Source organism: Oculina patagonica, unplaced genomic scaffold, assembly GCF_052425735.1.
Source record: "Oculina patagonica isolate OP01 unplaced genomic scaffold, crgOcupat unplaced2, whole genome shotgun sequence".
Lineage (NCBI taxonomy): Eukaryota > Metazoa > Cnidaria > Anthozoa > Scleractinia > Oculinidae > Oculina > Oculina patagonica.
In genome coordinates this window covers 478,361-599,472 of record NW_027558036.1, presented here as the reverse complement: position 1 = coordinate 599,472, position 121,112 = coordinate 478,361, and the positions used below count along the sequence as shown (strand labels likewise).

Here is a 121,112-nt window from a genome sequence, read left to right as displayed (position 1 = left end):
GTCCAGTGGTCTCCGCGTGTTGTTTTATTGCAGACTCATTATTGCCTCGAGTCCCAGGTTAGTGCTCTGCCCCTCAAGAGATAAAAAGTCAGAAACCGCAGCGGCAAGAATTGTTTACTTCTAGTGTAACCGTACCCTGGGTTCCAGAGGGTTTTTTTTCTTTTTTGCAGGAAAGACACTCTACGATCGCGGCTTCGCCGCTCTTTGTCGCCGCAAAAAAAAACCCCTCTGGCACCCAGGGTAGTGTAACCGTTTATAGCACGAGCGAATGAGTCCCTAAGAAATTCTCGAAACAGTTAATGGGCAAGCTCTTGTGCCACTTAAAGCAGTTTATTTAACCCCCCCCCCCCCCCTTGGGTAAATTCCGTTCGAATCCGCTTATTCTGCCGTGTTTATTTGCACAGCGAGTAACACTCCAGGAGAATGTCCACTTTTGGAAATGTGGAAAACAATAGCGTGACGTAACAACATGGCGGTTGTCAATTCTTCCCGAGTGGACTCCACTAGAATTTTATATTTCCCGTTTTTCAAGTTTTCCCGTGGTGCGTTTCCTGCCAGATGGTAACACAACACAAAGAAAGCATTGAAGAAGCGCTATGCGTGACAATTGTGTAAAATCACGGCGGATTGTGCGCGTAGGTTAGAATTTACTTTCGATGCGTATGTTTGTTTTGGTTGTCTTTCGGGTCGTTTCTTCAGCTTTCATCCAGTGTATCTCTTGTGAAAAAATTTTCTGAGCCTTGAAAAAATTCAGGGATGTTCTACAGTTATTCTAGTTGCTCTGTGCGAAATCTGAGCGATGGGCCGCAATTTGGGTGGATGGGCCGCGATTTTTGCTGGAAGCCATCGTCTACGCAAAGTGGGACTGCTTACAACTAATCTGTTTGGGCTTCTTTTCGTTCGCTTCAGTCGATGACTTGATGGATAATTGACGTCAAAGAACATCTTAAATATATCCAGGATCGCCACAGATTATCTACTGGACGTGTTTAAAGACACAACAACGAGCTTTGTTTTCTTTCTGGTTTCTTTGGACCGAAGGTCGACGCGCGGCTGAAAAGCGCAAAAGCACATTGAAATGTATTAAAAGGAAGGGTATCTGGCAAAAGAAACCAAGCACGGACTCGCCTGAAGCGAAGGAAATTATTTTCTCGATTCGATTCAATTTCTTGATAACCTGGAGTTAGAAAAACATGGAATGACTGAGAACCCTGGCGAGCTGCGTGTTTGCGCCATGCCAGGGAAGACGAAGGAGACTTCAGTCAATGTATGTTCGTTAATTTCAGTGTAGTCAACTTAATTCTAACCAGCTAGGAGTTCTGACGGTCTTGTTGTTATGTTTATAAGGAACTCCAAATGCCATGATGTTTTCAAATGATTGAGCTAGCCTTCGAGTTGAGGTCATCGGTCTAATTGATTTCCTGGCCAGCTATTTTGCGAAGCAGAGTTTGACACCTTTTGACGCCTATTTGTTGATGAAATATATGTTAGAAAGGTTTGTTGTGACTCATTTTTATTGCAAGATAAAACTCAGTACAGCTCACTTTATGTTTTCACTACAAGACCAGCAGATTATGAGCTGCGCGAAGGATTTTTCTTTTCTCATATTTTTATTGTGTTGCCAAGCCAGGCTGTTTGATTTGCAGCAATGTAATGCCACTGTAATGTGTCGCTTCCTTCCACGCGTGTTCTATTTTCTTGACTCAGTTGCGCTAAATATTCATGTGGCTTCTACGAAGCTATTTACTTTTTCGTTTAATTCGTAGAAAACAAGTAATAAGTTTAACGGCTAATGCAAACCTTCGACTATCAATTTGTTAGACCGGTCAGTTCTGGCACGATACCAACTGTAAATGTTTTCATGTCAGTTTGCGACATCGCATTTAATTTTTGAATTCGAGACGCCGCCAAGCTAATGCCCGGGATAATTGTGAGAGTATCTTATTTGAAAATCGGAGTTCATAGCTCCTGTTAATTTACCAAACCAAGTGCTAAGTGTGTCACTGATATGTACATAGCGCGCGACGGAAAACGTTCGTTTCCGCTTTACTCACTCTCGGTAAAGAGAGATAAACGGCATATTTTTTTCTTTCTGCAAGCCGTGAATAAAGTTAGGCCCAGGATGCTTAAATACTTGCATGATGTGGCGTAAACTGCGAGAGTATCTTATTTTAAAAGCGGAGTTCATAGCTCAGTTCTTTTTTATTTACCAAAACCAAGTGCATAGCGCGCGACAGAAAAACATTTAAAATGCAAGCGCTCGTCTCCGCTTTACTTATTCCTGTCCAAGAGAGGTCAATGGCATATTTTCTTCTTTCTGTAAGCTGTGAATTTCCGCTTAGTTAATAGAACGAAGCTTGTTTCATTCGAATTTGAGTTCTGTACACTTCGCTGTTCTAGATTTCGATCGACAGAGCAGGAATATCTTATGTCAACAGACCTCGCATCATGTGACTCCAAATTCGAGCAATGATTGGATAATTGTTTGTTTTGATCTGCGGATCAAAACATTTCCAAAATTGGACATTCAACTGAACTGAGTTATGCGAGGATACAAGCGTGTTTATCATTAGTTTATCACAAATGACAATAGCAGACAACGTGTTTTTAATTGTTTTGAAGCCAAGCGCTTTTAAATTAAAGAAATCGCGAGCCATATATCACAAGAGAGCACTCAACGAAAAGCACGATAAATAGACAAAGCTTCAAATACTCCAGAGGAGTCTCTCATGTTCAATTTAGCTAAATAGCTAAGGTCTTAAAGCGGATAAACCTTTGTAAACGGCTAAAACAAAGAAAAACTAAATGCTTCGGGAGAAAGCCGTCTGCTTAATAACTCTCTAGTCGATGTGTTCAAATATTATTCTTCCTTTTAGTTAAATATAAAAGAAGGAATATTTTGCTGCCCTGTAAGCTTTACGAGAACGATTAATACACGAATACCGAGGGTCTTGGCGTGACTGCAAAGAAAAACAGGCTCTCGCCTAAGGGTTTTTTCTTTCACCCCAAAATAGTTGGTATAAAAACTCTAACCTTTATCCGTAGAAGGGTGTTACTATTTTTATTAAGAGATATATACATCTGCAGCCGAAAAAAAACATTTTGTCAAAATGTTGTAGAATTTGCAGAGCGGGAAGGAATTTCTCTCACAACATGCATCGTTGAATTGTTAAAATTCTTGAATGGGGCGAAGCTGAGAAAATTGTCCTTGAATGTGGGGTAACAAAAATAGATGGAGGTTTCTCGACTTTTTTTCACCAATCACACACTGTTAACGAATACAAATGATCCATAAATTGACGCAAATCCGGCAAATACTGCCTGTCCATCTAAGAAAAAAAAATTTTCTATAAAAGGTACACTTTTACTAATGTTAAAATAATTCTATTTTTTCCTAAAATAAAATGCATTTGAGTACGTATACATGTTTGCACATTGTGGCAGAGAGATGTACGCTTAGGTATATGCCTCAAATAGTTGTGGAAGTAGTACTTACTCAGCTAAGAATTTTTCTGATCCCAGCTGACATTATCTCGGATAACAATGTTTTCATCACGGTTTCTTTCAAAGCAAATGAATGAATAAAGTGTATACGTAATTTCTGTCGTTTGAACGGGTAATCTCTTTCGGGGTGACCCAAGTGCAGTTTGATCAACTACATGGAGCGCAGTGAACTTTGAAGTTGTAGATATAATTAACAAAAGAATGAGATCAAATCGTGCGCAAGAGCAATAAATGGTTTTAATAATTGATTTCTTGAGCTATGACCGTATTGAATGCATCATTGTATACTGTTCTCTTAATATTCCAGTATTTTTTAACCCGTGTTATCATGTACGACTCTGATATTTGGCAGCCAGTTTTTTTTTACAGATTGGCACCTTGAATTTTCCTTTTTTCCTCAATTGTGATTCAGACAAACTCCAAGAAAATAGGATTGCTGAGCTGAAGTTTGTTCCAGCGTCCATCTCGAGTCGTTTCGTAAAATTCCAGAGTGTTCAATTTTGAAGGACCCTTGTCGGAAAAACAGCCTCACATGAAACGCCCTTCTGATGACTAATGAACGATGAACTTGTAAGAAAAAAAAGTTTACTTGAAAATAAACTCACACGATTCAAGAAAAAGATTTCTTCTCGAAAAATCTTGCATAAAATTCTCATAAAATTACCATATGAAACATCTCTGGTATTTTGTTCCGAGAATAGCGATGTCGCAGGCCAAATAAACCTATTTATGTGTTAATTGACGTCTAATTTTCCTAGTTTATAAAGATAATAAAATATGACTGTAATGACAGCAAAGTTCACTTAAATAGCGATGATCAAACAAGCGGGCTTATCTGTGTCTTGTTAAATGTTGTTCTTTCCCCTGACCTCCTTCTCATTTCCTATCTACTTAAAATTCAAGATATTCTACTCTAAGGAACTTTGGAATTAACTGAATCGATTCACGTAGATACACTAACGGAAAGGACTTAGTTTTTCTTTTCAGTAAGTGATTGTTAATGAAAAAAAAAGGAGAAAAAATTTCAACCACAACAGCTTCTACCGGTTCGACAATTCAAACCACAGGAAGCCCACGCACAACTGTCAGCAGTAATTTACGTATACGGTACCTCAAAATCCAACGGTTTTTATGAGTATTCACCCTGCGAGCGAAGCTTCTTTTAACTTCCCTACAGAAAGGTCCTGCTAGCAAATTGAACGTGTTATGAGTCAGAGACAAGAAGTAAAAACTGTGCAGGCAGACCAACAAGCAATACTACGAGCCCTGTTTATACAGTTACGTCATGTTTTAATTTATTTGCATTCCTCTCGTTGCGTCTACTTTCTACAATCTAACCGCAGGCATTAATCCCAATAACCACTTGCACGCGAGCGTGGCCCTCGCTTCCCGTGCAGTGCTCACTTATTTTCTGCCCTCAGCATAGTTAAGTCATCCTGCACCGCAATTAGAACCCGGAAAATACTTTGTGGCCGTCAAAATATACATAAAATTTCAGGCTGCCAATGTCATGCACTTGTGTACAAGCTTTTGACATATGTTATGTTACGGAGGGATTACTTCTTTCCGCTGGTCGCAAAAAGAAAAACAGCAAAGTGTTATTTTTAGCAGCCACGGTCTTCCGCAAATAAACTCGCCCTCTGCCGGTGGAAATATCGATCACGAACATACAAACGCTGAAAATTGACCAAATTGGCCACAAAACTCGTTAATAAAAGTATTTAATTTCTAAATTGTCTAAATTGTACCAATTCGTTGGCGCTAAAACTACCATACAACTATAGCTATGAAGCACCTGGTGATTTCGGGAAAAACGACCCCACTTAAATATCTGTTAAGGGTAAAGCCTAATTTAACATTCCTACTGGGATATGCCTTCCCGAAAATATAGCCCTCCAAATATAACAACACAGATTTGCTCCTAAAGAAAGATAAACCTTCTTCCGATTATATGAGCCCCCTTTTTATAACTTTTTGCAATTTTTATTTTTTTGATCATCATTAAAGGACTCTAGGATTTGTTCAGTGCCTCAAATCGTTTAATTGTTTAGAGTTTGTTCGGAATTTTACTGTAATGTTCATAATAGTTAGTCCCCTATGGCCTCTACCAAGAGTGCATCTACTAACTAACTATGTGCTCATTAAAGACTGTAGAACTTGTTTTGTTTTGAGTGTTATGCTTAGAGAGATTTACTATGCGGTATTCCTGAAAGCACCTAAAATGTTTCACAGGCATCTTCCCTTTTCAACAGTATCGTTAAACGGAAGCACTTTTTGAATCGCAAAATTCCTTCCAATAATCTCCCCCCCCCCCCCCTTCCGCGATAGTAAGCCCACGCTACTACAAAGTAAAGATCTGACAGTTTCGCCTACTCTAGCCTCGGCGTTGCACTGAGACGAACAAAACTCCGATATCTAGCTATTTTTAAAAACAAGTTCGGAAAATTGAATCTATCGGACTATTTTACTAATAAAAGTAATTGCTTTGATCTCTGTAGCGAATAGATTATATCCTAAATATTAGGTAGGGGTATTTTTAAAAGCATTTTCAAAGTATTGTGGGCTTATCCTTTTTAAAGTATTTTTGGCTTTTAGTACTTAAATGTATTGTAGGTTTATTTGAACTCTTGTTTTGTGTCCACAGTATAGCTGGAAAACATGGAGGAAATGCATCAGAACACTAAGCAGCTAGGTGCGAACCAACAGCGAACATGTCTCGTCTGACTCGAGCCACATGGCCACTGCGTCAACTCGAGGCTTCAGTTGGTCATCAATTTTCAGTCATTTTTAGCAACCACAACGAACACTCGACTGATAATCTTACAGTTACGAAACTTCAAGTTTATTATACAGTAATACAGTGAACTTGATGGTTAAGACTAAAATTGCCTTATTTCCACTAAGCAAAGAAAATTTAACGAGGTTTCTTGTGACGTGTTCTACAGTTTTAACCACACAAGAAAAGTTTGTCACCATGTGTCCGTTAAGTAAAGGAGGTCTGTCTGTTCACATACGCAGCCGGACGGACACAGCTAACGTATCAACTGCCGGAAAAAGAAGTTTTTGAAACGAGATTTGGGATAGTCCAAAGTTGTGGTTGACCACAAAAGGAACTTGATCGTTGTGTGTTGCGATAAAGGTCTTGCAATTGCATGGGTAGATTTAGCGGCCTTTTGGCAAAGTATTTCCAGACTCTTTTGTCCAATATTTGTCTAATGATTAAAATCTGTAACAACGGTTGTCTCCCGTTCTGACTTACATAGGTCAATACAGGTTTTAAGGGACTATGTCATGCTCGTCTTGGTTCAACACACAGATCTTTCTTCCGCAATTGAAGGAAACGTTAAAATGACAGTTTTCTAAGGCAGGAAAAACAAAAAAAGAAATCGTAACAAATCAAAAAGTATCAACAATAGGAACTCAAACCTAGGTTGATTAAAAGGATTTTTAAGCCGTGGCGCGTTTAAAATCAATAAAAACCCTTAACGTTTTAAATAACTTGAACGTTTAACTCGACCGTTTAATTAACTTGAACACAAGCTGTTGCAGGATAATCTGTTTATGCTCGTCCACTTATTTTTAGAGCTTCACAGATTTGGCATGCCAACTCAAAACCCTTCGTCCACTTTCTTCCTAATTTACAGCTAGTCAAATCAGTGTCGCTAACGAAGCTTTTAAAAAGTTTTAGCACGAACTATGGAACTTACGATTCAACATTTTCAAACATTTTCGTAGCAGTTTTACCAGAAGAGATCAAATCATCAAGTAATAATAAAACGTGACCGTGGTTACTCAAACGTTTCATGGCAAACAAAGCCAAATAACAAATATTTTCCTTCTTCAGTGTTAAATTGGATCACTGTGAATTATCAGGTTTTAGGTACCACAACCAGAAGTTCGTAACAACAAAGAACAAATAAAACTTCTTACTTTCTAGGTTAGCCGATGTGTGCGAAATTGGATTAACTTTGAAGTTAAAGTAAGGCCATCCGCACGAGTGAATTTGCGCACGTTTTTTAGTTAGTGTTTTGTTCTCTTTTCTATTTAATCAATAAAGCGAACAATTTGCGAGCCCCAGAGTACGAGTTTACACTCACAATCAACATTTTTAGCATGGTATTATAGCGGGCAGTGAAGGTTAGAATAAAAGCTGAAGAGATGGGCCATCTTTTTGTGACCATGTGTCACTCTTCCTAATCTTTTCATTCAGGTAAAATTGGTTTTCCGTTAATTACGAGTTTGTAAGCCATTGCTGGGGTGTATGAAGGCTCGGGGTGTAGCATTGTGGCACGACAAGAGCTGTCATAAACAGACAACAAACATCAAAGCGTCGATAGCATCTTTAATATTTCCCGCCTAATGATAACTCTACCACTGGTAGACTATCAGTCTAATTAAACTAAACGATTCTAAAGGACTCCGTGGGTGGCTCCACTTAAGACCGCAATTTACCTTGCCTGGTTGAAAAAAAAATTAAAAAGCCTTTATCATGCAGGGTAAGGGTCAAGGAAAAGGAAAAAGGCCTTAAACCTAGAGGCCATCAATGCCTAATGTCGGATTATGCGGCGCTGCTAGGAAAGATTACTTACTACGGTCATTTTTACGTAGGCTTAGATCAAGATCCCTACGAGTAGAAGCACTTAAAAGCATACAGACGATGTTAGAATTCATGACACGGAACGGGATTAGGGCGTGACCTGTCTGGCTCTTTGGATAATCTTTCTTTCTTTGTAGAACGCTTATACCTGTAAAACTAAACAAGATTTTGCCAAGGTTGCAGAAATAGATACATTTTAGGGGTAATCTAAAATGTGAAGCCGTTCCTGTCTTCTCTCCAAGTGATCAAAGCGGAAAAGCGTCAAACAATCGCTACCTTCTTGCTTCAACCGCACGCAAATTTTGATCAACGAATTTACGCAAATAAAATGCAGGTCATTAACAGCCTTTTTAAGTTATGAAAAGTGCTTAAAATCCCTTCTAGTTGTATCTCAATAAATACTAGCTAGCAAGCAGTTCACAGGATGGCAATGAGCGTTGTCAGCTTTTTTTATTATTATAATTAGAACTTCACAGCCCTCAGGAAGTAATAACGAGATTGCCTTCACCCAGTATATTAAAAAATTCTAATACAGCTTATAGAGATAAAAAGCATACACAAGTCACGACCTAGACTTGCCACAGGTCGACCTCTCGACTTTATTTGAAATTACTAGTGACGTCCCAGTGAAAATGAAAAAAAAAAAATGAAAATACCCAAGTACAAGGAACGATAAAAATTCTTCGCAGGGAAGCCAGGATTGTCCAACTTGAAGTTATTTGGGAGGATGATGGCTTTCAGTCGTAATCCCCAAAATTTAACACGACTGCGCGCTGTTGCATGGGTTACGCGAAGTCAAAAGAAAGCTTTACTAAAACAGTTTGAAAAAGGGATCCACAAAGAAATGGAAGACAGAGCGTTGCCATAAGAGAAAGAAAGAAGAAGATGAAATAGTTATATTGGTCTTTGTCTACGTGAAATTTTCTATAATAAGCTACTTGGTCTTAAACGGGCCACAATAGTTGTATGCATTGTCATAAATGATTGAAATAAAGCTTAACTGATAATTTAGTAAAGCTATTCTGCTCAAGAGACGTTAATCTTCGTGCGAAATTTCATGTCGACAGGATTCCTGTAGGTCCTCACTTTTGTAATACCACAGTTGACGTTACATCCCCCCGTCCACCTTAAAGTCGGTATTGCACAAGCTTTGTAAAAAAAATTTCTCGTCTTAGCCAACAAGTCGATGAAAATAATAATACAAACACTATTGGGGATTACAGGGATCTATCTATTACGATATTTTAAGTTGCAATCTTTGGACTTGTAACTTTACACATGCGCTTAACTCATGCTCACGATCAGGGACAATTAAATGAACGGTATCTCTTCGGATTTTGTAAAGCTGCAATCCGCGTTACATGCATGGCCCGCTGAGCCAATCCAAGGCTTCAGTCAGTCATCCATTTTCAGTCATTTTTAGTTAACGAACACTCGAGTTCAGCTTACATTTACGAAACTTAATTCGAGTTTATTGTGCAGTTATACGATGAATCTGCCGGTTAAGGATGAAGATGTCTTACATACACTGAACATATAAAATTCAACAAAGTGTTCTAGGACGTATTTATAAATTTAACCACACAAGAAAAGTCTGGTAACCTAGTCCCTGCAGTGAAGGAAAGCTGTCTGTGCACGCACATAGCCGGACAGCTAACGTATTATCTATTGGAAAAAGAAGTTTAGGAAACGAGAGATTTGGGATAGTCCAAAGTTGTGGTTGACCGCAAAAGGATCTTGATCGTTGTGTATTGCGATAAACGTCCTGCAATTGCGTGCGTAGATTGAGCGGCCTTTTGGCAAAGTATTTCTAACCTCTTTTGCCCAATATTTGTCTAATTTTGGTTAAAATCTGCGACAACGGTTGTCTCTCGTTCTGACCTACATACACCAGGATAATCAATACAAATGTACATTCTCGTCAACTTATTTTTAGAGGTTGCAGATTCGGCATGCTAACTCAAAACCCTTCCAACTTTGTTCTTAATTTACAGCGATTCAAATCAGTGTCCCTGATGAACATAAGATCTGCAAAGCGCGAACTATGGAATTCACGAGAGATATTTTCAAACAAAACTACAATAACTGATCACAGCAGTTCATAAGAAGAGATCAAATAATTGAGCAGTAAAAAAATCTTTCCCTTCTTGGACTGGATTCCTAATTGTGAATTATCAGTTTCTGTACTACGACCAGAACTTCGCAACAACAAAGGACAAATAAAACACTTTCTCGGTTAGCCGATAGATGTGTGCAAAACTGGATTAACTATGAAGTTAAAGTAAGGCCATCCACGCTATTGAATTGGCGCGTGTTTCCTAGTTTTTAGTCCTCTTTTACTATTTATCAACACAGCGAAAGATTTCTAAGCTCCAGTGTGTGAGTTAACACAGGCGATCAACATTTCTGCAGGGTATTACAGCGGGCTGCTCAGGTCAGCATCAAAGCTGAAGAGATGGCCCACCTTTACGTGACAGAATTGTACCGCTCTTTTCCTTCAGGTAAAATTGGCTTTCCGTAATTTTTGTGTGGTGGGGTGAAGGATTGTGGTGGCGAGAACTGAGTTAAGACACCGGACAAAGAGGTGTCTCAAACCGACCACTTAAAAGACATCAAAGCCATCTCGTCAGCGTAATATTGCGCAATGATAACACTCGTACTAGAAGACGATTCGATCTAACCTGCGATCAGGCGTTTTTTCCCTTGCAAAGATGAGAGAGGGAAAAAGTAGGAAAAAGTAGGGAGGGAGGGCATGATCTCAGGTTAGATTCGATCTAAAGTTTTCTACAGAACTCGGTGGGTGGTCTCACAATAGACCGCAAATTACTTTGCGTGAAGATTAAGAAAAAAAAAAGAAAACACAACAAAGCTAGAGGACAAAAACTTTCAGGAAACCTTTTCCAGGGTTAACAGTCAAGAGTACGGAAAAAGGCGCTAAAAATGCTTAATGGCGGATTATTCTGCTTTGCTAGGAAATATTATTTAGTGTGGTTACTTAAATACAGGCTGAGATCAAGAGGTCCACAAGATGGAACACTTGTGAGCGTACGGACGATGTTAGTTAGAATTCACGACACGGAATGGGATTAGGGCGTGACCTGTCTGGCTCTTTGGATAATCTGTTTTTCTTTGAAGCACGTTTATCTGTATAACTAGACACGATCCTGCCAAAGCTGCAGAAATAGATTCATTTTAGGGGATAATCTAGAATGCAAAACGCGGTCCCTGCCTTCTCTCCAAGGGACAAAGCCGAGAAGCGCCAAACAATCCCTACCTTCTTCGCTTTTCTACAACCACGCAAATCTTGATCGACGAATTCTACGCATCTAAAACGACAGTTATAGATAGGCTATGAAAAACGCTAGAAAACTCCACTGGTTGTTTTTCAATAATTACTTCAGTACAAGCAATGCATAAGGTGTCACCAAGTGGTGTTGGCTATTTTTATTTTTCGTTCTTCACAGCTCTCAGGAAGTTATAACGAGATTGCCTTTAAGGCCCGGTATATTGTAAAGGAACTTCTAGTGCAGCTTAAGATAGAGGGGCATACTCAAGTCACGTCCCGAAAATATCCGAATAATCCTACAGGATACGATATAAATCCTTCGTTAAGAAGCCAAGATTGTGCAGCTTGAGTTCATTTGGCAGGATAATGGATAAAGTATACATCTGGGTACGAGATTAGGATTTACACTAATTCGTAAACTCCAAAATTAAACACGTCCGCTGATGCCTGGGTTACGCGATGTCGATCACCCACACAAAAGCTTAAGTTAAAACAACTGAACTTGAAAAAGATCTACGCGAATAGAGGGAAGAAACAGTGTCGTCAGGAAAATACGGAAGTAGAATAAGATATAGACATATCGGCCTTTTTTGTCTTCTTTAAATTTTCTATAAAAAGCAACTCGGTCTATATATAAAAAGGCCATGTTAAAAATATACAATAATCGCTTGAAAAATAAACTTCTAAAAAAGTATCACAGTATCGGCAATGTCACAAATGACTTAAATAAAGCTAAACCGATTTTTACGTAAAGCTGTTCTTTTTAACACGTTCTTGATTCCGACAAGGTTAATCTTCGTGCGACGATTCACGTCTGCAGAAAATTGCTCTTACTTCTTGTTTTAGCTGGTTCTCTTCTTTTTGTAACAAGTTCTCAATCCCAATTAAAGTCGGTAAAATATTTGCATAAGTCATGTAAAATTCTCTCTCGTCTCAGCCCGGTCTCAGCAAAAATGTCGCAAGAATAATACTGAACTAGATAATAAAAAAACCATTGAAGATTATAGACACATATACATGTTTGTTACGATATTTTAGGCTCCAACCTTTGGACTAAAGCTAGTAGCTTTAGACATGAGCTTAGCTCAGTGACAACTGAATGAGCCTTAAGCTCTCACGGCATGTCTGTAGGGTTTTTTATGTTGCAATCCACGTCTTTATTAGAGATACAGTACTTCCACTTCCCCCTCATTTTTTTAAAAAAGTCAAAATGGCATCAGTAGTCGGTTGCTACCGCCATAAAAAAAAAATATATTTCTATGGCAACATTGAGACAGGTAGAGGGCACGCATGATTGAACAGCTGAAGTTGAACTTCGGCTCAAGTGTTCTAACAAATTATGATGTGGATTGTAGCAGTTTAGCGTTGCTCGCGCGAGCGGAGCCCTAAACCTAAGAAATATTGGTAAAAACCCATCAAACTGAAAAAGTTTGGTTCTGACGTAAGCGCACGCCCTCCCTGCCTCCCTTCCCCCGGCCGTATAGGCTCTTGGGGAAGGGGAAGGGAGTCCCAAGACAAAATTTGTTGCGTGGGGATAACGCGAGGAAAAGCCAGCGAGACAGAATTTTCTTCCGAAATATTCTTTGCATAATCTCCCGCCGAAGTGCTCTGTATTCCGTAGAATTTTGACAAGCGAAAAAGGTTTATGGGAAGATTCGAAATAATGGCGTTTTGAAAGCCCGCGGTCTCATCAATTATTAACTCATAGAATTTTCGAGCTCATATTCTAATTGTTAAATAGTACTAACTTTCATTATTTCCTCAATTGCGACTTCTAACCAACATTAGCCGATGCCCCATCTACACACTTGGGTTTTTACTTGGCCAAAATCGGTGAATGGACTGATGCCACGATTTTAATTTCGACAAACGTTGCTAAGTAACACTGAAGTCGGTCACAGGTGTTCGCATAATCTCGGTAAGAGTCGTAAGGTCTTCGGGTGCTGCTTACATGTACTCTTATATATCCCGAAGATCTTTGACATAAGTACAGATGGTGTCTCTTGTAGGCATGTTGTAAGAAATACCTGTATGGTGGAATAATTTGTGAAAACGCTAAACTCACACTATACAAATCAGCAATTCTCCCTGATTTCTTGTAGACATGTTGTAAGAAATACCTGTATAGTGGAATAATTTGTGAAACGGCTAAGCTCACACTAAACGAATAAGCAATTCTCCATGATCTCACGTATTACCATTTATACCATGCCATAGAAAATACAGCCAATCATAATACAGAAAAGCCGTTGTATATTCGACGGTATTCAACCCAACCTTCCCATAGTGCGCTGCGACTGTATTCTTGACGAAATTTAGTAAGCCTTTTTTTCTATGGCATGGTATAAAACAGTTACACAACACTTTCTCGTGGTATACTATGGAATATCCCACTTGTCACTTGTATTTTCTTGGCATACACACTCGCCTAAAGGCTCGTGTGTATACCGAGAAAATACAAGTGACTCGTGGGATATTCCATAGTATACCACTCGAAAGCGTTGCATAACTAGTATGTACACTACGAATAGAAAGGGTACAAGAGGGGGCTCTCTGCGATCAGTTTACAATAAGGAGAAAGTTAAGTATAAAAAAAAAAAATGATTAAGATAAGATAACTTTATTTAAACACCGTTTAAAATCGTTCCGCATACAGTATAAAAATAAACAGCATGAAGATCTATCTACCTAACTAAACTAACTTATAATTACAGAATTACATCTAATTACACACTAAACTGCTTTTCAAGGATGCCGTGTACAGAACTCATTCGAAGTTGCGGTGACGTAGTTTACGTTTAAAATCTTGTAAAGTCACCACAGATCGTAGATCATGGGATAGGCTGTTCTACAACTCAGCTCCTCTTTTTAAGAGAAGCTTTTCTTTAAATAATTGGTACGGGGCTGTGGAATAGCATGCATGGCACGACATGACTACCAAGGTTAGCGAAAAGACGTTTACAAGACATACACAGACACACTTCATCTTCATTATTTATTACCGAGCTCAAAATTTATCACCTTAATTAATATTTATTACAAACTCGATGATTTACTGTTATTTACAACAAACTTGATGATTTCGACATTGCTTACCCTAGCAGTATGCAGGACGCGTGTCACTTGTCAACCTAGTAAATGGCCCAGCTCACAAAAGTCAGTTGGTTAGAGCGCCCAACCGGTATCTGGGAGGCCATGGGTTCGATTCCCGCCGGGGACTCATGCTCCCATGCTCGTGTCATGTTGAACACTTCATCTTCATTACATATTTATATTGATGTTTAAGGTTAGCAACTCATTAGCACCTAACCATATAAGCAACCTAAGAATTACCACTTACACAGCGACGATTTTCCCATTCCTAGTATAAAATTCCGTTAAATATGGAAAACACAGTGTATGATACTTTGGTCCCTAAACAATGAACTACGCCGAAAACCTGAACATACAGCCCTTTAAAAAGGCTATACGTAAGGTAAGTGTTATGGGCATGATAAACGAAACATGCAAATGCAACGCACGCTTGTCGAAATTTTTAATTTTATCTTTACATATAGCCCATTTTGTTATCATGTATCTCATGCTTGAATCAATTCTTTTTCTATTTTACAACTTTTTTTATCTTACTGTTTATACATTTTTGGCACTTCAAAAAAGTTCATGCAGAGGCGGATCCAGGATTTTTCAAGGGGAGGGGGGGGGGGGCTGTTTACAAATAGTTTGTTTACTATTTTATTTTAGCCCCAGGCTTTTTATGGGGGAGTGGATGGTATCAAATAGTTTAACTTTGTCTGAGCTAACAATATCAACAATGTTTACACCGTGTTTATTTAAATTTTTCTTGTGGATCAAGTGGGTTGGCTAGGCACCCAGTCCCCCCCACCCCACCCCTGGATCCGCCCTGTCATGTTTGTATATGTGTACTCCTCGCCTTACAAACAGAAGGCAGATACTCTCACAGAGAGACAGGAATATCTTATAATCCACCTATTGCAAATCCTCTCCGATCGTACACGTCACTATACAAAACCTTTAGCATGAACTCTGCAACATCCGCGCGTGTCATCATAAACTTGGTACCAGTGTTACATTGTCCTTCCTCGACTTCATAGTTTCCTGTCCGTTCACCTACAAAGAAGAGTCGGTCCCCTGGTGAATATAAGTCCCAGTAATTTGACCCGACACTCGATAAGCAATGTTCGGCCTTGTTTGGCAATTGCAACAAGTTAACTATTCCACGCGTTGTTTCAAATTTTGGAACATGTCGTACGAGGGGATTGGACTTAGAAGCACACTTTTGCTCAACATCTTTTAACATCAGTCCAAAAGGGTAGGTAATGAAACGGTTCCAAAATGTTCTCTCCGCGATGTTGGATTGGAATGTTGCAACCGTTTGAGCCATAACTCAGCCTCACTCCATACAGATTTAACAGAGCTTTTTTTGAATTTTAGCGGAGCTCCCAACGGCCCGAAGGGCCGTAGAGCAGAGCCCATTCCCACAGAAAATTAACAGATCCATGCTTTTGGTTTTTCATGGTCATCATGGCTAGCAGCATGGTTCGCGGGCGCGTGCGCTCAAGCGACGACGACGTCGCCCCGACATGGTGGCCATACTCCAGAAATAGGTTTAAGGTTATGACTAACGTCAGCTTACATCTTTGATATTGGACATCCATGTCATGGTCAATTGGATAATCTTTATTTAAAACACGGTCAAATTCATCAGCTCACAATACAACAATCTAATTATAATATATATACAAGAAAGAGGGGAAATATAAAAATATATGTACAAAAATAAAAAGCTGCTTTCCACGAATGCCGTGCCCTAGAGTACTCGTTCAATTAGTTTTTTAAATTGCCCAAGGGACTCTGCTTGTCTTACGTTAATAGGAAGACTGTTCCACAAGATGGCGCCACTGTACGTAAAGCTGTTTTTGTAATAGTTAGTGCGCGGTAATGGAACATTGAGTTTGTTTTCAGAGTCCCTTAGGTTGTACGCGGTTTCTCGTTTTTCAAATTTAGGTATCCGCTGAGGTATCCGCTCAAAACAAGGTATCCGCTGACCAGCATCCAATGACCATATCGCGGGCTCACATGTAGAACTCATCGAGGTCGAATTTTTTTTTTAAATTTACCTCTGACCAAGTAATGTTTTACATTGGATCGCGGGCTGTTATCGGTCGGATTTTCGAAAAGGGCGAAGTAAATAACCAGGGAGCTCCGCTTTTAGGCTTGGCTAAATTTATTTAATATATTATTAGACTGATACATAATTGTGTTTAACCACTGTGAATGTTCATTGAACTCATTTGCTGTTTTATGTCCTAAATATGTTTAGAGAGTTTGACCAAGTGGTATCCTTTTATGGGCCACCCATCACCATTGTCATTGTTGCTTCCAACACCACCACCACCAAAAATAAGCCTTAACCCCTCATAAAAATCATTTTACCCATAAGTTGAAGCTTGCGCGCAAACGACTTACCATTGATTAATCCACAAGGTCTAACTATGGTGTAGCTCAACACTTGAGGATCAGTACTCTCCAGCATCTTCTCCATGGTAGCCATGTCTTTAATCATACCATTGAGAAACAGCGGGTTAATAATCCAATCCACCAGCCATGAATTGTTTGGGCCTGGCTGCGTGCACCATGCTGTCATAGTTACAAGTCTTTTTACACCACACCTGTAATTTTGTTAATTTATTTAAGTTTAAATGTTCAGCACTAACAGCAAAGGCCCCCAAACTGGTTTTTGTGGCATCCCCACAAGTCATCTATTGGCGATGAGTTTAATTGTACATTATTTTAAGACATCAAATTTTTGGACTGTAGTTACATTACAACTTCATCCTGTGGCACACAAAGGTGTTAGTGAACTCTTGCTGATTTTAATGATGCAGGGGCAAAAAGAAATAAATGGCACGCGATGCATGCAGAAGCGATGGCGTTTCACAAGGGGTCTTACATAATTTCGAGGAAAAACTTAAAGTAAATAAAAGTAGCTGACACCTTGTGTGTGAAAAAAACTGTTATCCAACTGCAGCTTACATTTTTAAACATAAGAAGCTTGTTAGTAATTGTATGGCTGTTATGAATTCACAGACCAAGGATGCAAATAATATATTTTCTTCGTAGATTTTCTCAATTGAACAACAGTAATATTTTATTTTATATTTTTATACTTTTTTTAGATTTCCTTATGTTGTCTCAACAAATATTGCGTTATACTGTAGTGTGATATCACGGATAAACGACATACGATACGCGCGAGCAAGCTTTTAAACTGCGAGAAAGGTCAAACGGTCTCTTGCTCACAGTGTCCCTTTGTATTATAAGAATTAGAAATTTCTGTCAACTAAATCTAATAGACCCCATCATATATAATTTGTCTCTTTCGTTTATACATTGTAGTGTTCCATTCTAACTGCACGGAAGTATTTTGCTTTTGTGTTTACACAGCGATTTCTTGTTAAGTTAAACTTGATTTTCTGTTCGATCGGGCCAAACAGACAAAACGAACCGATCGTTCGATGGCATAAAAGCGATGTCACGCCATCGCTTAGAAATGCTACTGACATTTTATTTTTCTGGACATCAAGTTTTTCCAAAACAGAGCCAAGGAAACAGCTAAATGAGGAAAAACAAATCTTAATCAAGATTTCCCTTGTGGCCAGTCATTACAAGCACTAACTAAAAAAATGCTTGCTAATAAGTGCTCCATAGCCTTTAGCAATTTTCTTATTATTCTTAGTCTTGCGTCATATTATTAGAAATGCAAGGACAAACCTCTATTATCCGGATCACAAGGAACTCACAAAAACCGTTTAGATTATCAAGTGTGGGCCTGAATTGCAGAACTCATTCACGTGAATGAGTTCTGCAATTCAGGCCCACAGAACAAAAATGTAGATATAATTGTATTCTTAAAATTACCTTTTCATTCCTTCCAGTATAGCAAACATAGACTCAGAGTAGAAAGTTGTAGGATTAAAAATACTTGCAACAACTCCTAAACAAGAAATTACGGCATCCTTTCCCTTTAAAGCAGCAATGAAACTCTCCACATCACAAGCATCACCTTTAACCAATTCTAAATTGGGATGCCTAAAAGAAAATAAAAAAAGTGTGATAGAATTTACTTGAAGTTCCACTGTTATCAAATTCTTTTATTTTTAGAGCACAGGTATCCGAAGCTCGCGCAATGAGCAGTGTTTAGAGAAATTTTCAATTTTCAATGGATGGTCTGTGGAAATCAACCTTTAACCAATTCTAAATTGGGATGCCTAAAAGAAAATAAAAAAAAGTGTGATAGAATTTACTTGAAGTTCCACTGTTATCAAATTCTTTTATTTTTAGAGCATAGGTATCCGAACCTCGCGCAATGAGCAGTGTTTAGAGCAATTTTCAATTTTCAATGGATGGTCTGTGGAAATCAACTACTTGTAACACACTTTAACAAGTTAGATTAAGCATACCAGTTCTGATCTTGTTATTGTTGTGTTTATCAAACCTATAAATACCCATCATGACTTAACATAAACTGGCTACATGTGCAGAATGTTGACTCACTGGTTCACTAGCGTAAGTTTTCCTTAAGTGGAAGCAATTTACTGGTAACCCCAGAAAGTGCAACTTGTCTAAATATAGCTTCTGCAGGAACACACAGATGCCAAAATAATGCAAGACGGGCATAAGGTACATGTAAGTCAGCCCTAATAAGACTTTCTTGGAGATACATAAAATTCCACTTATAAGCCCTGGGTTTATACTACTTCGTAAGGGGTTTCGGATGGGCCAATAAACAGGAGGTCTTATATCTGGGGGGTGAGGGTTTAAAACCAGCTTAAAAAAAAACACGTCACAATGAACTATAGCAGCATTGATCGAAATTATTTTTCATTAACTGGTTTTGAATTTAGCTTTAAAATCTCATCATTAATCAATTTCATTTCAAATATATTATCAATGATGTACTAGGAGAGGGGGGCTTATCTCTGGGGGGGGGGGGGGCATATCATGGGATTTACAATCCATCAAAGATTTTTAAGCGTACGATTGGCCTAAACACTTCATGTGATGTAGCCAAAACTGGGGAATATCAGTTGATATAAGACGTAAACTAAAATTCATATGCAGAGTCTGGGCTACATACAATCAATCAATCAATCAACTTTATTTGCCACTCAAATCCTTTTTACATCAGTTAAAAGAGGAATATATTAAATTTTAAGTAGCAGGAAGACCTCAGCAAGCTTGCTATCGCTTTTCTAAGGAGATCTCCCTTCCATTTCTAAATTAACATATGGACTTATATTACCGGAAAAACAATGTTACCCTTCTAAGCCTCTTTTTTTGGAGGGGGGGGGGGGGGGGGGGGGGTGGTACAGCAATCAGTTCAATATTTGCAGTCTGAACGATCAATGAATTTCGCTGTAAAACTTGTACTTAAAAACGTACCGTTTTTCGACTGTCCCCGGTGTTCTCACCACGGCTGTTACAAGGTAGCCTTGCTCTAGTGCTTGTGTTACTACCTCCTTTCCCGTTCCCCCAGTGCCCCCAAATACAACCAGTTTTAACGCTCTCGAATCTGCACTTTCGGCCGCCATTTTGCTTTTGTAATGATGCGAAAGGCCTGGGTTTGAATTATATAAACCCCTACCCAGGCCCACTCCTTAGCAAAGGGACTGATTGAGTTCTCTGTCTGCCAGTTTGTTTGTTTGTTTGTTTGATTGTTTAGTTGTTTGTTGTTTACTACTTACCATGTTGCTCTGTGTTCGTCCATACGACGAACCAGGGGTAAAAATATGGATCCACCCCATGGTGGACCATCTCCGTGGACCCGGACCATAGACCACCTCGTGGAAAAATTACCTTTTAACTTTTCTTAATTTCACTGTAGTGCTTAACAAAATCTGACATTGTGGGAGAAACTGTTCAACGTTAAATTACTCAAGCAGCATATTCCGAGAGTGAATGACAAATTTTCACAAAATTGTAAACGTACATCGGCAATTGCTCGCTCAATTACTCTCTCTTACACTTTTTTTTGGTCTTTGTTCGATTATCAATCAATCAATCAATCAATCAATCAATCAATCAATCAAAACCTTTATTTAGATACGATGGGGTAAAAAAAGCTACATAGATTGTGGGGTCGCGTGTTAATAAAACATTAATACTAGTAGATAAAGACATTAAACTATATTAAGGTAAAAACGCTAAACTTATCGCTAAAAATAATTTAAATTACTAAATTGTTACAACGATAAAAAGCGCTTAGAACTCTTACAATAGAGGTTGTTAAAATTTTTAATTATGTTGATCATTTTGATAAAACTCCTAAGGGATATTGCTTCGTGACACTCTCGCGGTAAAAGATTCCAGACTGCCCTTCTGTAAGATGTTGAAAGTTTCATGGCATTAAATTATGAAGGAATTAGTAGATTTTTTTTTTCAGAATCGCGGAAAGTTTGTACGTATTTCTTAAAGTGACCCATTTAGAGCGGTCAAGGACTTCAGTAGATCGCATGTCTTTTGGTAGGTTAAAAATGATCCTTGCCGCTCTGCAGTGCAACCTTTCAAGTGCGTCAAAGTCGTCTTGATGACTCATGCCCCCCCCCCCCCCCCCAGACGGTTAGACCATGCGTGACTGACGGGATAATGACTTTGTAGTATAACTTTAAAGAATTTGCTTAGGTAAAAACCTACACTTCTTAATGAAGTTTAGTTTATCTGTCAAGTTCCTCTTAGGGTTATTGACCTGTGGAGACCAACTCAAGTTTGTCATCTATGTCAACGCCCAGGAGTCGGCTATGTTTAACACAATTAAAGCAGTTTTCTCCTAGCAGTATCGGAGGAAGGGGGACAGTGATAGATCCTTTGTGGATAAGCATACATTCCGACTTTTTTCGGGTGGGGAGTGAGCTTGTTGGTAGTGCACCAGGCGTATAATTCTTTAAGTGATTGATTAAGGGCAGCTGAGACTTCCTCCATACTGTTTCCTATACAGTAAAGAGTAGTGTCGTCTGCGTACATATACACGGCAGCTGACTGTACAGACTCCACGAGATCGCTTGTATACGGGACGAACAACGTGGCCCCCAGAACACTGCCTTGTGGAACGCCGGATGCCACAAGGCTGTAGCTAGATCTCTGCCCGTTCAGGACCGTATAGGTATACTGTGACCTGGACGTTAGATACCGTAAAATTCCGGTTATAAGCCCCCTTCCCCCACCGCTTATAAGCCTCCCCCCGGTTATAGGCCCATCTACCTGGAAACAAAAACTACATCCGATTATAAGCCCCTCCGGATATAAGCCCCCCCCGTGCCGGAAGATAGTACTAAACAGGGCTAAATGTTGCTTTATTATGAGTTTTTAACTTGAAAACGTATTTCGATCAACACTCCAATGGATCGTTTTGAAACGTTTTTTATTCCGCTTATAAGCCCTCCCGGGTATAAGCCCTTCCGCTTATAAGCCCACACAAAAACCCTTATGTATAAGCCCAGAGCTTATAACCGGAATTTTACGGTAACTCGTTAACCCGCGTATACCATATTTGCACTGGAGAACTAAACGAATCCAATCATTCGATTAACTTCAATTAAGCCGATTAGATTATCGCGTGAAAACGCTAACGTGACTTTCCTTTTAGAATTCTATAGAAACTGCCTCGTCCCCAGGCGTCCTCCTCCTTGGTCGTGCACGGGGGCAACCATCGACCCCCGCGCTTCCTGTTTTCCCGCGTTACCGCGTTTACCGACCGGCCGACCGGCACCTGGGGACTAGGCTTTTGTACATTATGCTAGCATTTTTTCGAGCATTTTAGTGAAGCAAAAGCATTGAGCATTATTCGTGCATTTTAGTGGTATTTTCCCGGAAAATTATTATTTTTAGAGAAAATGAAGACTAAAACTCAAAATTCAACAACAAATGACTTTCTATAGATAGTCAACTACTTTCTGTACTTATCTCCGCAGTCGATGTCGAGGATTATGTTTTTTTTGCCTGTATTTATGAACTTGTATACGCATTTGTTGTTACTTGCAACACTTGAACGTTTTTGTAAGACTTTGTTTTAACAGCTAACACCATGTTAAAAACTTTGAAACTAACTTAAAATACTCCGTTTGTGTAATGAGCATTATCCGAGCATTTTAGTGACTTTTTTTTTGGAAGACCGAGCATTTTTGTGGGGAAAATGGAGCATTAAGATGGAGCATTTTAGTGGCAAAACAAAAGCATAATGTACTAAAGCCTACTGGGGACGAGGCAGCTATAGAAAACTTTGACAAATCTGTGGTGCTTATATAGACAGTAGTTCGGCAGCGAAATAGTTAACTGATAAGGATAAAAAAAAGCCAGAAAAAAAGTGAGTTATCGTGTGTTGCCCGTGTTGTTTCGACCGTCTTCCATAATCCCGTTTCCCGCCCCCCCCCCCCAAAAAAAAAAAAAAAAACAACAACAAAGAAAACAATGATTCCTGCGTCCCGTCATGAATAACCAACTTCCTGCTTCTCGCCGACCCCTTACAATCCCGCATCGCGCCTCAAAAGTTTCTTTCATCCAGTATCACAGCTCAGCGAAAAAAGGCTCATCCCGCATCCCGCCAACCTTATGTTAGACCCTCGATAACTGGTGTGCGACAAATTCAGCCCAGCAGACTTGTAGAAATTTTTAAGTACATATCGTGTTATCATTACCATTATTGAGAGCTAACTATCAACAGGCTAGCCGGACCGTTATTAAGGCTAACCGGGACCTTTTCTTAGGTTAGGCGGGGCGCTATTCAGGCTAACCGGAATGCCAGTCAGCCAGACTGCAGTCTGTATTTTGTTGCACATCGGTAGATACCTGGTGTCAGAGAGCACAATGAAACAGATCTTTTAAAGTGAAATTTATATCATACTTGCACCTGTTTTTATAATTTTCCCCTTTCAGTGAATACATTAAAATATATTTTTCTGCAAATGTTTTAAAAAAATATTCCAAATTCACTTTTATTAAAAAACTCATTAATAATTCATAAAGAAAATACAAAAGAAATTAATGTTTAATGAGTGTCTTTATATCTGATAAAGACACGGCTAAACTTAACGTCCAAATTTCTAGGCCAAAATTACCCCAAATCTAAAATATTAGTGCAAGAATGAGTTAATGTACATCAGAAGATTTTTAAGCCGTTCAATAAATTCGCAGTTCGTGTGGTATCTAAGTCTAAAACACTCGGCTGCGCCTCGACAAACTTGATAAAACACTGCTGCTCATTTATTAAACATTACGTAATAAAAGTTTTATTAACTCAGCCTAATAGCTAAGCAGTCAGAAAGTTTCGTCCTGCCATCTTGTGAAATATGCTGTAACTAACTACGATCTTGAAATGTCCATATTGAATTATTATCATATTCATTCAAATGACAATAAGTTTAGTATCACGTTTCAAGCATTTTGGGGGTGAAAATTAAAGGAGAATTGGAGCTCAAAATTTTAGCTGCACATGAAGAGTTTTTCAACATCTTTTCTGCTTCTCAGTGTAAGTTAAGTTTTGCCGGCTCCACTGTTAATTGCTTACAGATGCCAAAGAAATACCAAAATGTAACTAATCAAACAACAATAGAACAGGAAACTGGACTTTTTGCAAGATCTTAAGACAATCACTAAAATCTGACCCTTTTTTGTCGCTTGACATATGACACTGTCTTTATTTTAAGTGGTTTGTATTTAATATATATTATCTAGATAGTGTTTTATATTAACCGGTTGGACTATGTTTCAATGTTTTGTATTAAAATAAAAGTATTGACTAGTATCAAAGGCATGCTGAAATTATGCATGCAAAGGGCTGTGCAAAGCTGTTATTTTTTTTTCTTGCGGATTGCATGCCTTTCATGCTAGCCAATAATATTTTCGTTATTGTCTGATGCAATCTGCAAAAGATATCAGATCTTAAGCCAGAAAAAACCTAAATGGATCAGTAATCAAATACTCTAAATCCTATTTTGATATTTTGTTTACAAACATAAAGTTCGGTAGTGTTTTTCTTGAACATTTTCACAATCCAGCAATTGCAATTCCTTTTCTGTCGTACTCATTACTTTCTAGAGTCTTCAGCATAAATTCTGCCACGTCTGCACATGTGATCTTGTTTGTTGTTCCAGTGTTACATTGCCCTTCCTCAACCTTATAGTTCCCGGTCTGTTCACCTGAAAAAGTTGCAAGTCATGTCAGTCTCTTTTAAAGAAGCCCACTTTCTCTACACAGAAGCCTTCTATTTATTGTGGTTTTCAGTTAATATATGTGACTTCTAATTTTCAAAATTCAACTAATGATTGCCTTGTTTGCTGTCGTGACAGCCAATGAACCATCAAAAACAAAAACAAACAAAATTGATCACAATCTACCAATCACAACTGGTGGACGTGACCTTTTGACCAGGTTAAAGTGAACTTCCGTTTCCCGATAGGCTCACTAAGATGATTGACGGCAGCAAAAAGCATAAACTGTTGGCTGAGGATTGAATTTCAGAGTTTGCATATTACTGAAAACAGCAAGTAACTTGCGATAAATAAGGCTAATTGCAGTTTAAAAGTTTATTTGAAATAGTAACAAGGCTCTGATACAGGAATTTATTCCTGCGTGAAAAAAATAATAGTATGGAATAGTATAACAGAAGTGTGAGGTTTGAAGTGTGTGGTGTGAAGTGTGTTGTGTGTGGTGTGAAATATAAAGTGCAAAGTGGGTAGTGGGTGTGTGTGGTGTGCAATGCAAGTAGTGAGGCTAAAAACTGTTGTCAGTGATGACTGAAAATACCCTCTGTAGCAATAAATTTGATTAAAGATATCTTGATATCTGTTAGCAAATGCTCACCAAACAATGTGTCACAACCCTCCAAGTTAAGACCATTTTTGTCGCCATGGCGACTAAAATTTTGGAGCCGGCGACTAAATTGGAACTGAAGTCGCCAGATTGGCGACCTAAATTGAGAAGAAGGATTTAAAGCGTGAGCTTAATATTGTTCACTGGCGACGAAACTTGAGCAGTTGGTGGCCAAATGACCACTAAGGAAAAAAAAATAAACTTGGAGGGTTGTGTCATTTTACAAACAGCAGGACTTTCAATAAGATTTAAAGAAGGTGGCTGACCTTGTGCAGCACCTGTTGGAGGGCAATAATATAAGCGGGAAACATCTTATTGCAGGTGCTGGCCGGATCTCATTGAAAGTACTGACAGCAGCATTTTTGTCCCCAGAGCCACTTGTCCCTCTTAGCTGGCTGAGGCTGGGGCACAAGGAACAAGTGGCTCTTGGGACACATGATTTGATTTGCTGGAATTGAACAAAGGGAATAGGCCATTTCCGAGTTACCCTATGCCTGTAGAGAACTGGAACTAGTTATATATAGAACGATAGGGGACTGGCACTAGGCGAAGAAGGTTGTTAATCTAAGATGGCGTGAAACGCTTCGAGTGCGTATTAAAGTTAGATGTTCCTGTTTGTCGCTTGTTGGGCGTGTGGACTAACAAAATTGGCGACCCCGCCAGGGCCTAAACTCAAGGACAATGAAGGACTGTAGGAACCGCTTGTGGCGAACGATTTTGGTATGTTTTTGAGCTTATCTGTGTTTTTCTTCGCGACCACGTGCTTTGTAAGTTGCCCGCCATATTTGTCAACACGTGTGGAGAAGAACGAAGGACACAGTATGGCCGAAGACCTTCAACTTGAAATACAGTCTAACATTTATGCCGCGGATTGGAGTTCACTCGAGCGAATTGCGGAGTTCTTTAAAGTCGAAATTGAAGGGAAGAGCAAACTCTTCGTGGCGAAATTTATCGTTCAGCAACTCGAGGAAGGAATTGGCAAGTTGAAAGAAGCCGAAGTCGTGCCGTACCTTGAAGATGTGAAAAAGTTGTTGACAGAAAAACCTTCTGGGATCAAGGACGAAGGTAAGAGTGGCAAGTTTGTTCCAAGTGTTTCCAAACCTCCCAGTGTAGCAAAGGAAGACTCAGTTCAAAAACTGTTGGCGACCAGCGCTTTACGTAGACAGTTTAAGATCAGTGGTCAAATTGGGGAGCCGGAACAAAAAGATAAGATTAGCTTCTCTTCACTTGCACGTCAGATTCAGACAGGGTTGGCCCAGGGTTATGCCGAAGATGAAATTGTTGATGGTGTGATTCGTTCAATCACACCTGGGATGGTGCTTAGGAGTTATCTGGAAACTTACAAAGACTTAACATTGGAACGTTTAAAGAAGATTCTTCGTAGCCACTATGGTGCGAAAAACACATCAGAACTCTATCAAACACTAGCATCATTATGTCAGAGCTCAAAAGAATCACCTCAAGTGTTTTTGATGAATGCCCTAGATCTGAGGCAGCAGATTCTGTTTGCATGTAGTGAAGGAGATGATGACACATCCCTACAGTATGATTCTGGGCACATACAGTGTCTGTTTCTTCGAACAGTAGAAACTGGTTTACAGGATGAAAGTATTTGCGCTAAGATTCGCCCATTCCTAAAGGACCCCAATGTGTCATATGAAGTGTTAATGCAACAGATGAGTATGGCAACCTCAGCAGAAAAGGAGAGGGACAAGAAGCTAAGGAACAATAGCAAGACCAAACCACCAGCATTATCAGTGTCTACAGTATCTGATGACTCATCTAAAGGAAAGGAAGAAAACAAGAAAAGCACCCCTCAGAATGATCTTCTAGCAGCTATCAGTGCAATCAAGTCAGAAGTTGAGGCATTGAAAAGTGAGGTCAGAAAGAAGAGCACCGACCAAAGTGTACCCACTGGGAAGTGGCCGGAGAGAAGAAGACCACCTTTGTGTTCAAGCTGCCTTGAAAACAAGAAAGAGTATTGCAATCACTGTCTTAAGTGTGGGAGCCACTCTCATTTTGCAAGAGGATGCAGGGAGCAGTTAAACAGGAATCGACTGCTTCTGTGAGACGGGAAACAGTCGTAAATCCACCAAAGTCTCACCAATGTAACAACTGCTGTAAAACCGAGTCAAGCAAGGACAGCTTAAAAGATGTAGTCAGTGTCGAAGTGTATGGTATTGTTCCACAGAATGTCAGAAAGGACACTGGTCTGATCACAAGGTGTTGTGCCAAGCAATAAGTCATCTCTCTGAGGCAAGTACACGTAAGTCTAAAGATTTTGTAGACCCAGCCTGTGTTAGCCATTTAACTCCAAGTGAACATGCTAAAGTTATTGGCCTTGTTGGTAAGAAGTGTATGGTAAAGTGCTTGCTCAATGACTGTGAATGTGACTTGTTATGGGACACTGGTGCCCAGGTATCCATAATATCAGTCGAATTACTTCAGCAACACCTAGGACAAGTAGCTATTAGACAGTTGTCAGAGCTCCTGGATACAAATCTAAATTTAACAGCAGTAAATGGGACCAAGGTACCTTACATTGGGTGGGTGGAAGTCAGAGTGAAGTTAACCTCTCTCAGCAGTGATAGTAGTCAAGAAGAACTGTTAGTGCCTTTCCTTGTAACATCAGAAAAGTTAGACTGTCATATTCTGGGATATAGTGTCATTGAAGAGCTGGTAAGCCAGGACCAGAATCCAAAGCCAATTATTTACAACAGTTTCCCTGGAAAAGATAAGACAAAATTAGATGCCTTGGTACACTTTATTCAGAGTTCAAGTTCAGATGCCATTTGCAAAGTGAGAACTGGAAGAAAAGATGTGGTCATACCTAAGGATAGCACAGTCGCTGTCAGTTGTCGTGCAAATACAGGACCTGTGTACAAGCAAACACCAGTGTTGTTCGAGCCAGACAGACTAGCACAGTTGTTGCCAGAGGGCTTAGAAGTTAATGAGACTTTGTTAAACATCAAACCAGGAAAAACTTCCCGTGTACAAGTTGCTGTATACAATGGGACAGATCATGACATCACACTAAAGAGCCGCACCTCATTAGGAGTTCTTCAGGCAGTGAAATCAGTGACTGCGGCAGACGTGAGGCTGAGTGAATGCAGTATCCAGACCGACCAACAACATCAAAGGGAGCACGAGCCTCAAGGGCCAACAAGACCAACTCCTTCTGGGCAGCAAGATGGAGAAAGCAAAAACCATCTCCCAGCAGTTGACCTTAGTGGCTTAAACCATGATCAGCGGATTGTAGCTGAGACAATGCTGAGGGAAGAGCATGAGTCATTCTCATCTAGTGAAGAAGATATTGGTTGCATCCCTGATCTGGAAATGGAGATTAACCTGAAGGATAGCAAGCCAGTGCAAAAGAAGTACACGTCGATCCCTCGACCATTGTACCCAGAGGTGAAACAGTACATCGAAGACCTTCTGAACCAGAATTTTATCACTGAATCTAAGTCTCCATATTCCTCTCCAGTTGTCTGTGTCCGAAAGAAAGATGGGTCTCTGAGACTATGCATCGACTACAGAGAACTTAACCGCAGGACTATTGCTGACAGACATCCCATCCCTAGAGTCCAAGAAACCCTGGATAGTCTTGGTGGTAATAGTTGGTTCAGTGTTCTCGATCAGGGTAAAGCATATCATCAGGGGTTTGTAAGCAAGGAGAGCAGAGCAGCCACAGCATTCATTACACCATGGGGACTGTATGAGTGGATAAGAATCCCATTTGGATTGATGAATGCGCCTGCAAATTTCCAGCGGTGTATGGAACGGTGTTTGGGTGAACTGAGGGACAAAGTGGCTATTCCATACCTTGATGACATCATAGTATTTAGCAGGACCTTTGAGGATCATGTTGAGCATCTGAGGACAGTGTTAAGAAAGTTACGTGAACATGGAGTGAAGTTGAAGCCGCGTAAATGTAGTTTGTTTAAAGGTGAGGTCCAGTTTCTAGGAAGAGTTGTGTCAGGTGATGGTTACCGGATGGACCCAGGGTGTGTTAAGGCTATTGAGAAGTTAAAGGAAGTGTCACCTAGAACTGTTGGTGAAGTCAGACAGCTTGCTGGAATATTAAGTTACTACCGCAGGTACATTAAGAACTTTGCCAAAATTGCGAAACCAATTTATGATCTCCTAACTAGCACTGGGAAGGATGGTCAACCACCCTCAAAGACACCGATCTGTTGGGGTAGGGAACAGCAACTCGCCCTTCAAGAGTTAGTGAGACACCTCAGTCATCCACCTGTTATGGCTTACCCAGATTTCTCAAAACCATTCACTCTACACACTGATGCAAGTAAAGATGGTCTTGGGGCAGTGTTGTACCAAAACCAGGATGGGGTCATGAGAGTAATTGCTTATGCTTCACGAGCACTGTCACCAGCCGAAAAGAAGTACCACCTTCATGCAGGCAAGCTTGAGTTTCTGGCTCTAAAATGGGCAGTGACTGACCATTTCCGTGATTACCTTTATTACTCTCCAAAGTTTACTGTTTTCACGGATAACAACCCGTTGACATACATTCAGGGATCCATATTCGCAGTCGTCCGGTCGTCCGAGACGACTAAAACATCGTATGGACGACCAAATGATTACATAAACTCGTCCGCTGGACGACTTAAGTTTGACTTAATGAAAAAAAAAAAACAATTATTAAGTTTTCTTATGAGTTACTTGCGTTCTGACCACTTGTCATCCATTCATAACTTTTCGAAAACAGAACATAATTTGCAACTTTCTGTCGCGATAAAATCATAATTTTGGCCGCCATCTTGGCTGATGCGGTATTTTCCATCAATGAAATCATTGCAGGCTCAATTTTCAAGCTCTCAACCGCTGATATTTTGTACTGCAGCTGCATCCGCAAAAACACGAGGCGATCGCATCAGCTGATGTTTTGATCAAAATTTGCCGTTATCTTGGTCTGGCGCCGCCAGCAAAGAAAAAAAAGCAATGTTAACACTTCAGAAAAACAAACCAAATATGAATAAGAAGAGCAAAAGCGTTCTTTTCTTCCATGGTTGCAGTCGAAGAGGCCCTGGCTTTCATTTGTGCCCGCATCATACGCTTCCGCAACATCGCAAGCCGCTTGGGGGCGTGATGTTTTGTGAAATTTGTAAACCGGCAGCCAAGGTAGACAAGTAAAAAGTCTCATTAACAAATACTTGTGAATCAAACTTTATTAAAACAAATTTGTTGTCTTGAAGATTTCATGTATACACAGTGTTACATACATGTGATAATAACAAAAAAGTCAACTTTTCGTTTACTTGTTGTACGGTCGCCATTCTTCACTTTTCAACGGGCAAGTAAAATTTTGCCAGGGCAAGTATGTCATCTTGCATACTTGCCCGGCTGACAACTTGGAGAAAAAACGAATATGGATCCCTATTCTAACTTCAGCGAAGCTCAATGCCACAGGTTTGCGGTGGGTTAATGAATTAGCCGATTTCCACTTTGAAATCAAGTATCGACCAGGAAAAGCCAATGCGGATGCTGACACCCTGTCCCGAATGCCAATCAGCTTTGGGGAGTATATGGAAAGTTGTTCAGAAGTAGCTAGTCAAGATGTCCTGGATGCTGTCACTTCCTCAATCCATGTAACTAACACTGTTCAGACCGCTTGGTTGTCATCACTAACAACAGTGCCTGATATCTTAAAGGAAGAATGTGTTAACGTTTCAACTATGCCACATAGTGAACTTATCGCAGCTCAACAAGAAGATCCGACAATTGGTCGTGTCTTACATTTTATGCAAGTCGGAAGCCGTCCAACCTACCAGGAGAAACAGAAAGAGTCAGCTAGTGTACGACAGCTCTTACATGAATGGAACAAACTGTTTATTTCTGAAGATGGAATTCTTTGCCACAAATGTGGATCTAGAGATCGAATGGTCTTACCCAAGAAATACCACAAAAAGGTGTATGAAGAATTACACGAAAACATGGGGCACCTGGGTGCAGACAGAGTAGTGGAACTAGCTAGAGAACGTTTCTATTGGCCGTTCATGAGGGCAGACATTACCCATTATGTCACGAAAGTGTGCCATTGCCTTAAGCAACGAAAACCTGCGACTCACGTTAATGCACCACTTCAACCTATTGTTTCTACAGCACCTTTCCAACTTGTTTCCATGGACTTTGTTCATCTCGAACCAAGCTCGGGCGGATACCAGTATATATTGGTGATCATGGATCACTACACCAGATTTGCTCAAGCGTATGCTACACGTGACAAGTCTGCAAAGACTGCTGCTGATAAATTGTATAATGACTTCATCATGAGATTTGGATTCCCAGAAACCATCCATCATGACCAGGGTGGAGAATTCGAAAACAAGCTCTTCTACAACCTTGAGAAACTGAGTGGGATTAAACATTCACGGACAACACCCTATCACCCGCAGGGAAATGGGCAGGTCGAAAGGTTCAACCGGACGCTTTTATCCATGCTGAGAGCCTTACCGGAGAAACAAAAATCCCGCTGGCGTGACCATCTCAATAAAGTAGTTCATGCATACAACTGTACGCGTCATGACTCTACTGGATTTTCACCTTTCTATCTATTGTTTGGTAGAAACCCGAGACTACCTATTGACTTAATGTTTGGCTTGAAACCTCCAGAGGGATTTTCTACATATCCTGAATATGTCAGAAATTGGCGAAGAGCAATGAAGGAAGCTTACGATTTAGCCTCTGCCCATGCAAAGAAAAGTGCAGACATGGGGAAACAACAGTATGACAAGAAAGTCAGACACACTGCGCTGTGTGAAGGAGATCGTGTTCTTGTACGAAACATGAGTGAGCGTGGTGGCCCGGGAAAACTTCGACCTTACTGGGAGCAAGAAATCTATGTTGTAACTCAGAAGAGGAAGGATATGCCAGTTTATGAAGTAAAGCCAGAGAGTGGAAATGGAAGGTCAAAAGTTCTCCATCGCAACATGCTATTACCGTGTTCTTACTTGCCGGTTGAGACCCCACTTAAGTCATCAAAGAGTCGCCGTACAGTATCTAGGAGGTCCAACAGACAGCAGGCTTCACAAGAAGAGACAACCGGAACTACTGATGAGGACATTAGCCTCACACCTGATAAGCTTCAACAACTTTACGAGTCTACCAGACAAGAGTCATATGTAGTTGAAGAGGACATTGACCCTTGTATAGTTGATTCCCCAGACTCAGAGGGAGAAGAAGAAGAAGACCCGGAGCAACCAGTTGGTACAGTAGATGATGAGGCTGCAGATAGCTTACCTATAAGACAGTCACATCGTATGAGCAGACCACCTCTTAGGATGACCTATGATGTAATGGGACAACCGTCCTTCCAAACAAGTTCTACAGCAGGAATTCAAGGCGTCACAGTATCGTACCCACAGCAGTTGTGGCAACCTGTCACAGTATCATGGATGCTACAACCTGTTCTGCAGCCCTATAGCTATTTTGCACCTTTTCCAGTATCATCACAGCCGATGTATCCTGTGCCTATGTGGTGTTACTAGCAGGCCCTTAGACATTAACTTGAGAAGAACGGAACTGATTTGCATTGAAGCTACGTTCATCCTAGATAAGACTGTTAAATGTTTCCTTTTGGTATTGTATAATTTCGTACAACGTTTTGCTTGTGTATAGAGGTTCAAACTCGTTTCATTAAGAGAATTATTTTTCTCTATCTCGGAATATTCTTTGTACAAGGAAGTCAAGTCGTGTTATAGAAAAAGGCATAAGTATTGAAAAGATAGAACAGTGACATCTTGAGTGCAACATAAGCTGGCCTGATCAACCAGAGTACTTTTGTTAACCCCAGGATGAGATACAAGTGTACAAAGAACTGTTATATGAGATAACCAAGAAGAGACTATTGTCTATTTGTTCATGTTGAGGACAACATCTTTTTTCAGAGAGGGAGAAATGTAGAGAACTGGAACTACCGTAGTTATTCGGTTACAAGGCGCACGGTTTTTGAGAGAAAAATCTGTTTTTCTGTGGGAAGTTCATGCGAAAATTGGGGTGCGTCTTATAGCCGAGTATTTTCGCCCAACAAAATCTTATGACCGCCATTTTACCGGAACTTACAGTTAAAACTAGAGAAATGAAAACACTTAATGTTGTTTATTGACTTCTACAGTATTAAAGATATAAGAAACATTTAGTTTAAACGCAAAGTTTAAGCTTATTATCGCGGATATAAAACGAGTTTAAGTAACACCTGTATATGCCAGCATTTTGTTGAAATTAGACAAAGAAAACCAAGCATACTCATTTGAAACAAACCTTTCTAAGCGTGGAAAGTGGAAAATGACTTTAGAAGACAAGGAAAACACCAAAAAGCTTGAGAATCTTTGAAAAACACTCGATAAACAAAGTTCGTAGCGGTACGAAGCATGCTTGAGGACTTGGTAACCAAGCTACAAACTCAGTGGTCACTGGTAACAACACATTTGCCAGGTTACTCAGCAGCTAAGTTCGAAGCATGAACGATGGAAAAATGTTTTAGTGCGGTACGGTATGTAATCCCGTGGGATTTTCGTGCCGAAATTGATTTTTTCGCTGTTTTGCACTAATTTTGGGACGAATAATAAGAATCCGATGGGGTTCAAATTTTTCGACCGCGTCTTCCCATGTTTCTGGCTACTTAAGGATTTAATTTATGCTAATTAGATGCTAATTATATGCAGGAATAAGTTTTGCGAATATCTTTGCTCTGATTTAAGATTAACGTACCAAACGTTATAAGAAGCTTGCTTTTGACTATTTAAGTCATTTGACTTAAATTGGTTACCACGGCAACCGGCGATGACGTCAGGATTAACTACCTGCTATTTTGGCGGCGGCCATCTTGGATCCGCCATCTTGGATTTTCGAACTCTCATTTTCAAAAGCAAAACATAGCCTTTTTTGATTAACTTTAACTAACGAATGATTTCCATTGCGAGTGATGTCCAAATAAAGGCAGAACTTTCTTTATTTTTCTTTCTTTTGTTGAGCACATGTACTTTTTTAGTTAAGCGCATGTACTTTGTTAGTACCATAGTATTCTACTCGTCTTTCTCCTGTTATGTCTAATACTAATGTAGCTAGAGTCCCGTTAAGTTGACTTAAGTTTATGCACTAAGAGCAGCATCATCCTCTTCCTTATCATCAACCTGCGTGTCACCTTTGAATGGATTTGAATCGTTTTTTTCAAAACATTAACAAAGAGGAGTGCGTGGAAGCCTGTTCTTGAAACAACTACAGCGTCCCTTGCAGTCTGAATTGCAGCTGCATTTATTAAGCTTCACAACAGCTTAGAGTGCAGGGAGAGACAGGCACATAACAGGAACGTATGCTCCTTGGTGTTCGCTAAAGCAATTCTCTTTAAGGGATGGAAGATCCGGGCAGCTGGTGGTTAAGGATATGTCGCGCATGGCCTTGAAGTTTGCGCGGATGATGTAAGGGAGTAAAGAAGCAGGCATTGGAGGCAGCATCTCAGCTTCCAAGTTCCTGGATCGAAAGAGTTCCCATCGAAGTTCAGCAAGGGTGGTAGGTCCCGCTTTGCAGTACACTTGGCAGACAATTTCCTCTAGGTCTTTAACTTGAGTAGGCAGTTCTCCGTTGGCTAACTGGTTGAATAGCGAGGGACAGACTGACTGAGAGAGGTGTTTGCACGGTGTGTTTCAATCCCTTGTTTGCCTTAGGTTGATCCTTGACTTGACTTCTTGTGTTTTGGACATCGAACTGACCTGCTAAGTTAACAATTTTGTTGACTTCTTTATCACGCATTCCCGAAACATCGAGTGCGTGCGAGCCAAACGGCAAATGTGTGAGAAAAAACTGGAGTAAGGACGGATTCGGAAAATCTTCAAAGCTTCCAGTGAATGACCAATTCCGGTGCTACATAATTTCTCGCCGCAACACCAATGTCATAGTTTCTAAACCCTCAATGGTATCCCTACTTGCTATCCATTTGAGCTGACAGTACATCAATAGCCTTGCTGACAGCTGCTAACTAAACAACTTTGTTAGGCTCTTTTTTACGCAGCGACTTACAAACTGAAGATTTGGAAGCTGCTCACTTAAAAGTTGTTTTAATCACTTTTAGTAATTTCCTGTTTCGCTTATTTCCATCGAATATCTGTTCAATATCGCCGCGTAGATGTCATTTACTTCAGCCATATTCAAGCTGGCGCTATCGTCCGCTAGCGTGTTTTGAACTGCCAGAACTAATTCTACATCGCACGCCGAACGAACAACTTATTTTACAGAACCACATTCACAATCAGCGCCGAAGGTGCCCTGAGCGTAACGCAAACAGCTCCTGTGGTTATCGATTAAGTGCTGAGGCGTTTTCTGCATATTCCCTGCGTATTTTACTTTATTTCTAATAGCGTTGTTCCCACTTGATCTGAAAAAAACGCGGTAAATCTTTTACAGTTTCACCGGGCTGCGACTTAGGGAGTGTTCTTGCCCTTTGAGGCCGCGAAGAGGTTGATGACTTAGAAGGACGACCAGGGCCTCGCCGGATAGAGGATGAAGAGTCGTCTGTCAAGGCCCGCTTTGCAACTCTTAGTCGCTTAATAATACCCTTGTTATCGACCGGTTTGCGGCACTCACCGGTCTGTAAGTGACTTGATGTCAGTCTGTCCCAAGGTACTTGTACAGATGCTCAATCATTAAAGGGTTGCTTGTTAGAGTCTTATTCAATGCAAAACCCTCGTTGTAGATAATACACACCAAATGAGACATGACTTCATCGCTACTACTTGACTCTTATTTAACAAAACAGCAACGACAAATTGAAATAAATAATTTGTGTTTTGTGTCTATACGCTTAGATGTGCAGCTCGAGCTGACGAGTTTCTTTTAAGGACTCGAAATTGCGAAAATACGCCTAAAGTTTTGAGTTTTACAGCTTTGTTTTTTGGGTGTGAAAGTGTGCTAATAAATGACAGATTTTTGATCTCCAAAGAATACCCCTAAATGTTTCCTAAATGGCGTACAATAACGCTTCTCAAATTATTCTTACTTTATTGTTAAAGCTTTACTTACAGCTTTCCCTTCTGATAATACTTAAAATACGCTTACCTTGATCGGTCACTCTCCTTCTTTTATGTAAGAAAAGAGAAACCCAGGACAGAACGAATAGGAACGAAACATCATTGTGCTTTTCTACCTGACGAACCGAACTTTAATTGACTTAAATAGGTTTTCTACCCACAAGAAAGAACAACTTTAGTCATACGACGCACGTCAAAAGGTCAAACTACGTTGTAAGTTTTTTCGGTGTAAAATGGAGTCAGAGCAAAGATATTACCACAAAACCGTTTAAATACACGAACACTTTAAACGGAACTCTTCAATAGTATAAAACATCAGTAACAGAAAGAAGACAAATAGCGTTTGCGTTGTTACTATGGGACTAACAAAAGTCAATGATATTTCTGTAGAAAACTGTTAAACAGGAGAATAAAGAACGTTTTGCACTTAACTGGACATTGTTCGTACTGGAAATCATTCGTTAGTTAAAGTTTATTTAAAATGCGTTTTTTGCTACAGAAAAGTGAGAGTTCAAAAATCCAAGATGGCGGATCCAAGATGGCCGCCGCCAAAATAGCAGGTAGTTAATTCTGACGTCATCGCCGGTTGCCATGGAAACCAATTTAAGTCAAATGAATTAACTAATCAAAAGCAAGCTTCGTATAACATTTGGTACGTTAATCTTAAGTCAGAGCAAAGATATTCGCAAAACTTATTCCTGCATATAATTAGCTTCTCATTAGCATAAATTAAATCCTCAAGTAGCCAGAAACATGGGAAGATGCGGTCGAAAAATTTGAACCCCATCGGATTCTTATTATTCGGCCCAAAATTAGTGCAAAACAGCGAAAAAATCAATTTCGGCACGAAAATCCCACGGGAGCGATTTTTCGGACATACCGGACCGCACTATTTTGCTCAAGTGGATTTACGTCGTTTTTAGCAGGAAATGTTAGCTTTTTACTCGAAGATTGTGCCAAGGAGTATGAACAACATTCAAACATTCAAATTTTGTAAGAAAAAACTTTGATCACTACATCTTTTCAACTCTCCGACTCATGGTGCGTCTTATAACCGAGTGTTTTTAGAGAATTTTCAGTTTGTAAACTTAGCATAACAATGTTGCCAAGTTTGGGGTGCGTCTTATAACCGAGTGCGCCTTATAACCGAATAACTACGGTAGTTATATATAGAACGATAGGGGACTGGCACTAGGCGAAGAAGGTTGTTAATCTAAGATGGCGTGAAACGCTTCGAGTGCGTATTAAAGTTAGATGTTCCTGTTTGTCGCTTGTTGGGCGTGTGGACTAACATGCCCCTGTTTCAAAACGAGTCTACGTGCGAAACTATTCATACGAAAATGAAGGTCCATTTTCATGCAAATCAAACTCATTTTCATTTAAATGGTTTCGCACGTAGACTCGTTTTGAAACAGAGGCAAAGGGTAACTCGGAAATGGCCTATTTCAAGCCTAGCCTATCAAATCAACCATTTTAATTTCTCGTATAACAAAGGAATTTTTAAATGTTTCATTTGATTGGCTGTTCCTTTTGTTCAAATCCTCAGGTGGGTACTCGATATACATGACGGGGAGGGGGGGGGAGTCGACGTATTTTTTGGGGGGTTGAAAATTTACATGCTCAGTATTTTTTTGGGTCAAGGAATCTGTCACGTATTTTTTTAGGTCTTAAAAAATACGCATATTTTTTGGGTCTTATCTTATCTTATCTTATCGAGTGAACTTTACATTTCGGGTTTTCCTTGCGATCAGTGGATCGGAAAAATAATCATTCGAACTTTTTTTCAGCGAGGTGTGTTCCCCCCTCCGACATGTATACTTCGAGTACCCCCCCTGGGTACAAATTCTGCCAATCAAAATCATGTGCCCCAGAGCCAATTTTTTTTCGTGCCCCAGGCTCAGTCGGCTTAGATGAACAAGTGGCTCTAGAGACGAGAATGTGACAGCGGGTCTACATACCCACTAGTAGCCGACAAGGCCTAACAATAGTGTAATTCAATGCCTGTGGGTCACTGCTTTCCAGCATTTTTTCCATGGTTGCCATATCCTTGATCACTCCATTAAGAAACAGTGGCTTTATAACCCATTCTAGAAACCAGTAATTGTTTGGCCCTGGCTGAGTACACCATGATGTTACAGTCACTAGCCGAGTGATTTTGTGCCTAAGTAAGGAAGTTATAATAAAAATAATAAAAAAAATTATGAGTGAAGTATTTTTTTTTTACTTTCAGAACATAGAGTTACAGCACAAATAAGAAAACTGTGAACAATTTGATTTAACTTGGACATGAAACTTTTTTGTACAAAACCATCAAATGACCTGACAGCTCAATCTGCGGGGAACAGTTATAAAGAAATTGACTGTGATGGAGCCAAAATATCTTCCAATTGAAAGTATAACAAAAGTGTTTATTGTTTTCAGATTTGCACAGCGAGGTGCTGCACCCGAATAAGCACCATACAGTACTTAATAATAACTCTCAAGCTATGTAATTCAACAATCAAGATGTGAAGTACATGTAGTACTTGTATAATAATGTTCTTCAAAAATTAGGCATCTACACAGGATACTCAATGAGCTATCTGGCTAAAAACCAGGTTTAACACATTGCTCACCTACTCATTGCCTCTGTGATGGCATTCATGGACTCCGAGTAGAAAGTGGTTGGGTTAAAAATGTTTGCATAAACTCCTAAACTGGACAACACAGCATCTTTTCCATCAAGAGCAGCAGCAAAACTCTCCACGTCACAAGCATCTCCCTTCACTAACACTAAATTCTCATGTCTGTTGAAATGAGAATGTTGGAATATGAACAAGAGTGAATGTCTGCCATTCACTCTTGTTCATATTCTTGTAACACAGAATGAAATCAAAAAGGTATCCAAGAAATGTCGAAGAGAACTTTATGAACATTAACATAAGTTCTACAAACGGTAACAGCAAAATATCCAGCTCTTTACAAGTGAGGTAACCTAAATTTAAACTGAGCGAGGAATTATTTTTTTTGTTTATTTAAGCTTACAAAAAAATATATTTTAAAAAATAAAGCAATATATTTATTTTATAGGAGGGTCTATTTGATACAAAGACAGGGTAAATTTGTTTTTGTCCTAATTAAAATGGCGACCACCTTTTTGGAATTGGCTACAGTGCTTTAAAATATTTAGGAGCAAGTGGCTACTTGAAAAAAAGTTATTTTACACCCTTGATAAGACATTCTTGGCTGGTTACAGTCGCTTTCTTTCGGAGGCATTGAACCGAACTCATTAATTTGACTGATTTTGAACACACTTAAGTTTAGCTGTACGCTAGCATGCAAAGGCATTTCCAGGTTTCAGGAGACGAAAAAAAACCAAATGCTCTTGCAGGCCGCTAGCTCACTGCGCGATGTTTATTGAAATCAAATGATCACTCACTGAGTAGTCAGTTTCTCAGGCGTTCTCACTACAGCCGTCACATGATGTCCTTTTTCCAGTGCTTGTTTTACCACCTCGTTTCCTGTCCGACCTGTAGCTCCAAACACAACAAGTTTGAGCTTTTTGGAAGGACTGCTGTCTCCCGGTGCCGCCGCCATGTTGGATATGAAATAGTTGAGGTGGGACTGGGTCAGAGAACTGTCACACTTCGGGAAAGGCTGGACACCAAAGAGAAACTGCCCCTTTAATAGCGATTTTCTTTTCACGCCGTTTTGATTCAGACAGGTTTTGTTAGTCTCTCATGCTCAGCAGATTGTTTACTCTGCTAATTCCGATGCTCTGTTCCGTTATTTTAATTGGTTACGTTTTTCTGCAACTAGAGTACATTCTTTGAGAACCCGGTCGGGGACGGGGCTCTTCTTAAATCGGACTCTACTGGGAGGCTCCGGGGAGCTACCTTTTCGCTGGAATTTTATAAAAGGGGAGACAAAGCTGTAAGCGAAACTGTAGGCGAAAGTGAAAATTTAAGAAAAGAAATGCAGTATCCTCTCTTCAGATATCTGAAAGGGGTACCATTTTCTATCGAAGGTATACGGAAGGCTTACCTTTTCTGTCAAAAATGGTATATGAAAGAGTAAGGAGTTTCGACCTCGGAGCTGAGCCTCCCCATATTAAAACAAAACATGTTTGAGTATCCCCCTCCCCGAGGATCTTGAAACTTGTGGTAAACTACACTGATTGAAAACGTCATTGGTTGAAACGGTACTATAGCGACTGACTTAATAATAAATAAACGTGGCAATCGCGTCTTTATTAAAATCACAATCTCAAAGAAAAGTACTTGGGACACCATTTAAAACGCGACAATTCGTCACGAATGCTAGGAAATAGAGATCCCTCCCCCCACCCCCTTTACAATGGTACAACATTGGAAGTGGAGAGAGGGGGGATTACTAGATATTTTGTGTTTCAGTCGGCAGAAACAACAACAACAACAACAACAACAACAGCAAGTGTCCTTCTCCCATCGCCAATCTGAATTACTTTTTGCTCCGTCTGGCGTACCAAGCTTTCGTGCGCTTATCATCTTCTCGAAAAAAAAAAAAAACGAGTGCAACCCAGGTGATAGTGAAACCTCCTACGTAATACTACTTTTTGGGGGTTCGCCGCAAGATTTGTGTGTGAAAGGCCCCGTGTCAAGTACAAAATGACTTGCTATTAACTTATCACGCACAGTAAAAAGTAATGAAAATGGAGAATTTGGTCCGTAAAAAGAAATGAAACATACTTCGAGACAAAAATGAATGTGACCAATCTGTCAGTGGGGGTTATAAAGAGAGAAGCAGAGACACCAGTAAAGGTCAAAAGGAAGGCTTTATTAAAGGCTTATGTTTCCTTCTCCAGCAAAACATGACCCACTTTACAGTGTTTCCTAAACAACACGTAATGTTCTACCCTATTACATAAAACCTTGCTCATAATTAAAAGCCTTTCCGACGACAAACATGCTTGGTTAATCAGAAGTGCTGTGATATTAATAGTCAGACGGCTCTCCGCTGTTCAAGAAAATTTATTATCCAACACCATTCCATGGCGTACAAATCACGCGCGATGCAAATACGTATTTTGCACGTTATACTCAGCCAAGATTACCTTTTTGGTTGGCTGGATACCCAGTGGTTACCAGCTCGTATTCCAAAAGCTCTCTTCGTATTCTGTCTTTCGAGGAATTTTCAATTAGAACCAGGAAGATCACACATTGCCTTTGCTAAAAGCAGTGTATTCCGATTGGTTTGTGTAATCGAAGGAGTTTTTACGGGAGACGCCTTTTTAAACTTTGAGAAAGTCGGTTTTAGTCGGTATTGGTAATTATCAAATTCAAACCGGGCTTTTTAGGCAGAATGGAAGTACTCTTCCGTTGTTTTGATCAGATGCACGGTCGTACTTTCTTAGTCGTGAACTAGAGATTCTTATAGACGATGCCCCAAATCGTAAAGCCTCCGTAAAACAATGCTTGCATAACGCTCAATTTACTTTTAAACAAATCATTTAATGAAAGTTTCCTGCAAATGTTCCACAAAACTGAAATGAACCTGCACTGAAAAACAAACATGTACTGCAAAAATTTTCTGAAGAATCTAAACCGACACAGGCGATTTTACTGAGAAAGTTTAAAAAATTCTACAGCAAAAAGCGGTTGGATAATAAATCGGTTCAGTGCGAAGCTCGCGTTTGTAAATCTTTCCCAATATTTGTATTTTGACTCGCCAAAGAAAACTGTAATAATTTGCCGTTAAAATTTGATTAAGCTTCACAGCAAGGCAAGCATGTCTGTCGAAAAAATTGAATGAACGTCACTTATCCTACAATAAAACTATCTGAGGACACAAAATACAACAATGCTCCACAGTCAAAAACACTACCAAATTCCTAATCATAAGTGACTTCATAAGACCTTGTATTTTCTTGTTTAGGACTAAAAACACTACCATATTCTTGATTATAAATAACGTAATAAACTTTAGTATTTCTTGTTTAAAGACTGAAAACACTACCAAATTCTTGTATATCTTGTTTAGAGACTAAACACTACCAAATTCCTGATTATACATGAAATAAAAAACCTCACAAACTTCTTGTTTAGAGGGCAAGGGTAAGCATGTCTGTCGAGAAAATTGAATGAACGTCACTTATCCTACAATAAAACTATCTGAGGACGCAAAATACAACAATGTGCCACAGTCAAAAACACTACCAAATTCCTAATCACAAGTGACTTCATAAGACCTTTGTATTTTCTTGTTTAGAGACTAAAACACTACCAAATTCTTGATTATAAATGGAATAAGAAAACCTTAGTATACCTTGTTTAGAGACTAAAAACGCTACCAAATTCTTGATTATAAATGAAATAAAAAACCTCACAATCTTCTTGTTTAGAGACTAAAACATTACTTAATTCTTGATCATAAATAAAACCACGACCTTAGTATTTTTTGTTTGGTGGCTATAACCACTACAAAATACCTTATTATAACTGTTGTTATGAAGTGAAATATTATTTTTAGTGCTCCGTAATTTTAGTTCATGATTTATTGTTTATAACTTTGTAAAACATGAGAATCTTGTGATTTAAGACCTTAGACCTTGGCATTTTCTTGATAGGAGACTAAAAAACGTTACCAAATTCCTAATTATAAATTTCATTATTATACCTTAGTATTTTCTTGCCAAGAGACTAAAAACACTACCAAATTGCTACTTATAAATGTCAGTACCAAATTTCTTACTATTAATAACTTTATTAATCCTGAGTACGTATTTTTTGTTAGTGTCTGAAAACGCTACCAAATTCTTAATTACAAATTACATCAGCTAACATCATTCGACTAGTATCTTCTTTTTAAGTGAAGAATAACATAATATAACAATAGAGTTGATGTTCGCGGGCGTAAATATGTTTTTGGCCCGACTCAGGCTCATTTTAAAAAATGAGCTCTGAGAAGGGCCAAAAACATATTTACGCCCAAGAACATCAACTCTATTACTATTATGATCATTTCAGAGGGCATTAAGTTAAGGACCAAAAAAAGTAAGCGATATCTTAAAAACTGCCGACTTGCGAGTCGGCGTTTATTTCAGATTGAAAACTAGGTTTAAAAGTTTACAAAACTTGGCAGACAACCGCAAAATTACTCAAAACAATCTTTGCTTGAAAAGGAAATTACAGAATTCTATCGGCAGCAAAGAAATAGTCGTCATTTAGAAGTGTTAAAATTAATTGTACTGTTTGGAATATGCCTGAAATTCAACTGAGCGAGTTTTGCTCGACGAAGACAAACTTACATTCTTTTCGCCGCCTGGATTCTTCTTTGAGTTTCTGTAATTCCTCTTCATCTAGCTGAGAAGACTGAAAATTTGCTTTCCCGTTCAGTCCTTCAAAAATTTTGTCGTTATAAAGCTCAAAAACAGTTTTGAAGCTTCTCGACTCAAATTAAACGAAGCTTGAAAATATGCCAGCTTGTGCCAGCCAGCAAGAAAACGGCGCGAACAGAATGGTTTTCAGTTCTGATCGTTAATAACTTTTTTCAGTCTAATTGGTCCACCGCAGCAGGCTAAAATATATTTTAGCCCGCTGAATTCTCCATTTTAGCCCGCAAAATACGCCACAATGCCCGATGAAATGATTATAATAAAGGTTTACGCCCCCCTCTTACAAACAGATTTATGGCGTCTTTAAAAGCAATGATATCCATGTGATACCTTGCAACATTTTAACACTGCTCAAAAGGAGGTCTCGTATGTTTCGTTTGGTGGCTCATGAATGTCCGCAATGACTACGTCACTTTCAGGATAAATCGTGCTAGGTTTGGGTTTTGTTATTTTAGTCACCTCACTTCTGGTATTGGCTTTCTTGTCACCATTCTGAGTTTCCTTCACGTTTGTTTCGTCGATTTCCTCAAGGCTAAATTCCATAGCTCCGGTGTCTTTTAAAGTGCTTGAAATCGACGGCATGTTTATCTTTCCCGTTTGGAGTTGTTGCTTAAGAGCATTCCTGCCAACCAATCCACGTAATTCGCCCTGTAACTCATTCAGAGGCAGCAGCATGGCCAAACAACACGAGAAGGACCATTGTGGATTTTTGCGCCACTCTTTTATGTGGCGGTAAACCAGTAGAAGGTACTGGGCTGCAAAGAAAAAGAAGCTACGGATTAGTAATCAACTAATAATGAGGACACGATAATAATAATAATAATAATAATAATAATAATAATAATAAAAAAAAAAAAAAAAAAAAAAAAATTAAAACATATTTCTACAGGATGACCATTTCAATTATAAAAACTACTATCAACATGGGTCCTGTGTAAACGATAAATTGTATTCGTAAACTGTCTGGATTGCTTTAGAGTGCTCCAGTATAGATAATTGGACCGCTTTCTGGGAGTGGCTTGTTCATATAGCGAATCTTCCGTGGGCCGATGACCGTCATTGAAAATGACCGATCATTGATGCATTTTCAAACTTTTACCCACAAGGTATATTTGGCTACAAACCATCAGCAGTACATTGGCATAGAGTAAATAACTCCCCCCCCCCCCTCCACAAAAGAGGTATTTGCCTTTGCAGGTTAAAATTTTAAACATGTCAAAACCGCGATACTTACCCACCAAAAGTCCAATCACCAAAGAGTTAGCCCCGATGACTAATACTGTAAACACGGTGCTGTCCACGTATGAGTCTATTGAGGCGGGTATGTTTTCTTTGGGAATCTTGCTAACAGTTCCAATGCCGAGGTTGACGAAGGTAACCGCAAGGGATGTCAGCATTAACCTGTTCTCGAATTTATCCAATATGGGGTGGACATATGCAAAGAGCATTCCATAGAGACCTGACATGACACACGCAAGTCCAACATAGGCCCTGCTTTCTCCTCCCACAAGTATCAAACCGGATGTCAATACAACCTTCCGAACCATCTCGACAAACTCCCAATACCACGAATGAGAATTATAATTCTCGAATAGGAATCGCAATCCCCTGGAAACTTCTGTGCTTGGTTCCTGTGTGTGAGATGTTTCGTTGTCAGCTTCGCTTTCACCAATCACCTTTCGTTGTTTCCAAAGAACTGTCATCGATACGGCTGGCAGAAGGAGTATGTAGAAAACCGCACAGTATGCAACGATGACCAAACGATTGTACTCTGGACCATGGCATATTATGTTGTAATCGGCTTTGAGGAACTTTGGACATTCTTTTTCGTTTTCGTCGTCACAAAGTTCCCGACAAGCCAAGGGGAGCACGCTTGCTGCTTTAGAGCATGTACTCAGGTACGTCACGTAAAGAACAAAAAACAAGTTTCTGTAGATTAGTTCTTTCGCTTGTGAAGTTTTCACTACTAGATCCCTTTCATCTAAACTGCTCCGCATCAGAAAGAGCTTTCTCAGTCCGTAGATAACGAGAGACATCGTGATGGCGGTAGCATTTAAAGCGAGAATGGCAAACAAGCTTCCAAATGCATCGACTTTCAAACCTGGTAGTATGCAGTGAATAGGTGCCATCTGGAGTACGTTCAGCTGTAACAGTTCTGAATATTTCCCAATAAGCGCGAGTGATTCTGGCCACTTAATGTAGGCAAATGCTTCCAGGACACCAAACGTTACTTGGTAGAAGCCTATTACGATCTTCAGTCTGCCAAGAATCATATCCACTGTAGAGCGTCCAGTACTCTTCTTGCATTTCTTTTTGCTTGTCCACACCACGAGTGCAATGATTATCGCAATCACAGCTGCTGCAATTGACAGCTGGCCAGCCATCCAGGTCTTTGTTGGACATGTTTTGCATGTTTGCATTTGCTTATAGTACCCAGCACTGCACACCTCACATAATGGACCTTCATAGCCATCATCACATTTAGAATCTAGATCTCCCCTGCACGATTCCTTTCTTGGGCATCTATGTGTCTTAGGCAGGACGTAAGGGTACTCTATGAGGGAACCGTTACGCGAAGAATTGCGTGAAGAATTTCCTACAACAGGAATGATGTTCACGAGATTCATGGTGTACTTTTCATACAATAGTTTGTGTGTATTGTTCCCCCATTTCCACCAGTAGCCAGACTTTAGAGTAGCATAGTCATCCACACATTTTAGCCCAGCTTGATCACACTGTTTACAACCTTCAAAAAGATGTATTCGGAAAAATCCATCCAAGCATTTGCAGGCTCTGAATCCTGCAAAAATGCTTGTATTTGTTCCTGAAATAAAAGTGAAAACTACAAATTAATAATTAAATAATTTATTATATACTATAAAACACCAGTCGGACGCTTAACCAATAAGCTACAGTAGACTCGTGAGCGCTAGCTCACTGTCTATTTAACTTGGTTTAAATGGGGCAAACATCCTGCATACCGCTAGGATTGATTAGATTTGTCCACACGTGGGATAAGTGTTGAAAGAAATGATGGTAAATATCAAGCTTTGCACAACACAGTTAAAGAGATATTCGTTATTCAGTGCCACTCGCTACTCGAAAACGATTCTCGATCTTAATTTTCTAATGACTTTTTAGAATTGTTAAAACAATTCTAAACTGCAATTACGATTCTTTCGCTAGATCTATGATCGCAAATTTGTAATTAAAATTGGCGAGAGAATAAGAAAGCCATCAATACTCTCAAGACAGTCAGCAGGTAAACGAAATCAATATTTTGTAAATTAAGGTACACTACTTAAAGAAAAATGTGGGGACAAGACTAGATAAGAACTTCCAAGCATCATTATACATTCCTGTAAAACACAATCTATGATCCAAGGTACAATATTTATCCCCACTTTAATTGAGAGGGCAATTTCCAGGATCGCTATTTCATTTCATCCTCAAGGCTAATTTATACATCAATATAAATTCAAGGCAAAGTCATAACCATAGACCTGCTTACCGTAATGATTCGATTTAGCGCCCTCCTTCCAATAAGCGCCCCCTTCCGAATAAGCGCCCCCCTTCGAATGTGTTTTTGTTAATAAGCGCCCCTATTCAAATAAGCGCCCCCATTCTAATAAGCGCTCCCATTCTTATACGCGCCCCTATTCTAAAAAGCGCTCCTATTGTGGCTAACTGCCCCTACTGAACTCGTCGACGTCGAAAAGATAAACTCATGAACATTTACCGTATCGTACATGTATATATTTACTGCTAAAATGAACAATTCTTGTTAGTTACATTTGGTTGTTTCGCAAAAAAATGAATAAGCGCCCTGTCCCGAATAAGCGCCCTGTCTCCAATAAGCGCCCGCCCTTAAGGTGGTAAAAGTAAATAAGCGCCCCGGGCGCTAAATCGAATCATTACGGTAAGTACTCCTTCTAGCGAGAGAATCTACCTGCACGTGATCCTCTAACGTCGAATGATCTCACTCTGACAGTCATGTGCTTGCTGTCATGTACAGTGCCGACCGATCTAGCTGAATTGCGTTAAAAGGGTTCCCAGAAAGCTGTTCCACAAAAAGATTTCTCCGATTATTGAATTTCAGCCTGGTTAAAAGGCTGTGGCTTTAAAATGGTATAAAAAGAAACATAGCGATCTTTGAGAAATCGGAGAGACGCTTTCAAAGTGTTATGTGTTAACCTCTTACTAACCGAGCGCGAGGGCCGTACTGGGGAATATTGGCCCGAGGTCGTGGCAGTACGGACCGAGCGCAGCGAGGTCCGTACAAAAACGACCGAGGGCCATTATTCCCCAGTACGGCTCGAGCAAGCTAGGTTAGTAAGTAGTTTATTATATGGCACTCGAGCCATGCTTGTTTATTTTTCTGTTAAAAAGCACTTCCGGTCACTTACATTCAAAGGGCTTCCTCCGTAACGTGCTTATGATGACGCGAGCAACTCAGAAAGAACAAGCTACCACGAGTTTGAACACAACTTTATTGATCGTGACAAAGAAGACGAATATTCACCAAGCGGATTTTATTATTCTAAAGATCGGGACAGTTCTGATGTAGAAACTGGAATAAGCACCACGGAAAGCCAGGAGGCCGCTCAGCTAACCAAACTGAGGTTTCTTGGCCATCATTCTGCTGTTGAAGTTGGACTTCTCCGCAGCGTAACTTTCGGCATTCGTCTCTGGCTCGTCAACAGAAGTGTAAGGATAAATTAAAAAAAAAAAAAAAACACCAGCAGTTCAATGAATTACCTATTGGATTGGAATCGCTTAATCAGTTTCCCGCTTCATAAAGATCATCTTTGACTTCGTCGTCTTCATCAATCGCCCGGAGCGGCTTTTTACCTTCGCTGTAAGCCTTACTTGTGAACAAGTGACTGGCACTTCGCAGCTATAGTACTCTTCTTGATTTTTCAAACTCAGTGTCGTTGATGATGTTGAATGGATATTTCTTCTCAGACCTGTATCGCTGTATGCTTCGCTAAAAACGGGAAATTGTTGCTGGCTCGTACTCTTGTCCTCTTTTAGCTAGCTCCGTGTGTTTATAAAAAATTCGCTGCGCGTGTGAAAAATTTGGACTCATTTGGACGGAAAATTGCTCAAGCTCAGAAGCAGGTAGGCTATTAATTCTTACTAATTCACTCAGTTTTTCATACTATTAGCTTCACGTACCTTCAATTGAGCGGAGAAGAGCTTTCATTTCAGTAGCTGTCTTCTATTTGTGTTTATACTTTTCCGTTCGTTTATAAAATCGTCTAAGGCCTCCTGGCTTTCGGCGATGCCTGTTTCAGTTTCCACATCAGAAGTTTCCCAATCTTAAGATAATTCGGTTGAAATTCGCTTGGTGAATATTCGTTTTCTTCGTTCACGTTTTAAGCTCTGTAAAATATCAATCTGTTTGGTAGTTTCTTTGCGAGAAATGAGAGTATGTACACGTTTTCTTCTCGCAGGTTTAGTTGCAAATTTGAATTTGCCAGCTTTCGAAAAAAATACTCGGCTTAGACCGTTTTCATGGAAACGGTCCGTATGGCAAAATCCCGACCAAGAAAGAACCAATCAGAACGCTCGGATTTGCCTAAGACTGGCTTTGCCATATAATAAAACAAATTATTTTCAATGTTAAACGGGTTACGGCGGTGTAAAGGCATGTCAACAAACTTGATAAAGGCGAAATGGTAAAATATCCTAATAATTAGCTTAGGCTGGCAGAGCAACATTTCATTCGGTTTTCAATGGCATAACAAATTGCCTCCCTCCCTCCTCTCCGTTGGTTTTAATAAGGTATATATAGTGACCTAGTGCCCTTCGTTCCCTTACCCCTTCTTGCTTCTAAAGTAAGGGTTACAGATTGGAAACATTAAGCCTACTAATATATCTTGTGTTAACGATCAAGAATCTGCTCTTTATTTATGTGCTTACCTTGTGGACAAGCAATGCAATCTTGTGCCCTTTTTCCAGGCGCTTTATTGTAGGGCACAAAAGTGCCATCGGGACATTTCAGGCAGCTGTCGTTAACAAACGCTTTAGTGTCCGAGTAAAAACCACCTATGTAAAAAAATGTAAATGTAATTTATTTGAAAAGGAAAACAAACATTGTTCTTAACAGTGATGGACAACTTATTGTTATGGTTTACATTAGAACATCCATGTTTCCTAATGCGATGATCATGAATGGTTTTTGTGTGTGATGCCCACAAATTGAAGGAAGGGTCCTCTTTACTGAAACCCTTTCTATTCAATATGTGATCTAAAAACAGCAACTACTGCTGCATTGTCGTCCCCATTATAATCATCATTATCATCAACAGCAGAATAAGCAACAACGAAAGCTACAAGGAACAAATATTCGCAAACAAATACTAATACATCTACAAATTATAGAAAATAAAAAAAAAAAGAAATTACGAAAATAGAGTGAAATTCAAAATGTACTAGGAGTGAGAAGACTGCCGGACATACTGATGGAACCGCATCTATTACGGTTTTAATTATTAATTATTTTTAATTATTTTTACTAGTTTAAGGTAATTTATAGGTTTTCTCTCAAGTTGGATGAAATGTTATTCTAGATTACTCGTCCAGTAACGATAAAAAACAGTCTTTAATTTTTTACTTATTTCCACGAACTGCAGACATATTGTTGTAAACATGGACCTCATTTAACAATTTGATTTTTATCAGTTGTGAATTAAAACGTATCGGTTGATATCTCATCACTGCCAATCTTCGGCTTTTCCTTGGAAAACAAATTAAGACCGTTATGATCACAGCTATTACGTTTCACCGCATTTAATAATGGAGGTTAATGAGTTTCATATAAGATGAACCAGTCACTAGACTTACCCGCAGGACATTCCAAGCACTGCAGCTCATCAGGGTCGCTGACAGAGGCATTGACAAACGTTCCCGTGGGACATGGAGCAACTTCGTATTTGCTGTTGCTTTTACTTTCAAATCCAGCCCGGTGAAAGGCCTCTAGTAAGGCGTCTGGATAGCTGGGAATGGTTATGTACTCCGAGCTACCTAGACCGCTAAAATGTAAATTTATAAAAAAGCTTTAGTAAGGAAATTAAAAGTCCGGTAATAAAAAAAGAAAGTCTGTGCAATGGACAATCGCTGACGCAGCCTAAAAGTATCCTCTTTGCATAGCATGAAGCGGCTAAGAGACGCCACTTTTCCAAAACCAAAATCCGACAAGTTGTGAAATGTCAGCTGGATATTTGGGGCGAAATTTCCCACACTTTTGACGGCTTAAAGTGTAAAAAACGCGATCTTACGAGCTGCGCACGCGCCCAGGTCTTCGGGCTGATGTTCCATCTTATTCACCAGTAAATTTTCAAGGTTATGGTATGAAAAATTGACCACGTGTTTTCATGGTCCACGCTGTTGTAGAATATAGAAATGACGCCATAAAATGTCCAAAACTTTGCAGTGAAACCTCTCCCCTTACGGCTCATGGATTCCCTTGAGTTTTAAACATTTTACGACGTCATGTCTATCGTTCATAAGAGTGTAGACCATGAAAAATGTTGTCGATTTCTTATTTTACAATAGAGAGATTAAGCATGACGTTTATTTTTTCCCGCGAACGGCAAAAATTCAACTTCTGCTGTCTGCCGTTTGGCGTTGGTACGCGGAAATGAGTAGTTTTGTGTTTGTCGTTAATGTGGGATTTTTTCACTAATTTTATGAGGGATTGATTTTAGAATTCGATAAAAAGGTAAAAAAATTAAATGCAAGCTCGCGTTTGCCGTTTGCCGCATAACGTCATGCTTAATGTCCTTAATAACTGAGCGAATTCCCGCGGGCTGATTGGCTAATTTTTATTGTCAAGAAGTGAACAGACGAATGAAAGCAAAAACTTTGTCAAACTTTTCAGTACTGATTCAGCGCTGCATTCTTGATAAGGCAAGAATCATACCATAAATCTAGTAGTCTTCAATGCGAAAATCATCTAAAATTTATAGTTTAAACCTGAAGAAACTAATGCAACCTTTGAGTGAAAACTGATGAGGGTGTTTATTGACACTTCAGACCAGCTGAATATCGGCGGTGAGCGGGACATTTGCGCTGTCGATGAAATGAAGAAGCTGAACAGCGTTTTAGTGGATAATGTTGTGAATTAGCTAATAATTTTGTGAACAGTTTTCACTGGATTTATGGTTAGTTGAGCAATTCGAATTTTACCTTGTATTCCTGGCCGTATTCTTACTACACGTTACTAAACAGTGACCCATGCCAAGGCTAAAACTCGAAACCTCTCAATCATTAGTCCATTTGACTAACCACTGCACCTCTCACCGCGTATAAAGAATAAAAGAAAGGAATACTTTGGAAATCAAATGTATCATAAATGTATACAAATTGTTACGGCAAGTTACATACAGCTGTACAATACAACGTTCTTCCTGATTAGGGCCCATAATTTTCACGGTGCCGATTTGTCCATCTTCCATGCTTCTACAGGACACAAAAGATATTATGTCAAAGCTTGTTAAAACAACTGTAATGCTGTTTGCCCAGTAATTGTCAAGATTGGCTCGCAATGATTTCCCTTTGCTATAAGCCCAGGCTCTACTAGTTGGTTATCATGTCCGTCTATTTGCTGTCCATTCATAAAAAAAATATTATACAGAGAAACGTTTTTTTTTGTAGACTATTAAATTCAACCCAAAAGAACGCGTAAGAAACAATACAAAATTACCTTGGTTTCAACTTTCTTGCTTCATTTTTGAATTTTTACTTTTTCTACTTTTAAGTGCAGTGGATAAACCGAATTGCGTCATACTTACATGTCTGCTGTCAGATTAGAAAAGTCCTCAGTGAAAGATCGAAGACTCACTGATTTTAGGTTCGTCCGTATCATATATCTAATGAAAGTAAAATCACTAAGTAAGCAACCATACATTTCGAAAAGCTGTAACAACAGTTACACGTCTGAGTATTCAGGAGTATTGAGGTCTATCAGTTGTACGTGAACATTTGTTTGCAAATCGCTGATCAGTGCATAAAGTGAAACATTTTAAACTTGACAGTGATGGAAATGAAATGTTAGTAGACTTCAAGCTTTGCGAATATTTTACCAATGAGTCTGGGTTTTCTTCTAACAACCCGTTACTTTTGAGACCTTGATGCTTCCAGTTTTGTTCTGCAAGGAAACTCATGGGAGCACCGTTCGAGCCCTCTTGATCTCGCGCACTGAGTTTGATATGGAGGGCGAATATTTGTATTAAGCCGAATGCAAATGAAACTCTAAATCATTGCCAGTGGGCATCAGTATGGTTAGTTTCAATTAAGAACTGACTAATCAGGTTTTTTTAATCGCCCCACCGACGGATAAAAACAAGTTCGCGGTCTTTCTAGGTCAGTCATAGAACCAAGCTAGCTGTTGCCCTGTAGGTTTTTCATCACTAATTTACTAATTTGTGGAAGCAGAGTTGAATTTCGAGCGATATTAAACAAAGTGAGGTTCAAAACTGCACACGCGAAAATGGGACAATTGGTTTTTAATCTTCGAAGTTAAACCAAATGAAGGTCACGCTGAACTACCGTCGAATAGTAACACTTAATGACTGATTCCGAGGGAAACAGTCAAGTTTGTTTCTCGGAGCCGAGGCGGAGCGGCGAGAAACATTGAGATTCGAGGTAAACAAAGTTAACCTGGTTTCCCCAGGGAACAGTAATTAAGTGATTTGTTGTATGGTCACAGCAAAGACTTAAGAAGAACGGCGGTGGTCAGTCAACATTCGCAAGCAATAGTGCACTGTTACCGCTGACGTCATAGATTTTGCAATGTGTCCTCTCAGATACTTATGGCGGGAAACAGTTTTATTGTTAGATATCATGTGACCTGAAGTAGCCATGAGAGCGCGCGCTGTTGGGGAAAAGATTCCAGCTATATAACAATAATTTCATTCACCCGTTGAATTCAGGCGCAAGATGGCAGACAATTCACTCTTCGCTTGCTTGCTTGCAAGTGCAAATGCAAGAGCAAACCAAATACAAAAAAAATGACAAGTCTCCATTCCTTGAGCTTGCATTTCCGCTTGTGTTATGCTAGTTCACACTCGCTTTTCCTTGTATTTGCGTTTGCATTTGCATCTCTCGTGTTAACCAGCCCTGAAGGTGGCTTGGTAATGGTTTATAGCACTTGTAATTTAATTGTGCAAGAACATATACATGAGCTTTAAACCGTTGCCAGTCATCTTTAAGATGTCTAAACATCTCGCAAAACATACAGCTACAACCTATTGCAAGCTGGTGAACTTGTTGCGAACAGTTAGGAGCTATACTTACATAGAAAGCTTCTTATTTGAAATCGTGAAGGCTCCAGACGAAATTGACTTGATAGGATTGTCTGAAAGCATTCTACGAAAAATAAAACGACATATGAAAGTAGAAGTACTAATGATGCAATGCGAGCTTGTTCAATCACATAAATGCTATTTTCACGACTTGCACTTAAAAAACACATAATGTTAGAAATCTCTCTTTGTTGTATGTATTTGCATAAGTACATCCTCGAAGGCAAAAGTATTTATACTAAATAAGTATACTGGTACTTACCAGTGAAAAAGTGGTTAACATTTCTAAAATTCGTCTAACCTAGCCCATCCCTGTATTCCCCAATTAATGTTAACTTTACTTTTTTCTTTATTGGCTTATTGTTTCATCATTGCTCTTTACTACCTAGTTAAGATTTCTTCCGATTGGAAAGTGACGGACACAATGACCTGACATATCTTGACATAGATAACACATGGATGCACAAGGATGAGATACTTGGTCATCTAATTGTGAGTCACCAAATAAAATGTGCAGTAGCCACTTGTTCTGTTGTTGCCAATAAATGTAGACAACAAGTAGTCCCTCATTTTTCTCAGGGTCAGTCGACTGGACGAGCATGCGAGCGCGCGAGAAAATCGCTTCGCATGAGGAAGACGCGCTCGCGTGTCGTGCCTCCTTTTGCGAAGTACTTTTCTCACACGTTACCATGCTCGCCCCTCACAAGTCTCATAAGCTTACATTATAGTCTACCCATAAGGTGGCTGGCAGGGGCGTAGCCAGCCTATAGTCCCGTAGGCCAGGGCCTACAATTTTTTACGACCAACTCGTATTTTTAAAATGTGAAAAAAGTCAGGCTGAAAATCTTTCAAGATGAAAAAGAAAGCAATTTGTAACTTACCTTATTGTTATATGTTTCGCAACTACCCTTTCGCGATGAGACCAAGGCTCAACTAGCAAGTGCATATCGGGAGCGTTCTAGACTAGCCAGGCGACAGACAAACCGACAATGGCATATGCCGTAAAGGACAAGTGCGTTTATTTTGGAATGAGTGAAAACTGGCGCAATTCCTTCCTATGAAATGTTATAATTTAGGTGATCTAAAATACACACAAAACAGCTGAAAGTGAAGGAGAAAGCATTTTCGAGTCTTGATTAATAATTATAAAACTTCATCGGCAGACCTCCGTTCCATCACCTTCGAAAAGCAGCGCTAACGGCCGATTGACTATGCCTACAACTCTTCAAAAAGCTGGCTACGCCCCTTGGCTGGTAATGGTTTCCAACACTTTCAAGCTCTTATACTTTGATGAATCAATATTAGCACTGTTTACTTCTTGGCGCTACAAGAATTGTATCATACAATTGCGCGATAATTGATGTACAAGTTGCGACTATTTTCTTGACATTAATTACCAGTTACAATAGCAATATTCGTAACCTGTTAATCACGTGAAACATTTTTTTTTAAAAAGATCAGTCCTTTTGCCATACATTTGGGCAATCTACCCAAAGCAAGCTCAAAAATGTTAAGAGTACCGCCAAAAGATGGACGTTTAGGTTTATTTGATAAAAACATATTAAACATTAGTTTTAACTGCTTGTCTCCCAGAAACGAGTTCGGTAACCCCCATTTTTTGCTAATGAAATGATGATCAACATGTCAACAGCTTCAGACAACCAACTGCAAAGTTTAAATTAGGTCCGCACGGCGTATATGTGTGGCTCACAAGTTAAAATAAACATTTAAGTATTTTTTACATTAAAAAATGATACAAACTAACAGGTTTAGGTCAAAGCAAGTGACAACAATTGGGCTGTGATGTTTTTTTTTTCAACCAACCCTAAACTATCAACTCAAAATTAAACTTAGCTTATTGGTCCGTAGTACTGAAAGATGAGAGTATGAGGTGTCATAGAGAATAGGTTGCTTATAACAAACATAGGTTCCGGTCTATATTTATTCACTTTTATCCTTCTGGTCTTCGCCATATATAGTAATGTATACCATATATAGTAAAGTTTAGTTATTTTGCAGGAGGCCAGACTTTCGACACGTACAAAAAAATGATGAGATTGATAAGATACAGAACTTAAAGTGTATATGACAGATTTTTTTATTTGCCCGATCAAATCTACGTGGTATGCTGATGCGAACATCGAAAAAAGAAATTCAAAATCTCGTTTTTTTTTCACCGCGTTTTCGACCTAAAACACGCAATATTTTCACTTCCGGTTGGGTCCAAAACCGCGCACAGTGGGGAGCTGGGTCTATTCTGTTTTTGACGTCATGGCCGGTCTAGACCCAGCTCCCCACTGGGCGCCGTGACGTCAAACAAGTGATACACTCAAGAACCAAACAAACTGAACAGGGAATTTCAAAGGAAGTTTGCGGCTTGGTTGCCGGAAAACCGAAAAAAAAAAGCTAAAGGCTTGGAAGTTTATAAATGATCTGAAGTCTAGAGGGATATTAGTGTAATAATAGTTTTTTAGAAAAGCCGATGGAAACAGCGTGTGAAAATAAAGCTATCATATATCATATCAGCAAATATACGGGTAAGTAAAATGAAAAGGCGGTTATTAATCTTGACGTATTAGGCTCAAAACGAATTTAGAAGTATAGCGCACGTGTTGTTGTGATTTTATTGATTTTATATCTATGCCGTCGCAGCTTTAAAATTCCATGTTCGGTTTGTTTGGTTATTGAGTGTATCACTGAGCGCATTCTTGTTTGACGTCACGGCGCACAGTGGGGAGCTGGGTCTAGATCGGCCATGACGTCAAAAGCAGAATAGACCCAGCTCCCCAATGTGCGCGGTTTTGGACCCAACCGGAAGTGAAATTTCACGATTTTAGAGCACGAAAACGCGGGGAAAAAAAAGAGATTTCGAATTTATTTTTTTCGATGCTCCCATCAGCATTCCACGTACATTCGATCAGGCAAATAAAAAAAAAAACTGTGTCATATACACCTTAAGAACAAACTCAAACTGAAAAAGAAAAACGACTTACCGTGTAAACCAAAAGCAAGGAAAAACAAACTCAGAGACTCAAAAGATAGTGCAGAATGCAATGAAGCCGATCAATGGAACGTATGATGTTTTATGTTTCACATCTGTTTGCTTCACTTTACTTTCACTAAGACTTTGAAAAACAAGTTGAGGTCCTAACACTTTTCTTTGCAACCGTAACACGATACTTTTGTTCGTATTTACCATTATACTAATGTCTTGCAAACTCTATAACACGATACTTTTTTGTTTTGCTTTTTTGCAAGTGAAAATATTAAAAGTGACAGGCCAAACACGACTCCCGCCGGTCGCTAAAAGTTAGCCTTCAGTCTGTTAATGGAGGATTTCACTCGCTCTCTGGAGCCGTTACAGCATTGATATTTATGCCATTGTGTCTGCTAGCTAGCTCTCTGGCATATTTGGTTAGATTTATCGGCTCTTGTTTGTTGAAAGATTCTTAATTGCCTTCAAAAGAATGTTGTAGTCTGTAATGTTTATCAGATCAGTGGGTCTCTAACCGTCATCTTGTTTGAAGTGGCGGTTAGCTTGCAGAATAACGTTTCGTTATTCCACGGTTGCGAGGGTCTAAGATCCAAGTATATTTATGGCTACTACAGTCTCTAGGCATTGAGAGCGATGGTTTCTTTGAGTTAATGTTTAGCTCCCCTTAGTTTGAGTGGTTGTGATTTGAGTTCTTGTATGGGACTAAACTTTACCTCCATTATTTTTAACTGTCTTGTTGCGTTACTTGCATCCAACAAATAAATTCTATGGCAGATTGATTACTGCATTTGAAGTTTCTAGGATGCTGCAACGATGTCTCCTGGCAAATGTTTTATCTTAAGCAAGACTCGAGTTTCGGTCCTTCAGTGGACCTCATCAGTTGCTCCTATGTTAAAGTCTCATCGAATGATTTGGAATCATTCTATTTGCCGTTTTTGTACTTGACTGCAGGATCGAAAATTCTGCTTTCTAATTGGCTCGTTTAACTGGACCAATTGTGTTAATGTTGTTCGATCCGTGCTTAAGTTGTGTTTGTTGAGAAGGCGATTTATCGCATTTTAGACCGTTAAAGGTCAGTTCTGATGCTAAATGGTGGTTCTCTCGTACCGTAGCCGTGCGTAAGTGGTGTCCCACATTATGAAGAAGGGCTTCATTTCGAATTTATTGCACAGCATGCGTTAGTCTTTAGCATAGATTTTTTCTTGCGATCAAAGATAATCTCGTGCAACGCAGCGGAACGGGGCTCTGTCAAAAAAAGGTCACAAGTGAAAATATTAAAAGTGACAGGCCAAACACGACTCCCGCCGGTCGCTAAAAGTTAGCCTTCAGTCTGTTAATGGAGGATTTCACTCGCTCTCTGGAGCCGTTACAGCATTGATATTTATGCCATTGTGTCTGCTAGCTAGCTCTCTGGCATATTTGGTTAGATTTATCGGCTCTTGTTTGTTGAAAGATTCTTAATTGCCTTCAAAAGAATGTTGTAGTCTGTAATGTTTATCAGATCAGTGGGTCTCTAACCGTCATCTTGTTTGAAGTGGCGGTTAGCTTGCAGAACAACGTTTCGTTATTCCACTCAATGGTAGTACGTTGCTTTGCTTTCAATAATAAAACCCATAATTATAAAACAGATAATATCGATTAATTAAAGAAATAGTTATTAAGTTTATTAAATGTAAGGTCACTTTTTAAAGAAAATAGCGCTGCCAAACCAAGAGTTATTTCATATAAACCACAGTGAACCCTCAAAGTTTAATTTACGGATTTAACTTGGCGCGACGGGGTCTACAAGAATCCTGCCCCAGGGAAAAGCACGAAACCTAAGGCTTAGATTCCAAATTCCTAAACAATTTCCTGTCATTGTCTCTACAACAAGTCTGGGAGAAAAGTCCTTCCAAATATTATTGTTGAGAAAGTTAGTCGCCGGGTCCAAAAAAATGTTTCCTGATGTAAAAAATAGATTCGGCGAACAGTTTGCTAAGTTCACATTTTCAAGGGACCAGTCCCAGCTTGTCCTATGAATGCACCGAAGATCGAGAAGCAATAAACAAATCAAATATGATTGTTTGAAACACATTTATTGCTCTGTGATCTTCATATGAAAATAACGTAGATATGCTCCCCGACTTACCTAGGGCGTACGGTCAGGTGCTCACCACCCCCAACCTCCAAAGGAATGAATAATTAATTAATTAATTAATTAATTTATATTAAGTAATTAATTGGCTATTAGAGTTTACACCTAAGTGCAGTCATCGGTTAAGCAGATTAGTGGACGACAGCCCCAGCAAACCAACGCAATAGTACTGCATTCTACACTAAAAATGAAACACTAAACGCCACAAGCAAAATGACCGAGTTCACTCGACCACTAACTGGGATCTAGTCTCCTTGTCACTGGCGTTTCACTTCGTGTAAGCCACACACAAAAAAAATCTTTCGGAAATTTTCAGGTTGCTCTGAAAACTACGACAGCAATATTTTTTTAAGCACTTAAAGCTAAAATCTATCGTGTTTTGAAAGACAAGGAAATAACCACAACCTGTTCACCAATAATTAGGAGTTTGTAATATATTATTAAAGCGTCGCCTGAAAAACAGATGGTAGTAGTTTATGCCCCATATATTTATCACGCGCGTTATTGCATCTGTCCACGTTACAAGTTTATTAAAGTAAGACTTAAACAAACTTGATGGCTAGAAAGTCCGTAGGATAAGGAACAACGTAACACTTAACGAAAAAAAATCACACAAATAGAAGCGACATGGATTCAAAATGTTCCTCCAGTCGTTGTCATTATGTTCAAGGTGATCTATTGCGTCGTCAAGTAAATGTATTGTGAACGCTTTTACCTTTCTTGTTTTTTCCTTCCGAACAATTTTTTTCTTAACGTTCCAACTCAAGGAGGACAATTTGTATGCCAAAATTATGCAATAAAAGTAAAGGTCACAATGCTCGTTTATAAGAAAACGACAATTTATTTTCCTGGCGGGCCAAGCCGTATAGAAATGCCGTCGGTTTGCTTATGTGCGCGCGCAAATTACGCGTAAAATTCTGCGCAGTGAGAATGTGCTATGCAATAATGAGAAATCACGCACCTCAACATAATTGGAACTTTAAGCAACGTGAACGCGGTATACACGGACGGTGACGGGGAAGCCAGGACATTTTGGCTTGATTTTGTATCAATTTCCGTAACTTTCTGACTTTCTAAGAAATTGGTCAAATCCGAGATGGCGGACCTAAGATGGCGGCTCTTATGACGTCATGTGACGTCACAGCCAATCTAAGAGCTTTCTACTCGTTGAAAAGTTATTTCGCTACGCGTTAATGGAACGAAAACCTAAGGGGTCACAACCCGCCCCTTCCTCCCCCCTTGTACCACGGTGAGGTATGAATTTGTACGTCCGAGGGTTACAATCAACGTTTTTTGTAGTAACGAGATAAATGATGTCGAACTTTCATACTTACAGATATTTAAGGGATGTGAGGTTGCTAAACGCCTTACTTGGTATATCGCTTATCAAGTTATTTTGTAAAAACCTAGGGGAAAAAACAACAGAATTGAGTCGTAAAAGATATATCAAAACATAGAAAAAGTCACGCTGATCTAACGGAGTTTACAGAGCGTGTAATGCTATTCATGTTTTGTCCAGTAGTTAATCAATTATAAACATTTCCATGCAGGTGACTTAGTCAGAGTAGTAGTAGTAGTAGCAGTAGCAGTAGCAGTAGCAGTAGCAGTAGCAGTAGCAGTAGCAGTAGCAGTAGCAGTAGCAGTAGCAGTAGCAGTAGTAGTAGTAGTAGTAGTAGTAGTAGTAGTAGTAGTAGTAGTAGTAGTAGTAGTAGTAGTAGTAGTAGTAGTAGTAGTAGTAGTAGTAGTAGTAGTAGTAGAAGCAGCAGCAGCTTAACAATTCTATCATCAAGCGAATGGGTACTTACAGATACTCAAGTTTCTCCTGATTTGAAAAATGCCCATCTCCGATGCTCTTGATTCTATTGTCTGCAACATTTCTAAAACATAAATATTTGACGTTCCGTTCATCAAAAGAACAAACCAGTCAACCACATTCTTACAAACTCTAAAAGTTAGAAATAGCCAGAATGAAGATCTCCCAAACGTTTTTTTTTTTTTTATAAAAGGTAGCTTTAGAATCACTTGTCTTTCATTATTTAAGTAAATCCTACCACAATTAAGGACCCACGAGTGATGTCGTGGACAGTCTAGTTAATTCTCGTGTTTATTAATGTCTTTAGGGATATTAGCTAGTACAGATGTTTAAAACGCGTGCACTTTTACTGCGAAGATTTATGCATACCGTTGATATTAGTCGAATTTGTTGCTATTCATAGTTCATAAGCATCCCTGGTGATTCCATTGAGCATTAAACAAAGCTTATGGAATCAATTAGAATTGTCAGTTGTTGCGAACGTTGGCCAAGAAAAGGCGATGCGTGGTCCTTCAACATGTCGCCCCCGACCAGCGTTGACTCTCGACAGTCAGCCTCAATTATTGCAGTTTTAAAGCCGTGTCCACCAATTCAACACAAGCTCCGGTTTCCAACCTTACTCCGGTATCTGGCACTTGAAAGGTTCCGGTTTGGTCTCGCACCTCCGTGCTGCCCACTACTGTTACGTCTCCGTCTTCAGCGTCGCAGCCGAAAACGAATACAACCACTTAGCTTCGTGCTCAGCTTCATTTTCGCCATAGCAACCCATCGAGCACTCCAGAGAGAGAGAGAGAGAGAGAGAGATTTTTCTCTTTTAGCGCCGGTGTAGGTTTTACTTGTTGGGCATTAGCACGCTCTATCGTTTGTTTTTTACCCAGCCACGTGGCTTTTTGCAGTCAAGTATGATTCCCCAGTGCCACCTCGTAAGGTTTTTAAGAATAAAGTGTGGAAGCAATTTTAAGAGTTTATTACCCAGTCCTTACTAATCAACTTGGGTTATTTTCTAGGTTTGAATAAATGTGTTTTGTCATCCTCGATGCGGTTAACTTTCCTAGTAATGGTCATTGATACTAGAAGTTGATGCCGGAAGAAAATATAGAGTCAAGTTTGCTGAGCTACTCGAGTCCATTCTATCCAGAGAGCCCACCATTCCCCTCAAGTCGATCCAGAAATTAATAGGGAAGTGCGTATCTTTTTGTTTGGCATTCCCTGGCGCAAAATTTTATACCAGGGAAGCGAGTGTTAGCTGTGGGGTAGTGAAATAATCCTAACACCTTCCTTAAGAAATTAAATAGGGTTTTGGCGTTTTCTTGACGACTGGCACTTTTCGTTGGACAGCAGTACGTAGTTTTCCACCAACATCCAGCTGATCGCAGTCTGGACGACTACTGGGACGACAGTCTTGTGAACGAACACATTAACGTAAAAGGTGGAGTCTTTCATCCAGTGCCAGGGACTGAAAAATGGACACGCAAGTCGATAATCAAGCAACTCTAAATGCTTGGCATGGTCGCGGGCCCAGGTCCTTAAAACTCAATGAAGTAGCTCGCAGCATCTTTCATGATGTTATAAGCAAAAACTGGCTTTCTCAATGTTTTACGTTCCTCCTTGATTTAACCAAGCCGATGAATCTTCCCGCTGTTTGTCTGATTGTGCCACGTCAATTCCGCGTTGCTGGAACATTGTATGTGATCAATTTATTTTCGGTGGATTGACCGGGCATACTTAAGATCTTATGGCAGAGAAATAGAATGCCCAGCACGACCTCGCAGGTTCTTGTTTAACCCACTTCTCACCTTTTCCCACCCCAAAATCGGCTGGTGTAAACGTTTTTAACCAGGATTTGTCGTCATGTGATGGTGTTATCGTAAACGCCTACATCTTTTCGCCATTCGCATCAATTGGTACTTTTTGTTTTTTATATTTGTTCTCAGCATGCGATGGTCACTTTGGTATACGTAGTTCCAGAACCGTCTCATTTACCTCCCTTGTGGCCAGTGATAAATGCTATGGCCAAACGGCGCACATTCATTGCTTCCAAAGATTGTTCGGATGCGGTCCTTTTTCCGTCCAAGTCTGGTTTGAGGCCGAAATCAAGTAGCTCTTCTCTCTGGGCTTTCCAGATGGGAGAGCAATGACTACTAGATTCTAACTGTTTTTTTTTTTTCATATCTACTTTTTGCGGCAAGTTCCGTTAGTGCTAACGATCTTCGCGACTTCTGTATCATGTCCGCCCTGTTCTTATCCAACTGACAATGACTTTCGATTTTGCCAACGTTGCGGTTATAAACGTCAGCATCAAACACCCCTTAGGGAATCTAGGGAGATCTCTGAGCCTCCTGTAAATATCAACGCCATTAAAAGAAGGCGTAAAGCTTTGTTGGAGAAAGCAGAAATGACACCCTATTCGAAAAAAAGATCGCCTTTAGAAAAAGAACTATCGTGTTTTCTTGCACAAACTACGTCTCGTAGAGATATTACGACAGCTTATCCCGGTGATGCAGTTAGCTTTCTTATCTGGAAAGACAGGAGGCGGAAAACTGTGGTTCACGATAAAAACTGTGTTTATGACGCTGAGCTTTTGGAACAGTGGACTCTTTCATCTGAAAAATTAGATCTATTTTCGGCAAGTGTGGTAGAATTCTCGACGATATCGTGTTCCCGGGCTACGGTAACCCTGCAGCGTCTCGGAAAGTGAAGTCATATTTAACAGCTATGCGAGAAGACAACTGCTGACCGGAATAGTTCCCTCACAAACTGAGCCTTTGTTTAATTATAACAGATTTGGCAGATATCTTAGTTTGTTGAATGATCCCAATACGTCTCCAATTCAGCTTTACGTACTCTACGCTCGAAACCAGCTTTCTTCAAGACTCAGGGTTTTTTTTTTCGGGCGACAGGGCGGGAGAGTTAAGTTGGAAAAATACAAGAGTACTCTATTTTCCTGGGAAGGAAGGTATCCTGTTCAATCACACGCTAACAAAGTCTTTACAGGATGGCACGTGTAATATGTTCGCCTTAAAAAGAAAATTACATAAATTAAACTGTGTGATTTAGTCTGTGTTCCTATTAGAAAAGGTTTTCTTTTTAAAGCGGCGAATAAAGCGGGCGACGTTTCTGGTAAGTTTTTTGACTCCGTGGCAGATCAGGTCCGTTTATCTTCTTATCCCAAACAACTCCCTGGGACTTTAAGCAACCGGCGGTTGACTCTGCATGGCTTTCGCAGGGGCTACTCTATTTCTCTTCTTCTCGCTGTTATACCATTGGAATTTGTTATGACCAATTTTGGCTGGGGGACCTCGGCAACGGCTAAACATTACACAAGTTAGACCAATTGATGACGTTGGATGGTAACAGAGATATTTTAGCTTGCCTTGCTTTGGACCGAAGAGCAAGTTACCAAGGACAAAACTCTTCAATACAATTCACTCAGGCGTTCTCGCTTCAGTATTTGTGACGAGCCAAAATGTAATTTGGTAATCTTCATTTTTCTATTTCTGTGAGATTTAGAGGCTGTAGTTAGGCTTAGGTATGGGCAGAAACCCATAATGGTTGAAACGAGTAACTCCCTATGATTCGCATTTTACAAAGCGTTCGCATATTCGTTTCCAGTATGTACTTTATTTAGAAAATCGCGAGAAAACATTAACCAATCAAAATTGCAATATTTGGATTAAATTCACAGCTCGCACTATCTCATGCTCAATGGCGTAATCTTGTTTTTGAACAAGCTTCGTTGAGTTAAGTTAAATTCTCCTGTTTCATCGTCATTAAAAGTAGTCTGGAGAATTTCACTTTGAAAGTAAACTATCGGCTGATAGTTGCCCCGCGGAAGGTTAACGTCTTTAAAACAAATATTAGCCCGAGAAGAGAAGATTTAAGGGCTAATATGCTAGTTTTTAGTAACGACCCCTCCAAAGTAGGACATAAAAACGCTGTTTAATCCAAGATTACTGTTGCGGCTTTTCGTGATTTGCTTTCATTTATTTATTCGTATTTGTTATAGTTTCGTCACTTTCGTAGTTGGCATCCTTCCGTCTACGAGAGACGATGGTGTAGCGTCCAGTTTGTTTTATCTGCACCTACGCGAGTGGCTAAGCAGGCCAATTCGCGAGTGACAGTCTCTGCTGCGTCACTTTACCAAATTGTAATATTTGCTTTGTGTGTTTATTCTGCATGCCTATATTTTTCGCCGGCCGTATGCTAATTTACTCTTTATATTCGTGCGGCCTCTTTCTCTCTCACTTCGTGTCAAGTTTCCAGTCGGTTCCCCGGACCCTGTTTCCTTCCAGCAATTGGTAAGCCATGTTTCGCTGTATTACTTGTTTTTTATTTTTTTATTTTTGTCGCCCCATCATAGTGTGTTGTTTAGTTTTAATTCATTTGTAATCATCTTTAGGAATTAACAAAAAAATTCGCCGTTTAATACAGTTGTTGGACCGTCTGTGCGTGCGTATTTATGTTGTGGACCAACATCTCAACATTAGCAAGCGTCGTTACGTTACGGTAGTCTGCCGTAAAAATAACCTTTCTAGCCCTAATTCCGCAACATTAGTAATCTCTGGTTGCGACACCTTTTGATAGGTTACCCGGCTATGCACACTATGTGAAAGTTATTAAGTAATGGCCGCCCAAGGTTGGCAACGTTATAATCGGGAGCAGTAACTGTAAATTTTGGAGTAGTGCCCAAAAGAATGAAAACAGGAAAAGCGCTAAACTACGTACAAGATTGAAGAATCACTCTCCTTTAAGAAATTTAAGATTTAGGGGAACGTAAACAACCTGCGACTTGCAAGGGAAAGTATCCATCGATTAAAAATTTACTGTGACAATTTTTAGAGTGTAGTTCTGAAGACATTTTTTTGAATCTTCAACTTGAAATACTTGCCACATGTATGTACTTACAAATATTCTAGCCGTTGTAAGCTTTGGAATATTCCTTCAGGCAGCACTTCTATTTTATTGTGGCTAACATCCCTGTAAAAACCAAAGTAAAGTAATTATTATGAAAAAACGAGTTTCATTTCTATCACAATTTTAATTCCGAATTCCACCAGAATTTTAATATTTTAATATTAAAATATTAAAGAAATGTAACATAATGTGTTTATGTTCTTCACGCTATGTAAACTTATTTTCCTTTTACTACAGCGATGGCGTCAGCGTGCAAAGAAGCCAAGAAAATAGTCGGATCCCCACAACATTCCCTTAAAGAATTAAAATGTAAAGAGATAATGGTAACGAACTTACAAAAATTCCCCAGATATCTCAGATTGGAGAATAATCCGGAAGTTAGATTGCTAAGTTGATTCCATTGCAGTAACCTGGAAAGAAGAAATGCAAGACATTGTCATTTAGCGTAACTAAGAAATCTAAACAAGAAAATATGTTTCCTTGACGTAATACTGCTAATGAAATATCACTGTACGTGTACGTAAAGCCTGGCCAAACAGCGATGCAAGTAGCCGGAAGCTTTGAACTTAAGTCCACTTGCGTATCCGTTTGGCCAGGACTTGGGTTCGTGAACTTGCGTTGACTTGCGATAAATTGCGTTCACTTTGGTCGAGACCAAATTTGCACGCAATTCAACGCAAGTTTTCACCCGTTTTGCCACCCAACGCAAATCATTGCGAGTCTTGCTGTTTACTTCAAGTACAACTTGCGTTCACTGGCGAGTAATCTTGCGGGTGCATTTGGCCAGCCAACACAAGTCTGTACGCAAGTTCAACTTGCGGCTACTTGCGTCCACTTGCATTACTGTTTAACAAGGGCTTCAGTGAAGAACAGGGATGAGTAGGTAGTGAGAGGACTTTGTTACTAAAAGTAGTAGAAGTAGCAGTAGCAGCAGCAGTAGCAAAAGTAGTAGCAGTAGCAGTTGCAGTAGCAGTAGCAGTAGCAGTAGCAGTAGGATATATTTAACAATTATTCTATGAGCCCGCGTTGGCTATAACTACTCGTATCCAACAAGGGCGAATGGAATAATTGTTTTATTAAATTCTTCTTTAAGTTTAGATCGACCTAACATTTTATTTTGATGTAAACAAAGTGATAGTATGAGGATCGAGGCGGGAAAATTTTTGGCGCGGTGTTCACATCTTGAGTTGAATGAAACACACGAGGAAAGCGAGCGACAGAGTTTTCTTCCCAAGATTTTCTTCGAACATTCTCCTCTAAAGTCGTCTATATATCCTGGAAATTGTGACAGCAGTTAAGATTTACGGGATGATCCGAAGCAAAAGCTTTTCTGGAAACTACACGTCTTGTGCAAGTCGAACGAAGCAGGAGTTACATTGTACTTGTTTACGGCTCCACGGCTGTCATTAAGACTGCTATATTATTTGAAGCGAAATTAAGCTCAAAGTGGAACAGGTTTATTGAAGTATGAAAGGACAAGACCAAGTTTGAAAGGTAACAAACTTTGAAGAATTGCTGAGCCTAATTTTATGATGTACAATGAATGAAACTGTGTCAGTTTGCCGTTCTGCTTTCGTAAATTATTTGCTGCTTTTCTAGTTTATTCACTCGCTCTTGTTGTGCGTTTACAAGTATTATTAATTAAACTTTTCGCATCAATCCTTTTGTTTAGGGTAGTTAATTTTACTATGACATTTCTGTCGTTTTTGTAGGCACCGCTGATTATTTCTTGTTCATAATGCTCGTCGAATTTGCTGTTTCCAACCATTTTTCTGATGGAACTGTCGCTTCCCGCAGAAAAAAATTTACGCTGAGCGGCACTTGCCGCACTTATTTCCCATATAAGGTCAAACACAGGTATATGAGCTGATAACCGGGATTCAGTGAACCAATCAGAAAGCTAAAAATGCAATATCCGAGGTTGAGAACCAACTCGGCGCTAGTCGCCTCGTTGGCTATCTACCGTCTCATATCCAACGCGCGCTCGTGGAATAATTGTTTAATATTGTCGCTGTTTGAGGCGTCGCTGTGTATTTCTTTATTTTTTGGTTGCAAAACGTTCGGTAAGTCGATAAGATTACTGTGACTTTTAGTGTTCGGTTTGCATCAATTTATCGAATCCGTCTTATATTTTTCGTGCTTGTAAGCCTGAAATATGTAGGTTTTAGTAAAGTTGGTTTATTAAAGTGAAAAAAAGATGTTTTATAAAAAACAAGTACTTTTTCAAGTTTTCTTTTTTTTGGTAATTACAAATTAAAACTTAATTCACTGTTACTATTTTTTTATTGATTTCGTGCCTTGACTTTGAAACCTTTTTCAGTTAGATAGGCTGCAACTTAACCCGCTGTTATTTTGTTTATAGGTGTAGCTTTATTCCTAGGTCTTTGGGTTTTTAAGTTAGACCATCTAAGCTTTTCACCATTAGTAGCGACCCCAAGTGTTATTAGACTCTCTGGGAAATAAAAGTTGAAATAACAGGTACCAAGAACGATAGGCAATTATCCTGTTCTCAAGTTAAGATGGTTTCCACCCAACATTCGAGCAATACAGGCCAAAATAAAGTTACCAAAGAGATCTCTTAGCATGGCAACAGCTTAAGTACAGCTAACAAAAACCTGCTAAAACTTTAGCACTCAAGCTGACCCCGCGAGAGAAAAATGGATTTGAAATTATCTATATTTCAGTTAAAACGGACGTTTCTTGTCAGTTCAAAACATATTATCATCACGAGCTGTAGATAACAAATTTTTCGCCCACGACGGTATTTTATGTACGTGAATACCAAGACATTTCACGAATGAGAAGTAAAACAAAACTGGTTTCAAAACTGATTATTTATTTACTTTCTGTGAGGCTGAACCAGAAACTTTGTAGCACTTTTTTTACCAGTGTCCCCAGGTCAGACAGATTTGGAATTATTTTGAAATTTGCTGGTACCTCTTATGAAATCAAGTAGCTCGTCTTACTTTGCAATTTTTTTTTTATTTGGAATAACATCAAAGCAATGCCCTTCTTTTGATTTACTAAACTACTTTATTATTATTGTAAAATTGTTTCTGTGGGACTGCAGAAGAAACCGGACATAAATTCAAAGTTTTTGGAACAGAATGATTATTAAATATGAAACTGAGAAGAAAATAAATAGATTATTCAAAATTTTAAAGGGAAGTGGCTTATAAAGTAAGGAATTATTTAATTTAGTTTGATTTGCCTTTTTTCGTGTTTTTTTTTTTTCTTTCTGATGTTGTTTGTTGAAGACATTTTTCCTGACATCTTTAAATTTAAATAAATATAATGAATATTCTTCCAGGCAGCGCTTCTATTTTATTGTCGCTAAGGTCCCTGTAACAAATGAAACCAGAATTTAACAGATAATCAGACGGAGAGACCGACGGACAAAGGACGGGTGGACAAGAACAGCGTAAGTGAACGTACGTAGCGTCTCAGTGAGGTATTGTCTGTCCTTAATAATTTGTTTTCTTCTTGACATCATGTTACTATAGCTCTTACACTTGGAGTAACGACCACGAGAAATGAAAACAGGAAAAACACTAAACTACAAAATATCAAAATCAATCTTCTTAACGAAATGTAAAATTTATGCAATTTAAATACCTTGCAACTTCCAAGGGAAAGTACACATCAATAAAAAAAACATTTGCTGCAAAAATTTATGATTTGCTCTTCGTTGTAGTTGTGAAGACATTTTTCCTGAAATCTTTAAATTTAAATACTGGACAGGTACATGTACTTACAAAATCCTTAGCTTTGGTAAGTTTTGGAATATTCCTTCAGGCAGTGCTTCTATTTTATTGTGGCTAATGAACCTGTAACAAATGAAACGAGAATTTAAGCTTATGAAAAATGTTAAGGTGATGATCAAAAACAATAAGTTTTATATTTATTACAACCACCAAAATGTTAAGCAAAATACACATTATGTTTTCATGTTCTTAACGCTGTATATAAGTTTTTTTTTTCTCTTTTAAAAGAGACAGAGTCAGCTTGCAACGGGAGGGTTGTCCAATACTGTGGACTAGATTCCATCCAAAAAATTATAGCGCGAATCGAGTAGGGATAGGCAAGACCGATAGATAGACAGACGGACAGAATTGACATGAATTAAACTTAAACTTTAAACTCCGAATTCCATAAATTGACACTAGTTGGCGTTTATTATAGTCGAGTAAAATTAATGCTAAGTAAATATATAATACAGAGTAATTATTTACTCTAATAAATATCTCGATAGTCAACTCAATTGGACAAACTATTATAAAGAATTACGTAAAATAGCAAAAATCGAAATCCTAGAATCGTTCCTTTAAGGATAGGTCGAAGATCTTAATTAGGCAAGCATTTCATAATTTAAGTACTGTACAGGCCCGCAAAAGTGATGGGGTTGTGAACAGGCCAGTTATCGTGACTTTTATTCTCTTAGGGATATTAGCTGACAGGTAGTCTTTAATATATCGTCGGTCTACTTGCGAACGTTTATGCATACCGTTAACTTTAGTTGATATTGCCCTTGTTTGCTATCAAGTTAATTATATCGTCGTTATTTTGTAGTGCCATTCTGTAATTTAATAAAATTCAGCCGGACAGACAGGCAAACGGTACGGGATGACAAGAACAATAATAACCAGTAAATGTACCGTTTCAATGAACGACGAAAAAACCCCTCAGTTAATCATTTTTAATAATAGTGCTTTAAACAAGATTGGTACATTTCAAATCAGTACGTTTTATTGTATCGTACTTTTTTTATTGTGGCAAATGTGCCTGTAAAAAAAGGGAAATGAAGATTTGCGTTTATTAAATACATAGCAACTCATTGGGGTCTCAGGGTCTTTATTCCAATGACCAATGCGTGAATTCCAAAAGCAAAGACACTTGCTAACTACGCTCTTGCTGTTGTTGCTCGCTCATTAGCTAACACAATATCCCAGTTAATTGCGGTAACCTCGAGCTCGCTACATGTATCTGTACTGTTGGGCTTGACTAGCATTTTCGCCATTTGTATTTAATCACGATAAACATGTCTTTCATACCCTAAATACACAACAACTCATTTGGTGTCTCCGGGTCTTTAATGCAATGGCCAACGCGTGAATTCCCCAAATTTCCCCCAAGGAGTTGTTGGAATCACGAGTGAGTGATAGCCTCTCTCATCATATATGCTTAAAGCAGCTAATTTATATTGAAGAGAACGTTAACAGTCTAAATAGCGTTCATACCCGTTTGAGCGCCAATCGCCTGGGAGTTATATGTAATGCCCAGAGACACCGCAACTTTGGGCATACCTCGCTAAACCCCGTCAAAAGGAGTGCCTAGAGCATTTAGTAATGTCAAAAACGCATAGTTGAGTGAAAGTTAAGCTTATTAGTGAAAACTATCGTCAAGAAGTCAGTTATAAGCCAAAATGAAATTCTCCTAATCTTTTTTTTATAAAAGGTAGCTTAAGAATCACTTGTCTGTCATAATTTAGGTTTTGCCTTCTACAATTAAGATCATGCATAAGTGATGTCGTGGACAGGCCAATTCTCGTGACTATTTATGTCTTTAGGGATATTAGCTGGTACGTAGCTGTTTAATATGCGTGCACCTTTGCTTAAGCTTTAGCTTTAATAACACTCCCCCAAGGGAGCTTTTCAGTGGTATGTACAACATGAATATAAATCAACAAATTAAAATCGATACATAATTCTGTATATAATTTTACTCTAAAAATGACTTAAGAAAGGTCTTTCGTAGTTTTCTCTCAGTTGAAGTCTTTTAAGTTCATTGATAGTTTTAGACTTTGGGAAAGATTGTTCCAAATGGTAAAAGCCCGGAAAGCAAAGATTTTTGCCCTGTGCTAGTTTTGAATAGTGGGATTTGCAGCTTTTGGCAGTTGCGTGTGGATCGCCCTGATGTCTGTTCCCTAGTTATGAAAAGTTTAGTAAGATATTCGGGTGCACAGCCCGCCATACACGTAAAAGTTAATTTAGCGTCGCGCAGATATAGCCAGTGTTGTTTGACTGGCATCCAGCGCAAATCCTTAAATGCTGGGGTGATATGGTCGAATTGTCCCACGCCGCAGCAGATTCTCGCTGCAAAGTTTTGTTTGAACAAGTTACAGCTTTTCAATGTTTTTGTTTGTGGTGCCCAACCAAACTGAGGAGCAGTAGTAAAGTTACTAAGTTAAGTTACTAAGTTAAGTTACTAAAGACAAGAACATTACTGATGGCGATCAATAGCTCTTTGTTGAACGCGTGTTTTGCGCGACTTTTCTGCCCTAATTTGGAGAAGCATGATGACACAAGCGATGTTATGTGTGCATCGAAGGACAAGGACTGATCGAAGATAACGCCAAAGTCTTTAACAACATCAGAGGGCTTGAGGTCTTTTCCAAGCATTGTTAAACTAAAACTTGGCATATTTCTGAGCATTTAACCGCGAACATTTATATATACCGTTAATATTAGTCGATTTTGTTGCTATTCATAGTTTATTAGCATCCCTGGTGACGTCATTGAGCATTATACAAAGCTAATCGAATTTATTAGAATTTTCAGTTGTTGCGAACGTTGGCCAAGAAAAAGCGAGGGGTGGTTCTTTTACATACCGCCCCGACCAGCGTTGACTCGCGACAGGAAGCCTGAATTATTGCCGTCTTAAAGGCATGTCCACCGACACAAGCTCCGGTTTCCAACCTTTCTCCCGGCCTGGCTCTTGAACGGTTCCGGTTTCCTCTCGCGCTTCCGTGCTGCCCGTTACTGGTACGTCTCCGTCTTCAGCGTCGCAGCCGACCTTGTATACAACCACGTCGTGCTCAGCTTCATCGTTGTCATAGAAACCCTCCGAGCCTCGATTGGCACGCTGTATCGTTTGTATTTTTTCCCAGCCATGTTTTTTTTTTCAGTCAAGTATGATTCCCCAGTGCCACTTCGTAAGGATTTTAAGAGTTATTTAGTGTGTAAGCAATTTGAAGAGTTTATTACGCAGTTCTTGCTACAGCGTTAATCTACCGGTGCGGTATGTGTGTAGGGTGAAGTGGGTACGGTGTCTCCTTCTTGGCTTCTCTTTCCCTAACAGTTAAGCCTTACAAGCCTAGGTCATGCGTCGATGCAAGATTCTTAAACTTTTGGATGAAAAATACACCATTTTTTCCTGGTGATACTTGTTTTAGTCCCTTGTTTCGCCTACAAGAACTGCCATTTTTCTAAAATAGAGGAAATATCAGGATGTGATCATATTTTAATTTCTACTGATTCAAAACAATTTTTTGGTGTGGAATGGAAGGACTGGTACTTGGTGTCAACCACCTTTCCTTTTGGCTGGAAAAACTCTCCTTTCGTCTATCGGACGCTGAGCTTTGGCTCCACTAAATATTTTAGGAATTAGGAGACTACGGGAACCCTGTTCATTGACGACAGGCCAGTAAATGAGATTTTCGCCTGAGGGGGTATTTGGTCTCGACCTATGGAATGGAGGAGCCCTGGATTCACCCGCCAGTCAGCCTTAGAAGCTCTGTTTGTAGTCTACAAAGTATTAATCAACTTGGGCTACTTTCTGGTTTTGAATAAATGTGTTTTGTCAGCCTCGATGCGGTTAACTTTCCTAGGAATGGCCATTGATACGAGCAGTTTCGCGTTAGTGGGGTACCGGAAGAAAAGAGAGTCTAGTTTGCCAAGCTACGCGAGTCCATTCTATCCAGAGGGTCCACTAGTCCTCTCAAATCGATCCAGAAATTAACGAGGAAGTGCGTATCTTTTTCTTTGGCATTCCCTGGCGCAAAATTTTATATCAGTGAAGCGAGTGTCAGCTGTGGGGTAGTGAAATAATCCTAACACCTTCCTTAACCCCTTGCCTACCAGAGCCAAACACACCAAGCAACCGGCGGCCATATTGAATTTTTAATGAGATTCTAAATTTGGCTAAGCATTGGCATCTTTTCAGATAAAATATTAAAGTACGCCTAAATTAAGCATTTGCAATGAGTTCCTCTTCCTTTTCCGCATTCTCTTACTGTACTGTTGCCTCGTACAGCTCCCCGGCGAACTCCTTGACCATGTGCATTTGGAGGTTCAATTTCCTCGATCGATCGAGGCTTCTCCTTCGCCACCTTCTTCTTCTTTTTATTCAGACTCTTCAGAATTACTTGACATTAATTCGCTGTGACTTAAATCGCTTACATCAGAGTCGCAATCGGCAAAAATTTCAGCAACAGCTTCATCTGCGTCCATTCTGCCTTCACGTACACGAGCCGCCATTTTGTAAATTGTCTGAGCAAAAAGCAATTTTATTCGGTCAGCGGTGTTTCAAAAGTAGGGCCAGACCTTTCTCGACAACCGGGGGTGATTTATTCAAGGCATCGTGAAAAACCAGGCTTTAAGTGATGTCCTTTGGTCGAGGACGTATATATACGTCCTCGGTCGTTGCGTGACAACTGAGAGGACGTATATATACGTCCTTGGTAGGCAAGGGGTTAAGAAATGAAATAGGTTTTGGCGTTTACTTGACGACTGGCAATACCGGCCATTCTTTGGATCGAGGAACGTCATTTTTCCGTATCTTTGTCAACTGATGCTTCTGCTTTTCGTTGGACAGCAGTACATAGTTTTCCTCTAACATCCAGCTGATCGCAGTCTGGACGACTACTGGGACGACAGTCTGGTGAACGAACACATTAATTTAAAAGTTGGAGTCTTTTTCATCCAGTGTCAGGGACTGAACAATGCACACGCATGTCGATAATCAGGCAACTCTTAATGCTTAGCATGGTCGCGGGCCCAGGTCTTGAAGTAGCTCGCCGCAGCTTCATGACGTTACAAGCAAGAACCTGGCGTTCTCAATGTTTTACGTTCCTCCTTGATTTAACCAAGCCGATGAATTTTCCCGCTGTTTGTCTGATTGTAGCACGTTAACTCCGCGTTTTTAACTCCGTGTGTAATTTATTTTCGCTGGATTAATCAGGCATACTTAAGATAGTATGGCACTGAACGCAGGTGCTTGTTTAACCTCGCAGGTGCTTGTTAAACCCACTTTACACTTTTTCCCAACACAGAATCGGCTGGTGTAAACGTTTTTAACCAGGATTTGTCGTCATGTGATGATGTTATCATAAACGCCTACGTTTTTCCGCCATAGGCATCAATTAGTCCTTTTTGTGTTTTATATGCTCTCAACATGCGACGGTCACTTTGGTAGTTCCAGAATCTTCTCCTTTACCTCCCTTGTGGCCGGAGATAAATGCTATGGCCAAACGGTGTACACTTATTGCTTCCAAAGATTGTTCGGATGCGGTCCTTTTTCCGTCCAAGTCTGGTTGAGGCCGAAAGTGATTGGCTCTCTTCTCTGGGCTTTCCAGGTGGGCGAGCATTGACTACTAGATTCTAACTGTTTTTCGTTACTACTTTTTGCGGCCCCTTCCGTTAGTGCTAACGATCTTCGTGACTTTTGTATCATATCCGTACCAAGAACAAAACCCTTCAATGCAATTCACTCAGGCCTTCTCGCTTCAGTATTTGTGACGAGCCAAAATGTAATTTGGTAATTTTCATTTTTCTCTTTCTGTGAAATTTAGAGGCTGTAGTTAGGCTTAGCAAAATAAAAGATGTTTCAGCATTGTGGCAGAGTGTTTTGGTTGGGGATTAGATATGGGCAAAAACCCTTAAGGGTTCGAGACGTGTAACCTTTCTATGATTCGCATTTTACAAAGCGTTTGCATATTCGTTTCCAGTAAGTACCATATTTAGAAAATTGCGAGAGAACATTAACCAATCAAAATTGCAATATTTGGATTGAATTCACAGCTCTCACTATCTCATGCTCAATGACGTAATCTTGTTTTTGAACAAGCTTCGTTGAGTAATGTTAAATTTGGTTAAATTCTCCTGTTTCATCGTCATTAAAAGTAGTCTGGAGAACTTCACTTTGATACACTTAATGAATTTCTTTAGTTTCTAAAAGAAAGTTACGGCGCTAAGATCGGAATTCAAGTAACTTAATAAACCGCAAAACCGAAAATGTTGTTGCGTGTGTCATTACGTGTATAAAGTATTCACGTACAAACTCTTCGTGTTTCCAAATATGGTACTTGGCAAAGCTGAATATTCAAACACTGTGAACGCGCGTTACACGTTTCAATGTCTGGTATGGGTACGAGTATGAAATAAGGTATGGGAGATAGATATGCGGATAAAGGGATGATCCATTAAGGTAACGCCGTATCGAGGATCATTAAAACAACAAAACATGAGAATGGAGGCGAAGTCGTTCAGCGATACTCAACAATCAATGCACACATCTGGGGTTCCGGGCATCTATAGTTTTTACCTATGTTCTGTTTAAACAATGGAGTGTTTCTGTCGAGGAACTATCGGCTGATAGTTGCCCCGCGGAAATTTGATGTTTTTTAAAACAAATATTAGCCCGAGAAGCGAAGCTTCGAGGGCTAATATGCTAGTTTTAAGACCATCAAATTTCCAAGGGGCAACTATCAGACCGATAGTTCCGAGACAGAAACACTCTATTGTCTTTATTGTTCACCACTAAATTTTCTTCCGCGCGCACATACAAAAACGAGCATCGTGAATTATTTCACTTTTCAGGATAAAAAACTCAATTAAAAGCCGAAATTTAACAAACGAAACAAAACCAGACAAGAAACCCACTAAATGCATGCAGTGAATTTGGTTGGTTTTTTGGTCTGCAGGCACGCTTGTTTACAAAAAAAGTCACGGGCGGGCACTATCGATCCGAGCATTTTTCTTCGGCGGGCACTATGGGCTGATAGTGCCCTCCGGCGGACGAACACTATCGCGTCACGTGATCAATTAAAACCAATCAGAATCGGAGAAAATTTAGTGGTGAACTATAACGGCTTATAGCTGCCCCGCGGAAGGTTAACGTCCTTAAAACAAATATTAGCCCGAGAAGAAAAGATTGAAGGGCTAATATGCTAGTTTTTAGTAACGACCCCTCCAAAGTAGGACATAAAAACGCTGTTTAATCCAAGATTACTGTTGCGGCTTTTCGTGATTTGCTTTCATTTATTTATTCGTCTTTGTTATAATTTCGTCACTTTCGTAGTTGGCATCCTTCCGTCTACGAGAGACGATGGTGTAGCGTCCAGTTTGTTTTATCTGCACCTACGCGAGTGGCTAAGCAGGCCAATTCGCGAGTGACAGTCTCTGCTGCGTCACTTTACCAAATTGTAATATTTGCTTTGTGTGTTTATTCTGAATGCCTATATTTTTCGCCGGCCGTATGCTAATTTATTCTTTATATTCGTGCGGCCTTTTTCTCTCTCACTTCGTGTCAAGTTTCCAGTCGGTTCCCCGGAACTTGTTTCCTTCCAGCAATTGGTAAGCCATGTTTCGCTGTATTACTTTTTTTTTTTTTTGTCGCCTCTCATTGTGTGTTGTTTTGTTTTAATTCATTAATCATCGTTAGGAATTAACAAAAAAAAATTCGCCGTTTAATACAGTTGTTGGGCCGTCTGTGCGTGCGTATTTATGTTGTGGACCAACATCTCAACATTAGCAAGCGTCGTTACGTTTTGGTAGTCTGCCGTAAAAATTACCTTCCTAGCCCTAATTCCGCAACATCTGTACTCTTTGGTTGCGACACCTTTTGATAGGTTACCCCATGTACACTATGTAAAAGTTATCAAGTAAGGGCCGCCCAAGGTTGGCAACATTATAATCGGGAGCAGTAACTGTAAATTTGGGAGTAGTGCCCAAAAGAATGAAAACAGGTAAAGCGCTAAACTACTTACAAGATTGAAGAATCACTCTCCTTTAAGAAATTTAAGATTTAGGAAAACATAATAAACCTGCGACTTGCAAGGGAAAGTATCCATCGATTAAAAATTTACTGAGACAATTTTTAGATGTAGTTCTGAAGACATTTTTTGAATCTTCAACTTGAAATACTTGCCACATGTATGTACTTACAAATATCGTAGCCGTTGTAAGCTTTGGAATATTCCTTCTGGCAGCAATTCTATTTTATTGTGGCTAACATCCCTGTAAAAACCAAAGTAAAGTAATTATTAAGAAAAAACGAGTTTCATATCTATTACAATCACCAGATTATTAAAGAAATGTAACATAATGTGTTCATGTTCTTCACCCTACGTAAACTTATTTTCCTTTTACTACAGCGATAGCGTCAGCGTGCAAAGAAGCCAAGAAAATAGTACGATCCCATGACATTCCCTTAAAGAATTAAAATGTAAAGAGAGAATGGTAACGAACTTACAAAGTCAACAGTATCCTCAGATTGGAGAATAATCCGGAGGTTAGATTGCTAAGTTGATTCCATTGCAGGTACCTGGAAAGAAGAAATGCAAGACATTGTCATTTAGCGTATCTAAGAAATCTAAACAAGAAAATATGTTTCCTTAACGTAATACTGCTAATGAAATATCACTGTACGTGTATGTATAGCCTGGCCAAACAGAGATGCAAGTAGCCGCAAGCTTTTAACTTAAGGTGGCTCCATAGGGTTTCTTGACCGCGCGAAGAATGGGTACGAGCTTGAAATGCCGGCAAATCAAAACAAACATGGCGGCTTCACGCGAGCGTGAAATTTTCGGCGAGAAAACGCGAGACTTGCTTTCTGCCAATGAAACAACACCCGTGCTTTCCTGTGTTGAGCAGATAAAAGAGTTTACAACACCCTAAAAAGGTGTTTACAACGTCCGCGGTGCTTCTGGTCGCTTTTGTAAAGTTCGTACGATCGAAAGCAAAAGAGAAAATGAAGAATAGTCTCCGCGATTGTGAGATACTTTGAGCAGAATTTCAGAGATTCTGCTACATAAAGGATTAAAGTATGTCTCTAACTAACCTTTTGGTTAACAGATATCTCGCACAAAAACCGACAACAACGGGGAACGCTCGTCTTTACACATCAACTCGTATGGTTCGAAAGTTCGCGCATGCTCAAATAGCGATCTTGGACAATTTCTATTCTGATGACGTAATTATTATTCGGGCGAAAATAGAAATTTTCCCCTGGTATTTACTAGAGTTTCCTTCGGTGAAATTTCTTAAAATTTGGCATAGATGTAATACCTTTTTAACTGCCCCTTTTGCCGTTTTTTTAAAAAAAATTGTAAGCCAGTTTTTTGGCTTAGTCAAAAAAACACAAAATAACCAAAAACGCAAAAACGACCTGGACAACCCCTACTTTTTTTGTTTTTAAAAGTTACTTCTTATCACATTCAATCCGTTGGGAGAATTTAAAAAATTTTCACCAAAGAAAATTAAAGAAATTTAAGATCAAAGCCAAAAAAAACACCAAAAAACAGGACTTTTTGAGTAGATATAGCTCAAAAACAAAGGCCGCTATTTTAAAAAAGAATAATACACAACATATTTTAGTCCTTGTTTTTAATATTTCGGCAGCTTTTATTTAACTAGTTAAAAAAATAACGCGAAAATGATCTCTTGATGGGTATCACTTGTTCGCACGCCGTGATATCTCAAAACCCAATGGAGCCACCTTAAGTCCACTTGCGTCTCCGTTTGGCCAGGACTTGGGTTCGTGAACTTGCGTTGACTTGCGATAAATTGCGTTCACTTTGGTCGAGACCAACTTTGCACGAAAGTCAACGCAAGTTTTCACCCGTTTTGCCACCCAACGCAAATAATTGCGAGTCTTGCTGTTTACTTCAAGTACAACTTGCGTTCACTGGCGAGTAAACTTGCGGGTGCGTTTGGCCAGCCAACACAAGTCTGTACGCAAGTTCAACTTGCGGCTACTTGCGTCCACTTGCATTACCGTTTAACAAGGGCTTAAGTGAAGAACAGGGATGGGTAGGTAGTGAGAGGACTTAGTTACTAAAAGTAGTAGAAGTAGAAGTAGCAGTAGCAGTAGCAAACGCAGTAGCAGTAGCAGTAGGATATATTTAACAATTATTCTATGAGCCCGCGTTGGATACGATGTGGTAAATAGCCAACGAGGCGCGAAGCGCCGAGTTGGCTATAACGACTCGTATCCAACAAGGGCGAATTGAATAATTGTTTTATTAAATTCTTCTTTAAGTTTAAATCGACTGGACATTTTATTTTGATGTAAACAAAGTGATAGTATGAGGATCGAGGCGTGAAAATTTGTGGCGCGGTGTTCACTTCTTGAGTTGAATGAAACACACGAGGAAAGCGAGCGACAGAGTTTTCTTCCCAAGATTTTCTTCGAAAAATCTCCTCTATAGTCGTCTATATATCATGGAAATTGTGACAACAGTTAAGATTTACGGGATGATCCGAAGCAAAAGCTTTTCTGGAAACTACACGTCTTGTGCAAGTCGAACGAAGCAGGAGTTACATTGTACTTGTTTACGGCTCCACGGCTGCCATCAAGACTGCTATATTATTTAAAGCGAAATTGAGCTCAAAGTGGAGCAGGTTTATTGAAGTATGAAAGGACAAGACCAAGTTTGAAAGGTAACAAACTTTAAAGAAGTGCTGAGCCTAATTTTATGATGTACACTGAATGAAACTGTGTCAGTTTGCCGTTCCGCTTTCGTAAATTATTTGCTGCTTTTCTACTTTATTCACTCGCTCTTGTTGTGCGTTTACAAGTATTTTAAAATAAACTTTTCGCATTAATCTTTTTGTTTTGCGTAGTTAATTTTACTATGCCATTTCTGTGGTTTTTGTAGGCACCGCTGATTATTTCTTGTTCATAAAGCTCGCCAAATTTGCTGTTTTCAACCATTTTTCTGATGGAACTGTCGCTTCCCGCAGAAAAATTTTACGCTGAGCGGCACTTGCCGCACTTATTTCCCATATAAGGTCAAACATAGGTATATGAGCTGATAACCGGGATTCAGTGAACCAATGAGAAAGCTAGAAATGCAATATCCAAGGTTGAGAATTTAATAATGTTGGATATGAGATAGTTATAACCAACTCGGCGCTAGTCGCCTCGTTGGCTATCTACCTTCTCATATCCAACGCGCACTCCTGGAATAATTGTTTAATATTGTCGCTGTTTGAGGCGTCGCTGTTTATTTTTTTTATTTTTTGGTTGCAAAACGTTCGGTAAGTCGATAAGATTATTGTGACTATTAGTGTTCGGTTTGCATCTATTTATCGAATCCGTCTTATATTTTTCGTGCTTGTAAACCTGAAATATGTAGGTCTTAGTAAAATTGGTTTATAAAAGTGAAAAAAAAGATGTTTTATAAAAAACAAGTACTTTTTCTAGCTTTCTGTTTTTTGGTAATTACAAATTAAACCTTAATTCACTGTTACTATTTTTTTATTGATTTCGTGCCTCGACTTTGGAACCTTTTTCAGTTAGATACGCTGCAACTTAAACCGCTGTTATTTTGTTTATAGGTGTAGCTTTATTCCTAGGTCTTTGGGTTTTTAAGTCAGATCATTTATGCTTATCTGAGACATCCTTTGACTTTATGTCATACTGTAAAGTTCAGAAGGTAACAATCCCCTAAAAGTTACGACCATCCATAGAGTATCGCTAAACTTTCACCATTAGTAGCGATCTCAAGTGTTATTAGACTTTCTGGGAAATAAAAGTTGAAATAACAGGTACCAAGAACGATAGGCAATTATCCTTTTCTCATGTTAAAATGGTATCCACCAAACATTCGAGCAATACAGGCCAAAATAAAGTTACCAAAGAAATCTCTTAGCATGCCAACAGCTTAACTACAGCTAACAAAAACCTGCTAAAACTTTAGCACTGAAGTTGACCCTGCGAGAGAAAAAAAATGGATTTGAAATTATCTATATTTCAGTTAAAACGGACGTTTCATGTCAAAACATATTATCATCACGAGCTGCTGTCGCCCACGACAGTATTTTATCCACGTCAATACCAAGACATTTCACGAATGCGAAATAAAACAAAACTGGTTTCAAAACTGATTATTTATTGACTTTCTGTGAGGCTGAACCAGAAACTTTGTATCGTTTTTTTTTTACCGGTGTCCCCACGTCAGACAGTTTTGGAATGATTTTGAATCTTGCTGGTACCTCTTATGAAATCAAGTAGCTCGTCTTACTTTGCAAAATGTTTTATTTGGAATAACATCAAAGCAGTGCCCTTCTTTTGATTTACTAAACTACTTTATTATTATTGTAAAATTGTTTCTGTTGGACTGCAGAAGAAACCGGACATATCCTAAAATTCAAAGTTATTAGAACAAAATGATTATTAAATATGAAATTGAAAATAAAATAAATAGATTATTCAAAATTTTAAAGAGAAGTGGCTTATAAAGTAAGTATAGTTTAATTTGCCTTTTTTCGTGTTTTTTTTTTCTTTCTGATATTGTTTGTTGAAGATAATCGGACGGAGAGACCGACAGACAAAGGACGGGTGGACAAGAACATCGTAAGTGAACGTATCGTCTCAGTGAGGTATTGTCTGTCCTTAATATTTTTCTTCTTCTTAACATCATGTTACTATAGCTCTTACACTTGGAGTAAAGACCACGAGAAATGAAAACAGGAAAAACACTAAACTACAAAATATCAAAATCGATCTTCTTAACGAAATGTAAAATTTATGCAATTTAAAATTTATGCAATTTAAATACCTTGCAACTTCCAAGGGAAAGTAAACATCAATAAAAAACATTTGCTGCGAAAATTTATGATTTGCTCTTCGATGTAGTTCTGAAGACATTTTTTCCTGAAATCTTTAAATTTATATACTGAACAGGTGCATGTACTTACAAATTTCCCAGCCACGGTGAGTTTTGGAATATTCCTTTAGGCAGCGCTTCTATTTTATTGTGGCTAAGGTCCCTGTAACAAATGAGACGAGAATTTAAGCTCATGAAAAATGTTAAGGTGATGATCAAAAACAATAAGTTTCATATTTATTTGAACCACCGAAATGTTAAGCAAAATACACATTATGTTTTCATGTTCGTAACGCTGTATATAAATTTTTTTCACTTTTAAAAGAGACAGAGTCAGCTTGCAGTGGGAGGGTTGTCCAATACTGTGGACTAGATTCCATCCGAAAAAGATATACAGTGGAACCTCGATATAACGATATGCCAAGGGAGCAGTAAAATAATATCGTTATATCGAAGAATCGTTATATCGAAACTCCCGATATAACGATATGGCCGTAAAATAACCGAAAATATCGTTATATCGATGTAAACCTAACAAGTACTTGTTTACTGCATATTAGAGGAGGATAAAGAGAATGATTTTGATAAGAAGGCTTAGAACACAGTAACTTTTTCGTATATCATCGTACAAAGCTGCTTTTAGAAACGTTAAAGATGGCTCGATTACCGTAATGTCATTGCATATAATTCGATATTTTGCAAATAAAATGTGACCGTGTACTGATAATATCGTTATATATATATATATCCGCTAAATTCTCATCGTTATATCGGGAATATCGTTATATCGAAGCACGTTATATCGGGGTTTCGTCCCATACACTTTACTGTAACTTTTGTCGGGACGTAGAATATTCATCGTTATATCGGGGATATCGTTATATCGAGGATCGTTATATCGGGGTTCCACTGTAGTGCGAATCGAGTAGGGATAGGCAGGACCGATAGATAGATAGACAGACGGACAGATCTGACCTGAATTAAATTGAAAGTTTATTTAAACTCCGCATTCCATAAATTGACACTAATTGGCTTTTATTAAAGTCGAGTAAAATTAATGCTAAGTAAATTTATAATACAGAGTAGTTATTTACTCTAATAAATATCACGACTTTTAAGGATAGGTCGAAGATCAGCTATCTATAATTATTAGGCAAGCATTTCATAATTTAGGTACCCACAAAAGTGATGGGGTTGTGAACAGGCCAATTATCGTGACTTTTATTCTCTTAGGGATATAAGCTGACAGGTAGCTGTTTAATATGTCGTCGGTCTACCTGCGAACGTTTATGCATACCGTTAACTTCAGATATTGCCCTTGTTTGCTATCAAGTTAATTATATCGTTGTTATTTTGTAGTACCATTCTGTAATTCAATAAAACTTAGACAAACAGACAGACAAACGGTACGGGTTGACAAAAACAATAATAACCAGTAAATGTAGCGTTTCAATGAACGACGAAAAAACCCCTCAGTTAATCATTTTTAATAATAGTGCTTCAAACAAGATTGGTACATTTCAAGACAGTACGTTTTATTGTATCGTACTTGTTTTATTGTTGCAAATGTGCCTGTAAAAAAATGAAATGAAGATTTGCGTTTATTAAATACATAGCAACTCATTGAGGTCTCAGGGTCTTTATTCCAATAACTAATGCGTGAATTCCAAAAGCAAATACACTTGCTAATTACGCTCCTGCTGTTGTTGCTCGCTCATTAGCTAACACAATATGCCAGTTAATTGCGGTCACCTCGCTACATGTATCTGTACTGTTGGGCTTGACTAGCATTTTCGCCTATAGTATTTAATCACGATAAACATGTCTTTCATACCCTAAATACACAACAACTCATTTGGTGTCTCTGGGTCTTTAATGCAATGACCAACGCGTGAATTCCCCAAATTTCCCCCAAGGAGTTGTTGGCATCATGAGTGAGTGATAGCCACCCTCATCATATATGCTTACAGCAGCTAATTTATATTGAAGAGAACGTTAACAGTCTAAATAGCGTTCATACCCGTTCGAGCGCCAATCGCCTGGGAGTTAAATGTAATGCCCAGAGACGCCGAAACTTTGGGCATACCTCGCTACTTCCCGACAAAAGGAGTGCCTAGAGTATTTAGTACTGTCAATACCGCATCATTTGAGTGAAAGCTTAATCTTATTAGTGAACACCGAGTATGTTAGTGGTGTTAGGGCGCCATTCTTTTTATAAGTAAACGCAGGGCCCAAATCGTATTTAGTGGGTTGAAGCACTCACTTTGGCAGCTTCAATGCGTGCACAAGTATGGACATTGGGCAGAGGTAAGAATGCTCAACTTTGGGACCTGGGTCTGAGAATTGTACGGTTACGATTTTGAATAGTTATGGACCAGCAAACAAAAAGCACGATGCCCCAATTAAAGAGGTGTATGTCACGTCGTCGTAGATGTTTTTGTGGATCAAATACTGCTGCGGTCTGTAAAAGAAGATTTGATTTACGAAAAAAAAGGAGAAAAAGGCCACCAAACGCGCAGCCCAGAAGGTTGCGTTTAACGATATAGTAAGGTCAAGTTGTTCGAAAATTCTGGTGAGGATGACTGGTGCGATAGGTAGCTTTGGAAAAATGCTTTGCTGTTTATGCGTATTGTGCCACGTATAAGTAAAATTTTTTTGTACTTGAATGATGGCGCTTAAAAACGGGTTTTGAAACCCATGCTGCAGATGCAGTATCGTACTATTTTGAGGTAGCACGGAATGCTTAAAGTTGACAAAGTTCTTGCGAGGAAGACCACATAGCGCAAGAGGTGATGGCCCTTGCAGTGCACTGGTTGGTAGCACAAATAAAGGCAGAAACGGAGATATGCGCACAACTGCGACCGGCATGTCGCTACTGTCGACGGTTCAAACGCTTGTCTTCTGTAACGCTGTAGTTCAGCGTCGAGACTTGTTTCTGAGCATGTACTGTGCAGTGGCAAAAAGGCATATGCGTTCATGGAAATGTGGGACTCTCGAGGAACACACGTAGCAACGCTGTTGCTGTGATAAGTATGAGACAAAAACCAATTGCAGCGAGAATCGAAGGTTCGTGGAGGCGCGATAAGGCGTCTGCTACTGTGTTGTCACGCGCACTGATCTATCGTGCGGTTCGACGAAAATTGTATAACGCTGATAACAAAAATATTTCGCGAAGCCAAACTCATGGTTCGCGTGTTGCGTGAGGCTGCTTTATAAAGCTGGCAGTTGTAGTGTTATCGGTGCGCACAGTTAACCATTTGCCGCTAAGCTCCTGTTCCAGCCTCTAAGTGCTACCAGGATAGTGTATGTCTCTTGTGAATTAATATGAGCCCCAGCTAAAGAGCGACAGCAGTCGGCTGCCCAATTTATGTAGAGCCAATCGCCATGAAGAAATCCCCCTGAACCGAGCGGGCACGAGACTGTGGAGAATCCATCCTAATCAATCGGTCCAGATTCGACAAAGAAACATGTTGCGTAAAGGACGCTTTAATACTCAGCCCACCATGTTAAATCAGCCTTGAGTGCCGCGGTGGCATGAATGTGTTGATGCTGGCGTCGCAAGCTATTAACAGTGTCAATCATTCGCCAGAGAAACGTTCGCCCGCCAAATACAACTCGTGCTGCAAAATTCTATTTACCATCGAAAGTTTGTAATTCGTTCTTTGTGATTGATCGCTTCGCCATTGAGACGCTTGGTTATTCTCGCAATTAGCTCAGTTTAGTATCGTAGCCAGGTAGCTTAACGCAAAATAAAGGCTTGATCGTGACAAGAGTGATAAAAACGTGAAATTTGGCCTACAACTTGCTTACACCCTACGAAATAAAATTAGAAGGGGTGCCCGAGTAAATCTGCTCACGATTCCGTTTTAAGGGGATATTTAGTCAAAACCGGCAAAATGACTGGCGCCCAGGCTTCGCACGCCCATCGAAGATGGCGGCGCTCTTGCCATTCTGCTGTCTTCAGTGTAAGTATCCGAAATTTACACATACAAAACAGGAACTACACTTAACAACATGTTAAGTGTAGTTGACAGTTGTAATGTTATCGGTGCGTACAGTTAACCATTTGCCGCTAAGCTCCTGGTCCAGCCTCTAAGTGCGAGCAGGATAGTGTATGTCTCTTGTAAATTAATATGCGCCCCAGCTAGAGAGGGACAGCAGTCAGCTGCCTAATTTAAGTAGAGCCAGTCACCATGAAGAAATCCTCCTGAGCCGAGCGGGCACGCGACTGTGAAGAATTCATCCGAATCAATCGGCTCAAATTCGTCGAACAAAAACTTAGTGTTCCGTTAAAGACGATTAAAAATTCAGCCCACCATGTTAAAAAAGCGTTGAGTGCCGCGGTGGGGAGGATATGGTGATGCAGGCGTCGCAAGCTACGAACAGTGTCAATCACTCGCCGGAGAAACGTTCGCCCGCTAAATACCACGCAAAATTTAATTTTGCAGCACGATTCTCTCTTTGTGATTGATTACTTCGCCATTGAGACGCTTGGTAATTATCTATTCACTGTGTCAATTTCAACCCCCAGAAAGGTAAGTCGCTGAGGTGGAGGGATAGCTTTATCTGAAGCTCAAGTTGGCCTAAGAGTCTAATGACTGATTAACTCATTCTAAACTATTTCGCTTTCGCTTTCACTGTCGCCTATGAGGAGAAAGTCATCACGATACGCTTATATGGTTAGAAAACCTCGCCTTGTCCTGATTCAGGTGATCGCTTGCGTGGGCCTGTGAAATATTCAGGGCGATTATGAGGTTCCAAAAGGCCCGCGGTTGGGGGAGGACTCCTATATGAAAGCGGCGGAGATGCTCGCCGGAATTAAAAAAAAAACCTAAAAGAGAGCAGTCTGGGCATGGCTCAAGCTTTTTATGGCCCCTAAAAGATATCACAATACTGGAAATAGAATTTTTATTTTCATATTTCTTGTTTTGGCTGAAGAAAAGATGGAATTTTGCCCGGAACATCCTAAGCGAGACTAAAAATGCGAAATTTTCTCCTCTAAGCATCTTCTTCCCTTTAGTATAGGATCCCCCCCCCCCGGGCCAAAAGGTAATTTAAAGTCATACATGACGGTAGTGTGGTTCTCTCCGCTAAATTGCAAATCCAGTCCTGTACCTTTGTAAGTACGATAAGCACGATAAGCACTTTTGAGATCAATTTTTACAAGATACGCGTCAGGCTTGATAAGCGAGACCGCTTCGTCAAGTGTCACGTAAGAGAAATGTTGCGTATATGCATGCATACGGGTTTATGTTGTTATGTTCTGGGAGGCTGCAGTCGTGTACGAGTCGAATATTGTCAATGTTTGGTATAGGAATGGCCCCAAGAGCACTGAAAATAGAAGGTTTTGTTCTAGGTATTACATAATAATTTCAAATTTGAATTTCTTCGCAAATTTGTTTTTCCATCTTGTCACATACGTCCAAATCTGGCACTGAATCCAACGCGACCCAACAAGCTACGAACTTCTGAGGGTGTCTGCGGTTGACTTGAAAAGTGCTATTAACAGTGTTACAGTTCCCTGTGGCAAGAGTTCCTGCTGGATCCACACGATGGATTTCAAGATCCATGGCAGTCGAATATCCTAGCAAACAACGACCTGTTTTGACAACAACAAAATCTGCCACAATCTTTGTTTTACCAACAGAGTCTTCTGACTGAAACTAACCTTTGATTTCAAGCGCACGACCCACATAAGCAAACAACTTTCTTGTGCTTTCTCCTTAACAGTGTCCATCCTTATAAGATTGCTCGCAGGTCCAGAATCAACCAACACTTCCCTATTTACTGCCCCGATGCTTACACAAAGCACTGGCTCAGCAGAAGCGGTCAAATTGCATGTCTGCTCTTCTACGGTAAAGGCAAATGAGTCATTCTCACCTGGGGGTTTCAACGATCCCTCTACAAGATTGGCCTAACCTGATTTTCCTGGACTCTGATGTCTTTCTCCCCGTCGTTAAGTGGTACTTGTTTTTCCAAACTTTGGGATCCTTTCCCCCTTGTAACAGCTAGCATAGTGTCCGTACTTGCCACAATTACTACACTTCCGTCCACGAGCTGGACAATTGCCGTCTTTAGCCAAGTGACCCTCTTTTCCACAGTTGAAACAAACCCTTTTACCTTTCGATCCACGCCCAGACCTTTGTTCGACAGCATTAGTCCCTGCTCCAACACTTGCTCCAGGTTCTTGTCGGTCTTGACTTGGCGTAACCATTTGACTCACTTGCTCACGCGAAGCTTCTCACTTTCGGACCTTATCCATCGCAGCCTCTAGCGTAATATTATTCACCTCGAGTAATTTCTTCTTCAGTTCAACATTGGGGAGCTTCTCGATCAGATGATCTCGCAAATTTTCCTCCAAAGCTACGCCAAAATTGCAGTGACGAGCTTGTTTCCGTAAACGAACCAAAAATTTGTCAGCGGTCTTCTCCTTGGTCGGCGCAAGTTGCCGAAAAACCACAGGCCGCCCAGACGTTGTATTTGATTTAGGTGATTAGAAGACAATGTATGAGAATACTTTGAGAATTGCTCTAAATAGTACTTATATGAAAGATTTGTATAAAAATGTCTTACCTTATGTTTATCTTGCGTTATTTTGACATTTCTGTTCACACATTTCTGGGAGGCACAGGGCAATTTGCGTCATGCACATTACACCGTGCTATGGTTCCTGGGGAAATTTTTACCGGAATAGGTGGGAAATCTCTAGCGTGTTAACTCACTGCGTGCAGCTGATCGAGCGAGCGTACAAGCTAAAAAATTTGCATGACGCAGATTGCCCTGTGCCTCCCCACGGTTGAGGGTGACTTTTGTCGCTATGGCGCGGTCGCTTAGCTAAAATTTTGAATCTTGTGCCCAAGATAATTTTTCACGCATTCAGACAAAGCAAAAGTGGAAATCCAGCGCTCGAAAACGAGCGTTTCTCGGGCGGTTAAAATAAACTTTGGAACCTAAGGCGAAGGAAATCAAAAGAAGAATTATCGACGGCTGTATTGAAGCAATTTTGGAGAGATTCGGCCATTTTAGTGGTATTTATGGAGCTTCGAGTGCACACCGTTGGTAAACTAGGTCGCCTGCCTTTCGTTTCTCTTTAGGGTAAGCACAACGTCGGAAAGAAAAACTCGTCTAAACGGCTTTAAATCCCACTCCACAGGCCCAGAAATGTCAAAATAACGCAAGATAAACATAAGGTAAGACATTTTTATACAAATCTTTCATACAAATACTAATTCGAGCAATTTCATAGTATTCTCTTACATTGTCTTATAATCACCTAAATCGAATACAACGTCTGGGCGGCCTGTGGAGAAACATGGCCTTCGAATGGCACATTGTCCACGGCGCGAAAATGAGCATCAAGCTTACGAAGACACACTTCATACTCGTTATCCTCCTAGGCATTGATCGGTCCTGAATCCGAAAGGACTTCGGAAATATCTTGGACTTCCATGCCCGCTAAATGAAGTAATTGAGCTTTCTTTCGAGAGGCGTTCGTAATTCCTTTGCCATCGATGTAATATTGGTAAGATCGCTTCCACTGTCGCCACCGCTTGGCGACCTGAAAGTAAGAACCGGTTAAATCTTAGGGCGGCAACGCTCGTTCCGCTGAGTGCGACATCCTCGTCGTCAATTTGTAGTGTTCAAAGGCCACAAAGGCAAGCCACAAAGGCTAACAGCTGCTTTTAAAGCAGAACACACGACCGTACACACAGTACATGCTTTCCCGCTCACTACACACTCTTCGCATCCCCGATGTACTCTTATGAGTAACCGCTGGGCTACTGACATGTAATACACTACAGCCTTCCACTGCCACCCACTGCAAATGACCCCTTTTTCGCCAAATTAAGGGTATCCCTTTGACAGTCTGTTATCATCCGTGCAAATACCGAGAGATTAGGCAGCGTAGACTTGTTCGTAACTCCTAACTTAAAGTCACGAGAATAGCCAAAGTTGGCAACGTTATAATCAGAAGCAGTACTTTTAAATTTAGTTTTTGAGGCGATTAAAACTAATTTATTTGATATGAGCTAGTTTTAAATATTGTCATTATAAATATTTTTACCATTTTGTAATTCAAAGAAAAATTCAGCCAACCAGAGAAACAGACAAGACGGGTTAATAAGAACAACATAAAACACCAGTAAACGAAGCATAAACCTTCAGGTAATCAGTTTAGTTAATGGAACGAGATTTGGTACGTTCAAGTCAAAAAGTCAGTCGGTTTTATATTCGGCATAAAGGTTAGAGTTCAAGCTCAATATTCAGTTATTGTCTGCCCTTTTAGTTTTGCAAAAAGTTGTATTTTAATATTTTGATCATTATCCAGTTTGTAGCAGTTCTTAACAGGTTAAACTGTTGTTACCAATGATTGGGCATTTGTTTGGTACCATTATTGTAGAAGAAACTGTAAAAGGTTTGCAGTACTGATCCATCAAAGTATAAGAGATGGAAAGTGCTGGAAACCGTTGATAGCCTCCTTAATTAAATACTTGTCAGATGCATGTACTTACAAATAAGTTAGCCTTAGGTTTTCAAATATTCCTTCAGGCAGCACTTCTATTTTATTGTGGCTAAGGCGCCTGCAAAAAACAAAATCACATATTGTACCATTACAGTGAGACAGATCGACCCTTATATGCCACACCTTTAAGATGATTAAAAGTATCGACCCCTCGAACGAAGCTACCCACAAGAAGTAATGAAAGGAAAACACTGTTAAATGTGACAGTAACAATGGTTGTTACTTTCAAAACTTTACGGTCGTTTGCCCTTAAATTAATCCGCATTTATCACAGTAATCGAGCGTAAGCTGAATAAGCAAATTATATACAGTGATATATTGTCCCATTTGCATCAAGCCACCAATAATAATTATTGTCACCAATTGTAATCATGATGTGGCCCACGACAGTTAAAACTTAAATTATTTGTTATGAGCCACTTTTAAAAAGTTTTCTGCAATTCAGCAACATTTTGACTGACAGACACACACACAGACAGTCGGACAAACAGGCAGGCAGACAGACAGACAGACAGACAGACAGACAGACAGACATGCAGGCAGGCAGGCAGGCAGGCAGGCATGCATCAGGCATGGAGTTGGACAGAAAAACAGGCAGGCAGACATACAGTAGATATACATGTACCTCCAGTCTGACAAAGGCACCCCTTTTTCGTAATAACCTCCTGTATAGTAATCTCCACCCACATCCCTAAGAGTAAGTGTTGTTATTTTCGCTGGGATGCCTGTGTACCCAGTCCCTCTTGCGTCAGAAACACGAGTGATGAAAGGACTCCTATCTTTGAACTTTTTTATATTGTTTAGGGTTAAAGTGAATCGTGCTGTTAAATCTGTTGTATATTAACTGCATGGAAGCTGAAATATAGCTCGAACTGTCAAAAATCTGATGTATATGAAAATTTCCTTGTATAGTTACTGATTGCGTGTTTTAGCAAAATACCGTCAAAGTGAAGTTGGGATCATCACCTTACTCGACCTGTTTGCTGTACCTGAAAAATTTCTACCGTTATAAGCGTTGGTCTTTTTTTTGGACTTTGCTCCTTTGCGATGCAAAATGTGCGGATACTGAGAAACTGCTCATCCGTTAAATTTGGTTAAATTTGGCACCCGTTCGAGGTAAATAGCTCGGGGTAAAGATGCTGGTTTACGCCCGACTCTTAAAGAATAATTCGTATACTGCCGTCGCAGTTACTGTGCCAACAGTATCACCGAAGGCATGTAAACAACAAAAAAAATGGACTGCCTTTGGCTGTAGCTAGACTGCAGGAAATTCTTACTTTATTAATTAGGTATTCCTTGAACTTGCAACAATGTTTCACCAGTTTCTCTATTTCTAGCACTGAATCCCATGCTAGGTGTTGCTCGCAATCCTCTCTGCGAGTCGATTTGTGGTATAGATCGTCTTACCCAGGCTGTGGGACTTGTCATTTCTAAGAAGCAAAGGCCCCACAGCCCCCTTACTCAAGCTGTGGGACTTGCCACTCCAAGAGGGTCAAATACTAATGCCTAACTAGTCAGAATTTCTCTCTTACTAGTTTCCACAGAACCTTAAGTAAATATCACGACCATGGTATCTTTCTGCTTGCTCCAAGAAAGTCTTGGTAACTTTGCTTCTTTGGCTTTCATGCACAAATTTTCCTTGTCATATATTTTCCCTTCGTCTCTCAATTCAGCGTTAGCCACCACCGCATAAGAGTGGCATGTATGTAGTTCAAACTCCGCTTGTCAATATACTAAGACTGTCACCTTTTCAAATTATAAATTGCGCCCTGGGCAGTGGTAATTCGTCCACTAACGATCCTCAAAATCTTCGTGATATTTGTCTTTCAAGTTTTCTAGCTGTTGCTTTAGAGTTCCACCAAGAAGAAACAGTGGCTGTGTTGAACCGAACAACGGACTAGTGAGTATCAAAGCCTAAACCTGTGTGTACTTGCAAGACTGACTGCTAAAAATCGCCACAAAGCGCAACAGCCAGCTTTGAAACGGTTTTGAACCAGCAAAATCCAGAGTATGTTTTTGAGTGGAGGCCCAGTCTCCAATCTACAATCGTTTAAGGAGGAACTATTCTGATATTCCTTAGCTGATGGGTCGAAGATGATTCGTATATTTGTGCTTTCTGCTTGTTTCTCTCCTGGGGGTCTCTGGCACGGTTCACGGGTAAAAAAATAAAAATAAATAACGAATCACGGATATTAAAATTTCATTTTTCCGAATAATAATAATAATGAGAATTATTTTCGTCGAATGACGAAAATAAGCAAGTAATGTACTACTTTTTTATCTCGCTGTTACCCAAAGAAATTCACATTTACGTTTCACGGCAAATCAAATCTGCTAATGACGCATCACAAAAGTATCCCCTCTTTGTAAAGAAGGTCAAAACTGCCTTTCTTCCTAAGGCTAATCATTAACTCTCTCCACGGTTCTTTCCTCCAGTTGGTCTTGGATTTTATTAACCCTCGGACGTACAAGCAAACTCATACCCCCACCATCGTACAAGGGGGGGGGGGTGGATGGAACCCCTCCCCGGAGTTTTCGTTATATTAAGGCGTAGCGAAATTATTTTGCTCTCAGAAGAAAGCCCGTAGCTTACTCTACAAGATGGCATAATTTTAATTGGCTGTGACGTCACATGACGTCACGTGACGTCATTAGAGCCGCCATCTTGGATCCGCCATCTTGGATTTCAACATTTTCTTAGAAAGTCACAAAATAACAGAAATTGATGCAAAATCAAGTCAGAATGCTTATGGATTCTTAAAATAAACAAATCGTGCAATTCTGTTTAAAAAACTGGAAAAAATAAAGAAAAATGTTAAAAATGACGATTTTTGGCAAGACCTGCCTGTATTTATGACGTTGCCATGGCAACGTCAAACATCATGGACACATGGTTGACATATCAAAATTTCGGCAAAGGATGAATGAACAGCTACTGAAAGTTTCAGTACTGTAGAGTAAATCGTTTTCTCAAAATTTGGAAAAAACCTTATGGGGGGGGGTGGCATCCACCCCCCTTGTACGTCCGAGGGTTGATTAATAATTTGCCGTCAATGTGCTGTTCTGCTATTGGCTTGCTATGCCAATATCCATTCATCTTTTTCTTCAGTTTTCTTTCTCTTGACATCTCTTTTTGGCCAATCTCTGAGGGAGCAACAGATTACGATATTCACCTAGACTACATTGAAATTCTAGAAAGAAACCTGAATAGACTAGAACGCCTTTTTCTGGTCGTTTTGCATTCCATGCCATGCATCCACGACCGAAACTCCGTAAACGAACATTTGCAGAATAGAAGCATGTTTATTAGTTAAATGGATTCACTTACATAATTCTATTATATGCCTCAGGGTTGCAGGTGCTTACTTTATTCTCTCGCTCCTGAACACTTACATTTCCTACAAGTTTAGTTACCTTTGTCTGCATCTTTGGAGACTAGCAGCAAATAAGACTAGATTATGCATGCAGTGACACTGTTTCAAACTATACGTTTACGAAGGCGACAGACCGTTTGCGAATATTTAGTTTCTTAAAAGTGTTTATAAGATTATTTTACATTTTTAAATCAGTTTTAAAAAAGTTTTTAAGTAACCATGATAAACACTGATCGCCCAAATAACAAAATGTAACATGTTTTTTGGGAAAGACGCCTTATATGAATATCATAAGACAAATATAAAAGTAAGAAATGTCGACAATCGTATAATAGGATTAGCTCCAAATTTAATTCCTTGGAAAATCTTCCTGTCTGTAGATTTTGTTTTTTTTTTAAATGCCAAGAACCTACAGGAAGTTCGAAAACGCAGCGCTCGAAAACGAGCGTTTCATTGGATCCTTAGGCGAAGGAAATCCAAAGAAGAATTATCGACGGCTGTATTGAAGCAATTTTGGCGAGATTCGACCATTTTTGTGGTATTTATGGAGCTTCGAGTGCGGACCGTTGGCGAACTAGGTCGCCTGCCTTTCGTTTCTCTTTAGGGGAAGCAAACGCGGAAAGAAAAACTCGTCTAAACGGCTTTAAACGCCACTCCAGAGGCACAGAAATGTCAAAATAACGCAAGATAAACATAAGGTAAGACATTTTTATTCAAATCTTTCATACAAGTACTATTTCGAGCAATTTTCAAAGTATTCTCATACATTGTCTTATAATCACCTAAATCGAATACAACGTCTGAGCGGCTGTGGAAAAACATGGCCTTCGTATGGCACATTGTCCACGGCGCGAAAATGAGCATCAAGCTTACGAAGACACACTACATACTCGTTATCCTCTTCGGCATTGATCGGTCCTGAATCCGGAAGGACTTCGAAAATATCTTGGACTTCCATGCCCGCTAAATGAAGTAATTGAGCTTTCTTTCGAGAGGCGTTCGTAATTCCTTTGCCATCGATGTAATATTGGTAAGATCGCTTCCACTGTCGCCACCGTTTGGCGACCTGAAAGTAAGAACCGGTTAAATCTTAGGGCGGCAACGCTCGTTCCACTGAGTGCGACATCCTCGTCACCAATTTGTAGTGTTCAAAGGCCACAAAGGCAAGCCACAAAGGCTAACAGCTGCTTTTAAAGCAGAACACACGACCGTACACACAGTACATGCTTTCCCGCTCACTACACACTCTTCGCATCCCGGATGTACTCTTATGAGTAACCGCTGGCCTACATGTAATACACTACAGCCTCCCACTGCCACCCACTGCAAATGACCCCTTTTTCGCCAAATTTAGGTATCCCTCGACGGCTTTTTTCATCCATGCAAATACCGAGAGATTAAGCAGCGTAGACTTGTTCGTAACTCCTAACTTAAAGTCACGAGAATAGCCAAAGTTGGCAACGTTATAAGCAGAATCAGTACTTTTAAATTTAGTTTTTGAGGCGATTAAACCTAATTTATTTGATATGAGCTAGTTTTATATATTCTCATTATAACATTTTTTACCATTTTGTAATTCAAAAAAATTCAGCCAGCCAGAGAAACAGACAAGACGGGTTAACAAGAACAACATAAAATACCAGTAAACAAAGCATAAACCTTCAGTTAATCAGTTTAGTTTATGGAACGAGGTTTGTTACGTTCAAGTCAAAAAGTCAGTCGGTTTTATATTCGGCATAAAGGTTAGAGTTCAAGCTTAATATTCAGTTATAGTCTGCCCTTTTAGTTTTGCAAAAAGTTGTATTTTAATATTTTGATCATTATCCAGTTTGTAGCAGTTCTTAACCAGGACCGGCGGACTAGTGATTTGAAGTGTGGGGGGGAGGGGGGGGGGGCTTAAGGCATTTGTTTGGTACCATTATTGTAGGAGCAACTGTAAAAGGTTTGCAGTACTGATCCATCAAAGTATAAGAGATGGATAGTGCTGGAAACCGTTGATAGCCTCCCAAATTAAATACTTGTCAGATGCATGTACTTACAAAATAAATAGACTTGATAGGTTTTCAAATATTCCTTCAGGCAGCACTTCTATTTTATTGTGGCTAAGGTCCCTGCAAAAAACAAAATCACATATTGTACGATTACAGTAAGACAGATCGACCCTTATATGCCACACCTTTAAGATGATAAAAAGTATCGACCCAGACAGACAGACAGACAGACAGACAGACAGACAGACAGACAGACAGACTAGACAGACAGACAGGCAGGCAAACAGGCATGCAGCAGGCAGGGAGTTGGACAGAAAAACAGGCAAGCAGACATACAGAGTGATATACCTCCAGTCTGACAAAGGCATCCCCTTTTTGTAATAACCTCCTGTATAGTTATCCCCACCCACATCCCCAAGAGTAAGTGTTGTTATTTTCGCTGAGATGCCTGTGTACCCAGTCCCTCTTGCGTCAGAAACAAGAGTGATGAAAGGACTCCTTAGGCTTTCTTTGAACTTCTTTGTATTGTTTAGGGTTAAAGTGAATCGTGCTGTTAAGTCTGTTGTATATTAACTGCATCGAAGCTCAAATATGGTTCGAACTGTCAAAAATCTGATGTTTATGAAAATTTCCTTGTATAGTTACTGATTGCGTGTTTTGGCAAAATACCGTCAAAGTGAAGTTCGGATCATCACCTTACTCGACCTGTTTGCTGTACCTGTAAAATTTCTACCGTTATAAGCGTTGATCATATTAGACTGTGCTCCTTTGCGATGCAAAATGTGCGGATACTGATGAACTGCTTATCCGTTAAATATGGTACCAGTTCGAGGTGAATTGCTCGGGTTAAAGATCCTGGTTTGCGCACGACTCTTAAAGAATAATCCTTATACTGAAGTCGCAGATATTGTGCCAATAGTATCACCGAAGGCATGTGAACAAAAAAAGGAATGGTTCTTTGGCTGTAGCTAGACTGCAGGAAATTCTTACTTTATTAATTAGGTATTCGTTGAACTGCAACACTGTTTTACCAGTTTCCCTATTTCTAGCACTGAATCCCATGGTAGGTGTTGCTCGCAAACCTCTCTGCGAGTCGATTTGTGGTATAGATCGTCTTACCCAGCTGTGGAACTTGCCATTTCTAAGACGCAAAGGCCCCACAGCCCCCTTACTCAGGCTGTAAGGCTTGCCACTCCAGGAGGGTCAATTACTTATGGCTAACTAGTCAGAATTTCTCTCTAACTAGTTTCCACAGAACCTTTAGTAAAGATCACGACCATGGTATCTTTCTGCTTGCTCCAAGAAAGTCTCGGTAACTTTGCCTCTTTGGCTTTCATGCACAAATTTTTCTTGTCATATATTTTCCCTTCGTCTCTCAATTCAGCGTTAGCCACCACCACATAATAGTGGCATGTATGTAGTTTAAACTCCGCTTCTCGATATACTAAGACTGTCACCTTTTCAAATTATAAATTGTGCCCCTGGGCAGTGGTAATTCGTCCACTAACGATCCTCAAAATCTTCGTGATATTTGGCTTTCAAGTTTTCTAGCTGTTGCTTTAGAGTTCCACCAAGAAGAAACAGTGGCTGTGTTGAAGGACGAACTAGTCTAATATTCCTTAGCTGATGTGTCGAAGATGGTTCGTATATTTGTGCTTTCTACTTGTTTTTCTTCTGCTGCTTCGTAGGGGGTCTTACAGGGGCGGTCTCTGGCATGGTTCACGGGCAGAAAAAATAAAAATAAATAACGGATCACGGATATTAAAATTTCATTTTTCCGAATGACGAAAATAAACAAGTAACGTACTACTTTTTTATCTCGCTGTTACCCAAAGAAATTCACATTTACGTTTCACGGCAAATCAAATCTGCTAATGACGCATCACAAAAGTATCCCCTCTTTGTAAAGAAGGTCAAAACTGCCTTTCTTCCTAAGGCTAATCCTTAACTCTCTCCACGGTTCTTTCCTCCAGTTGGTCTTGGATTTTATTAACCCTCGGACGTACAAGCAAACTCATACCCCCACCATCGTACAAGGGGGGGGTGGATGGAACCCCTCCCCGGAGTTTTCGTTATATTAAGGCGTAGCGAAATTATTTTGCTCTCAGAAGAAAGCCCGTAGCTTACTCTACAAGATGGCATAATTTTAATTGGCTGTGACGTCACATGACGTTACGTGACGTCATTAGAGCCGCCATCTTGGTTCCGCCATCTTGGATTTCAACATTTTCTTAGAAAGTCACAAAATAACAGAAATTGATGCAAAATCAAGTCAGAATGCTTATGGATTCTTAAAATAAACAAATCGTGCAATTCTGTTTAAAAAAACTGGAAAAAATAAAGAAAAATGTTAAAAATGACGATTTTTGGCAAGACCTGCCTGTATTTATGACGTTGCCATGGCAACGTCAAACATCATGGACACATGGTTGACATATCAAAATTTCGGCAAAGGATGAATGAACAGCTACTGAAAGTTTCAGTACTGTAGAGTAAATCGTTTTCTCAAAATTTGGAAAAAACCTTATGGGGGGGGGGGGGTGGCATCCACCCCCCCCTTGTACGTCCGAGGGTTAATTAATAATTTGCCGGCAATGTGCTGTTCTGCTATTGGCTTGCTATGCCAATATCCATTCATCTTTTTCTTCAGTTTTCTTTCTCTTGACATCTCTTTTTGGCCAATCTCTGAGGGAGCAACAGATTACGATATTCACCTAGACTACATTGAAATTCTAGAAAGAAACCTGAATAGACTAGAACGCCTTTTCCTGGTCGTTTTGCATTCCATGCCATGCATCCACGACCGAAACTCCGTAAACGAACATTTGCAGAATAGAAGCATGTTTATTAGTTAAATGGACTCACTCACATGATTGTATTTTGTGCCTCAGGGTTGCAGGTGCTTACCGTATTCTCTCGCTCCTGAACATTTACATTTCCCACAAGTTTAGTTACCTTTGTCTGCATCTTTTGAGACTAGCAGCAAATAAGACCAGATTATGCATGCAGTGCCACTGTTTCAAACTATACGTCTACGAAGGCGACAGAACGTTTGCGAATATTTAGTTTCTTAAAAGTGTTTATAAGATTATTTTACATTTTAAAATCAGTTTTAATAAAGTTTTTAGGTAACCATGATAAACACTGATCGCCCAAATAACAAAATGTAACATGTTTTTTGGGAAAGACGCCTTATATGAATATCATATATAAGACAAATATAAAAGTAAAAAAAATGTCGACGATCGTATAATAGGATTAGCTCCAAATTTAATTCCTTGGAAAATTTTCCTCCCTGAAGATTTTGTGTGTTTTTTTTTTTTAATGCCAAGAACCTACAGGAAGTTCGAAAACGCAGCGCTCGAAAACGAGCGTTTCTCTAGCGGTTAAAATAAACTTTGTAACCTTAGGCGAAGTAAATCCAAAGAAGAATTATCGACGGCTGTATTGAAGAAATTTTGGCGAGATTCGACAATTTTTGTGGTATTTATGGAGCTTCGAGTGCGGACCGTTGGCGAACTACAGATCGCCTGCCTTTCGTTTCTCTTTAGGGGAAGCGCAACGTCGGAAAGAAAAACTCGTCTAAACGGCTTTAAAACTACTCCAGAGGCACAGAAATGTCAAAATAACGCAAGACAAACATAAGGTAAGACATTTTTATTCAAATCTTTCATACAAGTACTATTTCGAGCAATTTCCAAAGTATTCTCATACATTGTCTTATAATCACCTAAATCGAATACAACGTCTGGGCGGCTGTAGAGAAACATGGCTTTCGTATGGCACATTGTCCACGGCGCGAAAATGAGCATCAAGCTTACGAAGACACACTACATACTCGTTACCCTCCTCGGCATTGTTCGGTCCTGAATCCGGAAGGACTTCGAAAATATCTTGGACTTCCATTCCCGCAAAATGAAGTAATTAAGCTTTCTTTCGAGAGGCGTTCGTAATTCCTTTGCCATTGATGTAATATTGGTAAGATCGCTTCCATTGTCGCCACCGTTTGGCGACCTGAAAGGAAGAACCGGTTAAATCTTAGGGCGGCAACGCTCGTTCCACTGAGTGCGACATCCTCTTCGCCAATTTGTAGTGTTCAAAGGCCACAAAGGCAAGTCACAAGGGCTAACAGCTGTTTTTAAAGCAGAAAACACGACCGTACACACAGTACATGCTTTCCTGTTCACTACACACTCTTCGCATCCCGGATGTACTCTTATGAATAACCACTGGGCTACATGTAATGCACTACAGCCTCCCACTGCCACCCACTGCAAATGACCCCTTTTACGCCAAATTTAGGGTATCCCTCGACAGTCTTTTATCATCCATGCAAATACCGAGAGATTGGGAAGCAGAGACATGTTCGCAACGCCTAACTTAAAGTCACGAGAATAGCCAAAGTTGGCAACGTTATATTCAGAAGCAGTACTTTTAAATTTAGTTTTTGAAGTGATTAAAACTAATTTATTTAATATTAGCTAGTTTTAAATATTCTCATTATAACAATTTTTACCATTTTGTAATTCAAAAAAAAAATCAGCCAGCCAGAAATAAAATGAGTCTGAAATTGGCCTAGCTGCACATTCACAGCGAAATTACTAACTTATTGCTAACCCGAGGTGGCCTCCCCCATAAGCCTTGTGGTTTCTTGGAGGTCTCCTCGCCTTATCTTTTTAAGTTATTTTAATTTGTATGTTTAATTCTGAAGTGGCAAATAAATGATGATGATGATGATGATGATGATGAGAAACAGACAAGACGGGTTAACAAGAACAACGTAAAATACCAGTAAACGAAGCATAAACCTTCAGTTAATCACTTTAGTTTATGGAACGAGATTTGGTACGTTCAAGTCAAAACGTCAGTCGGTTTTATATTCGGCATTAAGTTTAGAGTTCAAGCTCAATATTCATTTATAGCCTGCCCTTTTTGTTTTGCAAAAAGTTGCATTTTAATATTTTGATCATTATCCAGTTTGTAGCAGTTCTTAACAGGTTAAACTATTGTTACCAATGATTGGGCATTTGTTTGGTACCATTATTGTAGGAGCAACTGCAATCCGTATTTTATCACAGTAATCGAGTGTAAGCTGGATAAGCAAATTATATACAGTGATATATTGTCCCATTTGCATCAAGCCACCAATAATAATTATTGTCACCAATTGTAATTATTATGTGGCCCACGACAGTTAAAACTTAAATTATTTGTTATGAGCCACTTTTAAGAAGTTTTCTGTAATTCAGCAACATTTTGACTGACAGACACACACAGAGACAGTCGGACAAACAGGCAGACAGACAGTCAGACAGACTAGACAGACAGACAGACAGGCAGGCATGCAGCAGGCAAGGAGTTGGACAGAAAAAAAAGGCAAGCAGACATACAGGGTGATAAACCTCCAGTCTGACAAAGGCATCCCCTTTTCGTATTAACCTCCTGTATAGTAATCCCCACCCGCATCACCAAGAGTAAGTTTTGTTATTTTCTCCTGTGTACCCAGTCCCTCTTGCGTCAGAAACACGAGTGATGAAAGGACTCCTATCTTTGAACTTTTTTGTATTCATTTTAGGGTTAAAGTGAATCGTGCTGTTAAGTCTGCATCGAACCTGAAATATGGTTTGAACTGTCAAAAATCTGATGTATATGAACATTTCCTTGTATAGTTACTGATTACGTGTTTTGGTAAAATACTGTCAAAGTGAAGTTGGGATCATCACCTTACTCGACCTGTTTGCTGTACCTGTTATAAGCGTTGTACCGTTATAAGCGTTGATCATTTTAGACTTTGCTCCTTTGCGATGCAAAATGTGCGGATACTGATGAACTGCTTATCCGTTAAATATGGTACCAGTTCGAGGTGAATTGCTCGGGTTAAAGATCCTGGTTTGCGCACGACTCTTAAAGAATACTGAATCCTTATACTGTAGTCGCAGATATTGTGCCAATAGTATCACCGAAGGCATGTGAACAAAAAAAGGAATGGTTCTTTGGCTGTAGCTAGACTGCAGGAAATTCTTACTTTATTAATTAGGTATTCCTTGAACTTGCAACACTGTTTTACCAGTTTCCCTATTTCTAGCACTGAATCCCATGGTAGGTGTTGCTCGCAAACCTCTCTGCGAGTCGATTTGTGGTATAGATCGTCTTACCCAGCTGTGGAACTTGCCATTTCTAAGACGCAAAGGCCCCGCAGCTCCCTTACTCAGGCTGTAAGGCTATCCACTCCAAGAGGGTCAATTACTTATGGCTAACTAGTCAGAATTTCTCTCTAACTAGTTTCCACAGAACCTTTAGTAAAGATCACGACCATGGTATCTTTCTGCTTGCTCCAAGAAAGTCTCGGTAACTTTGCCTCTTTGGCTTTCATGCACAAATTTTTCTTGTCATATATTTTCCCTTCGTCTCTCAATTCAGCGTTAGCCACCACCACATAATAGTGGCATGTATGTAGTTTAAACTCCGCTTCTCAATATACTAAGACTGTAACCTTTTCAAATTATAAATTGTGCCCCTGGGCAGTGGTAATTCGTCCACTAACGATCCTCAAAATCTTCGTGATATTTGGCTTTCAAGTTTTCTAGCTGTTGCTTTAGAGTTCCACCAAGAAGAAACAGTGGCTGTGTTGAAGGAATAACAAAGCCTAAACCTGTGCGTACCTGCAAGACTGACTGCTAAAAATTGCCAGAAAGCGCAACAGCCAACTTTGAAACGGTTTTGAACCAGCACAATCCAGTGTATGGTTTTAGAGTGGAGTTCCAGTCTCCAATCTGCAATCGTTTAAGGACGAACTAGACTAATATTCCTTAGCTGATATGTCGAAGATGGTTCGCATATTTGTGCTTTCTACTTGTTTTTCTTCTGCTGCTTCGTAGGGGGTCTTACAGGGGCGGTCTCTGGCACGGTTCACGGGCAGAACAAATAAAAATAAATAACGGATCACGGATATTAAAATTTCATTTTTCCGAATGACGAAAATAAACAAGTAACGTACTACTTTTCTATCTCGCTGTTACCCAAAGCAATTCACATTTACGTTTCACGGCAAATCAAATCTGCTAATCACGCATCACAAAAGTATCCCCACTTTGTAAAGAAGGTCAAAACTTCCTTTCTTTCTAAGGCTAATCATTAACTCTCTCCACGGTCCCTTTCTCCAATTGGTCTTGGATTTCATTAATTAATAATTTGTCGCCAATTTTTAGCTCTGTGCTATTGGCTTGCTATGTCTATATCCATTCATCTTTTTCTTCAGTTTTCTTTCTCTTGAAATCATTTTTGGCCAATCTCCGAGGGAGCAACAGATTACGACATTCACCTGAACTACGTTGAAATTCTAGAAAGAAACCTGAATAGACTAGAACGCTTTTTTCTGGACGTTTTGCATTCCATCCAGGACCGAAACTCCGTAAACGAACATTTACAGAATAGAATCATGTTTATAAGTTAAATGGATTCACTCACATGATTCTATTTTGTGCCTCAGGGTTGCAAGTGCTTACTTTATTCTCTCGCTCCTGAACATTTACATTTCCCACAAGTTTAGTTACCTTTGTTTGCATCTTCGGAGACTAGCAGCAAATAAGACCCGATTATGCATGCAGTGACACTGTTTCAAACTATATTTCTGACGAAGGCGACAGAACGTTTGCGAATATTTAGTTTCTAAAAAGTATTTATAAGATCATTTTACACTTTTAGATCAGTTTCAAAAATGTTTTTAAGTTGACATAATAAACACTGATCGCCCAAATAACAAACTGTGACATAGTAAATAATAAATATGGTATTTTTTTTTCAAACTGTGACATGTTTTCTGGAAAAGACGCTTAATATGAATATCATAAGACAACAACAAAAAGGGGCCTACCTTCTGTATAAGTCAACTGATTTTCTTAAAGGAACTGTGTCATGAATTTAAGCCAAATGTAAACAAGAAAAATGGCCGCAGGATTAAGTGAAACATAAAATTAACCACTTACAATGACGAAGAAACATATCAATAACGCAGCAAATTCAAAAGAAAATGTGGATGGACAAATATTGAGAAGAGTAAACGGATTGCGGTATGGTTCTTTGCAAAATCTTAAATGCGATGCGATGATAAATTATCAACATCGCATATAAATACTACAAATCATGAATAAATTGACATTGTTTTAGTGCGACGGCTGAGGGAACATACCAAGTGTGATTAGTAACCAGCTGGTAGTTTTGGTGAATATTGTTGGGAGTCCGTTTTGGTTGTTCATATCGTTTGAGGGTATTGATGTACACTTATGAGTAACCGCTGGCCAACATGTAATACATTACATCCATCTCGTCCTTCGCTTAAATACTTTACGTCAAATAACAGAAAAGTTCCTTTAAACACGCGTTTTGAGTTCATTTCTTGTTTTTACACTCGAACCAAACTCACTAGTCATAAACATGGTCCCTGCGGTTAAAGGGACTATGTCACGGCCAAGTTAATCTTATGTTATTAAATTTTGCCAAATATTCGCAATGAAACTAAATGTTTGCAAAGAAATTAATTCTTTGATACTAAATGACAAAACCATAACTTCCTTGCAGCTAAATGTGTCTCCAGGGCGTCATAAATTAAAGTAACAAGCAGACAAGATTAACTTTGAAAACTGTTCCGCCGCATCGCAATCCGTTTCAATCTTCGACACTTTTGGCCATCCGTACCTTCTTTTGCATTTGGTGTGTTCTTTAAATATTCCTTCACTGTTGTAAGAGGTAATTTTATACATTTAAACGAATTTGATGGTCATTTCCCATGCCTAAGTTTGGCTTAAATCCGTGACACGGTCCCTTTAAATTCATATAAAAATTTTCAAATGTTACTTTTGAAACACAGCAATGAATATGACAGTATAAAAATCCCTAAGTTTAGTGCAGAACATTATCGTTCAGTGCTTTCGGATGAGTACTAATTCTGTCAGATCTTCTAACTGGCTGCTCAGCTGTAGGTATAGCAGCAGGTAGGTCAGGTGGTGAATCTGTCGTTGGTACTGGATTCTCTTTCATGGGTGATATCTCGGCCGTCTTCGGTTCCGTCGGTGGTTCAGCATCCTGTAGTGGAGCTCCATGTTCTTTCTGATCTGGCATGTTAAAGGGCTTGGTTCTAATTGCACATTTAGTTAGGCTTGTAAACGTTTCCATTGTTACATTTTGTCATCTAACCATTATTGTGTTGATATGCAGAAGGTCTCGCTTGTACTGAAATCCCTGTGATGATCTCAGTAGGACCTGGTCTCCACAACGAGACATCACCTGATATGGTTCATTCTCATAGCAAGACGACAGCTTGTTTCATTCTTCTTCTCTAGCGAAACATTGTCTCCTTCTCTCACATTTCGGTCCCTAGCATGAAACCTCTTGTCGGCGTAGTCCTTACCCGACTGCTTTCTCTGTGTGTCCTGATCACGGATTCCTTGGTCGCTGACTTCTATTTCCTCCTCTTCCAAATCGACCAGCTCAGGCATTTTGGTTTTAAGCTTACTTCTAAACAACAATTCAGCAGGACTCTTCCCTGTAGTCGAATGTGGCGTTGACCTGTATGCCAACAGGAACCTGTTTAGCTCCTCCCTCCAATTCTTTCCTTTTGCGTGAGCTGCTCTAACAGATTTCAGAAGCGTCTTATTCTGCCTTTCCACTTGGCCATTTGCCCGTGGCCACAGAGGTGTCGTGTCATGGTGCTCAATCTCCGATTCTTTCAAATACCCTTCTACTTCCTTGGACACCAGGTTTGAACCATTGTCGCTGCGCAGGCCTCTGGGCAATCCATGTCTTGCGAATTGGGCATCTAGGTAATGAATGATGGTTTTACTGGAAGTTGATCGGATGACATCGACTTCCATCTCCCCTAACCGTATTTCGGTAGTACAGCACCCGAAAGAAGTTTCTTTCAATCTGCAAAAGGAAGTAGCTCTTGGAAGGGTAGCGGGTCCCTACCACTCCCCGCTACTCTGCTACCCCCAGGGCGATAACATTAATGAGCACATTCCAAAGGACCCCTTATTCCCATAGATTTTGTGCGGGTCGACGATGCCATCCGTATTCTCCAGCCTCTAGGAAGGGGAACCTTTATGGCCAATACTGATCTTAAATCAGCCTTCCGCCTGATACCAAGTCATCTGGACGACTGGAGCTTGCTGGCTAGTCACTGTAGCTGGCTATCCCAATACTATGTAGACATGTACTTACCCTTTGGGCTTCGAAGTGCCCCGTTCCTTTTCAATCAGCTGTCGAACGGGCTTGAATGGATCCTTAAAAGTAACTATGGCCTCCAGCTTGTTATTCACATCGTGGACGGACGACTTTGTCATTGCCGAACCGTCTAAATTGGCATTTTTAACTAGCTTTAGCACTCTGCTACGGGTATTTATGTCCCTTGAGGCCCCTGTCGTAGCGTCCAAGACAATAAGGCCCTCCCAGGAGATTGAGTTCATGGGCATTGCTTTAGACAGCGTCCGCATGGAGGCCCGCTTACCACAGGATAAACTCTCCAGGATCAATGAACTGTTGAACTCTTTCAAAATACGTCGCTCAGTACGCCTGGTAGAGTTACAATCACTCATTGGGACTCTTCAGTTTGCACGCAAGGTGGTGGTGCCCGGGAGAACCTTCCTTCAGCGGGCGATTAATTTGACCAGGAGGGGATCCCAAGCCGTTTCCACCGCATGCGGCTTAATAAGGAGTTCTTTAAGGATCTTGAAATGTGGAAAGCTTTTCTCTTGAACTGGAACGGGCGTTTCCAGCTCAGAATCTAGAACTCTACACCGATGCCGCGGGCTCTTTAGGCTTCGGGGGCTATTTCCAGTGAAGGTGGTTCCAGGGTGGCTGGCCTCCCCACATGCTTTTGAACCAAAAACGGGAAATAGGTATCGAATTGCAAGAACTCTTTCCCATCGTTGTTGCTTGCGTCATGTGGCACCCCTTTCTTGCCGGGAGACGCCTCCAATTCTGGTGTGACAATATATTGGTCGTGTCTAATATAAATTCTAGGCGTTACAAAGTAACACGCATAATGGAGTTGGTCAGGCGGCTCGTGCTCCTTTCTATGTAGCACAACTTTGTAGTCCGGGCTTGCCATGTCCCCGGGGTTTCAAATGAGATCGCCGATGCAATCTCCCGCTTTCAGATGCACGCAGTGCTTCCTGGTCCTCGCTCCCGACGCCGACCAGCACTATTCATGGCTAAGATTATACACGTGTAATGCCAAGCTGTGCTGAAGTACAGTTCTTTCTACTGGCATTCCGAGCAGACAACCCTTTAGCTATAAAAGCCCAAACAAACTGTTCACAGTTCACTTTGGTGTTCTGTTGTACAGCTAGCGCAGTTAGCACTTGTTATACTATTGCTTGTCTTCACGACTCCTTCATGCCCCTCGTGAGCCAAACTGACAACTCTTTTGCAAAGAGCTTGCGGTACAACAATTCTCGTTCCAAGTAGAATTGCATGACCGATAAAGGTCAATTCATTGCGCACTGGCAAGTATGACTTGAGAACAATGTCCCATTTTTCTTCGATGAGGCAAATTATGACTGATTGCAACTCTGGATTTTGTGCTACAATCCGTTCAATCTCTTCGATTAACAACGCAGCGGAGACAGCATACAGAGCTACCATGCGTATGTATCCATCGTCCTCCGGGGACTGATCTGAGGCAGGTATATTTGTCAGTCGGGAAAGGGCATCTGCAATATTCTTTCTCGATGACACCTAACAGACTTGATAGTTGTACGGTTGTATATGCAGAACTCAGCGCTCTTTCCGGGCTGAAGGTTTGGACTTCCTTGGAATAGATTATTTTGAGTGCTTCATGGTCTGTTACGACGTCAAACTGTGGCAGTCCATACAATTAGAAGTGGAAACGTTCACATGCCCAAACTAGGGCTAGTGCTTCTTTCTCGGTTTGACTATAACGGCCCTCCACTTGGCTCAAACTACGACTTGTGTAACAGACAGCACGACTATCTCCATTCTTCTATTGGACCAGCACTGTTCCAAGCCCCACTGGACTGGCATCTGCAATAACACTAGTAGGTGCGTTCTTATCAAAGATTGGTGCACTTGCAACTTGACTTTTCAATTTCTGAAAAGTCAAGTCGCCCCACATAAACAGTTTTCCTTTTCTGGCAAGTCTTTTTAAGGGATCAGCAGTTGTTGTAAAATCGGGTATAAACCTGGCACTGAATCCAACGAGACCCAACAAGCTACGAACTTCTGAGGGTGTCTGCGGTTGACTTGAAAAGTGCTATTAACAGTGTTACAGTTCCCTGTGGAAAGAGTTCCTGCTGGATCCACTCGAAAGATTCCAAGATGCAGGGCAGTCGAATATCCTAGCAAACAACGACCTGTTTTGACAACAACGAAATCTGCCACAATCTTTGTTTTATCAACAGAGTCTTCTGACTGAAACTAACCTTCGATTTCAAGCGCACGACCCACATAAGCATACAACTTTCTTGTGCAGAGTTGCGCCTGAAGTTACTGATGTTTTAACTCCTTAACAGTGTCCATGCTTAAAAGATTGCTCCCAGGTCCAGAGTCAACCAACACATCCCTGTTTACTGTCCCAATGCTTACACAAAGCACTGACTCAGCAGAAGCGGCCAAATTGCATGTCTGCTCTTCTACGGTAAAGGCAAATGAATCATTCTCACCTGGAGGGTTCCAACGATCCCTCTACAAGATTGGCCTGCTTTTTCTAAACTCTGATGTCTTCCGGCCTCCCCGTCGTTAAGTGGTATTTGTTTTTCCAAACTTTTGGATCCTTCCCCCCTTGCAACAGCTAGCATAGTGTCCTACACTTCCGTCCACGAGCTGGACAATTGCCGTCTTTAGCCAAGTAACCTTCTTTTCTACAGTTAAAACAAACCCTTTTACCTTTCGATCCACGCCCAGACCTTTGTTCGACAGCATTAGTCCCTGCTCCAACACTTGCTCCAGGTTCTTGTCGGTCTTGACTTGGCGTAACCGGCATTTGACTCACTTGCTCACGCGAAGCTTCCCACTTTCGGACCTTATCCATCGCAGCCCCTAACGTAATATTATTCACCTCGAGTAATTTCTTCTTCAGTTCAACATCGGGGAGCTTTTCGATCAGATGATCTGACAAATTTTTCACCAAAGCTGCGCCAGAATTACAGTGACGAGCTTGTTTCCGTAAACGAACCATAAATTTATCAGCGGTCTCCCCCTTGGTCAACGCAAGTTGTCGAAAAACCACAGGTCGCCCAGACGTTGTATTCGATTTAGGTGATTATAAGACAATGTATGAGAATACTTTGAAAATTGCTCTAAATAGAACTTGTATTGAAGATTTGAATAAAAATGTATTACCTTATGTTTATCATGCGTTATTTTGACATTTCTGTGCTTCTGGAGTGGGTTTAAAGCCGTTTAGACAAGTTTTTCTTTCCGACGTTGCTTCCCCTAAAGAGAAACGAAAGGCAGGTGACCTATAGCTAGTTCGCCAACGGTTCGCACTCGAAGCTCCTTAAATACCACAAAAAGTGTCGAATCTCACCAAAATTGCTTCAATACAGCCGTCGATAATTCTTCTTTCGATTTCCTTCGCTTAAGGTTCCAAAGTTTATTTTAACCGCCCGAGAAACGCTCGTGTTCGAGCGCTGGGTTTCCACTTTTGCTTTGTCTGAATGCGTGAAAAGTTATCTTGGGCACAAGATTCAAAAATTTAGCTAAGCGACCGCGCCATGGCGACAACGTCGGAAAGAAAAACTCGTCGAAACGGCTTTAAACCCACTCCAGAGGCACAGAAATGTCAAAATAACGCATGATAAACATAAGGTAAGAAACTTTTATTCAAATCTTTCATACAAGTACTATTTCGAGCAATTTTCAAAGTATTCTCATACATTTACCTACTAGAAGATGGTTTTCCATGTTCTATAAGAAAATAATGCACGCTTGAGGTCTATAAAAGCTGCTAGTGGATGCCCGAGCCGTCAGGCGAGGGCATTCAGCTGCTTTTCTAGACCTCAAAAGTGCATTATTTTCTTATAGGACATAGGAAAACCATCTTCTAGTGGGTTTAGAATATAGCATTAAAAAGAGCACAGAACTAACAAGACTCGCGGCCGCTCACGGCATTTACAAACGCACGCAACATTGGTAAAAGTGAAAGTTTAGTTTATTCTTTTTATTGGCGGCTTCTTTATAAATAAACCAAGATACCATTTCATTCATATTTCCTATTTATATAGTCCTTTCTCCAACTTCCAAAAGATTCTCACAAAGCCGACAAATCTAGTTGAAATTTACGCATTCAAATTTTGGTTAAGCCTACTTCAATTTCATTCAAATGAAAAATTTTCATGCGTTCGTTTCGCAGCAAGTTTTTCAAATTCGCCTCTTATTTCGATTTAAAAAGAACAAAAGTGGAGTGTTCTTTCTTCAGATTGTGGCTTAAAAACGTTTCTTACCTCAAAGCGTTTCGAGAGTCCGGCTTGTTTTGCTAAATAATTTCCAATCAATTTCGGGCAGTTAACGGCAAAATAGTGGCGTACACAACTCCAAAGAAGAACAACAAATTTCAACGATTCTTTCTTCATCTGTCGCTTCCTTTGGCACTGTCTCAGTTCCATTTAAGCAGGTAAAACGTTTCTGATAAAAACTTGCTGCTTTAAAGCATCATTTAAACAACAAAACAAGAGAATAGAGGCGAAGCTAAGTCGACGAAGTCGTTCAGCGAAATTCGACAAACAATTCGTACATCCGGGGTACCGGGCTTCTATAGTTTTCAGCTATGTTCTATTAAAAATAATGCCCGCTAGAATTCCATCGCGCGTATACAGCGGCTATATTCTAATGTCTTATAATCACCTAAATCGAATACAACGTCTCGGCGGCTGTGGAAAAAACATGGACTTCGTCCACGGCGCGAAAGTGAGCATCAAGAGGGTCTGGATGGGGTTAACTGACAACTGACAAATGGCCAAAATTTTAACTGACAACTGACAAATCGCCTAAAATCTAACTGACAACTGACATTTGTAGTGGCTTTTACTGACAACTGACAACTGACCAAACTGTCCTAAATAACCCACATGAGCATCGTTAATCCTAAAAAACCCGTTGTAAATAACACTGTTTGACTTTTTTCGTCAAACAAATGTACGTTTTATACGAATCTCAGCAGCGGGACGCTAGGGTTTCATATTTCGTTAATGATTCACTGTATGACCCATGTACATCAGGGTCATATTACCAGCTACGATCTCAAAGTTACGCTGAACACGCGCCAGTTTATGCAATGGCCGCCAATGCTGTCGTTGTAAAAGCTATTGTAAGCTTTTACAGAGTTGACTCGAACTCGGCTTTCGATCGATTTAGAAGCCGTATTCCGATAAATGATATAAATACAGTTCATGCGCTCAAAAAGCACCTTGTGGCATTCCTTGGCCTCAAAGATTTAACTAGAAAATGCGGCCTTGGTGACTTTGACATCAAGCTTTTCCGAATGGCACCGAATGAGAGTGGGAAAAGCGACAACTTCGCCATCACCACAGACGACCAGTGGAAGCTCGAACTACCAAGCTTACTGGATGGCACAGGAAGCGAAATGAACAGTATGTATTATAAGTGCATTTGTATCTTGTATTGATATAAATATGAATTATGCCAGTTAGTCCAGAAATCCTACCAGGTACGACTACGTGTTTCTTGTTCCCATTTTTGTTGCAATGTACGATGTGTTTGATACTTAATTATTTCTCTTGGCGTTATATATGTTATAATTACTGTGGCACTGTGTATATAAAACAAAATTTTGAAACGTTGCGGCAATGTGAACCACCGAGCGCGTTTGTTTCAGGTAGAAAACTGGTTATAATGCATGTACATATCACATTTCAGTCATATCAGTTGACCATTATGTAATTCAAGGGTTAAAACAGTGGCTAAAAGTAGCGGTAATTCACAGCTAAAAACAAAATGTTACTGAAAACACTTCGCACTGCAAATGTAATACCAATCCATTAGAAATACCAATTCACTAATGATTATCATAACTCTCAGGGTCAATTCCTTGGATTTTCGACACTTTTTCATGCTGACTCAAATATCATCGTCCCTGCTGCATGTCCCCTCAGTGTGAACAACACATGATTTTGTCGCTGCTTCATATTGCTGCAACATGTCCCTGCGTCTTGACCCCACGTGTGCGGAGACCTTTATACATTATTTTTGAGTATAATGCACATTTTTTATTACAGACAAGTACAGGTTTTCATACTTCCACCGTGGAAACTCGGCTTTATTAGAAGCCAGCTTTTTCAATCGAGAAAATATGATACTCGCCGTTTTACTCAAATTCTCAAGATATTTTATTTTGCTCCGTAAACTCTTCTTGATATTTATTAAGGTCTATTAAGTATAAAGTGTTGAAGATAAATAGGTAGATTTAGACTGATATAGGTGATCATTGGTAGGCAAGTTAACGCTTAAATTTTTATCTCAGGTTGTAATGCAATTGCAATGGTTTTAACTCCAAATCTGAGAAAAAATAGTTCTTTAAGTAAGAATCTTGAATTAACGATACACTTTACGTTATATGTGCCAATCGAGCTAGCTTTTGGGTCAGAAATAAATAATTTAGTTACACGGTTAATTATTAACAGTCAAGTAACTGACAACTGACAAATCGCCTAAAATTTAACTGACAACTGACAAATCGCCTAAAATTTAACTGACAACTGACATTTGTACCCCCCCATCCAGCCCCTCCATCAAGCGTACGAAGACACACTACATACTCGTTACCCTCCTCTGCATTGATCGGTCCTGAATCCGGAAGGACTTCGAAAATATCTTGGACTTCCATGCCCGCAAAATGAAGTAATTGAGCTTTCTTTCGAGAGGCGTTCGTAATTCCTTTGCCATCGATGTAATATTGGTAAAATCGCTTCCACTGTCGCCACCGTTTGGCGACCTGAAAGGAAGAACCGGTTAAATCTTAGGGCGACAACGCTCGTTCCACTGAGTGCGACATCCTCTTCGCCAATTTGTAGTGTTCAAAGGCCACAAAGGCTTACAGCTGCTTTTAAAGCAGAACACACGCCCGTACACACAGTACATGCTTTCGCGCTCACTACACACTCTTCGCATCCCGGATGTACTCTTATGAGTAACCGTTGGGCTACATGTAATACACTACTACAGCCTCCCACTGCCACCCACTCCAAATGACCCCTTTTTCGCGAAATTTAGGGTATTCCTCGACAGTCTTTTATCATCCATGCAAATACCGAGAGATTGGGAAGCAGAGACATGTTCGTAACGCCTAACTTAAAGTCACGAGAATAGCCAAAGTTGGCAACGTTATAATCAGAAGCAGTACTTTCAAATTTAGTTTTTGAGGCGATTAAAACTAATTTATTTGATATGAGCTAGTTTTAAATATTCTCATTATAACAATTTTTACCATTTTGTAATTTAAAAAAAATTCGGCCAGCCAGAGAAACAGACAAGATGGGTTAACAAGAACAACGTAAAATACCAGTAAACGAAGCATAAACCTTCAGTTAATCAGTTTAGTTTATGGAACGAGAATTGGTACGTTCAAGTCAAAAAGTCAGTCGGTTTTATATTCGGCATAAACATTAGAGTTCAAGCTCAATAAGTAAGTAAGTAAGTAAGTAATTTGCCTTTATTTAAAAACACGATTTGGATAAAAGCTTACAGCTTGTGGGGTCGTGTAAATTAAAAGTATTAAAAGTTAAAAATATTTACAATTAATTAGGCTATTTACATTTGTATTTGATTTTAAAATTCATTTATAGTCTGCCCTTTTAGTTTTGCAAAAAGTTGTATTTTAATATTTTGATCATTATCCAGTTTGTAGCAGTTCTAAACAGGTTAAACTGTTGTTACCAATGATTGGGCATTTGTTTGGTACCATTATTGTAGGAGCAACTGTAAAAGGTTTGCAGTACTGATCCATCAAAGTATAAGAGATGGAAAGTGCTGGAAACCGTTAATAGCCTCCTTAATTAAATACTTGTCAGATGCATGTACTTACAACCACTTTAGACTTGATAGGTTATCAAATATTCCTTCAGGCAGCACTTCTATTTTATTGTGCCTAAGGTCCCTGCAAAAAAAAAAAATCACATATTGTAGGATTACAGTAAGACAGATCGACCCTTATATGCCACACCTTTAAGATGATTAAAAGTATCGACCCCTCGAACGAAGCTACCCACCAGAAGTAATGAAAGGAAAACACTGTTAAATGTGACAGTAACAATGGTTGTTACTTTCAAAACTTTACGGTCGTTTGCCCTTAAATTAATCCGTATTTTATCACAGTAATCGAGCGTAAGCTGGATAAGCAAATTATATACAGTGATATATTGTCCTATTTGCACCAAGCCAACAATGATAATAATTGTCACCAATTGTAATCATTATGTGGTCCACGACAGTTAAAACTTAAATTATTTGTTATGAGCCACTTTTAAGAAGTTTTCTGCAATTCAGCAACATTTTGACTGACAGACACACACACACACAGACAGTCGGACAAACAGGCAGACAGACAGACAGGCAGGCAAGCAGGCAGGCATGCATGCATCAGGCAGGGAGTTGGACAGAAAAACAGGCAGGCTGACATACAGAGTGATATACATGTACCTCCAGTCTGACAAAGGCATCCCCTTTTCGTAATAGCCTCCTGTATAGTAATCCCCACCCACATCCCTAAGAGTAAGTGTTGTTATTTTCGCTGGGATGCCTTTGTACCCAGTCTCTCTTGCGAAGGAAACACGAGTGAGGAAAGGACTCCTATCTTTGAACATTTTTGTATTGTTTAGGGTTAAAGTGAATCGTGCTGTTAAATCTGTTGTATATTAACTGCATGGAAGCTGAAATATGGTTCGAACTGTCAAAAATCTGATGTATATGAAAATTTCCTTGTATAGTTACTGATTGCGTGTTTTAGCAAAATACCGTCAAAATGAAGTTGGGATCATCACCGTACTCGACCTGTTTGCTGTACCTGAAAAATTTCTACCGTTATAAGCGTTGGTCTTTTTGGATTTTGCTCCTTTGCGATGCAAAATGTGCGGATACTGAGAAACTGCTTATCCGTTAAATTTGGTTAAATTTGGTACCAGTTTGAGGTAAATGGCTCGGGGTAAAGATGCTGGTTTGCGCCCGACTCTTAAAGAATAATCCGTATACTGCCGTCGCAGTTACTGTGCCACTAGTATCACCGAAGGCATGAAAACAAAAAAAAAATGGACCGCCTTTGGCTGTAGCTAGACTGCAAGAAATTCTACCTTAATTTTACCTTTTTTTGAGAATAAAATGATTTTGGACACTCCAGTTCCGTTTTTTCACTTCCGCCCATTCATCAAAACTCGGTTGCTATGGCAACCTATTGTGACGTAATCCCTTATTATATATGCAACAAAAAGCGATGTTTTAGGCTAACGTGTACATCGTGTCAAGTTTTCTCAGAATCGCCGACCAAAATTCCTAGAAATGCAAACGATTTTTGTGATTCGTAGGGTCACGCCATGTCACGTGATCTGATGGGTCAGTCACTCGCTCCCAGTAATACCGAGAAAGGGGGTACCCCCATCCCCCTTCATCACATGGTTCTTTTTTTTAAATAGCTTTACGTTTTCTCAGAATCGCCGACAAAAAGTCTAAGAAAAAAGCAATGTAGACTTATCTGCGCATGCGTTTAGTGCAAAGTTTTCAGTTCCAGATACCACAAGGAAAGCATAGCGCTTCGTGTACAATAGATATAGAGGTAACGCTCGTCGCCAGGGCGCGTGACCACGAAGGTCCCGCTTGTAAACAGGTTTCGTAACGTCATGTGTCACGCTTGTACCCAGGGCGCGCGCGGCCACTCAGGCCTGCGCACACGTCTAGTACCCAGGGCGCGTGTCTAAGGGTCAGGCTCACGCTCACCCTCCCCGATAGTGACACGCATTCCATTCTCTGACGTCACAGAATATGCAAATTAGACACCTGACCACCTGCCTGACCCCTGATTGGTCCATTCAAATACTCCCTGCAATCTGATTGGCTACTGCCGATACCCTTTCCTCGCATTTTATGCAATTTGGCTACTTCCAGTTTTCTCACTTCCGGTCCATTTCGGTTGCTATGGCAACCTCATTTGATGAGTACTTCGTCTAATTATGATGACGTCATCCCTCATTATATATGCAACATGAAAGCGAGGTTTTAGGATCTAAGTTAACGCATAAGACTACTAGGTGTAGGTGAACGCCGAGCGTAGCGGGGTGTATAATTTTGTCCCTCAAAGGGATCAGGCGGGATGACATCTCGTGTGGAGTTTACGGTCATATATATTTCTATATATATATATTTGTGAGCTTGGTGTGTGGCGGAAATGACGTCACACGGCCGCCGCGCGCTGGTGGCCTAATGGTAAGGCGTCGAACTTGAAATCAGATCTTCGGAACTGAGGTCGGGGGTTCAAATCCGGCTAGGGTTTTTTTTTTTTTTTTTTTTTTTTGGGTTCGAATCCTGAGCCTTTCATTTTTATCGTTTTTCTTTTCGGATTAAAATAACACTGATTTCCACATAATACTCCCTCAAGACTCCCTCAACGCCTATTCAGGCTATATTAAAACCTTTCATCGCCATCAGGGGCGCGCGGGCGGAGGCTTCGAATCCTCCTGCCGTTCGTTCTTCTTTTTTTTAATGTCATCAAATAAATGTCCAAAATGCGACTATCCAATTATTTGTCGATGATTTTGAAAATAGCCTGCGCTTCCCAACGCTTTATACCTCTTTACGAACCAGAAAAGGCCACCATCTTCAAAGCCGAGGAGACCCTGGGAACGAAAGTGTCGCGGCCATTCCCGTTACTAGGCAACAATAACGTTGTCAAAAATAAAACTTTTTTTAAGGAGTATAAATCTCAACTGAAATTTCCAGGGGTGTGGGGGAGTTCAAACTGAACAACCTTCCGTGGGCAGTATGGATATTTTATGGAACCACACAAATTATATCGATTCCAATTACGGATTTAGAGGTACACAAAGATAGGGGCAAAAGAGACTGTTAAGTTAAAAATGGGCCTTCCCTTGTTCTAATGGGGAGGGATAACATAAAACTTACAGTTCCTCAAATAAGGAAGGGGGTACTTTTTGGCAAACAAGGGGGAAACCTGCCAAAGAGAAATATTGGTACTTTTCTCCAGCGATTTTAACTCATTGTATCAACCACCCCATCACTCCCCAATCAACTACCTATCCAATGCTACCCCTCCTAAAAATATTTTGAAATTTCTAACAAATATATCTTCCTGCCTACTGTGGAAAATTGAATATGTACAATTCAATTAAAGGTCAACTTCAAATAATCCACCCCTTATTTATAACACCCCCACCCCCCCCCCCCCTCGCCAACCCAGAGCTTCGCGAGGCCCTGCGAGTCACGTATTACTAGTAGATTAGGTATTCCTTGAACTTGCAACAATGTTTTACCAGTTTCTCTATTTCAAGCACTGAATCCCATGGTAGGTGTTGCTGCGAGTCGATTTGTAGTATAGATCGTCTTACCCAGGCTGTGGGACTTGCCATTTCTAAGAAGCAAAGGCCCCACTGCCCCCTTACTCAGACTGTGGGACTTGCCACTCCAAGAGGGTCAAATACTATTCCCTAACTAGTCAGAATTTCTCTCTTACTAGTTTCCACAGAACCTTTGGTAAAGATCACGACCATGGTATCTTTCTGCTTGCTCCAAGAAAGTCTCGGAAAATTTGCTTCTTTGGCTTTCATGAACAAATTTTCCTTGTCATATATTTTCCCTTCGTCTCTCAATTCAGCGTTAGCCACCACCACTTAATAGTGGCATGTATGTAGTTTAAACTCCGCTTCTCAATATACTAAGACTGTAACCTTTTCAAATTATAAATTGTGCCCCTGGGCAGTGGTAATTCTTCCACTAACGATCCTCAAAATCTTCGTGATATTTGGCTTTCAAGTTTTCTAGCCGTTGCTTTAGAGTTCCACCAAGAAGAAACAGTGGCTGTGTTGAACCGAACAACGGAAAATCAAATGCTTAAAACAAATATCAAAGCCTAAAACCTGTGTGTACCTGCAAGACTGACTGCTAAAAATCGCCACAAAGCGCAACAGCTAGCTTTGAAACGGTTTTGAACTAGCACAATCCAGAGTATGTTTTGGGGTGGAGGCCCAGTTTCCAATCTACAATCGTTTAAGGAGGAACTACTCTGATATTCCTTAGCTGATGCGTCGAAGGTGATTTGTATTTTTCTGCTTTCTGCTTTTTCTCTTCTGCTGCTTCGTAGAGGGTCTTACATTGGCGGTCTTTGGCACGGTTCACGGGTAAAAAAATAAAAATAAATAGCGGATCACGGATATTAAAATTTCATTTTTCCGAATGACAAAAATAAGCAAGTAGCGTACTACTTTTTTATCTTGCTGTTATCCAAAGAAATTCACATTTACGTTTCACGGAAAATCAAATCTGCTAATCAAGCATCACAAAAATATCCCTGTATCACCCTAAAGAAGGTCAAAACTCCCTTTCTCCCTGAGGCTAATCATTAACTTTCTCCACGATTCCTTCCTCCAGTTGGTCTTGGATTTCATTAATTAATAATTTGTCGCCAATGTTAAGCTCAGTGCTATTGGCTTACTTTGCCTATATCCATTCATCTTTTATTCTTTAGTTTTCTTTTTCTTGACATGAATTTTTGCCAATCTCTGAGGGAGCAACATATTACGACATTAACCAAGACTACGTTGAAATTCTAAAAAGAAACCTGAATGACTAGAACGCATTTTTCTAGACGTTTTGCATTCCATCCGACATTGAAACTCCCTAAACGAACATTTACAGAATAATTCTATTTTACATGATTCTATTTTGTGCCGCAGGTTTGCAGATGCTTGCTTTATTCTCTCGCTCCTAAACATTTACATTTACAAATGTTTAGTTACCTTTGTCTGCATCTTTGGAGACTAGCAGCAAATAAGACCCGATTATGCATGCAGTGACACTGTTTCAAACTACGTCTGACGAAGGCAAGAGAACGTTTGCCAAATATTTAGTTTCTTAAAAGTGTTTATAAGATCATTTTACATTTTTAGATCAGTTTTAAAAAGTTTTTAACCTAACATGATAAACACTGATCGCCCAAATAACAAAATCTGACATGTTTTCTGGAAAAAGACGCAATATAAATTTCTTAAGAGAAAAACAACAAGGATTAGCTCCAAATTTAATTCCTTGAAAAATCTTCCTGCCAGAAGATTTTGCGTTTTTTTAATGCCAAGAACCTACAAGAAGCGCGCGTAAAAAAGCGGCCTACAATCATTGACAAAAGTCGTTGGCCCACCAACCCCCTCCCCCCGTTTCAATGTTGGATAGTACAATGTGCCTAAACTCCCCGTGCAGTGCGTTTCAGTTTGTGAGCAAAAGTAAGCAGCAATTGCAGGCATTATTTTCTGTATGCTACGCAACATTGCAAAGGGGGAGAGGGGAAATTACTTAACTTTTATATGTTACAAATAAGAAAAACACCAACTGCGCCAACATTTTGTCACTGATTGCAATCATTGACAAAAGTCGTTGGCACACCCACCCCCTCCCCCTGTTTCAATGTTGGACAGTACAATGTGCCTAGACTCCCCGTGCAGTGTGTTTCATGAGCAAAAGTAAGCAGCAATTGCAGGCATTATTTTTTTGCATGCTACGCAACATTGCAAAGGGGGAGAGGGGAAATTACTTAACTTTTATATGATACAAGTAAGAAAAACAGCAACTGCGCCAACATTTACTTGAGTCGACGGCTTTTCTTAAGGGAACTGTGTCATGAACTTAAGCCAAATTTAAACATGAAAAGATGGCCATAGATTAAGTGAAACGTAAAATAAACCATTTAACGGATGGCGGTATGGTTCTTTGCCAAAATTTTAAGTTTCATAGCGGGTATTTGGCAAAACTTAACCAAGCCGTGACACTGGTCCTTTTAATTTATATTACAATAAAATCGACAAAAAGAACGAAAAATGCTGACAAACGTACAACTCTGTCAAGCTCGTTTGCTTCGTGAATAACCCTGTGGGTAGATATGGAATTATATTGGATGACAAGTCCCTGAAATAAAAGGAGAAAAATTATCGTCAGTACACGGCGATAAAAAAATTAAAGAGACATGTTTTTACAAAGCAGCACTTCGTTTGCAACAATACGAAAGAAGATTAACTGTACATGTTAATGAGAGCGCTGCTGTTCTGCTTTCTAGCAATGGTACTTTTATAAAATCTGCTGTAATTGAACAACACTCTTTCAATAATAACCATCCCAAGTTTTGTGCGAAAAATGCATCTTGGTGTGTTGGACGTCAAATGAGTCAAAATTACCAAATACTATCATTAAGTAAAAAATCTGGGCAAATGAGGCTTGCGCTGGCAAAGACGAAAGTTCGCCGCTGTTGTCAAATTTGCAAAATATTAATTCAGTTAAATGTTGAATATCTAAACGATCGAGTTACTTGATTAATCAAGTTAAAAAGAACAAGTAAAATACGGCCTAAATGTTTTCCAAGACAAACTTGCATGTATTTTGCAATGCGACACGCACGAGGGTGGTAAAAGTGGTTGGTAAAAGGGGTGATCTAAATCACGTTTCACCCAAAACATAAATATAAACATAATATTTCACGTTTTAGTATGCATAAAAACTAAAAAAATTGTTCTCACTGACTAAAACTGTAAAAAATATCTGGCTTTTC

The 121,112-nt window shown here is 39.8% G+C and overlaps 4 protein-coding genes and 2 pseudogenes across 5 annotated transcripts in view; all 6 read right to left on the bottom strand.

Moving 5' to 3' along the window:
• Window positions 1-15,014: 15,014 nt before the first annotated feature.
• Window positions 15,015-19,999, bottom strand: LOC144640180 (flavin reductase (NADPH)-like). Its single transcript, XM_078499392.1, has 4 exons — window positions 19,851-19,999; window positions 18,327-18,497; window positions 16,875-17,077; window positions 15,015-15,515 (listed from the first exon to the last, which is right to left on the bottom strand). The coding sequence occupies exons 1-4, from the start codon at window positions 19,997-19,999 to the stop codon at window positions 15,364-15,366; spliced, it is 675 nt and encodes a 224-aa protein (XP_078355518.1). The 3' UTR covers window positions 15,015-15,363.
• Window positions 20,000-23,279: 3,280 nt separating this feature from the next.
• Window positions 23,280-39,918, bottom strand: LOC144640162 (flavin reductase (NADPH)-like). The gene is made up of 4 exons (XM_078499380.1): window positions 39,732-39,918; window positions 38,929-39,099; window positions 38,272-38,474; window positions 23,280-24,598 (listed from the first exon to the last, which is right to left on the bottom strand). The coding sequence occupies exons 1-4, from the start codon at window positions 39,887-39,889 to the stop codon at window positions 24,447-24,449; spliced, it is 684 nt and encodes a 227-aa protein (XP_078355506.1). The 5' UTR covers window positions 39,890-39,918; the 3' UTR covers window positions 23,280-24,446.
• A 1,174-nt stretch (window positions 39,919-41,092) lies between these two features.
• LOC144640138 (uncharacterized) lies at window positions 41,093-83,725 on the bottom strand. 2 transcript variants are annotated; one of them, XM_078499348.1, is made up of 15 exons: window positions 82,531-83,725; window positions 78,080-78,151; window positions 77,773-77,844; window positions 69,586-69,657; window positions 66,169-66,240; window positions 65,822-65,893; window positions 60,909-60,980; window positions 60,438-60,509; window positions 53,967-54,038; window positions 52,463-52,540; window positions 52,056-52,130; window positions 50,514-50,701; window positions 49,590-49,715; window positions 44,899-46,488; window positions 41,093-44,419 (listed from the first exon to the last, which is right to left on the bottom strand). In XM_078499348.1, the coding sequence occupies exons 1-15, from the start codon at window positions 82,632-82,634 to the stop codon at window positions 44,016-44,018; spliced, it is 3,141 nt and encodes a 1,046-aa protein (XP_078355474.1). In that variant the 5' UTR covers window positions 82,635-83,725; the 3' UTR covers window positions 41,093-44,015. The 2 variants fall into 2 exon arrangements, with proteins under 2 accessions (XP_078355474.1, XP_078355475.1); XM_078499349.1 differs by lacking the exons at window positions 66,169-66,240; window positions 69,586-69,657; window positions 77,773-77,844 and having other exon boundaries at window positions 82,531-83,724.
• Window positions 83,726-88,395: 4,670 nt separating this feature from the next.
• LOC144640207 (uncharacterized) lies at window positions 88,396-90,057 on the bottom strand (annotated as a pseudogene).
• A 5,058-nt stretch (window positions 90,058-95,115) lies between these two features.
• Window positions 95,116-121,112, bottom strand: part of LOC144640205 (uncharacterized) — a 274,821-nt gene continuing 248,824 nt past the window's right edge. Inside the window, exons 10-14 of the mRNA XM_078499411.1 lie at window positions 120,404-120,475; window positions 114,384-114,455; window positions 96,377-96,448; window positions 95,728-95,818; window positions 95,116-95,403 (exon numbers count right to left, since the gene is read on the bottom strand). Coding sequence (XP_078355537.1) covers window positions 95,116-95,403; window positions 95,728-95,818; window positions 96,377-96,448; window positions 114,384-114,455; window positions 120,404-120,475 — 595 coding nt within the window. The remainder of the gene's footprint in view (window positions 95,404-95,727; window positions 95,819-96,376; window positions 96,449-114,383; window positions 114,456-120,403; window positions 120,476-121,112) is intronic.
• Window positions 107,639-113,497, bottom strand: LOC144640206 (uncharacterized; annotated as a pseudogene).

Coding starts and splice junctions, on each gene's coding strand:
- LOC144640180 (XM_078499392.1), bottom strand. CDS start 19,999: ATGGCGGCCGAAAGTGCAGATTCGAGAGCGTTAAAACTGGTTGTATTT. Junction 18,498..19,850: donor CCGGGGACAGTCGAAAAACG/GTACGTTTTTAA, acceptor ATTTTCTTTTAG/GCATCCCAATTTAGAATTGG. Junction 15,516..16,874: donor ACCTTGTGGATTAATCAATG/GTAAGTCGTTTG, acceptor TCTTCTTTGTAG/GTGAACGGACAGGAAACTAT.
- LOC144640162 (XM_078499380.1), bottom strand. CDS start 39,889: ATGGCGGCGGCACCGGGAGACAGCAGTCCTTCCAAAAAGCTCAAACTT. Junction 38,475..38,928: donor ATCACAGAGGCAATGAGTAG/GTGAGCAATGTG, acceptor TTCCTTACTTAG/GCACAAAATCACTCGGCTAG. Junction 24,599..38,271: donor GCCTTGTCGGCTACTAGTGG/GTATGTAGACCC, acceptor CAACTTTTTCAG/GTGAACAGACCGGGAACTAT.
- LOC144640138 (XM_078499348.1), bottom strand. CDS start 82,634: ATGAGCTTAAATTCTCGTCTCATTTGTTACAGGGACCTTAGCCACAAT. Junction 54,039..60,437: donor CTCACATCCCTTAAATATCT/GTAAGTATGAAA, acceptor TATTTTTCGTAG/AATGCTTTCAGACAATCCTA. Junction 46,489..49,589: donor TTGCATTGCTTGTCCACAAG/GTAAGCACATAA, acceptor CTTTTATTTCAG/GAACAAATACAAGCATTTTT.